The following is a 121,896-nucleotide window of genomic DNA, read 5'->3' on the forward strand; positions in this document are numbered from 1 at the left end:
TCGAACCCCAATCTTACAGCTGGCATTGTGAAGTGTTGCGCTACCACGCCAAGCAACTGCTAACTGGCTGCCCAATGATCATGGGACATGGCACATGGGACTTCTCAGGGTCAGAATAATTGGCTCTATTGCAAAGATCAGTACTGTTCAAAAGTCTGTGTGTGGGCCAGTTCCTGGAGAAGTAATGACCAAAGTCCAGTTAGATCTTCTATCATGCAGACAGCTATAAATACCATTGAGGATAAGGAGCAATGACCTCTATTCAGTGGCACTGGTTAGCTGATGAATACAGATTAGAACTTCATTCAGTTCGATGTATTGTACTGACTTGGCTCAGCAGACAGTGAGATTAAAATGTCATCCACCCTCTGCACTGAAGATATTTTAGTACAAAGTAATCTCAGTGGACTGAAACCACAAACGTGCTAATAGATTCACATCTAGCCTGGACATACAGAGTAATTAGAAGCGTGTTACTGTTTCAGAAAGCAAGCCCAACAACTGTCAGTGTGTCAGACAATGGGGAAAATGCTTGTGTAATGTGAGAAATGATTAGCAGTGAGTGTGAGGAGGAACAAGCGGCTCGGTTCCCACACATCTGGTTTTGATGTACACGGGCAACAATAAGTGACAGGTATAGCAGTTAACAATCAATTACCACATTTGACAACGGCCTCTCCTCCTCCTCAGGCTTGACAAGAGATTTACCCTCAACTCTGGATCTGTGGCAGCTGATGAGGCCAATGGGGGAAAAAGCAGACTCTTCCATGAGTCTAGTGGCAGCAAACAACCCTTGGTCCTGAGCGATTGCCAATAGTTTTCAAATATGATAGGTCATTATTGACGGCTCACTAATCAGTTTTCACTACTAGCACACATCAGAACCAGATGGGCAGGAACTTTTGAAACCAGATACACTTGTTCCTTGTCACAGTCCCTGTTATTCATTATCATTATTATGTGCCACGTCGTATGATGTGGGTAATCATGGTCTCATGACTGATTGTTCTTGGCAATTTTTTTATATAGAAGTGGTTTACAATTGTCTTCTTCTGGGCAGTGTCTTTATAAGATGGGTGACCCCAGCCATTATCAATACTCCAGAGACTGTCTGCTTGATGTCAGTGGCCGCATAACCAGGACTTGGGATACGCACCAGCTGCTCGTACGACTATCCATCACTTGCACCTATGGCTTCATGTGACCCTGATCAGTGGGGGCTAAGCACGCGCTACACTTTGCCCAGGTGACACGCAAGCTAGCGGAGGCTAGGGAGGCTTTAGTAGAGATGGATCTCCACCCCACCACCCATTCGTACTATTATAAATGATATTTTCCAAAAAAAAGTCCTGATGAAGGGTCTCGATTTCCATAGATGCTGCCTGATCTGCTGAGATCCTCCAGCATTTTGTGTGTGTTGCTCTAGATTTCCAGCATCTGCAGAATCACTTATGTACACCTTAAGTACTGATAAGCTTTTAGCCATAGTTGTAGTTATAGAGCACTACGGCACAGCAACAGTATTTTTGGCTCAACCAGTCCATGTAAAAGCCTAGTCTCATCAACCTGCAACTGCACCATAGCCCTCCCATCCCTGTACTTATCCAAACCTCTCTTAAATGTTACACCAAACCCTCATCCACCACCTCTGCCGGCACTCACACCACCCTCTTCTGATGAAGAATTCCTCCCTCCAGTTCCCCTTAAATATTTAATCTTTCACAACCCATGACCCCTGGTTCTAGTCTTAACTAACCTCAGTGGAAAAGTCTGCTTTCATAATTTTGTATGCCTCCATCAAATTTCCCCTCATTTTCCTATGCACCACTGAATAAAGTCCTAACCTATTCAACCATTCCCTATAACTTAGTCTTGGTAACATCCTTGTAAGTTTTCTCTATACTCTTTCCTCCTGTACGTAGGTGACTAGAATTACACACAATACTCCACATTTAGCCTCACATCATCTTATACAACTTCAACTGTACAACTAGGCTTCTGAAAATGCTAACACTTATATAACTGCCCTGTATATCTACGCTAAATGTAAGCAGTATGAAGCCGTTGGCATGCTTGTATTTTCAGCCCACTGAGATTATTTTCATTGCAGAAGGTGGTAAATAAGTTGATTTAATAAATAATTAAATTAAATTAATCAATTTCACATGTACCAAGGTACCATGAAAAAACTTGCCTTGTATGCCATATATAAACATCATTTCATTACAACAGTGCATTAAGGCAGTAAGGTAAAACAACAGAATGCAGAATAAAGTGTTACAGTTACCGAGAAAATGCAGTACAGGCAGACAATAAGGTGAAAGACTATGATGAGGTAGATTGTGAGCTCGAGTCCATTTTATCCTAGCTAGGGGACTATCCAATAGTCTTATGTCAGTGGGATGGTAGATGGCATTTTAAGCTCACTGTCTGCCTGTCCAAGTGGATGCAAAAGACTCACAACCCCATTTTATGTTACTGACTGACCTAAGCAGCATTCATGAGTTAAGTGATATGGTGAACAGAGATCATACAACAGTACAGCACAAACATCTGCACCAAACACGATGTCAAATTGAACTAAATCTCTCAAGCTGGTAAATGATCTACATCCCTCTATTCCTTGCATTTTTATGTGACTGTCTAACAACCTCTGCAATGCCTGCATTGCATCGCCCTCTACCACTATCCCTGGCAGCATGTTCTTGGCACTGACTTCGCTTTGTATAAGAAAACCTGCTAAACTTTTCCCCTCTCACTTTAAACCTATGTCCTCTAGAGTTTGATATTTCTACCTGGGGTAAAGATTTTAACTGTTACACTACTTGCGTCTTGTGTAATTTTATAAGCTTTTATCAGATCTCCCCTCAGCCTCTGACGCTACAGACACAACAACCCAAGTTTGCCCAACCTCCTCTGAAAGCTCATGCCCTGTAATCCAGGCAGCATCTCAGTAAACCTCTTCTGCACAGTTTTAAAAGCCTCCACATCCTTCCTGGTGACCAGAATTGCAAATCAAATGCCCCTTAATCTTACTGTGTTCAAAAAAATAAATAAACATTCTTATATTCAAATTGACTGTCACATCTAGCTATGAAACTACACCCACAACAAGTAGTTAGACCATAAAATATAGGAGCAGAAGTCAGCCATTTCGACCCATCAAGTCTGCTCCGTCATTCAATCATGGGCTGATCCAATTCTTCCAGCCATCCCCACTCCCCTGCCTTCTTCCTCATACCCTATGATGCCCATAGTTGACTGTCACACAATTGTACAGAAAATGTAAAAGGTGCTGGAGAAATGAATCCTCCCCAATTGTTTTCTATCATGTGGATATTTAACTTAAGCAAGTAGCAGAGGTCTAGAAGGATCCCAGAAGGGAGAACACTGGAAAGATATAAACACAAGAGATTCGGTAGATGGTGGAAATTTTGAGCAACATATGCAAAATGCTGGGAGGAACTCAGCAAGTCAGCTAGCATCTATGGAGGGAAATAAATGAGTCCAGATGAAGGGTCTCAGCCCAAATGTTGACTGTTTATTCCCCTTTGTAGATGCTGCCTGACTTGCTGAGTTCCTCCAGCATTTTGTGTGTGTTGCTCTTGGAAATAATCTGAACTCCACTTCAGTCAAAAAATGTAACTTGAACTTTAATCAGAGGAATAAAATTTAAAAGAAAATTTAAAAAAACATCTTCAGCACCAAGATAACTAGGTTATCAATGTTGTTAGAAAGAACTAAAACGGGTGAAGGGGCAATACACTTACATCAGTAAACTAGAGTCTCTTTGCTTACAGTTGGTGCAAATCAAGAATCTGCAGCGGAGCAATTTCTAAACTATTCACTGTGTTTCATTTTGAAGTGCATCAAATTTCCTGTTCTGATTGAGGTTGTCTAACTTTAAGTGCCCTCTCCTTCAGCTAGTCCACTGATAACACTAACTAGGAACAGCTACTTATGACCCAGGGCAGCTTCACTCATTTCCAAAAGTTCAGAATCAGCCTCTCGTGGGAGCCGCTCTGGAATCCATAGCCACTGTAAACTTTGCTGACTTCAGTTCCTAGATTGGTATGGAGTTGCAATCACATCTCGGGTGGTAGCAGTTCACGAAACACTTTAGAGTGCCAGTGACCAGAACATTGTAGTTCATTTCTTGGCACTATCTGTAAGGAGCTTGTACGCTCTCCCCATGATTGTGTAGGTTTCCTCTAGTTGTTCCAGTTTCCTACATTCCAAAGATGTGTCGATTAGGGTTAGTGAGTTGTGGGCATGTTATGTCGGCACTGGAACTGTGGTAACACTTGCAGTCTGCCCCCAGCACATCCTCCGACTGTGTTGGTCAGTGACCCAAACAACACAATTCACTTATGTTTTGAGGTATTGATGTATGTGTGACAAATAAAGCTAATAAAAAAAAGATTTTATCTTAAAATCAACAGGGCTCTGCTGGTTGTCTGAGACCATGGCAGTGGCCTACATGGGATGCAGGTTTAGAATGTATTTATATTAATTGTGGTTTTTCAAATTGTGCTCTTTATGTTTTTTTTTCCTGCTGCATCAGATCCGGAGAACAATCATTTCATTCTCCTTTACACTCATGTACTGAAGAATGACAATAAAGAATCTTGAAGGATGACCTCTTTCACTGTGGTTGCTTCCTAAGCAACAGGACGAATCTGAACCAAAATATTATCAGAGGATCTTCATTTCTCTGTCTGCTAGTTATTGTAGGGAAGTTACTGCCCCAGGGCATTTGCAAGTCAGGGGTGGCTCCTGGCTCCCAACATCAGTAATTTATGAAGTCAGATTAACTCATTTGTGAGCCCACCTAATAGCAGTATGATTGCCCACACATGGCGTAGCATTACTGCAGGCCACGACTGCAGTTACCCCCATATCACGGTAGATCAATTTCACTTTCAATTATTCTTAGCTTTAAATTGACCTGGAATAAATTTACAACTGGCAGGTTTCTCACTTGTGCAGCTCAGAAGCAGAACCTTCAGCCGTCATGAGCATGCCAAATATCTAGTATCTATCTATACTAATCCTATTTACAGAGAATTTGGTCCATGCACTTCTATGCTGTGGCATTCAAATGATTGTGTCAGTTTTTAAATGTTCTGGGAGCATTAAGAACATTAAATGCTCTTAGAAATGATGTTCTTAAACTTCTGCATTAAGAACATTAATGCAGAAATGCAGTGCGTTCCAGATTCTGACAATTCTTCGAGTAATAAGTTCTTCCTCAGATCTTATCTAGACCTTTCTCCCCACTCCATCTATTCCTCATTATTCTGTCTCCCTCTATCAGATCCCCCTTTCAACCCCTGAATGGAAGAGGATGAATACTTCTCTAAAAACATAAACAGTCCCAAACGTGTTTAAGCAAGTTCACCTAACTTCCACTGAGGTACTGTTGAAAGCATCCTGACTGGTTGCATCATGCTTTCATTTGCACAGCAGCACCAAGGAGCTGTAGAGAGTAGTAGACTCTGCACACTAATCCGTCCCCACCATCAGTAGCAACTACAAGAGGTACTGCCTCAAGAAGGCAACATCCAAAGATCCTCACCATCCGGGCCATGCTATCTTCTCGCAGTTACCATTGGGCAGAAGGAAGAGAAGCCTCCTCATATTCTGCCTGGGTAACCTCCAACTTGTTGGCATGAACAATCTAACCCAGGGGTTCCCAACCTGGGTGCATGGACCCCTTGCTTAATGGTATTGGTCCATGGAATAAAAGAATGTTGGGAACCCCCCCAACCTTTTTTATGTCATGGTGTCATGGACCAATACCATTCTAATAGATTCTAACCGCTAGTAATTGTTCCTCCTCGCTCTTCCTCCATTCCCTATTCTGCCTCCACCTCCTCTTCTCTCCTCACCGGCCTATCACCTCTTCATGGTGCCCCTCCTCTGCTAGCCCACTCTCCATAAGATATAGGAGGAAAATTAGGTCATTTGGTCCATTGAGTCTGCTCCTCAATTTCATCATTGCTGATCCAATTTTCCACTCAGCCCCAATCTCCTGTCTTCTCCCCATATTCTTTCATGCCCTGATCAATCAAGAAGGTATCAACCTCTGCCTTAAAAAAAAACAAGACTTGGCCTCCACAGCTGCCTATGGCAAAGAGTTCCACAGATTCACCACTCTCAGAACTACTTGCCCTTCCACCTACCTTCATATCGTCTGCAAACTTTGCAACAAAGTCACTAATTCCATCATCCAAACCACTGACATATAACATTAAAAAAATTGGTTCCAACACAGACCCCTGTGGAACACATTAGTCACCAGCAGCCAACCAGAAAAGGCTCCCTTTATTCCCACTCCTGCCAATCAGCCACTACTTTATCCATGCTAGAATCTTTCATGTAATACCATGGGCTTGCATCTTGTTAAGTAGTCTCATGTCTGGTATCTTGTCAAAGGCCTTCTGAAAATCCAAGTACATAACATCGACAGATGCTCCTTGGTCTATCCTGCTTGTTATTTCTTCAAAGAATTCCAACAGACTTATCAGGCAAGATTTTCCCTTGAGGAAACCATGCTGACCACTGCCTGTTTTATCATGTGCCTCTAAGTACCCTGAGACCTCCAACCGTAATAATCAACCTTATTATCCTTAATAATCAACGTTTGTTTGTATCTGCCTCTACCATCACCCCTAGTTTCCATCATTAAGGACCCCCGTCACCGAGGACACGCCCTCTTCTCATTATTATCATCAGGAAGGAGGTACAGAAGCGTGAAGGCACACACTCAAAGATTCAGGTACAGCTTCTTCACCGTTGCCATCCGATTTCTAAATGGATATTGAACCCTTGAACATTACCTCACATCTCTTTCTTTTTCTTAATTTCTGCTTTGTGCACTACTTACCTTAACTATTTAATATACACATATATACTTATTGTAATTCAGTTTTTTCTATATTTATCAAGTATTGCATTGTACTACTGCTGCAAAGTTAACAAATTTTACGACATATGCCGGTGACGTTAAACCCGATTCTGATTCTGAAATCCAGATTCTGTATTCCTTGAGTTTGGTTTGAGACCAACGGATTTCTAGAGAAAACTTGCTCAGATGTTTTCTTGAGCTGGAAGACCCTGAAGTTTTGCAACCAACGCAATCCAACTGAGGTGACAAGAGACTCTGCGAATTTGGCCCCCAGATCCAGGCAGGATGTGATAGTAACCAGGTCCAAGATTATGAATGGCAGAACTTTGATCTGAGTTCTGGGAATATAGGCTACAATTAGACAGGGGACTATACAGTCACACGTGTTGGCTTTGATGGGAAGAAACCAGGCCAGGTCACAGGGAATCACTGCAACTGCAGCAGTTTAGGGGCAAGTGGTGAGATTTGTAGCAAAAGCAAATTTCTGCTTTTCCCTTTTTGAATTTAAATTGTTAATTGCATTTTTATGGTCACACGTAGTGGCATCAGCGTCGGACTTCAGGATGAAAGGTCCCAGGTTCGAATCCAGCCAGCCGGCTCCCCTGCACTCTTTCCATCCGTGCTGGGTTATGACCTGGTGATCTCTTTGGAAACTTACCCGGCAGAAGGCAATGGCAAACCACTGCTGTAACTTGCCTCGTACGTGATTCCTCACTACGTCAGAGAGGCGTGGAGGGAAATTGTCCGCTAACCGGAGAAACTCCGGACACGACATACCTTTCCTTTTATATTCAAAAAACTGTCATAATAAGTTAGTTTGATCAATTGGCTTTCACATTTTTCTTTGCAGCAAGTTATCAGGAAAGACTGAGATGGTCAGAAAAGAACATGAAGTTAACAAATAGCAGTGCAATAAGTCCTTTGGAACTTGCTCACCACTCGATGACATTATGACTGATCCCACATCTCAATTCTACCTTGCTTCAACCCCCACAATCCACAGTTACACATCATATGAGACAGTGAGAGTAAACCTGATTCTGACTCCTTACTGTGCAAAACTCTACCATTGTAGTGCTGCGTACACTCAGTAACAGCCCCTGGAAGCGAAGTCAACTTAAAAAGCAGCAGTCTTCCAGGGAAGAGGACGTGAATTAACACAGTGGATTTGTGTCCACAATGGGCAAGCTTTCTGAACCAAAATACTCTCTTCTTTCCAAAATAAAGATGTTTGTTTTCCGTCCTCAATTCAGTACAGAATCTCAATGTACCACAGCCATAATACACGTATTGCATTTCACAAGGATCAGGTTGTTTTTTGTTAAATAAACATTAAAATTTGCACTAACTTAGTTTTCTCAGAAGTCTTTTGCCAAGTGTCTCTTCTGAACTGCTGCTAAGTGAAGTGCCTTCTTTCCTCTCGGGACTGTTGACCTCAGGATCAACGACTTTGCCGATGTTTTCACCAGCTGAAAACAAACAAAGTTAATTTGCAGGAATGCAGCTTAAGAGGGTAAAGACTTTCAGCGCATTTGCTTGAAATCTTTAACTTATTAAGAAAGGGCTTTCATTTTCTTGCCAGTTATTTTCACAAGCCTGCTCTGAAGCTTTGTCATTTTACTCAACCATTCTTTTATTTGTCTCCAGTACGCATTGTTTCTGGGTGCAATGAACACAGAAGGGTTGCTCACAGGACTCTGCTGAAAGAAAGGTGCTATGGGATACAGGAGAGTGTACATGATGATAGCAATTTTCTAAATATTCTCGTTTCCTCCCTAAGAAAGGATGTGCTGGCATTGGAGAGGCCAGAAGAGGTTCACAAAATGATTTGAAAATGAAAGAGCTAACAGGTGAGGAGTGTTTGATGGTGCTGGGCCTGTACTTGTTGGAGTGAGGTGAGGGAATCTCATTGAAACCTATCAAATATTGAAAGGCCTGGATAGAGTAGATGTGGAGAGGATGTTTCCAATAGTTGGGGAGTCTAGAATTAGAGGGCACAGCCTCAGAATACAAGGGTGTCCCATTAGAACAGAGATAAGGTGGAATTTTTTTTTAGCTAGTCATGATCAAATGGTGGAGCAGACTCATTGGGCTGAGTGGCCTTAATCTGCTCCTATGTCTTATAGTCTGCTTAAATATTGCTGTTTAGCTACACGCACAAAAAATACTTATTGAACTAAAGTTTGCCTTTATCAGGATAAACTTTTCTTGCTGTGGGTGATGATGCAGTTGTGTAGATATTTCCTCTGGTTTATACTTCCTAGGTTCAGCGCTGAGGTGACTGGGCAATCATATCATAGACAGTTAACTGCAAATCACCGTATATGTTGCTGGCCTTTTCTACAGATAGAAAACGGTTAAGAGCCAAACAAGGGCAAATGGGATGAACTTAGCAGGCGGAGCTCAGGAGGGCTAACGGCGCCTAACGGCAACTCCTTTGCTTGCATCTTCGGAAGCAGCTCTAGTTCCACCTTTAATATCTTTATTTTTCCCTTTCAGGGTTCTTTTGAAGACCCTGACCTGGAGTTACACGCTGACTTTGGTTTTTGTGGGATGGGAGCCGTTCTTGAGGTTCCACGACTGGCCATTATTCGACATGCCAAGGGTTTAGCCTGAGAGCCTCGCTCGTGTTTGGAAGCCTAAGATCTCGGGGCTCTGGAGACGGGGGGATCGAGGGTCGGTGTCACAGCAGGAGACTCATGTGTCATTGGGGAGGCTGGAAAATCTTTCACTGTGGGCCCGAAGACCCGATGTCTTTGCGATCTTTGGACACAGAGCTCGAAAAAAGCGACGAAACGGACTTTTAACATTGTAAACCAGTGGGCTGTTGTTATGTCTCCTTCTCTCTTATTAGGGAAGGAGAGAACCAGTGGTTTGTTGAATGTCGGATGAAATGCGAAGCCATTGGGGTAACTTTCGTCTATGTCTTTGCTATTGCTTAGCACATGTTTGGCCTCATGATGTTACCAACGTGTCTTTTTTTTTGCTGGTGGGGGGAGGGGGGGATCGTTGCTTGCCAACGCTTACGCGCGGGAAGGGGGAGCTGGAGGGGGACTTTGGGGTTCTCACATTTATCTGTCGTTCATTCTTTGGGGCGCTTTTCTGTTTCCGTGGATGTTTGCGAAGAAAAAACATTTCAGGATGTATATTGTTTACATTTCTCCGACATTAAATTGGACCTTTGGACCTTTGAACTTAGATGGGCATCGAGGACATCTTATAAAGATGATGCCTCCAGAAGGTAGCATCCATCACTAAGGACCCTCACCATCCCAGGCATGTCCCCTTCTCATTACTACCATCAGGGAGGTGACACAAGAAGCTGAAGAGCCACACTCAATGTTTTAGGAACAGCTTCGTCCCCTCTTCCATCAGATTTCTGAACAGTCCATGAACACTACCTCACCATTCCTCTTTTGCACTATTTCACTTTTTTTTAATTGAAACTTCTGGTAATTTTTTATGAATTGCACTGTATGCTGTCACAAAAGAACAAATTTCACAACATATAGAACACAGAATATTACAGCACAGCACAGGCCCTTTGGCCCACAACCTAGTGCTAACCTCATAACCTACTTCAAATGAATCTAACCCTTCTCTTTTACATAGCCCTCCATTTTGCTATTATCCATGTGTCTATCTATGAGTTTCCTATATGTCCGTAATGCATGTGGCTCTACCACCACCCCTGGCAGGGCTCCCCACACAACCATCAGTCTCAGTGTAAACAAAAACTACAAATGACATCTCCCCTATAATATCTCTTAATCGTGTTAAAATTATACCACCGGGAAAAAAGCCTTTGGCTGTTCACTCAATCTGCTTTCTATCATCTTGTATACCTCTAAAAGTCTCTCATTCTCTTTCGCACCAAACAGCTTGCTCAACTTATCCTCATAAGACATGCTCTCTAATCCAGGCAGCATCCTGGTAAATCTCCTCTGAACCCTCTCTGAAGCTTCCAGATCCTTACTATGATGAGGCAATTGAACTGAACATGTCGGTGATAATAAACGAGAGTCTGATCTGGGTCAGCATGGGTAAGATGAGCTAAAGGGCCTGCTTCTGTGTCGTATGACTCTATCAATCAATAATCCCATGTTTCCTCCAGGCTCCCACATCTTCTTTGTATCTCTACTATAATTTTTTACATTCACTTGCCCATTATTTATTATGACCTTGGGAGGGGTGGAGGTGAACTGTCTTCTTCAACTACTCAAGTGCACAAAGCTCCTCAAAGCTATTAGAGAGGAAAGGAGAGCTTCAGGATCTGGACCTAGCAATGAAGGGACAGCAGTATATTTCCATTTCGAGGGGTATAGATAGGGTAAATACATAAAGTTTTTTCCACTGAGGTTGGGCGAGACTAAAACTAAAGATCATGGGTTAAGGGTGAAAGGTGAAATGTTTAAAAGGAACACAAGGGGGTGGTGCGGGTGTGGAACGAGCTGCCCGAGTGATGGATACAGGTTTGATTTACTATGGCTCACTACTTTTTTAAAAACTTCTTTTTTTGTACTACTTATTTAATCTATATACTTGCTGTAATTCACAGCCTTTTCTCTATTATCATGTATTGCATTGCACTACTGCCACAAAGTTAACAACTTTCATGACATATGGCTGTGATACTAAACCTGATTCTGGTTTTAAATCAACATTCAACAGAAGGTGGATGGTTACATGGATGGGAGGGGCATGGACAGCTATGGTGTGGATGTGGTCAATGGGACCAGACAGATTAATAGTCTAGCATGGACTCGATGGGTCAAAGGGCCTGTTTCTGAGTTGTAGTGTTCTACGACTAGATCAGGATGGTATGGACTTTCAGAGTACTCTGCAGTTGACAGTGTTCCCATGCAATTGTTCTAATCATTGTTGGTGACAGAATATAAGTTTGGAAGGTACTGCTGAGATAGTTTAAGTAAATACAGTGCTGGGGACAAACGGATGTGTCCACTGGGGCGACACAGTGGTGTAGCACTTAGCATGATGCTATTACAGTACCAATGGCCCTGGTTCAATTCCATCAGTTCATACGGAGTTTATATGTCCTCTCTGTGACCGCTGGGCTTCCTCCCACATTCCAAAGACATAGGTTTTAGTAAGTTAATTGGTCAGACAGATGTAATTGGGCAGCATGGACTCACTGGGTTGGAAGGCTGTATCTCTAAGCTAAACTAATCCTGGAGAAGACGAGAGAAAATCACAAGAACATTTTTGTTACCTACCCAAGACAGTGACTTGACAAGTTATTTGTTATCACAAGCACAAGAAAATCTGCAGATGCTGAAAATCCAAAGTAACAGACACAAAATACTAGAGGAACCCCACCCTCCCGCCACCACACCAGGGATAGGGGTCCTCGTCCTCACCAACCACTCCACTAGCCTCCTCATCCAGCACATAATTCTCCATAACTACCACCATCTCCAAAAGGATCCCACCACCAATCACATCTCCCACACCCTGCACTTTCCACAGGGATCACTCTCCACACAATTCCCTTGTCCAGTTGTCCCTCCCCACCGACCTCCCTCCTGGTGCTTATACTTGCAAGCGGAACAAGAACCACACCTGCCTTTATACCTCATCCCTCACTACCATTCAGAGCCCCAAACAGTCTCTCCCAATGAGGTGACACTTCACCTGTGAGTCTGTTAGTCATCTATCGTGTCCATTGCTCCCAATGTAGCCTTCCGTACATCGGTGAGACTTGAAGTAGATTAGGAGACCTCTTTGCTGAGCACCTTCACTCCGTCTACCAGAAAAAATGGGATCTCCCTATGGCCACCCATTTTAGTTCTACTTCCCATTCCCATCTATCAGTCCATGGTCTCCTTTACTGCGCAATGAGGCCACACTCGGGTTGGAGAAGCAACACGTTGTATTCCTTCTGGGGCAGCCTCCAACCTGAAAGCACGAACGTCGATTTCTCAAATTTCCTGTAATGGCCACCCCATTCACCATTCCCCATTCTTGTTTCCCTCTCTCACCTTACCTCCTTACCAGCTCATCACCTCCCTCTGGTGTTCCTCCCCCTTCCCTTTCTTTCATGATCTTCTACCCTTTCCAATCAGATTCCCCCTTCTTCAACTCTTTATCTCTTTCACCAATCAACTTCCCAGATCTTTACTTCAGCCGCTCCTCCAGTGCCTGGCCTGCTGAGTTCTTCCAGCATTTTGTGTGAGTTGCTGTTATTTGTTGTTTTTTTATTTATTGGGATACAGCGTGGATTAGGCCCTTCTGACCCTTCAAGCCGCGCTGCCCAGCAACCCCCAATTTAACCCTAAGACTAATCATGGGACAATTTACAATGACCAATTAACCTACCAACCAGTACGTCTTTGGACTGTGGAGGAAACCAGAGCACCTGGAGGAAACCCACACGGTCATGGGGAGAACGCAGAGACTCCTTGCAGACAGCAGCAGGAACGGAAACCAGATTGTTGGTACTGTAACCACTATGTTAGCACAACAGTTAATAATAATCTTAGATATTTTATTGGCATAATGAAGCTAATTAGTGAACAAAATGAATCTAACATTTTATTTAGAGTTAAGGAACACATTTTCAAGTCCAGCACCTTGCTTGGCTTAAGAACTGATATTTCCATTTCTTGTTACAAGTTATTTGATGTGAACAATATACTTACATTGTTCGGTCTTCAATCCAGTTTTACCAGAACGATTCACTGGTTCTGCTCCCAAGAAAAATGGACCAGTTAGGCTTATCATTCCATCTGATTTGCCACCTGTAAGTGATACACAAAGCTGTGGAACTTGAAAAGATACTTTGTTTCAAACCAGGTTCTTGTACATACAAAGAAATAGCAATATCCTTAGAAGAAAGTACATCAAATTAATTCAACACACAGGACCAAACTGGAGTGACTTATAAGGTTAAAAGGGATTAGAACACACAAAACACTGCTTACCGTATAGGACACTATGAATGTAAAGAGTTAACTGTTCAAATTGCAGCCAACAGTTGTTGGGTGGTCTTCTGTTGGATTAATATAGTATTAGTATACTGCTTCTGTTAGTAAATTTCTAAACAACTAGCTGTTGCTCACCTGTACATAGCGTCTGTGAAAGGGAGGATGTCATAAAGCTGTGAAAGGAAATCACAAATCACACACAGAAAAATCAAAATTTTATAACTTTTGGCTATAAGTTCTGTTCTTAAAACCAATCTCACCTAAACATTGTCAAACACACTCAGTGGCCACTTCATTAGGTACACCTATACAGCTGCTTGTTAATGCAAGTATCTACCTAGCCGATTATGTGGCAGCAACTTAATGCATAGAAGTGTGCAAATATGGTCAAGAGGTTCAGTTGTTGTTCAAACCAAACAACGAAACAGAAAAGAAGTGTGATCTAAGTTACTTTGACTGTGGAATGATTGTTGGTGCCAGATGGGGTGCTTTGTGTATCTCAGAAACTGCTGATCTCCTGGGATTTTCACATACATAACAGTCTCTAGAGTTTACGGAAAATGGTGTGAAAAACAAAAACAAAAAAAAAAATCCAGTGAGTGGCAGATCTGCAGGCGAAAACACCTTGTTAATAAGAAAGGTCAGAGGAGAATGGCCAGATCGGTTCAGGCTGACAGGAAGGCAATAGCAACTCAAATAACCACACGTTATAACAATGGTAGCAGAGGAGCATCTCTGAAACCACAGCACATCAAAACTTGAAGTGGATTGGCTACAGCAGCAGAAAACCACACTGGTTTCCACTCCTGTACCTATTAAAGTGGCCACCGAGTGTACATTCAAGCATTCTTTGGGAAACTTGTATGTTCCATATTGCCACCACTGCTTGACATAACTTCTCAATCCTATTTTCAGGGGAGGAAGAGAGACAGCTGAAAAGGAAAATGAAAATTCATGACTGAGTCCTTATTCTATATAGATACACTGTGTAAGCTTTAATATTTGTTGAAATTCACATGTTAAACAACTAATTCTTATCATTTGTCACCAAAATATTGTGACATAGAACACCAAGATAGAACAGCAGTATGTTCAGCAGATACTTGAATAACTTAAAGCGTTTTGAGCAGTTCTCCTGTTGCTGTTGAGTGAGAAAGGTTGTTAGGTTGTACCCCTAACTCTGTCAACACCTTCTTGTTAATTAAGACATAAACATGGCCGAATGAAGAAGAGTCTGCAGGTGAAAGATAGTGTACATGTGACTTAAAATGAAATTATGAAAAGCTAAAATGATTGATTTTCTATTGAAAAAATGTAGGGGGTATAATAATCGCTCATAACATTTTTCTTTGTGTTTTTTTAGGGGCGGCAGGGCAATGTAGCAGTTTGTATATTATTACAACGCCAGCTATTCTGGTTCAATTCCACTGCTGGCAGCAAGGAGTTTGTAAATTCTCTCCCTGACCGCATGCATTTCCTCCAGGTGCTCCACATTCCAAAGATGTATGGGTTAGTAGACAACATGGGTGTAACTGGTTGGCGCGAGCTTGTTGGACCAGTATCGGTGCTGTATCTCTAAATAAATATAAATAAAATAAAATTTTACTTTGCATTTAACTAAATGGTCCAAAAATCTTGTTAATAAGAGAAGTAACTTCATTCACCTCAATTCTGAATTGATTCCAGAACCTATGGACTTACTTTCAAGGACTTTACCACTCATGTTTTCAAGAGAATAGCCACACTGGTTCAAACTCACTTGTGACTAAAAATTATTTAAAATTTGTAACTTATTAAGACCAATGGAATATTTTTCATGGATCCTTTAAAATAATCACTTTTAGCATCCATTGTACATTAGTAGAATATCTTATCATCCATTAGGAAAGCTTTCAGCTTAGTTCAATAGAACATTAATTTTTTTGAGGGCTACCAATAGCTTTCAGATAAGCCCACCTCCAAAATTTTAATAAATTTCGCATGGCAAGCTATGATTCACCTTGTCATATTGGTCATTATGTTATCAGTTAAAAAAAACTTTTTATCAGATGTCGAGTTTTGTTTCTGTGATATGCACTTTCCTATGCACGTTGCAGACAAATTGTAAGATAATAACAGCTGAAAAGGGGTGATCCAACTTGAACCAATAGGTGTTTAATTATATATTTCAGGTTATTAATGTAAATGAGAAATGCTCTAATCCTATTTTTGATAACTACAAAACAAATTTGAACAGCCCCCCAACAAAGACACCCACCATTCACGCCATACTCTCTTCTCACTACTGCCATGGGGAAGGAGGTGCAGGGGCCTCCTTCTACACCACCAAGTTGAGGAACAGTTATTACCCTACAACCATCAGGCTCGTGAACCAACACAGACAACTTCACTCACCTCAACTCTGAAATGATTCCACAACTTACGGACTCACTGTCAAAACTCTACAACCCAGGTACTCAATATATTTATGTATTTATTTATTTTGTATTTGCATAGTTCATCTTCTTTCACTTGCCCCATCACTGAAATGTTCCCATAAGCTATGGACTCACTTTCAAGGACTCTTCATCTTATGTTCTTGAAATACATTGCTTATTTATTTATTATTATAATTATTTCTTTCTTTTTGTATTTGCACAGTTTGTCTTTTGCGCACTGATTGTCTGACAAGCTGGAGCAGTCTTTCATTGATTCTGTTATGATTATTGGATTTATTGAGTATGCCCACAAGAAAATGAATCTCAGGGTAGTATATGGTGACATATCTGTACTTTGATAATAAATTTACTTTTAACTTTCAACTTCAGTCTGAACTTTCCTCTGGGGAAGAGCAAATGGGAGCAGACTGGATGGGCTGAATGGCCTAATGCTGCTCCTATGATTTATGGTAAAAAGATAATATTTAAATGTAAACAGAAGATTTTACTCCAGAAAATGCTATTAATTGTTACAATATGAATAATTCAGCAGTGTTCACTGTTCAATATGTTTTCATTTAAACAGATTCAACTGAATTCACTATTTAGAACAATTATCGGGCTTGGAAAGCACTGTATAAGAAATAGATAGGGTTTGTCCTAGCTTTGTTTCAGATGTATTGTGTGATTGCAAATAGATAACACCTGGAATATGGTGCAGATGTTTTCAAGGAGGATGCCAATATCCTACAGAAGTTTCGCTAAGGATTTCAGCTACAATGACAGAATAAAGAATCATGTATTGATTGACCTAAAACAGGAATGTCTGAAAGGACATTTAATAGGGATGAGCTGCTACAAAGTTTTTTTTCATTTAGAGATACACTGCAGAATAGGACCTTCCAGCCCTTCAAGCCACAACCATAACAACTCCCAATTAACCCTAGTGTAATAACAGGACAATTTTACTAACTGGTACATCTTTGGACCATGGGAGGAAACTGGAACATGCAGGGAAAACCCATGAATTCCATGGGGAGGACATACAGACTCCTTACAGAGAATTCCGACGTCCCCAGCTGCAACAGCTCCACACTAAGCTACCGTAGTGCCCAGTGGTTAAGGTGGACACATTAGCAATGCTTCATGGCCATAAGTACATGGAGAGGAGAGGTTTAGAGGGCTATTGGCCAATTGCAGATAGGATTAACTCACCAGGCATCACAGTCAGCATGAACAAGCTGGGCCGAAGGGCTTGCTTCCATGCTGTATGAATGTATCGCTCAGATACAAATACTATAGGTATTCTCATCAATAAAATCTGGAAGGATCCAGAGGCACAGCTTAAACATTTTGGGAGATATAAGGAGGAAGCACTGATTTAAAAAAAAATTAGGTCATTAGAATCCAGAATGCACCGCAATGTGGCAGAAAACAAATTAATGTTGAATAAACATTTTGTGCCATATTCATAATAATATTTGAAAGAAAATTCATTCCAGCATTGCTCTGTTAGAAACATGATGCAATATCAAATTAAATAAATACACGAGGAAGAGAAATGGTTTATAGTCAAATACAAAATCTAGTTTGAGATGTTAGGCCATAAGACCATAAGACAGGAGCAGAATTAGGACATTTGGCTTATCATCTGCTTTGCTATTTGATTATGGTTGAGTTATTATCCCTCTCAACCCCATTCTCCTGCCTTCTCCCTTTGACGTTCGGCACCCTTACTATTCAAGAACCTATCAGCATCTGCTTTGAATATACCCAGTGCCTTGGCCTCCAAAGCCTTCTCTAGCAATAAATCTGCAGAGGCCAAGACGATGGGCATGTTTCACAATCCTCTGGCTGAAGATGTTCTTTTTCATCTGTTCCAAAGGGGCATCCTTCTATTCTGAGGCTGTGCCCTCTGGTCTACAACTCTCCCACTATTGAAAACATCTTCTCCAAGTACACTCTGTCTAGGCGTTTCAATATTCAGTAGTTTCAAAGCAATCCCTGCTCATTCTTCTAAACACCAGTGAGAACTAGCCTAGAGTGATCAAACGCTTCTCTCTTAAATTTCTGGCATATTGCTGGTGTCTTCGACAGTGAAGAATAAAGCAGTTCACCTGCCATTTCTTTTGTCCCTTTTGCTATTTCTCCAGCAGTCCAGTGCCCACTCTTGCCTCTATTTAGCTGTTTATATAGCTGTAAAAACTTTTGTTATTCTCTTTTATATTATTGCCTTGCCCAGCTTTCCTTTTATCTTTCATCTTATATTTTATCTTTTCTTATTGCTTTTTTTAGTTGCCTTCAGTTGTTTGTTTTAAAAAGCTTCCCACAATTTTTTCTACATTACATGCACTTTGTGCTGTCTTTGACTTTCCTTGTCAATCATGGTAACCTCATAAAACAAGTTTTCTGTAGATGTAGATTTGATTCACTGTGCAAGAGAAAATCCAGGATTATCTTTTTCCTAGCATCATCATGTAGACATTCTACAAGTTCCTTTTCTTGGGATCCAGTACCAACCTGTCTTTCCCCAGTCTACCTGCATGACCATCACAACATTGCCCACCTTTACCTCCCTTTCCACTCTAACTGTTCATTAACCACCTGCACACACTGGAGTATTGACCAACAGGGCACAGTACCTCAAATTGTGCAATTTGAATAAAACAGCATCTGGAACTCTGAGTGCAATTCCACTTTGACTTGTACTGCAATCCAGCTGAAAACAATTTCAGGTTAATGTGCGTAGACTGAATTGATGGCTCTTCACCTTTTAAAGGCAAGTGCTCCTTCTGTGGGTTTCTAGCACAGAAACTAAGTAAGTATTTTGGAAAAATAACTTCTTGGCAACCTCTGCTTTCTTCTTGATGATGATGCTATAACATCAATTTAAGCCAAATGAAAACAATGTCAGTGGAGAAACTACACTCATCCAAAAAACGGGCTGGGGTTCAGCCACCAGCATCCTCTCTACAATTCCTTCAACTAAAGCAACTAAAAAACAAAACAATTCTAGAAAGCAAACTACTTTTAAGATATTCAGTCTTGTTATTAGGAAAGGGGCAGCACTTCAAATGCCTGATTAAGTGGCATCAAGTCGATATGCCCCATTTGATGTTTGTACTGAAATACTAAACCCCCCACCCCACCACTTTACAATTATTCACCTCACAAGAGCATTTGGACAATGTTGTCTTAGTTATGCAGTTAAAGATTAACTTATTTAAGGCTGACACCATTTGAATGCTATCAATTCATATTATTAGCGATATTATCAGTCCTAATGAAAGGTCCCGGCCTGAAATGTTGACTCTTTATTCCCCTCCACAGATGCTGCCTGATCTGCTGAGTACCTCCAGTATTTTGTGTCTGTTACTCTGGATTTCCAGCATCTGCAGAATCTTGTGTTTATTATTAGTTATCATTGACTTCTCGCTATCCATTCATGTGATACATGAATTTATGAATGGCTGTAATCTTGAAATGGTCCTGTTCCCAAAATTTAACATTCAGGTTGGTAGAAGCTCATCAATAATGTTTCCAAAGAATAGCTCCTGTGAAAGTCAAAATACAACCTTGCAACCTATCAACACACACAAAATGCTGGAGGAACTCAGCAGGACAGGCAGCAACCATGGAGAGGAATAAAGAGTCAACATTTCAGGCCAAGATCATCATCAGAAATGGAAAGAAGAGGGGAAAAAGCTAGAATAAGATAGTTGGGGGTGGGAGGGGGTTGGTAGGAGTAGAAGTTGGCAGCTGATGGGTGAAGAGGAAGGCGGGTGGATGGGGAAGGGTGATGAGGTGAGTAGCTGGGAGGTGATAGGTGGATAGATAAAGGGCTGCAAAAGGAGGAATCTGACCGGAGAGTGGACCATGGGAGAAAGGGAAGGAGGAGGGGAACCAGAGGGAATTGATGGGCAGGTAAGAAGAGAAGGGCAAGAAGGGAACCAGAATGGGGAATGAAAAGAGAAAGGAGATATTACAGAAATTGATGCTCACACCATCAGGCTGAAGGTTTTGTTCCTACAGCTTGATTGTGGCTTTATCGTGGCAGTAAAGGAGACCATGGACCAACATGTCAGAATGTGACAAACTAGTAGTAGTTTTAACTAGCAATACACAGAGACTTGCATGAGAAAGATTGTGCCAAACAAAGTAGAGAACAAGGACAGGAAAGAATCTGTAATTCACCAAAAATCTACTCTGATCTTCTCCTCATTTCCCAACATATTGCATCTGGGTGGCCTCCAGCCTGATGGCATGAACATCAATTTCTGTAATTTCTCCCCTCGCTCTTTCTCTTTCCATTCCTCATTCTGGTTTCCCTCTTACTCCTTCTCTTCTTACCTGCTCATCACCTCCCTCTGATTCCCCTCCTCCTTTCCTTTCTCCCATAGTCCACTCGCCTCTCCTATCAGATTCCTTCTTCAGCCCTTTACCTCTCCACGTGCCTCTCAACAAGAGCTGAAACCAGAGAATTAGTCTTCAAGTATACTCACAACACCTCTCTTGACACTCTAACATAACATTTCATATACTGCAATATTAAGTGTCCTAAATAAATGAGTTGCTTTTCTTTGTGTTCTGATTCTCTTATTTAGATTTTGGTAGGGTCACTGACTTCATGCCTTCATATACATTTACTGATTTTCTTTCCCATGAACTCCTCTTGCAAACATTCTTCCACAAATAATTCTTTTGTTTCTGCTTAATTTTCTTCCATTTCTTTCAATGCCCTAAATCTCTGGTATCCTCTTGCTTCCCGTATCTTGTCTTCATTTCAAAATTGAAGCCCTTAGGTAAAAACCTGCACTATCTCCGATGTTATTAGCTTTGGTGAAGTTCAAAATCTGACAGCACAGTAGGAGGCCTTTGATCATTCATGTCTATGATGGCTCTTTCAAACAGCGAACCAATTTGTCTACTCTCACATACTTTTTTTTAACCTTGCAACCCATTTTTTCAAGTACATTTAAACAATTCCCCCTTTGGAAATGATAACTGAATTTACTCCTCCCACTTTTCAGGTACAGCATTTCAGTTAACTGTCTACAAAGTTCTCTTCATCTTTCCCGTGGCACTGTTGCCAATGACTTTCACTAAGTACACCAGCCTACTAAACAAAAAATAGCTTTTCCTTACATACTTCCTCAGAATTTCTCAGGATCTGAATACACAATTAAGAGACCCCTAATTAAATTTAAATACAATACACGTGTAGCAATAAGACTCCAGATTCAATTGCTTACCTCCTAGGCTAGAATGTTTCAGGGACATTATTTAACTTAAATCTTAAATTAATATCTTTTTAAATATCATTCCGAAATATCTGACGTTTAGCTGGTAGTGAATACACAACTGAAGTAAACTTCCATCGTTTAAAGAGCTGACATTGAGATGCTATTTTTTGTGAGGATAATGGCACATCAGTGGAAATTATTTGCTTTCTGAGACAGCTACACAGGGTATAATTTCCAGGAAATTTGACAGGTAGTTTACACCTAATAACAGTAGGTACGTTATTGTCTATTCCATTAAACCCACTCATCTTGAAAACATTTCATTTTACTTTAGGGTTTTGTGTACTGTAGACTATTCTTGGCTGACAGGCAGATGTTTGGGAGAACACTCTCAGACATCCGATAATCATGTTCAGATTACTCATAGAGTTTCAGAACTTGATCTCCAGTAAATCCCCTTCAACAACTCCATTCTAAGTTGATAATATCATCTCTCTCCATTCCTCATTCTTCTGGTAGCATTGGTGAGATCAACAATTCTTCTATCCAATGGCACCAAATAACTGTGCTGTTATTGTCCATCCTTTCTACAATGTTCCAAATCGGGTGGAAAAATCTCAAAGTAAATTATTTCCTGCAAGTTTAATTTTATTCTGAACTACATACTCCTGAAATATCTCTTTCTGTTAGTTCTTATACAAGTTTAGAAAATTAACTCAAGGAACCAATTCTCTAAAGGCTGGAAAAACAAGAAAACATTGGACAACGCTCAGCATGTCAGACATCATCCATGGGGAGAAAGATGGTTTATGTTTGATGTCAATCCCTAATATCAGAAATGCAAATTTAAAGAAAAGGTTATTTATTTTTTTAAGCTGAAATTGATAGAGGCAAGGAGCATTTTGCTTCATATCATATGCCTGTAGCAACTAACAGTCTTACAATCCTACACTAGAGAGAAGTAATTTAGATCACTTAAAATAGTGGTTCTAAAGTAGTGGGATGGGTCAATGACCTCATTTTCTTCAATAATGTATACATTCTTAACTGTGTCAGCACTAAGTAAGCATGTAAACCTTATAGGCAGGATTACAGTATCAAGGATTCAAGGACTCTTTGATGCACCAGTGAGTGAATAATCTGTGTATTGTAATAACTAGGGAAGATGCCAGTTACATAGCCCACTCACCTAAGGAAATGGAGAAGTTGTTGTAAGAAAGGCAAATAAATGTTCAGAGAGGCCATTGACACTATTGCATCAATCAAGAGTTGGAAATGAGCAACAAGCCAAGATTTACAGACAAGCAGTGTATTTTACAGCAAACAAAACCTATATACATAATCTACTTGAAAAGCACCTTTATGCCTGCAGCAAACAGTCATTGACAGCACTTGTTTTCCAGGTGTAACTGACAGAGGTATTACCTAACCATCTCCCTTCTGGCCAGGAACAGTGAATTTACTGTGTGCAGCCAAAAAAAAAAGTATTTTTACTAAGCAGAAGCATAAAACCGTGTCAAAACATAAAACTCAAATAAGGCATGGTAAGAACTATCAATGTCAAATAGGAAATCACAAAAAAAAACAAAATTGGATTGAAATGTTTAACAACTAAAATAGCAGGAATATTATTGTTTAGGTTAAAACAGGTTAATTAAGTCAAGGAGATGCTTTTTGTTAAATCCATATAATTGTCACTGACACACATACCAAAGTTTCCTTAAGAAAATTGCCACATTGCCATTTTAAAAATATGACGTGTTTATGTTACATTTTCAGCTGAGATAATCCACTTTCTTTATAATGGCTAATTCATCCGACCGTGACACAATAGGAAAGACACACAATTTGATGTTAGGAAAATCAATACATTTAAATCTGAAAGCCAGTTGATAAGATCAAATGATTCATCAGTCCAAACTAATTGTTTGCATGTAGATAAACACAAGGACATTTGCAGATGCTGGAAATCCAGAGTAACACATACAAAATGCTGGAGGAACTCAGGTCAGGCAACATCTATGGAAAGGAATTTTGTATGTGTTTGCACTTACAAGGTGTTGAAAACCAGATATTGAGAAAACCTATAAGCTTAAAATAAAAGGTATCAGTCAAAAAATTCTGCTGTGTATACAAAAAATGAAACAAAATATTATGATGAAATTCATTTATCTAATATTGAGGATTCAATTAAAAATAAACTTTGAATATAAGATATTGACAGCATGCAAATAGAGCCATAGAAACTCTAACTCACAGCTATCTAGTAAGATTTGAATTATGCTCAGAGAAAATGGAATACCACCTTTCATATTAGCCTGGGACATCACTTCAATGTGTGATATAATCTATAATAAACTCAATGAAAGTGCACAGAGCATAACAGATTCAAACAATAGAAAAATATACAGTGGCAATTCTCAACAAATGGCACAACTGATGCAAACAGATGCTCATCGGAGAAACATAAATTATATGACATTAATCCTGTAAAACAAACAAACAGCTGAGCACCAGTAATAGTATCAACTAATAGCACAGACAATAAACTTTAATGAACAGATAAGAAACAATTTATTAAAGGTAGTACTTTCCTTTAGGTATGATCCAAAACTGAGATCATATTAAAAGGGACGTACTATCTGTCCAGTAGTGCTTGTAATGAACAATCCAAAGTGTTTTATGCTGCACTGGAGGGAGGCAATTCTTAAGCAAATTATGTCAGCTCGCATGCCTTTGCATAAAACAAAAAAAACTTTCAGAAACATTTCATTGTCATGTTAGTAATGGCTATGAGTACAATATGCAGAAACATTCAAAATACATGCATTTTTGTTAGAAACAGCAAAAAAATACCGACATAAAGGAAAAAAATACACAACCCGTGTAGTGTATTGCATTGCAATGCAGCATTCCAAGGGCATTTGCAATCAGCATTCTTCATTGTCAAGTACTGTTCACAGCAGTTCACGTGAAGCCGCAGACATTGTGCAAGAGGAGTCAGTGTAGGGTTCAAGGCAGAGTGTACAGTAAGCAAGTAAAAACACAACCAAGCTTGATGGTCATGTATATTAAGTTTAAAAGGTATCAAAAACTGCAGCCATAAAATGTGGTATAAAAATAATATGTTTTCAGTAACGTTGAGTGGTTAGCTGGTCGTAACTCTCCATTTCTCATCCATAAATAGAAGACAAAAGCCATCATGCTTCGTGCTGACATCCAAGCTAGATACACTTTCAACGGCTCAGAGGATCCAAGTAAACTATACTTAATTTTCATCAGTGTTATGATTCAGTGACTTACGAATCACAAGGTTGATCTCATGTGTTGAATTTGTTGTTGTTGCTAGGGTTTCGGGGCTAGGCTCTTTACTTAGCAAGTCCGTTGTCCCTAGTTCGCCATCAAGGCTCTGGGGTGAGCTGTCCATTTGGGTTGCTGCTACTGCATTTACATACTGCATCCTTGTGATCTAAGCAGAAAAAGAGTTACGCAACTTTAAACATACACCTCATATGTAATGATGTGGCAGAGGAAAAAGAGAAAACAGAATAATTCTCACATTAATTGGCATCATTAATTTTTGTTTGCAAACTTCACTTGGTGACGTTATAAATTATGTACATTCCAACTGAAATCATTTCCTCTCCCCAAATCTGTTCTTATACCATGGTACAGACTAAAACACTGTCATAATCTGCTCTGTTCTGCATTTGTGAACCTCAAAGTTCAAAGTAAATTTATTAGCAAAGTACATATATGCCACCAAATACTATTCTGAATTAATTTTCTGACAGGCATTCACAAAACAAAGAAATACAATAAAATCCATGAAAATCTACAAAAGACTGAAAAAAGTCAATTTGTACAAATACAAAATAAGACAATGAATAGATAAATCAATAACACTGAGAACATGAGCTGTAGAGTCCTTGAAAGTGAGTCCATACGCTGTGTTCAGTGTTCAGTTCGGAGCTGTGAGGAGTGAAGTTATCCACACTGGTTCAACTGATGGTTGAAGAGTAATAACTGTGCCAGAACCTAACAGTGTGGGACTTAAGGCTCCTGTACCTCTTTCCCAACAGCAGCAGCGAGAAGAGAGCATGACTGACAACCCGGCTGATAAGTTACTCAAGAGAGAGAAAGGTTTGTCAAAATCAAACCTGAATCTCCTCCAATTAAAATCTTCAAACATATACAGTATATTGCAACAGAAGTTCCAATTAGCCATCAGTGGATGTCTGACCTTTTGTATTCCAATTTTGAACATCAAAAATATCTTATGTCATCTTCCACAAATTAACTGCTCATCAGATATATTTGACTTAATTCGTTAGTTTATATGGAAAATTTGTACTTAACCAGTGATAATACCAAACTAACCCCATCATGTTGATTTCTGTGCTTTAACCATAACTTCACCTTAGTAACAATATTCTGGGGTGGCTTGGAAAAGCCTATGAGACAAAAGTTGTACACAATAAATCTCACACACAATGAGAGTTCTGTAAGTAATTTATATCATTTGAGTTAGAAACATGTCACAAAATATTTATAGAAGAAAATGGGTCTTAGGGAGCATCACAATGCAGTGGAAAACTTCTCATTACCTACGGACTTGCGTTAACAAATGATTTCTACTCAGTTACCTGGAACTATTACTGTATTCTATGACACATGTGCAAAGTCTTACTTGTGGGTGATGCCCATAACTTTACAGCTAAAAACTTTTTGGACTTCCTCATGTGAGGTCAGTCACACACCGCATCTGACCCGAGGCTCATGGGGTTACTATGCTGCAAAATTTGATGGGGTGATGGCTGCTGAAGGGAAAGCGGGATTGGAAGAGGCAGAACTGGCAGTAATGACTATGTGTTGAGAGAAGTCATCCTGTTTTAGTGGGAGGTGGGTTTTTAAGTTGTTAATGATAACTTCTTTCCCTCTGCCATCCGATTTCTAAATGGGCATTGAACCCATGCATACTACCTCACTACCTTTATTTTATTTCTGTTTTGCACCACTTATTTTAATATAACTATTTAATATACACACATGTACTTTATTGTAATTCATTTTTCCTATACTTATCATGTATTGTATTGTACTGCTGCCGCAAAGTTAACAAATTTGACGACACATGCTGGTGAAATTAAACTTGATTTCAATTCTGAAACCGAGTGCTTAGTTACCTCACCTGACATTGTATTGGGAAGACCACGTTGTCCCAGGAGTTTCCAACATCTGGCAGTGCCAGGAGAACATGGTCTAAAATCCCCTTCAGAGTGAAAATAATCCCATCACAAGCAGCCACGACGTGGAGATTTGCTTTGGGATTGCACGGGTGACTCACGATAAGCAGTGTGTGATTGAATTTTTCAGAGCAATGGAAGGTATCCTGCAAGGCCACTTACAATAATGTTCAATAAACCAATACCCCTAGGAGTTGGGTGAAAACATCCAGCAAGTCTGCACTACAGAATGTTACACATTTTTATTTCATTTTTTTCTTAATTAGAAAGCAATACTTTTCTGTGAAGTTGGCGAGTTTGAAGAGAGTGGGAAACATGCAAGTACTCAGGCCTTAGCCACAGCTGCAAACCTATCTACGTTCTGACTTGCACTTGTGACCTCCAGTTCTAGCAGCAGGTCCTATTTCGAATAAATGAGCAAGCCATAAACCGAACTGAATAATCTGATAATAGATTATCAGTTTTAATTTAGTGTGTTACATTTCAGCAGAAAGCAATCAATTTTCAACTGCATACTGCTGAAGAATTGCAATGAAATTTCCTAGTAAGACTCCTATAAAAGTTCTTCGTTTATAAAGATGTGCAATTATTTGTGAAGTCCTGGATGGTTCAAATATATATAAAAAATGTACATGGCTAACTCTAATAGCACACAAGTAAACTTGATCTACAGCAACACACACACAGGACTGGAGGAACTCAGCAAGTCGGATAGCATCTATGAGGGGTGGGGTGAATTACCCTGCACAGATGCTGCCTAATTTGCTGAGCTCCTCCAGTACTTTCTGTGTGTTGCTCTAGATTTCCAGCATCTGCAAAATCTTCATGATAATCTGATCTATGTCTTATGATGAGATATGGTACTGCTGAAACTGACTGTGCACTTCAGATTGGATAATTTACTCATCAACAGAATTGAAAACTGAGACAAGATTACCATAAACACTTAAAATTTGGAATTTTGCAAATTAGCTGGATAAAATTCTTTGCTTTTTAAAAACTGTATGTGAATGTGCAAAATATCTGCAATGAAAAATTTTTGACATTTTAAATGGCAAAGAAGTTCATTTGGCCTGTCCAAACCATCCTCCCACAAAAAAATTGCATTTAATCTATTACTGCACCTAACTTTCCTTAATTGATTCCAAGGTATAGTGGATTCCGATTAATTGGGGCAGCCAACTCATAAAGAACATCGACTAATCAAAAAAAAAAAATGGGATTCCCATCATTTATTTGGGACACTATGCCGCTTAATTGGGACAGTGGACTGTTGCCGAACAGTTTCTAACTAGCATCAGTTGCATGTGCTTGCGTTTCTGTTTAACACAAGCAAACATTTTAAAATAGTGTCAGTTGCAAAAAAAGTGATTTTTATTATGATAGTTGGCGAAATATAAGCAATAAGATAATTCAGAACTGTTTTGCTCACTGCAAATTCAAACATTCAGGCTTGGAGATGCCAGGAACGACCAGGAGTGAAAATGAAACGAATTCTCTATTTCAACAAGTTAGAATCTACAAAGAACTTGAAGGCATCCACAATCATCTTGAATATTACGCTGAAAATGAAGATCTGGAGGATGCAGTCATCAACAGCATTGTATAGGAGTCCATTATCTACACAGTTTGTTCATCTGCAGTCAAGTGAACATAATGTGGCTGAACTTCTCCGTTGATAAATATTAGGAACTAATACAAAGTTTTATAATACTGCAGTAATATTGGTAGTGTTTGAATTTGTTCTGTATTTCATTTAAATATATAATTTGCTACTCACTTTGTCTTTTTATATCTTTTTAACTATTGCTGTAAAACTTTAGCTAACTGGGGCAGCCGCTTAATTGAGCTAAAGTGTACAGGCAGTGATATGTCCCAATTAATCAGAATCCACTGTATTATCTACATTTCTAACTGAATATTATTCCTGACATGAATAACAATGTCAAGAAATGCTTCCTAACCAGTTCCAAACTTGCTGATTATGTGGCTTTTTCTTTGCAAGATGTGACTTAACCTGAAATAGATTTATTTTATACATCCCTGAGATTCACTCATTCGTCACCTTTCAAGACTGAGAATTTCGCCTTTCTGCTAAATTTCCCTCAAAATTCTAACATGAAACACCATGAAACTGGGCTAGTGTTGCATCCTGACAACAAGATGAGAGCACCAAAACTGCACCAACTTTAAGAAACCAGCTACATATTTTAAATGAAAAATGGGCAGCAATATATTTAAAAAGAATACAGATTCAAAAGCAAAAATCCAATCTGCTTACAGTGGCAACATGGTGCAATGGGATTAATTATGTGAAAATAATCAAAAGATTGTATTTTAAATACTTCCTTAGCCTGTTACATGCAAGTAATCAGATTCTAAATAACTGAAATAATCACAGATAATTGCAAAACTATTTGGTAGTTATATTGCAAAGTACTACCTTAGTAAATTAAAATATATATCATAAAGCATTTAAAACATGCCAATAAAATGCCCTTGCCTCCAAAGGGACCAGCTTAATTTTACGAGCCGCCTTGAAGGTCTGCATATGGGTGCAATTAACGGAAACTCACGATGGTGATTTTGAGATTGTGTCCAAACTTCTGAGCAACACCGGCATCCGGCACAATGCTTTTCAAATAGTATGACAACTCATGGGAACTCCACTTGTTCTTGATGGAACTTGCTTTTGAAATTCCACCTATCCTTGGCTGTCTTGGGCAAATTGGGCTGAAAGAAGATAGGCCCAGCAGAAACTCCAGATCAAGCTCACCAAAGAGTATTTAGGATCCAAGGAGGTATACAGTAAGGAATTTTAATGACCAGTTCATGGGTGAATTAAAAAAAAAGAATAACCTTATCATCATCTTATTTTGTAAATAATTTGCATTGTATTCCAGTGCAGATTGGAAATTATGCATAAACACGAGAAAGTCTGCAGATGCTGGAAATCCAAAGTAACTCACACAAAATGGTGGAGGAACTCAGCGGGTCAGGCAACATCCATGGAAGTGATAGACAGTTGACATTTCAGGCCGAGACCCTTCTTTAGAATTGAGAAGGAAAGAGAAAGAGGCCAGAATAAAAAGGTGAGCGGACAGAAAGGATGCCAGCTAGGAGGTGATAGGTGAAGCCATGTGTGTGGGAAAGGTCAAGGGCTGGAGAAGGAATCTAATAGGAGAGGAGAGTGGATCACAGGAGAAAGAGAAGGAGGAGGGGGCCCAGGGGGAACTAACAGGTAGGTGAGAGAAGGTAAAAAGTCAGAGTGAGGAATGGGTGTGGGGGGTATGCAATATTTATGATAAACAAATAATGTCATCTTCACTTCAAAGTTGATTTCTTTAATTCAGTAGTACTGATGTAGTTGATTGCAATGTATATTAGGCTACCACTAATGGATAACAGGTTTTGAAAAACAGTCACACCTGATTTAATAATTAAACAAAGGAAAGTGTGTAGTTTTTGCATTTAATGACCTGCAAAGTGACCTTATAAAACTCAGCTTCTCTTTCCCTTATGTTCCAATACAGTGTAATGTTCGTTCATGAAAATATTGTACAGGCACCCAGCAATCCTCTGGTCTGATTCTTTGATAATTTTAGACTGGGGACATAGTCCTCTTTTCAAATGTGTTTTAGTTTCAGACAAGCTCTCATTTCTTAGCCTTTTCTCTCTTCTAACCTTTCTTTCAATCCTCTGAAATTAATCCATCACATTGCTTCAGAGGTTATATTATTTCTCCCTTTGTTTAACTATTATTAACTTTTTGGGTGAAAATGGTCAGAAGCTAAAACACATGTAGCCCATATCTTCTGTCCTCAGAAGCTTTTTCTTTTTGTGTTACGGAGGAAATATGAACAGACATTAAATTAAACTTTATGTAAACAGACTCTGTGCCAAAAATTTGTTGGCCACACTAAGATTAGGAATTGCACACGTCTCCTTCTCCATCTTAAGTTCAGGGATAAACTGACCAGAGGATTCCAGTGCTCAACACAAGTTTACAAATCTTAGCGAAATAAAACACGCAATAAGGTGTCCCTGCATTCAAATACAGAAGCAAGTTATTACCTTCACAAACTGGAGGTCTGTTAATTGTCGTACTGAGTAGTCTGGAAGATAATTATGGATAGTCTGATTTAGGTGGTAGGTGCTGCCCCCGAACTCAATCCGTTCTGCTGGATTTAGTGATTCTGACCTTTGTAATCTGTAGTCATTGTGATCTGGTGATTTGACGACTGAGCCGTGCATAAAATAAGGACAAATAAAATAAAAGCTGTTAGTTGCATTCCTTAAATGGATTTAAGTGCTATATAAATGTTAAAATGGATAGGTAAGCTATTAGTTTATTATACTAAAGTTATACTGACAAAAAATAGTTATTACATTGAATCATCATCAGCTAGACAAATTGCTATGATGATCACATTTTGAAATTGATTGCAAGGCAGATCAGTATCTTTATTTTAACAAAAAAATAAGTCTGTTAACATGCTTCAACCGTCACCTAGTCAGCATCTAAACAGACCTTTAATAGCTTAAATCTCATTAAAAGATTTTGTTCTCACTGCAGCAGAGCAATGGGTAACAGCGCCATCTATTGGCCAGTAACAAACAAATGATTCTGGTCTCGGGAAATTAATAAACCAATTTTCTTTTGATTGTCATCCAAGGACAGTTTCTTTGGATTTGAAACATAGGTGCACAGAAATCTAATCATTTAAGGCTGATTTTCCCAGAGTTATACAACTGTATGCAATATATTTTCTTCCCCAGTTTTAAAGACAAAGAAGACCAATTCTACATGGTTTATATCCCTCTGGAAATTTAACAAAGCCTTTGGTGGAGTCAGTCAGCTTTGCCATCTTGCACAACATTACAATGAATTGGCGGCATAATTGACATTGGTGTGTCTGTCATTAGACATTCTGAGGAAAAGGTAGAATTACTAGCACAACTCTAAACTAGGATGTCTGCCAAGTAAATAAATTACTTAGTGTCACCTTTGGGCATCCCATCCCTCCTACCATAATTGCCAAAATGATGAACTGCCAATCCTAATCTCCATAGCCCGCCACCACGCCTCCCCCACTGACTATCATCACCAGATTATGAGTTGGCAGTCCCAATTCCTCTCCAACACATAACCTAGACCAGTTATCCCAACCAAAGTGCTACCAAGATCAAACACTGACTTCTACTATCACCCCTTTCCCTTCCCCCACCAAGGGCCAGTCTTCCACTCTTGATTCACCTCACAACACTGCAGTATAGGCTCAATCAAAAGCTGACCATTATGAACACTAAGTGGAGGCATGTCATCTTGGGATACATTTGAACTCAAAAGAGCCTCATTACAAGAGAAAGATGAATCTATTGACTACACATGGTATAAATATTGTGTAATATATTGCTAAAAGCACACACATGGTACAGGAGTAATTTGTTTAAAGTCAAATTCTTTAATAGAGGGCTCATGGAAATCTCCAGAACCTTATTACAGAGACACACTCTCATCCTGCACTGGGTACTTTTCATCTTTTATTGCTGCTGTTTCACCTATTTATATGACTGCTTGGTTATTATAATAGTGTCAGTAACATTATCCTGTCTTACAAAAACATACACCTCACACTTTACATCAACCTGTCAATCTTAGGCCAGGCCACTCAGGGACTTGTTAATATTATTTTGTGTCTGTATGCACTGGATCGTAACTACATATGCAGTGTTTTGCACCTTGGCCTCCAAAGAATGATGGTTTGCTTAGATGCATACAAGTGTATGGCTGAATGACAATAAATTTGAACTTTTAAACTTGAAATGACTTTTGTTTTCTGAATGACTTGTACTTCACTGTGGCACTTCCCATGTTAAGTAACATTTTCAAACAGGAACAGCACCGTATAAATGCAAACCCCTTTCCATTTCTTCAAGCATGTTTAATATTTTTTTTACCCTCATTAGACTTTACAAAAAACTTTAACCTTTCATTATGGTTTTACTCAAAAAGCCTTCTGGATCCTTGAAGTAACAAATTAAGACTGACACATCACAAAAACAAGGAATAGGTCAAAGCGTTATGAACCAATGTAGAGAGAAATTAACTCTGCCTCTAAGTGGATTGCATCTGACTTGACGAACACGGAAAGGGCCACTTAAAGCTTCTGTCATTACTGCACCTTCAACAGCATCATTGCTTAATATGAGGAACAACGCCAACTTGAGTTTGCCTTTCTAGAACACTGAACCTACTGCCCTTTTGTCATGGAATTTACCATCTTTTTCTCAACTGTGACTTCCCACTAAATTTATGACAAGATACATGAAAAATATATTTGAATAAGCACTACCAATCCTTGATTAATAGATTATCAGGTTCAAACATAACAATATTTGGCTAACAGAAGCTTATATAAAGAAACTAACATACATATTCACATGCTGCTGGCTGCATTATTTAAACAAAAAAAAAAAAGCAGAGACGGACCACACATGCACAAAGACACAGACCTAGCCTTCAGCTGCAAAGTGCAAATGCTGAAACAGTTTGCATGAATTTCTTGGCAATTTCAGCTCAGTAGTTAGTAAAAATATTGCATGAAATGTCTTTATACATTTATGTTAAGTGTATAAACTGGTAGTCCAAATCCTGAAAAGAGCAGCAGCAGCAGCAATGAAACAATCTGGAAGAATCTGTCTTGAAATTCATAGATTCAGACAGTCATTGTACAGAAGAGGCTTTTCACATCATTGTACCCACATGGATAGAAAAGGAGTATATTTATATTCATTTACTTCCCAGTGTGTTAATACTGTAGCATCAGGTCATCCTTCATCCCTTTAGAGAAACAATTGACATTTTATTTGTACTTCTAACCTTGCTCACTAATCTCAATGGCTTTGACTCTCATTGTCCTCTGTGTCCTCATTATAATGTCTATTTCCCCTCTCCACCCTCAGTCCTGATGCAGGGTTTTGAACGGAAACTCAGACAGTTCCTTTCCTACCACAGATGCTGCGCAACCCTTGAGTTCTTCCAGCAAATTGTTGCCTGCTTATCTCAGCCTCTTACACCTGCCAACACCACCCCCAAAGATGACACCAAGAAAATGAGCTACACCTGGGGACAACTTGAAAGACTGGCCTAGGACAGAAGACTTGAGTAAGCTGCTGTTGGCAGCCTATGTCCCAGTAGAGATGGTGGGCTTACAGACTGACTGACTTTGCTTTCATTATACTTTCATACACACATAAATAGAGCAAAAGAAATTGATTTCCATGTAGACAAAATCCAGTATGGTTGCCCTTGAGAAAATGCGGGCGGGGGAAGGAAAACAGCAAGACAGGGAAGAAGGTAAAAGGAAAAAGAAAAATCAATGTAGTCACAAGTCCACTACTTTCTGCTTTGGCAACAACATCTGTAAATCACAAGGCAATGTATCAAAAGATTCAACAGATCTGATAACCCTGAATTTGCTCAACAAGATTTTAAAAAAACTAATAACAATGGTCCAATGTTACAGTGGTGCTAGAAAGTTTGTGAACACTAGAGTTATCTCTATTTCTGCATAAATATGACCTAAAATGTGCTCAGATCTTCATGCAAGTTCTAAAACTAGATAAAGAGTACCCTATTAAATAAATAACATTTTATTTATTGAGAAGAATGATCCAATATTACATGTATTTGTTGGAAACAGTATGTGAACCTCTGGGATAATGCCTTCTACAAAAGTTTTTTGGAGTCAGGTTTTTCCAATCAATGAGGTGAGATTGGAGGTGTGGGTTATGGAGGCCCTATAAAAAAGACACACAAAGTAAGGCGACTGACAGAGCCTGCTCTTCCCAAGAAAGGTCTGTTTATGTACACCATGCCTTGATCAAAATAACTTTCAGAGGACCTTAGAAGAATTGTAGAGGTGCTTGAAGCTGGAAATAGCATTTCTAAAGACCTGAGTGCTCATCAGTTCACAGTAAGAGAAATTGTCTACAAATAGAGGAAACTCAGTACTGTTGCTACTCTCCCTAGGAGTGGGCATCCTGTAAAGATCACACAAAGAGTACAAACGTACAATGCTGAAGGAGGTGAAAAATAATCTAAGGGTAACAACAAAAGACCTGAAAAGTCTCTAGAACTTGCTAAAGTCTGTTCATGTGCCCACTATAAGAAAAACACTGAACAACAATGGTATTCATGGAAGGTCAGCACAGAGGAAACCATTGCTCTCAAAAAAAAACTGCTGCAGGTCTCAAGTTTGCAAAAGGCCACCTGATGTTCTACAATGCTTCTGGGACAATGTTCTGTGGACAGATGAGACAGAAGTTGAACTTTTTGGCAGTAATGCATATTACTATGTTGGAGGAAAAAGGGCACTGCACACCAACACCAAAACCTCATCCCAACGGTGAAGCGTGGTGGAAGGAGCATTGAGGTTTGGGGCTGCTTTGCTCCCTCAGGGCCTGGACAGCTCGCAATCATTGAGGGAACAATGAATTCAAAATTGTATCAAGACATTTTACAGGAAAATATCAGGGTAGCAGTCTGTCACCTGAAGCTTAATATAGGTTGGATAATGCAACAAGGTAATGATCCGAAAGACAAGAGTAAATCAACAACAGAATGGTTTAAAAAGAAGAAAATACGTATTTTGGAAAGGTCAAGTCAAAGTCCTGACCTTAATGCTACAGAAATGTTGTGGAAGGACCTGAAGCAAGCAGTTTACGCAAGAAAGCCCACCAAAGTCCCAGAGCTGAAGCAGTTTTCTTAAAGAGAAATGGTCTAAAATTCTCCAAGCCGATGTGTAAGACTGATCAACAGTTATGGGAAACGTTTAGTTGAAGTTATTGTTGTACGGGGGGGGGGGGGTCACATCAGTTACTGAAAGCAAAGGTTCACATACTTCTCCCATCAAATACATGTAATATTGGATCATTTTCTCAATAAATAAATGAACAAATATAATATTTTTTGTGTTATTTATTTAATTGGGTTCTCTTTATCTAGTTTTAGGACTTGCGTGAAGACCTGGTCACATTTTAGGTCATATTTATGCAGAAATAGAGAAAATTCTACCAGGTTCACAAATTTTCCAGCAACACTGTAAACTCTTCAGAGAAACCACACATATATCAGCTCACCCGCTGTGTAATCACCTTATCCAGTGAGAATCTACAAGTCTTTTCTATAATATATACAGAAATCCAATGAGGAGAACCCACGGTGATGGTAAGGATAATAAAAAATTATGCAGTATCAAAATGGGAAAGCAAAAGTGCAAATATTTTTGCACTACCACACATGCATTGAATCCTAAAATGCTTCAGGAGATTCTGTTCATTGTTGTGTCCTTTCTTAAGTAGCATATAATAAAATTACATGCAACTGTCAAAATACTGAAACTACAAAATGGTTTAAATTATAAATCACTTACCATTCTTGGATATTCTGCTACACATAAATCTGATATGGTTACGTGTGATAATAACTTGTGAAGCTAAGCTTAATGGAAGTTTGAAAGCTTTAATTTTCTGTGTGCCCTTTTTACAGCAATTTGCTAATGTGTGCACTGTCACCAGTAAAAACATAGGAAAAAAACTTCACATTTATAAAAAGAACAATCCTTTTTTTAATCTGTTAGCTACAAACATCATAGTTTGGAAGAACTGTGCAATGGTAAACCTTTCAGACCATTTTCTGCAGCCAAGGTCTCTTGGAGGTGTGCTTCCACTACAGTTCTGAGGTGGCTAATCAGGTCAATATCCAAGAGTTGAGTTGGAAATCCAAATGTTGAGGCCCAATGTCCGCGAGCCTGAGTCTGAGTCCGCTGAAGACCGAAGAAGACAGCCTGTCCCTGGGGTTAGAGGACTGTTCATCTTTGTGGGTGGGAGGGAGGAACAAGGCTTGTTTTGCTGTTGTTGATTTTTTTTACTTGATGTATTCTATGTTGTTCAGCCAAGCGTGGTGAACAGGCTTTGTTAGCTTCAGAATGTGAGGCAACACCTGTGGGTTGCCCCTATCACGCCCTTGGGTGTATTGCTGATACAAACAACACATTTCACTGTATGTTTTGAAGTACACATGATAAATAAAGTTACAATTTGAAACTTGAATCTCGCATACTCCACAGACTGCCATACTTGGTCCAGGTGCTGCTTGACAAAATGGGCGGGTGAGTTGTTTGGATGGTCCCGCTCAGAGCGTTCCCAAACGCCCCTTCTCCACGCTCAATGGTGCCAAGCCAAGAGTCAACGAGAATATTACAACTTCTCAAGGAGCCTTTGAGCTCATCCTTGAAGTTTTTTCCTCAGTCCTCCTGAAAATATCCTTTGGTGATGGAACTCAAAGTGTACTGCTGGTTCATGCAAACTGCTCAGGTATGTGGAAAACTGAAGCTGGCTGAGTATAATTAGAGCCACAATCCTGATTTGGCTTGTTCATCCTGCCAACAAGTTTGTGAAGATAGTAACAGGTGCCATCTCTCCAGTGCTCAAGCTCCCCACTGTAGGTTGGTCATTCTCTGAAGGAAATGCCACCCAGCTGACAATGAGCTTGTTGCCGGATTTGTCATCTTGATCTATGACCCAACATTTAGTTCACCTCTCAGATGGCCATAGGTTAACATGATATTCTGGAAACAGAGGTGAATTTTGTCAATGTCTGTCTTCACGCATACATAGTTCAATGATCTTGCAATGAACCTTTACTGCTAGGGGTTGGTGTTCTGCACTGACAGTAGGTTGGCAGAATACCTTTATCTTATGATATTTAACGTAAGGCCCTTTCTCTTGCACACTTCAGTGAAGGAGTTAATATGTTGGACGTTAGCTTTGAGCAAATCTAGAATGGCATCCTTGACTTCAGTCTCTGTGCATACTGCAACTTAATAACTGAGACTGGAGAGACCTTTGTACTGGAGTGGGGCAATAAAGCCTACACAGTTTCCTGCAGAATACTGTTGATTAGCTCCATTTCTGTAGGAGTCTTGATGAAGATGAGGTTACAGGAGATATTGAAGGGAGTTGGAGCAATGACACAGATGTGCTTGACAAAGCTTGCACAGGCCTTGGCTCTGCAGTGAACTCACTGATAAGAACCAAAGTTCACTTCAAAGTAAATATATTATCAAGTACACTATATACTACTCTGAGATTAATTTTTTTGCAGGCATTCACAATAAGTATAAAGAAAGACAATAGAATCACTAAAAACTGCACACAACAAGATGGACAAACAGCATGGCTCACAGGTAATACTTTAGCGAATATAAAATGGAGGTGACTTTCTGAGGGTAGCCAAATTTCAGTCGGATTTTTATAATCTCTCTTGGATGACAGACTCAGACTTTTAAAAACCCTGGATTGTAAACACATGAACAAGGGTTTACCGAATGTTTCTTGTAAAAATCGAGTGCCCTAAAATAAAATGGATTGCACATTATACATACCATGCACCATCAGCTCCTCTGATCAATGCAGAGTCAAATAACATTTAGAGAGTATGGAATATAGTTCTGTCGCGATGAGAGGTTATGTTTCTAATTTTCTCCTGAAGATGCTATCTGCTTCCCACATTCTGGTATGCTGCCCAGGTTGTCATTATTCATGTGTAAGGCTTGAAAATGAGCTTCAGCAGGCCACTAGGCTTTGGTAGACATCACAGTTGAGATCATTCCAGTCCTCATATGATACACAGCAGAAAACCTAACTGATTTAGCTTTCCTATCCGAGAGAACTGATCAAATCAAGTCAGGCCCTGGATATGATCAACCAACACTCCATAATCTGGGTATCAGATCTAGAGCTTTCTTCACACTCACTGGCTCAGTAATTTTCTGGAAAAATTCAGAAGTATCAAGGAAGCTTTCAATTCATTTTAATTGTATGCTGTTTAATTATAAAGTGCAGCAGTTGATTTATGACATGAAAAATAAAATGTCGTACATTCTCAATAAATAGCATATACAGTACAGAGAAATAGAGATTCAATTACTTTTCATCAGAAATGGGAAAAGTAAGGAGGTTAAAATAAAATGCTTTACATTGTGGAGAATGTGAAGGTAGAACAAAAGGAAAAATCAAGGACAGGTGGGAGACGAGGAGAGGATATGATGCAGACAGCTAAATGAGCTGACATACAGTAGAGAAAAACAAAACTAATGCAAATAGGAGGATGAAATCTGAAGTTAATCAGAAAGAATGGACAGTAGGAAATCTGAGTGCTGGAACAGTGAGACACGGGGCCAAAATAGCTGATTATGTGGAAGTTCTGAATTCAATCCCATCTAGAAGACTTGAGTATGTCAAGACAGACAAAGGGGTGTTCCTTAAGCAGATTTAAGATCAGGTTTAACATTACTGGCACATTGTGAAATTTGGTGCTTTGTGGCAGCCCCAGACTGCAAGACAACAATAAATTTATAAATTACAATAAATACACACACACACACACACACAGTAGCATGCAAAAGTTTGGGCACCCCTGGTCAAAATTTCTGTTACTGTGAATAGCTAAGGGAGTAAAAGATGAACTGATTTCCAAAAGGCATAAAGTTAAAGATGACGCACTTCTTTAATATTTTAAGCAAGAAAGCTTTTTTATTTCCATCTTTTAGTTTCAAAATAACAAAAAAGGAACAGGGCCCGAAGCAAAAGTCTGGGCACCATGCATGGCAGTACTTAGTAACACCCCCTTTGGCAAGTATCACAGCCTGTAAACGCTTTTTGTAGCCAGCTAAGGGTCTTTCAATTCCTGTTTGGAGGATTTTCGCCCATTCTTCCTTGCAAAAGGCTTCTAGTTCTGTGAGATTCTTGGGCTGTCTTGCATGCACTGCTCTTTTGAGGTCTATCCACAGATTCTCGATAATGTTTAGGTCAGGGGACTGTGACAGCCATGGCAAAACTTTCAGCTTGTGCCTCTAGAGGTAGTCCATTGTGGATTTTGAGGTGTGTTTAGGATCATTATCCTGTTGTAGAAGCCATCCTCTTTCATCTTCAGCTTTTTTACAGATGGTGTGATGTTTGCTTCCAGAATTTGCTGGTATTTAACTGAATTCATTTTTCCGTCTACCAGTAAATGTTCCCTGTGCCACTGGCTGCAGCACAAGCCCAAAGCATGATTGATCCACCCCCATGCTTAACAGTTGGAGAGGGGTTCTTTTCATGAAATTCTACACCCTTTTTTCTCCAAACATACCTTTGCTCATTGCAGCCAAAAAGTTCTATTTTAACTTCATCAGTCCACAGGACTTGTTTCCAAAACGCATCAGGCTTGTTTAGATGTTCCTTTGAACCTTTTGAATAGAACTTCTTGGCCGCAATGAGCAAAGGTATGTTTGTTGAAGAAAGGGTGCAAAATTTCATAAAAAGAACCGTTCTCTAACTGTTAAGCACGGGGGCAGATTGATCATGCTTCGGGCTTGTGTTGCAGCCAGCGGCACAAGGAACATCTACTGGTGGAGAAAAGAATGAATTTAATTAAATACCAGCAAATCCTGGAAGCAAACATCACACCATCTGTAAAAAAGCCAAAGATGAAAAGAAGATGGCTTCTACAACAGGATAATGATCCTAAACACACCTCAAAATCCACAATGGACTACCTCAAGAGGCGCAAGTTGAAGGTTTTGCCATGGCCCTCACAGTCCCCTGACCTACACATCATTCAGAATCTGTCGATAGATCTCAAAAGAGCAGTGCATGCAAGATGGCCCAAGAATCTCACAGAACTAGAAGCTTTTTGCAAGGAAGAATAGGCGAAAATCCCCCAAACAAGAATTGAAAGACTCTTAGCTAGCTACAAAAAGCATTTACAAGCTGTGATACTTGCCAAATAGGGTGTTACTATGTACTGCCATGCAAGGTGCCCAAACTTTTGCTTTGGGCCCTTTTCTTTTTGTGTTACTTTGAAACTGTAAAAGATGTAAATAAAAAAGTTTTCTTGCTTAAAGTATTAAAGCAATGTGTCATCTTTAACTTTAGGGCTTTTGGAAATCAGTTCATCTTTTACTCACTTAACTATTCACAGCAACAGAAATTTTGACCAGGGGTGCCCAAACTTTTGCATGCCACTGCGTGCGTGCGTGCCTGTGTGCGTGTGTGCGTGTGTGTGTGTATATATATATATAAATAAAATAAATTACATAAGTAGTGTAAAGAGAGGGTAAAAAGTACTGAGGTAGTGTTCATGGGTTCCATGTCTATTCAGAAATCCGATGATGGAGGGAAGAAGCTGTACCTGAAACGTTCAGTGCGTCTCTTCAGGCTCCTGTATCTCCTCCTTGATGGTAGCAATGAGAAGAGTGCATGTCTTGGGTGATGGGGGTCTGTAACGATGGATGCTGCTTTTTTGAGGCATAACCTTTTTGAAAGTGTCCTGGGTGCTGGGGAGGCTAGTGCTCATGATGGATCTGGCAGAGTTTACAACTTCCTGTGGCTTTTACTGATCCTGCGCAGAGGCCCCTCCAGACCAGATGATGATGCAATCAGTTAGAATGCTCTCCACAGTGGATCTGTAGAAATTTGTGAGTGTCCACCAATTCTCCTCAAACTCCTAATGAAATACAGCTTCTGTCATGCCTTCCTTGTAATTGCGTCAATATGTTGGGCCCAGGATAGATTCTCAGAGATGTTGACACCTAGGAACTTGAAACTGCTCACCCTTTCCACTTCTGATCCCTCAATGAGGAATGATGTGTATTCGTTCGACTTCCCCTTCTTGAAGTCCATCTTAAATTCATTGGTCTTACTGACACACAGTACAAGGTTGTTGCTGCAACACTACTCAACCAGCTGATCTATCTTGCTCCCGTACAACTCCTTGTCGCCATATGAAATTCTGCCAACAATAGTTGTGTTGTTGGCAAATTTATAGATGGCATTTGAGCTGCACCTAGCCACACAGTCATAGGTGCAGAGTAGAACAGAGCAGTGGGCTAAGATGCATCCTTGAGGTGTGCCAGTATTGAGTGTCAGTGAGCAGGAGATGTTATTTCCAATCTGCATTGAATATGGTCCCCCAATGAGGAAGTCAAGGATCCAACTGCAGAGGGAGATATAGAAGTCCAGGTTTTGGAGCTTCACATAGTACTGGGCCATGTGAACTAGCATCCACTTCCCAAATTGAAGATAACAGGTGCAAACATATATGCACATCTACAAAATACCGTTTTATTTACTGGGGGTACAGCATGGAATAGGCCCTTCTGCCCTTCAAGCCGTGCTGAACAGCAACCTCTAATTTAATCCTAGCCTAATCACAGGACAATTTACAACGACCAATTAACTACGGTACATCTTTGGACTGTGGGAGGAAACCAAAGCACCCGGAGGAAATCCACGCCATCACGAGAACATACAAACTCCTTACAGGCAGTGGCAGGGATGATGGAAATTTTTCAATGCTGCCTTCTGTTCCCAGTTAGTCAATGCAGGAACTTGCTGCAATATGTAGCACCTACCAGTTGGACAGGTTTTAAGAGGGGGGTGGGAAAGACATCTCAGCAAGATTTGAGAATTAAAATCTCTCCCCTCTCAATCTCCACAGATCCAAAAACAATAAAAATTATCATTTAGGTGGTACCTCATACAAATCCACAGAATAAAGATATCCTACTCATTTAGTGATCCACAAAATAATTCTGGCGAATGGTGGGTTTTTTTCCCTAATACAATTCATCTCTACAGAACTGTTAAACATCTTCAGCATCTGAAGCACACCATACATAATCTGAAAGCATCTCAGAACAAGGAAATCATTGTTGGCTTTACATTCTGCACTTCATATACCAACATATCCGTGAAAGGTGACATCTCTAGTCATTGTGCAAAACTGACAGTAAGAACTGACCTCCAGACATGGAATATCTTAAAATTGCTTAGCAATGCCTTGCTTGTCTACAGAGTGCACTGTTGAAGCACCTAGGAATGCAATTGGAGAATCTAGGCAGTGTGGCTTGCTGGGCTAGAAGGGCCTGTTCCGCACTATATCTCTAAATAAAAATAATCAGTAATTTGACATGAACTTCATCAGTTTTGCTTCAATTCGTTGAGGAAGTTGTCTTGCAGAATAAGATGGCTTTTTCAATTGTTTTCAGTGCTGACTAACCTAATTCGATAGAGCTGATGTTATAATCATCAACCATACATTTCATGTTAAAGTTTTTAAAAAATCTTGAATTATGAATTTTGCCCTTTAGTTCACTTCAATACGTATGCCCCAATATTTATTTCATTTACAATGAGATTAAAAAGTTAATCAGAACTTGTGCATTTTAAAATCTGGTTTACTTCATACTGGAAATTCTTTAATATAATTGGAGACATAGGCTACTTGTTAACACCAGGTTGCCAGAAGTCACAAATTGACTCTAAATCATATTAGATTATTAGTCATGCCACTGGAAAAGTTAACACTGGCACCTGGTAAGGTTACTTGTGAGGAGATTATTATACAACAGGGGAAAGCTAGTATTCCTTTGTCAATCATGTTCAAATTGGGGTCCCATGTGTTCAATAATAATTCACCTATAGCCTTGAGAAAGGAACTCATGAAAAAAACTGTGGAATTAAGTTAAACTTAATACCATAATTCACATTTTTAATCTGTTCTTTCTTCTCCCTCTCTCAATGAATTCAGTCCTTACCAGGAAGAAGACAATGCATCATTGTTGATCTTTGCTTATAAGAAACAACATTGGACATAAGTTAGTAATTGTAGCAATCACTACCCATAGAATAGTACAGCGCAGGAACAAATTCTTCAGTCTGTAATGTGTGTGCTCCCTATAATGACAAATTAAACAAAATTTGTCTACTTGCATGTCATCCATATCCCTCTATTCCCTGTGCGTTCATGCACCAGTCTAAATACCCCTCAGATGCTACTATCATGCCGGCTTCCACCAAACCTGGCATGCCTTCCAGACACCTACCACTTTGGTAATAAAAAATATCTTGAATACCTCCTTTAAATACTCCCCACCTTAAACCTATGCCTTTTAGCATATGGCATTCTTACCATGGGAAAAAGGCTCTCAACTATTTACTCTAGCTATGGCTTCATACATTTATATACTTTGTCAGTAACTCACCTCCAGAGCTCTAAAGAAAAACCAAGTTTGTCCAAGCTCTCCTTAAAGCTAGTACTCTCTAATCTAGGTAGCATCCTGGTGAAATTAGATTACCAAAATTATCAAATACTTACATAACAAGTGGTTCCAGGCTAAAATTAATTATGTTGATTTAAAGGAGACAAAGAAATCATAAAGTAAGAGCAGCATTATCATCTCTCACACAGGTTGTATCAATAAAGGGTGAAAATATTGAGAGCTCAATGGGAATATGAAGCTGAATAGTCATGTTTGTAACAGAAAGGAGACAAAAGCCACTGCAGATGCTGGAATCTGGAGCAAAATAATAGACTGCTAGGCAAACTCTGCCCTTTCAGAGGAAGTGCCACCATTGCCGAATTATTTTGAGTCACTTGGTGTGTAGGATTACTTTATTTCATGGATTTGTATGAGATACCATCTAAATGAAAATTTCATTTTGTTTGGATCTGTGGAGACTGAGAGAAGAAAGAATATGATTTTTAAAAATCTTGTTGAGGATCTGTTTTCCGTAAGGTGACCGTGTGAGAGAATGGCTGAGCGTGTGGACAGGAGGAAGGGGGCTTGTTTTGTTGCTGTTGAACATTGTGGGCCTGCTATGTAGGCGCTGGAATGTGTGATAACACTGGCAGGCTACCCCAACAGATTCTTGGGTATATTGGTTATTAACGCAAACGATACATTTCACTGTGTGTTTCGATGCATGTGATAAATAAATCTGAATCTGAAGGCAGTTTCCCGACTCTACTGTATAACACCTCACTTCTAACAAATTCATTTTCATAAGCGGTACAGTCTAGAAATTCCAACTGATCTTGAATGTAGAATAATTATAACGTGGATGACATCAGCTAACAATTCTTAACTGCTGACAATTTCTATCTGAGGGACACAGGGACTACCACTCCCTCCCCTGTTGGGATGTACAGGTGTACAGCACAGAAACCAGCCCTTCGGCCCACCACATCTATGCCAACCCTTTTTGCTCACCCTCAATAATGCCACCTGCTGACATTAGGATCGTATCCTTCTATGCCTTGCTGCATTGCTTATTTAAGTGCCTGTCTAAACGTCTCTTAAATCTAGTGAATGTATGTACTCACGTCCTGCTCTGGCAGTGAGTTCCAGATATCAACCTCTCAGTGTAAAATAAAGATTCCCCTCACATCCTCTAGAAAACTCCTTCCTTACCTTAATCATACTGCCTCTTGTTTTTGATACCCACATCATGAGGAAAAGTTCAAGAACAATTATTACCCTTCAAGAAATGATCAGTTCACCCACTATGAACTGATTCTATGACCTACTGAATCACTTTCAAGTACTCTTTACACCTCATATTCTCAGTATTATTTTTACTTGCAGCTTGTCTTCTTTTGCACCATGGTTGCTAGTCAATCTCTGTGTATTTATGTATAGTTTTTCATAAATTCTACTGTATTTCTTCCCCCCAATAAATGCTTGCAAGAAAATGAATCTAAAGGTAGTATATAGGAATATATACACACTATGATAACAAACTTACTTTGAATTTTTCACAATCCACCTCACATAATCTTATATACAGTATTTCAATCAGGTCACCTCTCAGCCTCCTTCATTCCAGGAAGAAACAAATCCACCTAAACAATGTCTTCCTATAACTAAAGTCCTCCAACTCAGACCACTTTCTGTCTGGTCTCTTCAACACAATCACATCATTCTTCTAGTAGGGTGATCAGAACTACATACCCTAAAACCCTAATGCTGTTTAACTCGTGTTTTGTTAAATTGCAAAATAGCATCCTAACTTTATGCCCCTAATTCTGTATCGCACAAAGGCAAGCATACACTAACCCTGGTTCCCAAAGCTTTGACTCCATTTCTAACACCATAGAACAGAGAACAATACAGCACAGGAGTAGGTCCTTCAGCCCATAATGCTGTGCCAAACCAACTAAATTAGTAATCAAGTGGCCAACTAAGCTGATTTCTTCTGCCTACACAATGTCCATATCCTTTCATTTGCCTCACATTCATGTGCCTCTCCAAAAGTCTCTTAAAAATCCAAATGTATCTGCCTCTGCCACCACCCCAGTCAGCACATTCTAAGCACTCACCACTGTAAACAATGTTCTCCCTCTCACCTTAAATGATTTCTCTCTGGTATTAGATACTTCATCCCTGGGAAAAAGATACCATCTGAATACTCTGTCTATGCCCATCATAATTTTACAAACCTCTATCAGATCTCCTCCTCAGCCTCTGCAGCTCCAGAGAAAACAACCCAAATATTGTATTCTAAATATGACATAAAGCACTAAAATTCAATCTTTCCTGCCTTTTAATAATATGAAATTGATTTTCTATTTGACTAAAACTTTCTTTAAACATTTAATCAAAGGATTTCTGTAATTTCAAATGAAAATTGCCAAATTATTACATAGATTATTTGTTTAAAATGGTTTTTCTTTTCTAATTAATTTGACAATGGGTAGAGTATGGTACATTTTAGATACTACAAATGGCCAAATAATACATGTGCCTACACCGCTTATCACAGATAAAATTTATGATATGCAAATGGTACCAACAGTATGTATATTTTACGAAGGCATGTAAAGGTGCCATTTGCTTCCAATACCTACAGTTCTGAGTTTCAGGAAAAGCAATATTAATCAATATCTCATTTTTCACCACAGAACAAAAGGCATAGCAAAAGATGATTTAGTATCATGCCAAAAGCAATTTAAAGTAATCCAAGGTCTCCTTCAACTCAAGTGATTGCTAAATGTTAACAGTGTAAACAGCTGATGGAGGCTTCAGGCACCTTCAAACACTGTTCACGTTAGTAATAGCCCCATTATCATCACCACTACCAGAGACAAGTAATATTATTCCAAAGGTAGAAACAAAACTCAGTTTCAAAATATAGGGCTTAAAATAACAAATGTGCCCTTTCTCAATCAGGAGACCAGGAAAGCAACACTAAATAAAGTATGTTAATTGTGGAGGCTTATTTAAAACTGGTTACACTGTCAATTCAATCTTTAACGTAAGTGCTTTAAAATATTATATGTCTATTAAGGAGAATGTTTTACCTGGGGGAAATGCTGTTGTAAGTGTAGGGACTCCATAATATGTGAAAGCTCCATTTTCAAATTTTAAGGCTTCTTTGCTTATTTCAACTTCCACCTTTCCCTACATTGAACAATCATTGCAAAAAGTCACGCATATATGTAAAACACTAAATACAGTAAGCAGTAGACAATTTGTCAATTCTGACTAGTTCCAACCAATTTATGCAGCGTTTATATTCTATCCACTCTTCCAATCTTAAACCTTCAAAGACGGATTTCACTCTGCTGCTTTTACAGAGAAGTACTTAGCCTCCAGTGACCAGGAGATTTGTGAATCTGTACCTGCTTATCAACTTTAGCTAATCATTTTAAAATCTCCCACATTCCTTTTGTTGATAATACAGACATTTGGAGCCTGGGTCCTTAGTGACTAAATATGTTATTCTACATGCAGTAAGGCTTCCTAATTAAGAACTTTGTGACGTGCCTGATGCATCCATTCAAGTGGCTGGTAAATGAGGCAGAGTTCAATTGAAGGGCAAGTTTGCTTGACAAAATGTCACCACTTTTATTCTCTTATGTTCTTACCTGAAAGTAAATAGAAAGTTCCTCAATGTAAAGAATTTTATTTGAAGTATGAAAGTTGGGAGTTCATGATGTGCTTGCTGGTGAAGCTGTACTTAGGAGTACTGGGCTTGGTTGTGGAAAGTTTGAGGAAAGATGCTATTAAACTGACAAAGTGCAGAAAAGGTTTACAAGGCTGTTGCCATGACCTGAGGGACTGTACTACAGGAAGAGGTTGGACAGGCTAATACTTTATTCCTTGGAGCAGAGAAGGCTGAAGGGCGATGTTATAGAGGTGTTTAAAATCACGATGGTCATGGCTTGAATAGTTTGCCTTTTCTCCAAGGATGGCAAAAAAAGAACTTAAGGGCATAGGTATAAGATGAGGGGAAGAGACTTAATAAGAATTTCGGACAATTTTTTTAAAACACAAAGGGTGGTATCTATGTGGAATGAGTTGCCAGAGTAAGTGCATTTACATTAACAACTTTAAAAAGACAGTTGGACAGGTACAGAGCCTGGAAAAGTTTTGAAGGTTATGGGCTAAATGCTGTCAAATCTTAGATGGGGCATTTTGGAAGGGCCATTTCCATATTATATAACTGTGAACAATTTTTGATTTATAAACAGCACTACGAGCTCTGCATTTGCCCTGTTCTATCAGATTTGTTTCTGTGAATATGTGTAAATGCACTCTATAAATAATGAAGTGGATAACATTGACACTTAACCATGAATGATCTGGGCATTATCATTCCACTCCGCAAATAAAGTAAGCCAAGAGCTTTCCCAATGATTGGTTTACTAAAAGTATCATTCATTGTGGTAACAATTCACATATGTCCCGGTTTGTGCTGAATGAACTGTTCAAATTCAAGCAATAAATCATTGCTAGTTCAGTAACCAGCTTGAAGAGCTAAGCAGACTGCATACAGTTGATGGCTCTGCAACATTCACAGCTCGGCATGGACACAACAGAAGATTATCTGACATGTTATAAAAATCAAACAAACTTGTATCAGATCAGTTCTGATACCCTATGGCTACCAACAACCATGAACCCATACACCAATGCGAAAAGTGGGGAAGAATGTATTTAAACATCTCTATTTATTACTAGGAAGCTGGAATGGCACTGCATCTCAAATTGCAGTTAGGGCTAAACTCTAGTGTGTTTAAAAATCAAAAGATGATCACAGCATAGAAACAGGTCCTTTTGCCCAACTGGTCCATGTAGTGCTGGAATGGCACTATATACTATAATGCAATTAGGGCTACAATTGCCAAATCAGACTGATATCCTGGCAATTTTGGCCAGTTTTCTTCAAAACCCAATGACAATCTTGACTGACAATAGACAGTTAACTTCTCTAGAAAATGATCTTTGTCAGTTGAAAGACAAAATCTCTAATAGTTCACACCCTGCTCAACAGAACATGCTAGGCAGATTTTTTTTTTGACAGAAGTTTCCATTTCTATCTAGCTTTCAAGGATTCATTCAGCATATGAAACACACTGCTATGCATTCGTGTTCCACAGAACTCAGAACTATGTTGAGGTGAGGGATTCAGGTAAGAACGTACCTGCAGGATAAGTATAAAGTAGTCAACAGGTTTATTCCGCTGATAGAGATACTGGTCAGATGATTTGTTTTTCTTGTCATACTTTAATTCGCGGATGACATTAGGATGTTTGAGGAGTTTTAGCAGAACCTTTTCTGATACATGTGAACTTTTGAAAGGTTCCACCTCTATCCAAATGAGAAGAAAACAGTTAGAAATTTAACGCGTGCCTTTGATATTATGATAAGATCATGCCACCTGCTTCTAAGAAAAAAAATCTGGTTAATTTCATATAACTCTTCCAAGTTCATAGCACTTCTTTTTCAGCATACTGTATAATTCTAATATGAATCATCACGTTATCTGTCACGTCATACTTATAGTGCATAGGACTAGGCCATTGACCCCAAGTCTACACCGACTAGTGAACACCCATACACATTTATCTCATCTCCCAGCACTTGGCCTGAGGCCTTCTATGCCTAGATGATTCAAATGCTTACTTAGACACTGCTTAAATGCTAACAGTGATTCTGCTTTCATTCTTTCCGGCAGTATTTTCCAGGTACTCTTCGGGTGAAAAAGGTCCCCTTCAGATCCTTTCTGAAAATTATCCCTTATCCTAAATCCTTTATTTAGTAAACCTCTGATGAGAAGAAAAGTTTCCTGCAATTGACATGTCTATATTCCTCAAGTTCATGTGTGTCAAAATCATGACCCCTCTTAACCCCCTCTGCTTCAGGGAAAACAAGAAGTACTCTCTCCAGTCTCTCTTCAAACAGAAACACTCCATCCCAGGCAACATTCTGGTCAGTCTCCTCTGCACCATATCTAACACTACTACATCCTTCCTATGGAACGGTGGCCACAAACAGAATGTAAAACTCTAGCAAAGGTCTGACCTATGTTTTGTACGGCTGCAGCATAATCTCCCTGCTCTTGTATTTAATGCCCTGGCCAACAGAGGCCAGCAGCCCATATGCTTTCTTAATGACATGATCTACCCTCCACAGCCATTTTTAAGCAGCTTTGAAATTTTGAATTTCTTTAGAATGAAAAACATCTCATCCCATTTTATTTCTGTTTACTAATTTGCATATTCAAGTTCTGTGAACAAATTATCAGGGGGAGCCTGCATTTTCTTTCTTGAAAATAAATAGAACAATTAATGAGTTAAATCACAATAAATAAAATCAAAAACCTGCAGATGCTGGAAATCTGAAATTTAAAAAAAATGAAAATGCTGCAAATACTCGGTAGGTTGGACAACCTCTATGAAGAGAAAACAGTGTTTTTTTTCAGAGCTAGGTTTAAATAGAAAACAAGCATATTTTCTGGTGCAGACTAGGGAGAAGTGTGCTTCATTTGGGACCTATTTACATTTGTTCCAGAAAACAAATATAATTAGCAAGGCATAACCATTCTCTCTGAGCTGGCACCAACTCTACTTGTGTACTCAGCCTCAACTTGGTCTCATTCCCTTTGTTCTCTTTAAATCTCCATCTTTTCTGCAACTTCATAGCAATTGCTTGCTAACTTCTCCTCCCAACAAAAGCTCACTGATCTGACAGAAGGGATTCATTTAATGAGGTGTTATTAGTTGGATGAGTTCGGTACATTTTCGGCTGAGGGGCCCTGTCCTCTACTGTTCAAATTCTACGAAGCATTTGTCTTTCCAAGGGCACTGCCATTTGTGCTATTTCCAGGTTTCTGACTTGCAACACTGATTCAAGAGGCAGATTTTTAAACTACAGCATTGTTTCAAAACTATAATGATTTGATTCAAGTAGACCAAACAACTGAAAAGCAACCAGAAAAGAAAAGCAGCGACAATACACAATGGAAGAAACAGAACGAGAATAATTGGTAATAGGTCTATTGTCAAATGTACTGAGCTACAAGTGATGATAAGGACTGTACAACTCTTGTTCTAATTATTCACTTTCAAGGACTCTACAATTAATGTTCCCAGTATTATTTGTTTGTTTATTTAATTTTATTTGAACAATTTGATTTCTTTTGCACATTGGACGTGTGTCAATCTTATGGATCATTTTTCATAAATTCTTTTGTATTTTGTTATTTTCCTGTAAATGCTTGCAAGAAAATGAGATAGCATATGGTGACATTTATGTATTTTGATAAAAATTTACTTTGACTTTGAAAATATACTGTTGAAAAGTTGTTTTGCATGCTGTCCAGATAGACTCCATCCATACTCAAATACACTGAGGTGGTACAGATGGAAAAGCAATTAACAGAGAGTAGAATTTACTGTTGTTACAGAGAAGGTGCAATGTGGGTAGATGATAAGGTACAAGGGTCACGATGAAGGAGACTGAAAGATCAAGAGCTCATCTTCAGCCTACAAGAGGTCCATTCAAGAGCCTTATAACAGTGGGGTAGCAGCTCTCGAGCCTGGTGGTTCATGGCTTCAAGTTTTGTATCTTCTCCCCAAAGGAAGGCAGAGAATAAGTAATGGCTGGGGTGGGCAGGGTCTTTGATAATGTGTGCTTTCAAGTTCATTTAACTGTCATTCAATCATACATGAATAACCATGATACAGGCCAATAAAACAGTGTTACTCCGGAGCCAAGGTGCAAATCACCGAACTAACAGTACACACTGCACAAGGCACATACAGCACATAATCAGACGGCAAGCACATATAAGATAGCAGTAAAATATAGTCGCACAGAAACAAAAACATAATTCAAGACCCTGAGTCCATGAATGTTGCAGAAATCTGCAGTTGACCACAATATACAGATTATCTTCTCCCAAGCAAACACTTGGGTGGGGGAGGGGGAGCACTGACTCCAAATTGGATGCTGCGACAAAATCACCTCCGGTGGAGCACACCAACTCTTGACGCCTCTCTCTTGGGCAGCTGTAAACAGGTGACACCGTGGCTTGAGGCCTAGTCTGCACTATGACCGAGGCCATGTAGCTTTCCCGCTGTCCACCATTCCACATTAACAATGTCCAGCAGGGTGTTATGATCACAAGAAAAGTGACTAAGCTGGTCACTCGCTGTTAGACTGCACACCTACTTCACGCGCCGACTTCTTTGACACCTCTCTGACGCAGGCTGCAGCATGATCTGCACCAAGTCCATCTGCTTTAGCTTCTCCGCCAACAAGTAACTCACTGATAGGGTAAACCTGAAGTACTTTCAGTTCTTAAATGTCCAGCAGTGTCTTGCGATTGTAAAAAAAAATGTTTAAAAAGGACAATAACACCATTGATTGACTCTGTAGAAGGCCGCTGTTATCGACTGCACCGCCATCTTACTGGAAGGCACCAGAAGATATAACTGCCATCTTTCCCTGAGGCAATAGAAAATGTGGAGGGGAGGCTCTGTGTGTGAGATGGACTGGGTTATAATCACAACCTTCTATGATTTCTTGTGGTATTGGGCAGAGCAGTTGCCATACCCAACTGTGATGCACCCAGTCTATCTTTAAAAACCAGTGAGGGTCATGCTGAATTTCTTTAGCCTTCTGAGGATGTAGAGGTGCTGGTGTGCTTTATTGCCTGTTCTGGTTGGACAAAGGTATGCTATTGCTGAACTTGATGCTCTCAATCATCTCCATGTTAACACCACTGAACAGTTCAGATAAGGTCTGACGACCATGGATCTGGATTTAGTTGGCATTGTTACATGTTTTTAAGAAATGTTTCTAAGTATTTCGTATCCATTGAGTAATATAAAACACATGAAACGAGATACGTAGCCCATATGGCCCCATAATCCTGCTCTGCTTTTTATGAGAATATGGATTATCTGTTCTTTGGCTTGGTCCTGTCCAATATCATACAGTCTAAAATATCTATCTTGGCCTGGAACATATTTAAAAATCTCCCAAAAAGATTATTTCAAAAGATTCACAACAATCCAAGAAGGAATTCTTCATCATCCCAACGTTATTTAAAAACTGAGCCCTAACTCTACTCCATTCAAAAATTCTCAGTCACAATTCCGCCAAGTCCTCAAATTCTAATGCTTCAAAATGCTTCTCTCTTTCTTCTACTCAGAGAAGCAGACTGATGTTGATCAACTTTTTCTTAAAAGATACTTCTCTCAACTCAAGAATCTACCAAGTGAATGTTCAATGTGCTGTACCTAATGACATATTTCCTTAAACAAGGCAACCAAATATGTATTGTGCATTTCACTGTGCGCCACATTTCATTGCAGTATGGAGACACAACAAAATTTTGCACCCCAAACCTTTTAATATTGGAGAACATTCATTTTGTCTTCTGTGCACAAACTTAGTATTCCTTGCAAAATGACACCCAGTTCTCTGTGTACACCAGCATTTCTAATAATTTAAATAGCACTAATTTTTTCTAATCCTCCTGCAATTTCTCATTACATGCTTACTTATTTTATTCATTCATTTCAAGCATCAATGTTCCTTAGAAGACACCCAATGGAACTTGCCAGCTTGCTAACTTGAAAGTAACCAATTAACACCAACACAGCCTGGCAAGCAATTTTCTATCATTGTCAAGACTTATTCCTAATCAATGAGCCCTCATATTGCATAATAACCTCAAGTCAGCAAATGTTTGAAAATTATAGAAAACTGAAGGTGACAAGATTAACACAAGTGGCATGAAAATCTTAAAGGTAATGTTTCTACATAACTACATCTCACTTCTAATGTGAATAACTTTTCTGTTCATCTAAGAACTTGAATGAACTAAGAAAGCAGATGACTGAAAACAAGTAACACTTTGAATTGAATACTAAAGCAGAATCCTCTCTAATCCAACCAGCTGTTCAGAAATTCTTCTTCAGAAGATGCTAATTAACTGTGTTTGAATTTCACATAATTTCAAAGTGCAGAATTTATTTGGCTCTAATTTTAACTTTAACCTAAGCATGGACAGCATACAATCTCGAAGCTAGGAAAACCTTCCTAACATAAATACTTAAATCAGGTGCCAGAGAAAGAATTGATGTTTCTGATGGACAACTTTGTAAATCCTACTTCTATGACTATTGATATTACCTGACTTGCTGAATACTATTAGCAGTTTCTTTTCTATTTCAGACATCCAGCATTTGATATTTATTTCTGGATACATCTATAATAATTCATTCTGCATACTGTTCAAATCTAATTTAACATAGATGAAGAAACCGCTAAGGAAATTCTGAACATTTGTAGTAGCAGAAATCTTTATTGTCAGAAAATCATCTATACCTGTTGCTAAAAATCGGTGAGTTGCAAATAAAAGCTGAGGGGAAATCTTAGTCCTTGGATCCACCTCGGAGTCTTTGAACAGGGAAAAGTCATGCCGCTTTTGCTCTCTGTACGCTATTTTCTTTGTCCTGTTGTCAGCTGCAATTGGAAAGTAAAGAAATTTCATTTACGTGCAGAAGGAGTTTATCATTTCAATCAAATTTAAGCTCCTGCATTCTTTACTCACTTCTTGCTTTTGAAAAGGCTTGATACTATAATTCTTCAATTAACATGTATTCCTAACGTTTCATTAAAAAGAGAATGTTCTTGAGTATGGAATTAGGCTGCCTTGTGCTGAATTATCCAGATTTAACACCGTCATAAATTCCCCAGTCATAACAGTGACATTCAAGTTAAGTTTCAGTCACATTTAGAGTAATTACTATGAACACTACTAGTGACACTTAAAACTACAGTCATAGAATTGACTTTGGTGTTAGAAATCTACTGGTGTGCTTGAGGTGAGCTAGTTTTCAGTTCTAATGAACTGAAAGACTCCTTAGCTATCATTAGTCATCAGCATGCTTACATTATAATTTCCAATTCAATTTTCCTCTGCACTATTTCCAAATTATTATAACACTTTTCTAACTCATTGACCTTTTTTCAAGTTGTTAAACCATAACACTGTTCCATTCAGTATTAAACTTTCACTCTTTTTAAGACATCAAACAATTTGGATTTTATTTCAGATGGGATGATATTTACCCCATTTACCCACAGTTGTTAAAATGAAACGTCACATGAAACTACTTAATTTGCAGAGTTGCATTGTTCTTTATTTGATAAGAGGAAAATTTGTGTGGAATTAGAAATAGTTTCCCACTGCTGTATGCTATGTAGCTTAAGGAGGTTGCATATTGTAAATATCACATATAGAAAGGAAAACATCAAGCAAAGGAGCAACAGACAACATGATATCCTCTGATGACAGACCATGAAACTAGGCAACATTTCCAAACCAAAACAGTGTCCAACCAAAATAGCACGCGAGTAATGAGAAGAAGTCAAAAGCACCATCTGGAAACAAGAATGCATGGATGCTGCATATTCAAGTGCTTGTCAAGGTCACGGGATGAAGTTTAAATAACTTAATACCACCAGCAGACGGTAGAGGAGAATGTTGGCCAATTGATCATTCCAGAAATTTTGACAGGGAAAGTTTAGTGGCAAGCAGAGTTTCAAATGCACTTGAAAGGAAGTTGACAGTAGGCACTCTTTTAGTTCAATATTTCCTTTGAAATATTTTGCATTGTAATAAATTTTAGTAATGAAGCATATTAGCTTAAAGGAAGATCATATTTATTGATAGCAAATACCTAAATAAAATTTTTATTGCTTAAATATATACCACAATTGTGATGCTGAAAGTTAAATAATGGATTTATCTGTACATTCCATCACAAAATACAATTTCATATGCATTCTGTAAAAATATTTATGTGGCCTACAGAGTGATCTATGCTGGCTACACTAAATCCATGGTCACAGTTGGCCAATGGATATTTTAAGGAAATGTTGCTCATGGCACCACTGCAAACAGTAATCGGCTTCCTTTTCACAGCTGCGTTGGATCTAATAAGAATTCAGAAGCTCCTATATGATCCACATACCTCCAATGTGAGAAGACATTGTCTCCTCCAAATCTTTTCCTTCTACAGTCAGCAGACTTGATAAAAGGTAGCTCTGAAGATGATGAGCTGGACCGCAGCGTAGCAGTGGAACCTGAAGAAAATATGGTTGTGGAAGAGGATGATGATGAAGATTCTGAATCAATATACTCAAAAACATCCATTAGAGAAGTGTCACGTGTTCAGCACTACATGGCCCAAATACATCCAAGTAGGGCCAGGATATAAGCAGCAGCTAAGAAGGCAAGGCAGTAGAGAGCTAAGAGTTTCTGGAATCCTGAAAAATGATAGCCAGAGTCACTTGCATATTCAGAAGAACACATGGGAATTCTGAAGTTGAAATTCAAAGATAAGCCTGGATCAATTAAGCAGCGGAGTACATGGATTCTCATCAGACTTGCTGCTGTCATTTAGGGCGTGGAATCTGCATTGCTGTTTAACATGCTGTTTGCAACTTCAAACATCTCTATATGCTGCTCCAGAAAAGTTTGGCCTCCTTTATTCCTGCTACACATTGGGAAGTCTTCAAATTGAAAAAATGAAGGTTAAAAAAAAAAAATCAAAATTCCAACAAGACCATCAGATCTGAAGAATGATTCAAATGCTGATTGCCATCAGTAAAATACATCGCTTGGAAGTCTGAGCAGGAACTAACTTAATTGTACTCAGACGTTTAAAGATGTTCTGGAGCATTCTTAAACTTCCTACTCTGTTCTCTTTCTCCATCTAAGTGAATGGGAAAAGATTTACACTGTAGGTTTACACCTAACTCTTAAATATTTTTATGCATTGCACAGAAGGCTCAATGCGGTTTTATGAGAGCATATATACTTAGCAAACTAGTGTTGAAATAACCCAAGGTTGATAAACAAATGTACTAATGATTGAGTGCTAAAGGTGTCAGTTCAACTAAGCATGATGACTGTACCACCTAATGTACTATAATCTGGCTGTTAAAAATACTTGTGCTGTATATATAGTTGATAGGTCAAAAATATTCCACTTCCTGTACTTCATTAATTCCTGTAACTCTGCTTAACTCTCAATATTTGGTGAAATAAAAGAGGTGCACTACAAAAACTCATGCCAAGGAAGCATCTATGCTCTGTCAACAATGGTGCAACTGTGGGCAGGTTCAATTTACTGTAAACACAAGAGATTCTGCAGATGCTGGAAATTCAGAGTAACACACACAAAATACTGGAGGAACTCAGTAGGTCAGGCAGCATCTATGGAGGAACTCGGCAGGTCAAGCAGCATCTACAGAGGAACCCGGCAGGTCAGGCAGCATCTACGGAAGAACTTGGCAGGTCAGGCAGCATCTACGGAAGAACTTGGCAGGCCAGGCAGCATCTGCAGAGAAACTCGGCAGGTCAGGCAGCATCTACGGAGGAACTCGGCAGGTCAGGCAGCATCTATAAAGGAACTCAGTCAGTCATGCAGCATCTACGGAGGAACTCAGCAGGTCAGGCAGCATCTACAGAGGAACTTGGCAGGTTAGGCAGCATCTATAAAGGAACTCAGTCAGTCATGCAGCATCTATGGAGCAACTCAGTAGGTCAGGGAGCATCTATGGAGCAACTTGGCAGGTCAGGCAGCACCTATAAAGGAACTCAGTCAGTCATGCAGCATCTATGGAGGAACTCAGTAGGTCAGACAGCATCTGTGGAGGAACTCAGTAGATCAGGCAGCATTCACTGAGGAACTCAGCAGGTCCAGTCCTATTGAAAGGTCTTGGCCCGAAAAGTTGACTCTTTATTCCTCCCCATAGATGCTACCCAACCTACTGAGTTCCTCCAGCATTTTGTGTGTGTTTATTTCACTTAAATGTATAGTTCAATTCACAGTACAACTGCCTAATGAGGTATACTTTATAAATGTCATTCACACTTGTATAAAAATGTAAGAGGTCATGTTGCTGCAATGTTGGGAGCATTATCTTAAAGATGGGTTATTGAGTAGAATGATGAAAAGCATTAGTAAACATCTCTAACTGTTAAATTCATAAAAGGATAGCTGAGAGGAAAGTTGCATGCTGGCAGTGCCTTAGAAGAAAAATGCTGCTGTTTCATTAATCATATTAGTACTATTAAGTTGCTCGCTTTTTCCAGAAGATATTGACAAGAAGCAGTACATACTGTACAAGTCTGTTTCATCCAGGATCTCCGATTTTATTAGTTCTTCAATTACATCTTCCAGCGTGATGATACCCAGCACTTCATAGAAAGGATCACCATCTCCCTCATTGTTGACTTTCTGTACAATTGCCAGATGAGATTTACCTGAGGATAAACAGACACAAAAATGGCTACATCATAACATGGCGTGATAATCGATAATCAATAAATAGGAAGAAGATAGCAGTCGCACAGTTGTAAAAAAAATCCATCTGTGGGATTTATGGTATCTGCTACTAATTCATCAGTCATCATCATTATTTCTGCTCCATCTGAATACTGTAGCACGTCCACAATATCCTAAAAAGAGAATGTGAACGGCCAGAAATAGTGGTACATATTGGTACCAACGACATTGGTAGAAAAAACTAGGAGGTCCTGAAAACAAAATACAGGGAGTTAGGAAGGAAGCTGAGAAGCAGGACCTCAAGGGTTGTAATCTCGGGATTGCTGCTTGTGCCACGCAACAGAGAGGATAGGAATAGAATGATGTGGTGGATAAATCAGTGGCTGAAGAATTGGAGCGGGGGCAGGGATTCAGATTTCTGGATCACTGGGACCTCTTCTGGGGCAGGTATGACCTGTACAAAAGAGACAGGTTGCACTTGAATCCAAGGAGGACTGATATCCAGGTTTGCTAGAGCTGTTGAGAGTGGTTTAAACTGATATGGGAGGGTGCTGGGAACCAGTATGATAGAGCTGAGGATGAGCCAGCAGGTTTACATGTAGATGATGTATTATGTAGTATGAATGTAAGGAAGAACAAGGCAGTGATTGGGTACAACTGCAGACAGAGCACAGAGTTGAGATGTACCACATAAGCAAAATTCATAAGGGTGAAGAACGCAGGACTGAAGGTGCTGTATTTAAACGCACGTAGCATTTGGGATAAAGTGGACGAACTCATGGCACAATTAGAGATTGTTGGTATGACGTTGTGGGCATCACTGAGTTGTGGCTGAAAGAAGGTCATAGTTGGGAGTTTAACATCGAAGGATATACTTAGTATCGAAAGGACAGACAGGAAAGCATAAGCGGTGGCAAGGCTCTATTGGTAAGAGATAGAATTACATCCTTAGAAAGGGGTGACATAGGGTCAGAGAATGTCAAATCTTTGTGGGTAGAGTTAAGAAACCGCAAGGATGAAAAAACCACTATGGGAATCATATATAGGCCTCCAAATAGTAGCCAAGATGTGGGGTTGAAATTGCAAAGGGAGCTGGAAAGGGCGTGTAATAAGGGTAATGTCACAATTCTGATAGGGGACTTCAATATGCAAGGGCATTGGTATCAGATCGCGAGAGGGAATTTGTTGAATCCCAATGAGATGGCTTTTTAGAGCAGCTTGTGGTCAAGCCTACTAGGGGAAAGCCCACCTTAGGTTGGGTGTTGTGTGATAACCCAGATTTTGTTAAGTCAGCTTAATGTAAAGGAACCCTTAGGAGGCAGTGATCATAATATGATTGAATTCCAACTGCAATTTGAGAGGGAGAAGCACAACTCACATGTATCAGTATTGCAATGGAATAAAGGGAATTACAGAGGCATGAGAGAGGAGCTTGCTCAGGTGGATTGGAGGGGGATACTCGTGGGGATGATGGCTGAACAGAGGTGGCTGAACTTTCTGGGAATAGTTCACAAGGTGCAGGATAGATATGCCCCACAGAAGAAGTTGTTCTCAAATGGCAGGGTTAGGCAACCGCGGCTGACTAGGGAACTTAAGGACTGCATTAAAGCCAAGGAAAGGGCATATAAGGTAACAAAAGTGAGTGGGAAGTTGGATGATTGGAAAGCTTTTAAAATCCAACAATAGGCAACTGAAAAGCCATAAGGGAAAAGATGAAATATGAGGGCAAGCCACTAAATTTTTTTTCAGTTATATAAAGAATAAAAGGGAGGTGAGAGTTGATATTGGATCACTGGAAAATGACGCTGGTGAGGTAGTAATGGGGGACAAAGAAATAGTAGGTGAACTTAGAAAGTACTTTGCTTCTGTCTTTACTGTTGAAGACACTAGTTGTACGTCAGAGACTCGTGACTGTCAGGGAGCAGGAATGAGTGCCATTGCTATTACAAAGGAAAAAGTGCTAGGCAAACTGAAAGATCTTAAGGTGGATAAGTCACCTGGACCAGATGGGCTATATCCCAGAGTCCTGAAAGAGGTTGCTGAAGAGATAACGGATGCATTGGTCATGATCTTTTAAGAATCACTTGATTCTGGTATGGTCCTGGAGGACTGGAAAATTGTAAATGTCACCTCACTCTTTAAGAAGGGAGGAAATTATAGGCCAGTTAGCCTAACTTCAGTGGTTGGGAAAGTGTTGGAGTCTATTATTAAGGCGGATAAGGTTTTGGAGTACTTGGAGACTAAGTCAAAATCAGCATGGTTTCTATCCAGGGAAATCTTGTCTGACAAATCTATTTGAATTCTTCGAGGAAGTAACAAGCAGGGTGGACAAACAAGAGGCAATGGATGTCATTTACTTAAGATTTTCAGAAGGCATTTGATAAGGTAACTTACATGAGGCTGCTTAACAAGATAAAATCAGGAACTGTTACAGGAACTATACTGGCATGGATAGGGGAATAGCTGACAGGCAGGAGGCAGCGAGTGGAAATAAAGGGGGCCTTTTACGGTTGGCTGCCAGTGACCAGTGGTGTTCTTCAGGGGTCAGTATTCGGACCACTACTTTTCACATTGTTTGTCAATGATTTAGATCGTGGAATTGATGGTTTTCTAGCAAAGTGTGTGGATGATACAAAGATAGGTGGCAGGGTAGGTAGTGCTGAGGATGCATTGTGATTGTAGCAGAATGCAGACACATTGGAAGAATGGATAAAAATGTAGCAGATGGAATACAGTGTTGGGAAATGTATGATCATGCATTTTGGTAAAAGGAACAATAGTGCAGACTATTATCTAAATGGGGAGAAAATTCAAACATCAGAGATGCAAAGGGACTTAAGAATCCTTATGCAAGACTCCCAGAAGGTTAATTCACAGGGTTGAGTCTATGGTAAAGAAGGCAAATGCAATGTTGGCATTTATTTCAAGGGGAATAGAATATAAAAACAAGGAGATAATGCTAAAGCTTTATAAGACACTCATCAGGCTGTACCTGGAGTACTGTCAACAATTTTGGGCCCCTTATCTCAGAAAAGATGTACTGTCATTGGAGAGTCCAGAGGAGGTTCACGAGGATGATTCCAGGAATGAAGGGGTTAACACGAGGAGCGTTTGGCAGCTTTGGGCCTGTACTCACTGGAATTTAGAAGAATGCGTGGAGATCTCATTGAAACTTACTGAATGTTAAAAGGACGAGATAAAGAGGATGTGGAAAGGATGTTTCCTCAGGTAGGGATATCCAGAACTAGAGGCACAGCCTCAGAATTGAGGGGCAACCTTTTAGAACAGAAAAAAGGAGGAATATTTTTATCCAAAGAGCGGTGGATCTGTGGAATGCTCTGCGGTGGAGGCCAAGTCTGTGGGTATATTTAAAGCGGAAGCTGATAGATTCCCAGTTGGTTGGGGCATCAACAGATTTGATGAGAGGCCGGGTATACAGTGGCATACAAAAGTTTGGGCACCCCTGGTCAAAATTTCTGTTACTGTGAACAGCTAAGCGAGTAAAAGATGAACTGATTTCCAAAAGGCATGAAGTTAAAGATGACATATTTCTTCAATATTTTAAGCAAGAAAACTTTTTTATTTCCATCTTTTACAGTTTCAAAATAAAGGAAAAGGGCCGAAGCAAAAGTTTGGGCACCCTTCATGGCAGTACTTAGTAACACCCCCCTTGGCAAGTATCACAGCTTGTAAACGCTTTTTGTAGCCAGCTAAGAGTCTTTCAATTCTTGTTTGGGGGATTTTCACCCATTTTTTCTTGCAAAAGGCTTCTAGTTCTGTGAGATTCTTGGGCTGTCTTGCATGCACTGCTCTTTTGAGGTCTATCCACAGATTCTCGATGATGTTTAGGTCAGGGTACTGTGAGGGCCATGGCAAGACCTTCAGCTGGCGCCCCTTGAGGTAGTCCATTGTGGATTTTGAGTTGTGTTTAGGATCATTATCCTGTTGTAGAAGCCATCCATTTTTAATCTTCTGCTTTTTTTACAGATGATGTGATGTTTGCTTCCAGAATTTGCTGGTATTTAATTAAATTCATTCTTCCCTCCACCAGTAAATATTCCCCATGCTGCTGGCTGCAACACAAGCCCAAAGCATGATCGATCCACCCCCGTGCTTAACAGTTGGAGAGGGGTTCTTTTCATGAAATTCTGCACCTTTTTTCCTCCAAGCATACCTTTGCTCATTGCGACCAAAAAGTTCTATTTTAACTTCATCAATCCACAGGACTTGTTTCCAAAATGCATCAGGCTTGTTTAGATGTTCCTTCGAATCTTTTGAATAGAACTTTTTGACCGCAATGAGGAAAGGTATGTTTGGAGAAAAAAGGGTGCAGAATTTCATGAAAAGAACCCCTCTCCAACTGCTAAGCACGGGGGCGGATCGATCATGCTTTGGGCTTGTGTTGCAGCCAGTGGCACGGGCAACATTTACTGGTAGATGGAAGAATGAATTCAATTAAATACCAGCAAGTTCTGGAAGCAAACATCATATCATCTGTAAAAAAGCCAAAGATGAAAAGAGGATGGCTTCTACAACAGGATAATGATCCTAAACACATCTCAAAATCCACAATGGACTACCTCAAGAGGTGCAAGCTGAAGGTTTTGCCATGGCCCTCACAGTCCCCTAACCTAAACGTCATCGAGAATCTGTGGATAAACCTCAAAAGAGCAGTGCATGCAAGACAGCCCAAGAATCTCACAGAACTAGAAGCCTTTTGCAAGGAAGAATGGGTGAAAATCCCCCAAACAAGAATTGAAAGACTCTTAGCTGGCTACAAAAAGCATTTACAAGCTGTGATACTTGCCAAAGGGGGTGTTACTAAGTACTGCCATGCATGGTGCGCAAACTTTTGCTTTGGGCCCTTTTCCTTTTTTGTTATTTTGAAACTGTAAAAGATGGAAATAAAAAAAGTTTCTTGCTTAAAATATTGAAGAAATGTGTCATCTTTAACTTTATGGCTTTTGGAAATCAGTTCATCTTTTACTCACTTAGCTATTCACAGTAACAGAAATTTTGACCAGGGGTACCCAAACTTTTGCATGCCACTGTATGGGATTGAATGGGATCCAGGATTAGACATGATTAAATGGCGGAGTGGACTCGCTGGGCTGAATGGCCTAATTCTGCTCCTATGTCTTATGGTCTTATATTCATTATCTTTATTCTATCGCTCCATCCTAACTTGTGTGTTGTTTTTTAGCAGATTGTTCCCAATTGTTTTTAATGTCATGGATCACTACCATTAACCAAGGGGTCTGTGGATCCAGGTTGGGTGTCCCTGCTTTATAGGAAGGATGTAAAAGCATTAGAGGGTGCAGATAAGATTTACAAGGATGATGCCTGAACTAGAAAGCATGTCTGGTGAGGATAGGCTGAGTGAACTATGGCTTTTTCTCTTTGGAGCGAAGTAGTTCCTTCCTTAGGAGCCTACAGAGATTCGGCATGACATCAAAAACTCTGACAAACTTCTATAAATGTGTAGTGGACAGCCATAGACTTACATTTTTCCAGAGCGGAAAAGACTAACACCAGAGGACGTAATTTTAAGGAGGACGTAAGTATAAGGTTCAGAGGTAGTATTTTAAAAATTATACACAGAGTGGTGGGTGCATGGCATACCATGCTAGGTGTGGTGGTAGAGGCAAATACATTAGGGGCATTTAAGAAACTGTTAGATAGGCACATGGATGATAGAAAAATGGGAGGGGTGATATAGGAGGGAAGGGTTAGATAGCTTTTTGAGTAAATTAAATGGTTGGCACAAAATCACGGGCTGAAGGGTCGTGCTATGCTGCAATGTTCAGTGTTTTACTACTTCATTGGAAGAAGAGCTTTCAATAAACAAAAGCACTTCAACTGTGTATTAGAAGATTTACAACCCCCTTCCTTTCCACATTTCTCCTGAAGGTACTGAACTTTAATCTGTGCTGTATTAAAGCTGGAACTGTCAGTATTGTCATCGGGCATTGTAAAAATTTCAGCACCTTCACATGCAGTTAAACATGGAAATCTATAAGTTGCTCTCAATGTTACTTTGCTCTTCTACCGTTTGCACTGTTGGGATCTTCATAAACAGTGTAGTGGAGAGTATAGTGACTGGCTGCATCACAGCCTGGTATGGAAACACCAAAGCCCTTGAATGGAAAATCCGACAAAAGTAACAGATACAGCCCAATCCATCACGGGAAAGCCCTCCCCATCAGTGAGCATATCTACACGGAACATTGCTGCAGGAAAGCATCATCCATCATCAGAGATTCCCACCACCCAAGACATGCTCTCTTCTTGCTGCTGCTATCAGGAAAGTGGTACAGGAGCCTCAGGACTCACACCACCAGGTTCAGGAAACGTTACATCCTTCAACCACCAAGCTCTTGAACCAAAGGAGATACAGGTGTCCCCCGCTTTTCAAACGTTCGCTTTACGACAGCTCGCTGTTACGAAATACCTACATTAGTTACCTGTTTTCGCTAACAGGTGTTTTCACTGTTGCGAAAAAAGGCAGTGCGCGCCCCAAGCAGCCAAGCTCCTCCCCCAGAACTGCATTCTAGCCGGCATTGCTTAAACACATGCCTGTGAGCATCTGTGCTTTATGTCGATTTATTTTGAGCATCCGTTAGCAAGATGAGTTCTAAGGTATCAGAAAAGCCTAAAAGAGCTCGTAGGGGTGTTATACTTAGCATAAAACTAGACATAATTAAGCGTTTTGATCGTGGTGAATGAAGTAAGGACAAAGCGAGTTTGGCTTGTGGAAGTTGACGAAGATGATGTTGAAGAGGTTTTGGTATTCCATGACCAAGAACTGATAGATGAAGAGCTGATGCAATTGTAAGAGGAAAGGATAACAACCGAAACCGAATGCAGTAGCAAACGGACCGAAAGTGAAATCGTCCAGGAACTGAACGTGAAGCAACTGCATGAGATTTTCGCTGCAATTGACAGCAATGATTGCAGAAAAGTACGACTTTAATTTTGAAAGGGTACGTAGGTTTAGGGCATATTTGTAGAATGGTTTGAGTGCTTACAAAGAACTGTATGATAGAAAAATGCGTGAGGCTAAGCAGTCAAGCATACTGTCGTTTTTCAAGCCTTCCACATCAGCCACAGCAGACGACGAACCTTGACCTTCAACATCGAGGCAGGCAGACATAGAAGAAGATGATCTGCCTGCCCTGATGGAAACAGACGACAATGAGATGACACCCCAGTGTCCCACCACCCCAACCTCTGACGACTCAGCCTAACACACCATTATCAGTGTGCTCGCTGTCTTCCCAATTCCGGTAAGTGATACTACACTGTACATACATTATTTCTACTTTATACAGGCTGTGTATGTTTATGTGTTATTTGGTATGATTTGGCAGCTCCATAGCTTAAAGGTTACTGGAAAAAGTGCTTCTGCCGAAAGCGCTTGCGCCGAGTGTTTCTGCCGAGAGCACTTGCGTGAGATTTTCGCTACGGTGGACAGTGCAGCAATGATTGCAGAAAAGAATTTCTACTTTATATAGGCTGTGTATTTATCTTATCATTCCTGCTTTTGCTTTATGTTACTGTTATTTTAGGTTTTATGTGTTATTCGGCAGGTTATTTTTTGGGTCTGCGAACGCTCACAAAATTTTCCCATATAAATAAATGGTAATTGCTTCTTCGCTTTACGACATTCCGGCTTACGAACCATTTCATAGGAATGCTCTACCTTCAGATGGCGGAGGAAACCTGTAACTTCACCCAATTTCATCTGCCCCATCACTGAATTGTTTCCAGAGTCGATGGACTCACTTTCAGTGACACTTCATCTCATGTTTTTGAAATTCATTGCTTATTCATTTATTATTATTTATTTTTGCATTTGCCCACCTTGTTGCCTTTTGCACAATGGTTGAACACAATGATCCCCTTAAGGTGTGTGTCCAAATATATCTTTTGCTACTAGCGCGTAAAGGAATTTAAACTGTGCACAAAAGGTTGTTACCCTCTACATAGTTGGTGTGTTAAGTATATTTCACGATCGTACATAATCACATTTCCTTTTCCGGTTTCTGATACAGACAATGTTGACAACATGTAGTTTGCGATGATTTGTCTGCAGATTTTAGAACTGGCTTATTTATACTGTTACATGCTTAAGGAGATTTTTTTTTGTGAGAATGATGTAATGGTCTTTTGGAGGTCACCTGATGTGATTTTCCTGCCGATGTGAGGTCACGTGATGACATTTGCCCTGTGACTATATAAGGGTCGACCCAGGTGACGCAGTTAGTTTTTTAAGTTTGTAGATTTCCAGGTAGAACGCGCTATATCTCCGTTTCTGTTGCGCGTTTGTTTTTGTGACGCAGTTTCATTTTTAAAACGATTGTGCTTTCTGTTGAAAGATTCTATATTATTGGACTGGAAACTTGTGGCTGGATGTGCCAATTTACTCAATTCCAGCTGTTGAAGGGAGAGTGAAGAATTCATCGAAGTGAAGGATTGAAAGAAGTCGGCATCGTTTAGCAGTTTAATAAAGAATCGACCTTATTGAGTCTTCGTTGGAGGAGAACCTGCATCAAGATAACTCTTGCAAAAGGGCAATGAGTTCATGCAAAAAGGTGCTCTCTCTCTCTCTCTCTCTCTAAAGGAGTTTAAGGTCAGTCGATTTAAACTGTTTACTTTCGGCATCGGGAATCCTGTGGACAGAACCGGCAGTAAAGGTGCGTCTGTGAAGAAATCCTTCTCCAGAGAAGTCTCTCCCATTTGAATGTGTAAAACTGTTGGACTTTCGAAGTTATCGCTTTGAGAACTATATCTGACTGTATCGCTTTAAGAACTGTTTTCGCATTTAACGCTTTAAGAACCAGAGCCGAGTGGAGTTGGTGAATGGCTGCGTACCTGTTAACCTCCGGTTAAAGTTTTCTGTTGTTTTTTTTTCCTCATCGTTTATATGTATTTAATAAACGTTTGGTTGGTTTTATATAACCTGTCTCGAGTAATATTCATCGTTGCCGGTTACGTAACATAATTTGTGGGGGCTCGGCCAGGATATGTTCCAATTTTGAGTTTAAGTGCTGGTAATTGCCATTTTGATTTGGAAAAGGGGAATACCCGATTTTTTTTTGGTTTGATTGGTGTGTGTGTTGTATTCGGCAACAATGGATATTGACGATTTTTTGAAGGCGCCTGACTCAGGATTTTTAGAGACTGCGAGAAAACCTGTGGTATTGGAGATTGCTAAGAAGTTGGATATCAAAGGAATTATGAGGAATTCTACCAAGGCTTTCATACAAAGAAAAATTGCTGAACATTATATTAATTTGTAATTGTTTGATCAGGAGGTGTTAGATAAGTTTCCACTGAGTAATCTGGAAATGCAGTTGCATCTTGAACAGTTAAAGTTTGAAACATTTAAAGTGGAAAGGGCCGAAAGAGAGGCTAATAAAAAAAGGGAATTTGAAGAAAGAGAAGCCCTTAAAAAAAGGGAATTTGCAGAAAGAGAAGCCAAAAACCCGAGGAAATTCGAGCTAGAGATGCAGAAATTAAAGTTCGGGAGTCAGGCTTCTGGTTCTACGAAACAGTTTATTGCTAGTCGTGAGGTTGTTTTGGCTCCTCCATTTAATGAAGCTGATGTGGACGCATATTTCCAACATTTCGAAACAGTTGCTCTGAGTTTAAAGTAGCCGAAGGACCAATGGCCAGTGACGTTACAAAGTGTAATTAAAGGCAAGGCACAACAAGGTTATACAGCTTTAAATGCTAAGCAAGCACTGGATTATGATATTGTTAAAGAGAATATATTAAAGGCATACGAGATGGTTCCGGAAGCGTATAGAGAAAGATTTAGAGGTCTAAAGAAATCGGTGGAAAAAACCTATGTGGAATTTGCCTATGAGAAATCTGTGTGTTTTGAGAGATGGGTTTCCTCTAAAAATGTGAATGGGGAGTATAATAAATTGAAAGAGCTGATTTTGCAGGAGGAATTTAAAAGAAGCATTCCTGTTGAAGTGAGAACATACTTAAATGAACGGGACACTGCTACATTGCAGGAGATTGCTAAATTGGCTGATGAGTGTGTTTTAATTCACAAGAATAAATTTTTAAAAGGAAAACCAGCACACAGAGTCAAGGTAAATCAGACATTAAATCTGAAGTTAGTGAGAAAAGTAAGGATGAAGGGAGACATGTGAAGGAAAGACATTTTGGTATTCTTTGTAATTATTGTAAGAAACCTGGACATATAGTGGCTAATTGCTTCCGATTGAAACGGAAAGAGAAAGAAGTGGCCCCAGATGCTTGTGTGCAGCATATTGGAAAACCACAGGGTTTAGAAAATATTAATGAAGATATGTCAGAGTCTGACCAAGTTAAGAAGGGATATGAAGCTTTCATAACAGAAGGATTTGTATCCTTGAAAGAAGGATCCAATTCAGTACCGATAAGGATACTTAGAGATACCGGAACTTCACTATCACTAATATTAGATAGTGTGCTAAGGTTTAGTGATGAGTCTGACAGTGATGAGGTAAATTATATAAGAGGAGTAGGGAGTGCCCTTATGCCAGTACACTTACATAGAGTAAATTTAAGATCAGGATTAGTTACAGGGGTTTTTAAAAGTAGGATTACAATCCAGTTTACCTGTGAATGATGTTTCTCTTTTGTTAGGGAATGATTTAGCAGGTGGACAAGTTTTTCCTGAAGTGCATTTGACAATAAATTCAAATTCTGAGGAACCACAGAGGATTCTAACACAGATTCTTCCTGTGTTGTAACAAGAGCTATGGCTAAAAAGACTGATGTAAAGGATGTGGTTGTTACCCATGACAGTTCAAATCAAGATTCGAATTTTGAGGATGTATCAGAAACTTTCTTACCTACCTTATTTGATCAGGATTTTGATGGTAAGTCTGATCAGGAAGATTTGTCTTTATCTCGGAAGGAGATGATAGCAGAGCAGGGTAGGGATCCTGAGATAGTTAAATTAAAAGAACAAGCTCTTCTAGATAGTGAAATTGGAAAAGAACGAGCTGGATATTATTTTGAAAAGGGGGTATTAATGAGAAAGTGGAGATCGCCTACAATTCCTGCTAGCGAGGAATGGGAAGTTAATCATCAGGTTGTTGTTCCTAAAATTTACCGAAATGAGATTTTGACTATGGCTCACAGTATTCCTTTGGGTGGTCATTTAGGGGTAAAGAAAACTATGAACAAAGTTTCTAAACATTTTTATTGGCCTAGTTTAAGACAAGATGTGGCGACATTTTGTAGAACGTGTCATACATGTCAAATTGTTGGTAAACCTAATTAGGTTACTCCAGTGGCTCCACTGCAACCAATTCCTGTATTTGGTGAGCCGTTTTCAAAAATCATTGTAGACTGTGTAGGTCATTTGCCAAAAACTAAAACTGGACATCAATATTTATTAACTATTATGTGCACAGCATCTAGGTTTCCAGAGGCAGTACCTCTTAGGAATATAACAGCTAAAACTGTGACAAAAGCTCTTAATAAAATTCTTCACTTATTTTGGGCTGCCTAAGGAAATACAATCAGATCAAGGTAGTAATTTTATGTCTGGGTTGTTTCAGCAGATAGTTTATAAACTGGGAGCAAAGCAGATTATTTCCTCAGCCTATCATCCAGAATCACAAGGAGCCTTGGAGAGATTTCATTCTACACTAAAAACTACGATTAGGACATATTGTGTGGAAAATGAAAAGGACTGGGATGAAGGTATACATTTACTACTTTTTGCAGTAAGGGAGGCAGTACAGGAATCATTAGGTTTTAGCCCTTTTGAACCTGTTTGGACATAGAGTTTGAGGACCTTCAGCTTTGTTGAAGGAACAGTAGATTAATAAAGAAGTACACATTAGTTTGTTAGATCACGTTTTGAAATTTAAAGACAGATTGTACAAAGCTTGTAGTTTGGCCAAGGAAAATTTAAAGTTAGCTCAAGAGAAGATGAAGATGTGGTATGATAAGGAAGCTAGGATGAGGTCATTTCAGCCTGGAAATAAAAGTATTGGTTCTTTTCCCAGTGCAAACAAACCCATTACAAGCCAAATTCCATGGTCCTTATGAGATTAAATCTAAGGTAAATGATGTGGATTATGTGGTAAAAACCCCAGATCAGAGAAAGACAACACAGCTGTGTCATATAAATATGATAAAACCGTATTATGAGAGAGAGGTTGCTACTGTGACTGTTAAAGAAAAGGGTTAAGGAAATTAAACTCCAATTTAATAATCCAGTTTAATGTTACAGGAGTACAATATTTTGATCACTCATATTAAGGGTAAAGACAATGTGATCGTTGATTGTCTAGATGTTAAACGTACAAGGAAAATTTGGTTTTTTTGGAGTGATAGTTTAACATTTGTAACACTCCTACTGTACAGTAGTATGTAAAGGGCTGAAAGGTAAGATTGTATGTATTGTGTATTTTGTAAATTTTATACCTTTGTATTTTTTTTGGTATAAATTGTTAAAATTTTGTTCTTCAAGAGACCAATTTTTTTTTTGGAGAGAGGTGTTACATGCTCAAGGAGATCTGTTTTTTTTTGTGAGAATGATGTAATGGTCTTTTGGAGGTCACCTGATGTGATTTTCCTGCCGATGTGAGGTCACGTGATGACATTTGCCCTGTGACTATATAAGGGTCGACCCAGGTGACGCAGTTAGTTTTTTAAAGTTTGTAGATTTCCAGGTAGAACGTGCTGTATCTCCGTTTCTGTTGCATGTTTGTTTTTGTGACGCAGTTTCATTTTTAAAATGATTGTGCTTTCTGTTGAAGGATTCCATATTATTGGACTGGAAATTTGTGGCTGGATGTGCCAATTTACTCATTTCCAGCAGTTGAAGGGAGAGTGAAGAATTCATTGAAGTGAAGGATCGAAAGAAGTCGGCATCGTTTGGCAGTTTAATAAAAAATCGACCTTATTGAGTCTTCGTTGAAGAGAACCTGCATTGAGATGACTCTTGCAAAAGGGCAATGAGTTCATGCAAAAAGGTGCTCTCTCTCTCTAAAGGAATTTAAGGACAGTCGATTTAAACTGTTTATTTTCAGCATCGGGAATCCTGTGGACAGAACCAGCAGTAAAGGTGCGTCTGTGAAGAAATCCTTCTCCAGAGAAGTCTCTCCCAATTGAATGTGTAACACTGTTGGTCTTTCGAAGTTATCGCTTTGAGAACTATATCTGACTGTATCGCTTTAAGAACTGTTTTAGCATTTAACGCTTTAAGAACCAGAGCCGAGTGGAGTTGGTGAACGGCTGCGTACCTGTTAACCTCCGGTTAAAGTTTTCCGTTGTTTTTTTTTCTTATCGTTCATATGTATTTAATAAATGATTGGTTAGTTTTATATTACCTGTCTCGATTAATACTCATTGTTGCCAGTTACGTAACAATACAGTTTTTATTGAAGGAATTATTCATTGCGCACATGCTGTTGTCACTAGGGAAAAAAATTGCACAGCCAGGGGCGCAGTGCTAGCCGGAGCGTACCGGAGGGCGTCTGGCACCTCTTGAAGAAAAAAGGCGAAATAAACAAGCTAATTAATTAGGTGCCGCCCAGGGTGATTTGAGTATCTCAGAAACTGCTGATCTCCTGCGATTTTTACGCACAACAGACTCTGGAGTTTACAAAGAATGGTGCCAAAAACAAAAAAAAATCCAGCGAGTGGATTTAACAAGATGTTTTCACTCACAGAACAGCCACTCGCTGGGCGTTTTTTTGTTTTTGGCACCATTCTTTGTAAACTCCAGAGTTTGTTGGGCGTAAAAATCCCAGGAGATCAGCAGTTTCTGAGAAACTCAAATCACCCTGGGCGGCACCTAATTAATTAGCTTGTTTATTTCGGCTTTTTTCTTCAAGGGGTGCCGGACGCGCTATGGTGTGCTCCAGCTTGCACTGCACCCCTGTGCACAGCACAAGATTCTTGCGCACAGTGGTCATTACAAATTAGAGGGAACATTGGCTGAATGCCCAAGTTAGTGTGGGCTTTCATTGGTTCTGTTATGGTGATTATTTTATTATGGATTTATTGATTATACCCGCAAAAAATGAGTCTCAGGGTTATACATGTACTTTGATAATAAACTTGCTTTGAATTTTTGAAGTCTGAACTTTGAATCAACATAGAACCATTCGATTTGATGTGCATTTGAATTTTCATTCATCTTGTTTCACTTCCCATTGATAACTTTTGCAAGTAGAGAAAACATTTTGCCCTAATGAATGAGATATAATTGAGATGTTAATTACACACCATTATAAATACCACTCATTGACCTGTGTCTCCATTTAATCTATCATACTTTCAGGAAAACTGCTGTAAATTCTTTGATAAAAAGTGACAAGTACATTTTTAAAATAACTGGTATTTTAACTTTTACGTAGTTACATGATCTTTTTCATCAGGTTAATTCTGATTTCTGTGGAATACTTTGAATTGTTAAATATCAGTCCAACTTTTACTAACTGGTTTGTTGTATAGTAAATCTTTCAAAATGATTGTTACTCAGTCTGCTTGAGGATAATACTGCTGCTGAATTCTACACCTGCCCAACAGAAGGGAACAAATTGCAAGTCATCTCTGGAAACTAAAATCTACTGCACATGCTTCACTTTAAATTCAGATTTCTTGCAAACAACAAGATATAAGCAACAGTGAAGGAGATTCATTTGTCCTGTAACAGAAGCTCTGTGGTTGCATACTTTACCCCTCCGGAAGTGAGCAAAGTTTTTTGTGTTAATATTTTTAATGTAAAACATTTATTTCTTAAAAGCTATTATTAAAATGCAAAGACCCTATCTTTATATAATGCCATGCTTCCATGGCTCCCAATACTAAGCAGGGCATTGTGGTGCTGCAAGTACTGAAGCTGTCTTCCAATTTTAGTGACTCATGTTCATCTCTGATATCCCCTGTTTCTATGTGGAATTTGTACTGTTTCCCTGTGACAACATGTATTCATCAACATCCCATTCCCTCTCCTAAATATTACATCCCAAAAAAACACGTAGTCATTAAGGTAACTGGCTACTGTAAATGATCCCAGGTCTAGGTGGGCGCTAGGGCAATCAGAGACTGTGCAAGCAAACAAGGAACTAAGTGGGAGAATGTAATTAATGAGATAGCTCTAAGAGGCCAGGCTGAATGGCCTCTTCTGTATTATAAGAATGTATGATAACATAGTGGCTTAATCCTGTGACACACCCCCCATTTTAAAATATCATTTAAGCAACATCCTTAATCTGAGGGCAATTATTTCCTTTTTAACATTCTATTGCAATTAAAGGTTTACTTTTTACAGTTTCTATCCATTAAGTTTTCCATCTGAATCTGCAATTTCAACACTTTCATTATAAAAAAATCACAATTTCTTAAATAATCCTGCTATTTTACACAAGTGGATTAATTCTCTTACATGTGGGTTTCCAAGACGAATCTGAATTGTGCATTTATTTATTGTTTATAGCATTGTAACAGGACATCAGATTTGGTTATTTTGAAGGAAAAGTTTTACTCCTATAACTGGGCTCTTGAACTCATTGCATTTGCTCCTTATCGCTCTCGCCTAACTCTGGTCTCTCTCGTTTTGGCAGCTCTAGTGCATCAGTGAGCTGCTCGTTGATTGGAGCAGCTGGCTGGGGTGTCGAAGGAGCCAGCTGGCAGGTTGGAGGAGCTGGATTGATTTGGAGGAACTGAACACATTGCTGCCTCCTACTCAAAGGCATCGGAGTTGGTAAGTGAAGGTGCAACTGTGAGTGACTGTCTTGGACGTTTCTCTGGTGATTGCAAGCCTATTTCCTTTGTTTGGTGGCAAGAAAGGCAGCATGAGAGCCTCAGTTGTAGTGAGGACTAGGCCTCAAGCCACAGGCTTGCCTGCTGCTGCAGTCCAGATGAGTAAATGTTGGAGGTAGTAAAGCATGGAGTCCATGCTCAGTTGGGGGCTGCCCTCCCCAGTGTTCGATTGGCGGAGTGATAAGTTGGATTGTTGGTAACTATGCCATCAATTTGCAGGACATGTCACTCGGGGTCACACGTGTTTTTGTGAGACTGGTTTTTTTGTTTGCTATTTAGAATGTGCTGTGTATGTTTTGCACCTTGGCCCTGGAGGAACACTGTGTCGTTCAGCTGTATCCATGTACGGTTGAATGATAATTAAACTTGATTTGATTTGAAACTGCTTAGTCTTTGACTGCCCATGAGAAAGAAACATAATTTATCTATTTTCTTCCATTTCTTCTCAGTTTCAATTTCAGCTCTGAATTTATATGTTTTTCTTCTTTTCAATTTTCCTCCATTTGTCTCAAATTTACTTGATCAGACCTCCCACCAGCTTAACCGTTTGACATTGCTTATTTAACCAATATCAATTGTCTCTCTTAAAGAACTCCATGAGTCATTTGGCAACATATTTTTGTTCCGAGTAAATTCAGATGTCTCTGCTGGATGCTTCTCTCCCTTTTCTTCTGAATGTATTAAAACAGCAGTTCATCTTTCCTTTTTCAAACATTAATAAGTCATCTCTCAACAATGTTGACCTGTCTGCTGTTTGTTTCATAAATGTTCTGTTTCTAAACTTGCCTATTCTCATTTGAATGCATTTTCTTTCCCTAACAGTACCCTACTGCCTTATACACCTTAAGATTTCCTCTTTAAAACACACCTTTCTTGCTTGTAAAAACCCACATTTCTTCAGTCATTCCATATTACTCAACCCATTGATTTGGGCGAACTGACGAGCCTAATCCAGAGAAATTCTACACCGGCATGGGCTAGTAATCAAAAGATATAGATCTATTATGATTGGTAAAAATGCAACATACGGAAACTATTTTCAAACCCAGCAAGTTGTTGTGATCTGAAATGCATCATCAGGAGGGTGGGGGAATGGACGAGCGAACAGTTAGAACAAGAGTAGGTCATTTGAATGAACTCAGCTATGGCAATGCTGATGTTCCGCATGACAAAAAAACAGTATTCATCCCTTTTTACCTGTCCTATTATCATAAGCTTCCAGATTTTAAACAAAAATCTTCTATTATATAAAAATGAATGTTTGAAATAACACAAGGATGTAGGTAAAACATGGAAATAGATCAAGCAAACAATTGAAAATTAAAACGTCATGGGGGAAAAGTTTGGTGGATGAAGCAGACAATTTCTGAAGTGGAAAAAATGCAGTATTTGAGGTTAAAGCAAAGAATTGTTTGCAGAGTCATGCACCTGCTGGAGTAAACATTCATAGCAACAGTTTGACAAAGCAGTTATATAGGCTGATGGATGTATTAGCAAAAAACGAAGACCAAATGGATGCCTTTCATTTTGCTGCTGTCATTGGGTTACTTAATAGTTTAACCATTCCAGTGCTTGGTATCAGACAAAGCTTGTGAACATACCAGGAGAGAGATGGAAATAAAGTTCTTGGCCTCTATGTGAAAATTGTAAATCAAAGAAGCTCCAGGATGCTGGAAATCCGAAATATAGAAAGAAAATACTGAAAATACTCATCAGTAAAACAAGAAATAGAGTTCAGCAGAATTTTAAGTGGTAGCGAGTATGATACTGGGGTGGATAGGACAAAGGGGCCATCTCCCTTAGGAGGAGGCCAGGAGAGGACTGAGGAACAGAGGTCAATCTAACTCCCCTCCACCAACACCCAGATAAATAAATATGGCTGAATTTGTTCTCACATTGAACAAATTCTCAACTCCACTCAGTTCCTCCAGATCGAAACTGAAGTTTTGGGAACTTGCACCTGTCTCTTTGTGGGATACATGAGGCAGTCAATATTTCAGTCACATTTAAGATACCTATCTAAACTTCTTTTTTTTAGTGCACTGGTTTGGTAGGCACATATATGAAAAGTATGCAAAATAAAATAAGCATCTCCGAATATCTGAAATGAAAACAAGAAGATGCCATAATGGTGTTGGGAAGGGGGAGGGAGAGGTAGTCTGCAAGCAATTGGAAAAAAGTGAACCAAACGAGGGCCATAGGATATTGGCATATTTCTTTCTGATTCTGACAGCTTTCCTGTATATTTCTGGTTTGATGAGACAGCGCTCTTTGGACCAAGCATAATATTCACTTAAAGGAAATAACGGAGGGCAGACAGAGATGATCAAGGCCCATTTTGAAAGCAAAAATTGCAGTCTTATTTTTCTAATTCCATGATAAATGTTCACATCTACACACTTAAAATATCTTATACAAACATCTCAAGGTAATTATACTCCTTTGAATGCTCAGAAACCATTAGGAATGGAAATAGTCTACAGATGCATATATATGCACTATTTCAGTATATGACTACCTGCAGACATCTACACCTTCATTTTAAAATGTGAACCCTCACATTCAAGTTCAAGTTTAATTATTATTCAACTAAAATATAGCAATACCCTTAAGTACAGCTAAACAGAAGTGTTACTCCTCAGCCAAGGTGCAAAACACAGAACCATCAGTCACACACAGCACAAGGCATATATACCACATATAAGATGGCCACACAAAAAATAAATACAGCCCAAGTCCCTCAGTGACATGTCTTGAAAATTGATGGTGTATAAGTGTTATCAGCAAGAATAAGCCTTCAGCAGTCCACAAACAAACGCACGCACGCACGCAATCCATCTTGTCTTCCACCGAGCAAACACTGGGGAGCAGCACTGACGGGAAGGGTCAGCCCCCAAATGAGCATGGACACCACACATCTCTCCTCCCAGACACCTGTAACAGACGAGCCTGCAGCATGTGGCCTAGTCCTTGCTACAACCAAGACCAACCGGCTCCCCTGCTGTCGGTCTCATCTATAAACCAGTGACCTGGACTTGCAGTATTTTACATTATCAATGTCAAAGAGGCTCACAAGGAAACATAATCAAATGCCTACAAAACTCCTCCCCATCTTTGTAACCTTGTTCAGAGCTGCAGAACACCTCCAGTTTGAACAATTAAATCTTGTATTGCCATGCTGCCGGAGCCCAGACCTTTTGTTATCTAGGCCTAAGATTCTTTTCCTAAACTTCCCCAACTCTCTATCCATTAAGAAATTTGCTAAAAGTTCTGTGATCAAAATTTTAAATATTTGTGCTGAAATCTCCTTTAGGTCATTGTCAATGTTTGCCTAATGCCACTGTTGAAGTGCCTGAGACGATAAGACCTGGTGATGTTTTAATACATTAACAAGGTGCTTTAACTACAGAGTTTCAAATTACATATTAAGGATATCTCACAACAATATTGACTCTTCAGGATATGTGAACTTGACTTAAAAGATTACTTTTGCTCGAATGAATAACATTCTCTTGGAAAAAAGAAAATTAAGGTGATGGCTGAAGTCATTAATATTGTATTAAGCAGCAGAAGAGTGGAGAGAATCCTTGACCACATCTCATCTATTTCTCTCACTCCTCTGCTTTCACCTCTTCTCTCAGACAGGACAGACAGGAAGTGTTTCCCTGCTCCTCTCCTTCTACCCCTCCAGCCTCTGCATTCAGAATATTATCTTTCCCGATTTCTACCAGCTCTGACAAGTTAGCAGATTCCCTTACAGAAAGTACTGAATTAAACAACTAACACTATGTTGTAATTCTCAACACAAATTCATGCTGCAGGGATTTCTTTAAAAAAAAGTGCTCTCATCAATGGGGGGGGGGTGGAGCTTCATTACAACATTGAACTTTTGTGTAAGGGACTGCTAAGGGAATTTCACTAAACTCAATTAATTATAAACCAGGAAATCCATATTTGTTTCTCAAGATCATTCTGTTTATAAGTTCCCAAACATTGGAAAGTTAGGAAAATCACATCACAGGAAATCTTTGCTAGTTACTATTAACCCATGAGTAATTGAAACTAATGATTAAAGCCAACTTAGATTCAAAAGGGAACAGAATAATATCTTAACTAAAAAACAAAGCCACACAAAATTCAAAATGAATTACATCGTTCTTGAATAGCTCTTTCCGCTTTAATAACTAGGTTGATAAATACAGGCTGGGTTTCTTTTATCAATATCATCAAGGTCCGTGCAAAATTCTATAAACCGGCAGCATTGTAGTTAGCACAACACTTTACTGTACAGGCGACCTGGGTTCAATTCACGCCGCTGCCTATAAGGAGTTTGTACGCTCTCTCTGTGACCATGTGGGTTTCCTCCAGGTGCTCTGGTTTCCTCCCACGGTCCAAAGAAGTACTAGTTGGTAGGTTAATTAGTCATTGTAAAATTGTCCTGTGATTAGGCTAGGATTAAATCGGGGGATTGCGGGATGGTGTAGTTCAAAGGGCCGGAAAGGCCTACTCCTTGCTGTATCTCAATAAATAAATAACATCAGCACCAAAAAAAAGGGTATAAAGGTTTATCAAAACATGTAACATTCAAGTTTCCTGTGATTTTTGATGCTGAATCAGTCAATCAAAAATTGGCAGCACCCTTGAGCAGAATTCAAAATTACAGTGAAGTATACAGTACCGCAGCATCATGGGGTGTGCAGATTGAAACAATACATAGAACATAATTTTACAAGACAGTGAAGAAAAAGACTAAAACAAATGTTCATTGTAGTGTAAAAGGTCCATAGTGTTCTGCTAATGAGGTAGGATTAGGGTTTTGCAGGTCTGTCCAAGAACATGTTAGTTGTGTGAAACTAGCTGTTCCTGAACCTGGTGATGTGGGAATTCAGACTTCTGTGCCTCCTGCTTGACAGTAGCAAGATAGTGAGGATCCTTGATGACAGGTGCCACTTTCTTGACTTAGGACCTCATGAAGGTGCTTTTGGTGGTGGGGAGGCCCGGTATCCATTACACTCAGGAAAAGCTCTTCTCATCAGTTCTCATTTTCAAATGTGACAGTGTGAAGGAATCCAGGAGTGCCCCTATTAACTGTTTGGAGAGAGACATTTATCACTGTTGGGTTTGTTTGGAAAGGAGAGAGAGACAGAGTCATTTACCACCGATATGTTGCTTTTGAAAAGAGAAAGAGGGAGACGAAGATTAACTGTTGGACTGTAACTTTGGCATTGGAAGTAACTTTGGATTTTTACTGAGTTTGGAGTTGGAGACAGCACTGAGCAGCTCGTAAGTTGCTATGGTGACCGAAAGCAGATTGTTGATGTTACTTTCAAGGACTTGTTGCCTGCTTGTGCATTTCCTTCACAGACAAAGGAAGGAGAGACTCTTTGAATGACAGGTGATGCTCAGCCTGGTGAAATAAATGGGAGGTCAGATGATACAGACCTCAGACACATGATCTGGACACTGAATGAACCTTGCTGTGACCACAGAGAAAGTGGGTTTTGGAGGATCGATCAGGCGGATCGATCCAAATTGCTATTCCAATGGTAAAGAAGGGGTTGACTGGTGGGGAGTTGTCTATGTGTCCACCCTTGCCAGGGTGATAGCTCCACCACAGGAAAACTGGTCCCCCTGGTTAAAGTCACAGTCGGTGACTTGTAAAGGATTTCGGAGGACAAGGAGAAGATCGAAGGCATCAGCTCACCTGAAGACTCAACTCACTCTCTCTCTCTCCCCATCACTACTCAACTAAATACCACAAACTGAACTGAACTTTACTCAACGTCGTAAAACTGTATCTTTTTACCCCTAGACTTAAAGAAGCTTGGTTTTTCATACATATATATTCCACACTTACTTTTATATATAATCATTGCTAACCTGTTTGATTTATCTTCATTTATATTACTGTATTGTGTAGTTACTAATAAATATTAGTAGTTTATAGCAATACTGGACTCCAAAGTGGTTTCTATTTCTGCTGGTTCTTTATCCCCGTCACGGGGTACGTGACAGATAGGTAGTTTAAAATGTAGTCTGATAGACATATCTATCTATATATACTACTAAAACTCTCATGCTTTGTCTGTCTGTTTGTGACCTCCAATTAGTGCAAATGGTGCATTATAGCAGCACTTTTATTGGCTAAATCAAATTAAAATGCGCTAACTTACAGAATGCAAGCAAAGTTCAGGGTTATATATTCGTATAAAATTGCTCATTCGCCAAAGATCAACAGGCTGCCTTTCACCTGAGACCCAATCAGATATCATGGAAATCGGGATGCGACAGCCCGATGCATGTGCACGGCCAGCCTCAGCAGCGACACCAACTGGAGCAAAAGGGCAGGGTAGCTCCATTTCGAGGGGTCACATTTTGCTAATCACCATCAGCATGTGCAGGATTGGGACAGATCTAACTGCCACCCATCAATAAAAGATAATTAAATCTTATTGTAATGACATACTTTGAGACACCCATAAAACCTTTTGCTGCAGTCAAAGGACAGCAGTGACTGTATCATGTCCATTTAAGAGAGCGCCAACCACATCATCAAGAATAATCAGCATCCTTTGGTGTTAGTGCTTTGTACCTTCTATCCAGCATTAGGGTAAAAAAAAATGGTCAGCCTAATTATGCCACGTGGAAAGGGAAGGGGGACATTATGGTCAAGAAATGATGCTAAACGTCGTCAGGAAGTGGCAAGGAAAGGGCGAAAACAAGAATTGGATGAGGCCAGGGCTGCACGACTCCAGGATCAAAGAGTCAGGACAAAAAAAAGATGAGAGAAGAACAGAGGAGGAGAGGCATGCACGTCTCCAGGATCAGAGACAAACAACAAACAGCAGAAGAGCTGAAGAGATGGGGGATGAAAGGGCTGCACGTCTCCAGAATGACAAAAACAGGCACAGAAGGAGGAGAGAGGAAGAGACAAAGGAGCTGAGAAATGCACGTCTCCAGGATCAGACACAAAGAACAAACAGCAGAAGAGATGAAGAGATGGGGGATGAAAGGACTGCACGTCTCCAGAATGACAACGAGAGGCACAAGGGTGGCAGATAAACCAGAAATGATGCCATCAAAAGTGTCCTTCGTTACACGAGGAGGAGCTATATTTGCTTTGCTATGCATTGTTCTTCCTTAATAAACTGAGGTTTTCTACTTCAGTTTCCAAAGCAAAGCGATACCAATAGCACTCAGGAACATTTAATGTTCACTCTGGTCACATCAGACTGCACTACCCTTTTCTCAAAGGGTGCCTCAACAGGTCACCTCATTGTCTAGTAATTTTTAAAATCAAACTAGGCTATACCTGTGAAACAATTAAATGCTTCAGTACAGCTTTTAAGGTTATTGCCAGTTAACTCTTTGGAGGACAACTGGAAAATGCTTATTCTTATTTGTGCATAATATAATTATAACCAGAAGAGCTATAGCGCGATCTTATTAATCTGCACAACCTAGGACTTTGTGCACTCTCTGTAAATAATTGGTCCCATCACCACATTTCTCTCTCAGCCAAGCAAGCAGGCCCTCATAAGTTCGTGTTGCCAAAGCTCTTTCTGTACATTAACATTGAACGCCAAGACTATATTCCACTGCATTCTCAAGACTTGAGCCACATTCATAGTTTTGTTATCTGTGGAATGGTGTGGAAGCATTGGGCCAATGCTCAACCTCTCCATCTACTGTTTTGTGTCCAGTTGCCTCACAGTTACTTTTAAGCAACAGGAAACGTGGATTCACTTGGGTTGGTTGGGGGGGGGGGCGGTGGCCGGAAATCATCAGTAAGCCACAGGGATGAGCGATGGTCCATCCCTCACTCTTCCATCATCTATATTAACAGTAAGCCCCCCACAAGATAAAAAGATAAATTTTACGTTGTAGGTTTTAATTCACAAGAGATGATGAATGGAATAAACCTACTAAAAATACTATTAAAGATGCAACAGAAAGGCTCCTGGGATCTTAGCAGCCTCAAAGAACATTGGATTGGGAGGGGGGAGGGGAATTCTAAACAGCATCCAGCCAAGATACAAGGCAATGCAACAACATACAGTAAATAGCAACGATCTACAGAAAATACAGCAAGTTCCTCAGTCACTGGCTGTGAAAATTGAGCACAAACATAGGATCACCTCATCATATTCAGATCTTGATACAAATTCAACAACGATATCATTGGGATAAATTCACGTTTTGTAAAAGAACACATAGTAGCTTGCCAATCAATTCAATTATTTTTCCTAGCAAGAAGCAGAATCATTTTTAATGTTGTCCAATTAATTTCAATTAAAGTCATTTGGAGGCCAATGCACAATTTGCAACTTAGCGCGAACTCAAAGATTACATGTGAATCACACAGCTGCACAGTTATCACCAAACAGAAGGAAGAGTCACTTACTAAAAAAATGCTTCATGCAATGGATAATGCTTGCACAGCTGCTGAGAAACTGTTCATAAAAGCAGTTATAACTCAGGCCATCTCTGATGAATTAAAATTTGCAATCGGCATTTGACCCTATGTACAAGACAGCAGACATTTGCATAGGCTAACCAACCACACCTTTTTGTTCATTGTGAGGTTAGATTGTTAATACACTTGCATGAATGTCCCTTAAATAAACTTGCACTTTCTTCAAGGAAGCAAACAAGAAATTATTAATATCCCCATTCAGTTATTAAATCATTTCATAACTGAAATGTCCAGCTACTAAGAGTACTTTCCAAATTTTTTTTGCATTCTCTCAATGATGATCTGTTGTGTGATGAATCTCAAAGAAGCTTCTTTTCTTTCCTCCACTTTATAATAGAAACTAAATTCCTAAGAGGAATGTTGAGCTTTTATACAACATCTGCAACTTGGTTCAATACCCCAGAGCAAACTAGTTCTTTAAAATAAGGCAGAGACTATTAATCATTACCACTCAAGGTGCAACAGCAGTCCCTTTGCTATCAATTGAATCATTCTTAACCTAACACACACTCATAATGGCAACTATTCTTTCTAGCTAATACAATAGGTACTGTTCATCCGTGTTTCATACAAGTTAAAGAATTAGCCTGAATATTTTTTGATTAAACATAAATACCAAACCAATAGCTGACCAAGTTCATTAGATAATAGTGACCATCTCTAGGTAGTTTAGTGTGTCGTTTTCCCTGATAACCAAGCAAAATATTTATAGTTTATATTACGTGGTTGGAAGCAGTTAAATAGCAGCTGGCCATGGAAATTTTATGAGCCTTTTAGCAGCAAAATTTCTGTCATCAGGTGGAAGCTGAAAACTGGCATCTAACGCTTAGAACAGAATAGACAGAACTGAAGGATGCCCCTTTAGCACAAAGGAGGAATTTCTTTAACCAGAGGGTGGTGAATCAATGGAATTCATTGTCACAGTTGGCTGCAGAGGCCGAAGAATTGGGTATATTTAAAGTGGAGGTTGATAGGTTTGTGATTAGTAAGGGCATCAAAGGTTACAGGGGAGAATTGGGTTGAGAGGGGAAATAAATCAGCCATGGTGATCACAGACTTGATGGGCTTGAATGGCCTAATTCTGCTCCTATATCTGTTGATGATATGATGTTGTACAGTTCTAAAGAAGATGCTTAGCAATAATTAAGGAATATCACATTGTTAGAAAATCGCACAGAAACTTTAGGGTTTTATTGTGAATTTCAGTGACAGGTCTCTCAGCTAAATATCACTGAACCAGTTTGTGATGTAAATTTGAGGGTATATTTCCACATTTAACTGCATAAATCAAACACCGGAGGTTGTTTTCCTATTTAGCCCAGAATAACAATGAAAACCTCACCCTTATTCTTCATGCAAAGTACATGTCTCAATTACTGCTAAAGTAAATCATAAAGTGCATAATTTAATTTTAATAATGAAACTTTGCTTCACGTGGCAGAGCACACAAATTTGATCACATAATGCAAGTTGTACTATTTTTATCATGATAGCAGAGCAGTTGGTTAAAATGCCGAGTAATCAAGTTATACAAACCAGAAAAATTCCAACCTCAAATTCTCCCTTCTCTGTAGAGTTAGTTGACCTCAAGCCACATTAAGAAAATTGGCAATAGCTAACTAGCAATGCCTGCAAGAAAGATATATGGCTCAATATTGGACAACAAGCTTATTCTGGTTACAGCCTTCCAAATAGAAGATGATCCATTTATCCCTGGTGCTTTTTCAGCCGTTGACTAATGTAATGGGGTTAATTGGAACACATTGGAACCAGTACATTTTGGCCCAAGTAAGAGGCTGTCCTAATTAGCCAAGGTTTCATTGAAATAGAGTTAGAAAGAGGGAAAAAAGCCAAACTGCTGTTTAACTGAGTATCAAATTACATATTTAAATGGAATACAGAATAAATTAGAACACTAGTAATACTACTACTATAGTATTATAAAACTGTGTATTACTTCCTAATAGTTATCGATGGAGGAATTCATCCAGTGTACACTGTGTTCTTTTTATTTACAGTAAATGAACAAAATTAGCGCAGACACCTAATGCAGATAATGAACTGCCTTCATACACTGCTTTCCATAATTGCATCCTCCAAGTCTTCATTTTCATTATAGAATTCAAGATTATTGTTGTTACCTTCAAATTCTTCATTGTTCCTAACTTGTTGAAGTAGTAAAATTACTTCAATTTCACTCCCTGCCAACTCAGGCATCTCCAAGCCTCAATGCTTGAAGCAACAGTGAGTAAGAAAGTCCTGAATTGTCTTAATACCCATTTCTCACCAACTATCAGTAACAAAAATCAGTGTTTTTTGAACAGAAACACACACAACTGATACTATTTAAAAACTGTTCGCTCAAAGCACACTACAGTGTCTATACGTGTGCGCAACTGATGCTGGTTAGAAACGATTTGCCAACAATCTCCTGTTCCAATTAAGTGGCATAGTGTCCCAAATAAATGAAGGGAATCCTGGGAAGAGGTACAGTTGACGTTCGGGCTGAGACCCTTCGTCCTGATGAAGGGTCTCGGCCCAAAACGTTGACTGTACCCCTTCCTAGAGATGCTGCCTGGCCTGCTGCGTTCACCAGCAACTTTGATGTGTGTCGCTTGAATTTCCAGCATCTGCAGAATTCCTTGTGTTTACGAAGGGAATCCTGGCTATTTTCTCAATTAGTTTTTGTCCTTTAAAAGTTGTTCCAAATAAACGGCTCCCCTGATTAGCTAATGGTCCAGGTAACTGTACTCAGTTCAAGCTATTACCACTAATAACCATGGAATCTTACAGTGTTTAATAATCTCTTATCTGGTATCTTATCAAAGATATTTGGAATATCAGCTCAACAAACTCTTATTATTACAACTCAAAAGATTCCAACAGACTTGTGAAAATAAGATATTCCTTTCACAACTGACACTGTCCATTCTGATTATTTCTAAGATATCCCATTGCCGCCACCTTAATAACAGATTTTGCTATTTTTCCTACAACTATGACAAAAATTCCTCTCCAAATCTGTATTAGATCCATAAACCATCAAACAGAATGAGGACTGCAGAGCTGAGGGGAAAAATCGGGGGAATAAAAAGCAAATTAGATTTCACTTGATTGTAGAGTTCTATGAAATGTTCTTAAATATTTCAGTCTTTAGTTGATTTTACTGAGATAAACTTTACTTTTTAAAATGTTTATTAAAATTATCTCTGCATAGAAATGGTGAATATTCTAGAATACTAAATGAGTATGAAGAGGATGCTGCCAAAACCTCAGCAGAAATGGAGGGAGCTGGGCTGAAAACTAAACAGGAGACACTGTTTACCGTAACAGTCACTTGATCCAGATTTAATGCCTTCTGGATGCTGAAGAGAATGAGGATGCAGTCTTGCCATATATTTCAATTTTCCTTTGATACAGAAGATGTGGCTTAATATGGAAAAGTAGCAGATACAACACATTTCTACAAAAAGATTGAAAGAGGATGCCAGCCAACTGTGAGCCAGTTGAACCTTGCGAGGAATCTTTTGGAAGCACTAATCAAGGAAAACATCAAAGGAGAAGTATGAGTTAATAGATGAACGCAGGATCAATTTATTAATGCCAAATTTTAATGCCAAATTTTGCTTGAATAATCAGACTGAATAAGGTAACAGAGAAGTTTGATAAAGGGAATGCAAGTTTTTTTAAGATACTGATGAACCCAACCCAAGATGGTTAGCAAAGTGAATCCCATTAAAGGTTAACAGAATGGGCAGGCGGGTGTTATTTAATAGTAAAACAGGGGAAGACAACACAAATTAAATGGCAAATTTCTAAAAGGAATGAAAGAACAGAATATTATGGTTGCATTGAATTAACTTTATTTCTTACATCCTTCACATACATAAGTAAAAATCTTTACATTACGTCTCCATCTGAATGTGCAAATTATAGTAATTTGTAATAAATAGTATGCAGTAAGATATACCAGAGAACAGTCAATAGAGCTTAGAAATACAATTGTGTCAGCGGTCTGATAGCCTGGTGAAAGAAGCTGTCGCGGAGCCTGTACGTCCTGGCTTTAATGCTGCAGTACCATTTCCCGGATGGTAACAGCTGGAACAGTTTGTGGTTGGGATGATTTGGGTCCCCAATGATCCTTCTGGCCCTTTTACACACCAGATGTGCTGGGCTGTCTGCACCACTCTCTGCAGAGACCTGCAATTGAGGGAGGTACAGTTCCCATACCAGCCAATGATACAGCCAGTCAGGATGCTCTCAATAGTGCCCCTGTAGAAAGTCCTTAGGATTTGAAGACTCATGCCAAACTTCTTCAACCATCTGAGGTGAAAGAGGTGCTGTTGTGCTCTTTTCACCACACAGCTGGTATGTACAGATCAAGTGAGTCCTCGGTAATGTGTATACTGAGGAACTTAAAACTGTTGACCATCTCAACCCCAGATCCATTGATGTGAATAGCGGTGAGCCTGTCTCTGATCCTCCTGTAGTCCACAACCAGCTCCTTTGTTTTTGTGACATTGAGGGAGAAGTTGATTTCTTGACACCATTGTGTCAGGGTAATGACTTCTTCTCTGTAGGCTGCCTCGTTATTATTTGAGATAAGGCCAATCAATGTAGTATCATCTGCAAATTTAATAAGTGGATGGGAGCTGTGGGTGGCAACACAGTCATGGGTGTACAGTGAGTAAAGGAGGGGGCTTAGGACACAGCCCTGTGGGGCTCCTGTGTTGAAGGCCAGAGGTGAGGGAGCCCACTCTTAAACACCTGCCAGCAATCTGACAGGAAATCCAGGATCTAGCTGCACAAGGCAGGGTGAAGACCAAGATCTCTGAGCTTCTTGTAAAGCTTGGAGAGAATTATGGTGTTGAATGCTGAACTGTAGTCCAAGAACAGCATTTTCACAAAAAGTATCCCTCTTTTCCAGGTGTATAAGGATGGTGTGTGGAGCTGTGACTACTGAGTCATCTGTCAATCGGTTGTGTCGGTAGGCGAATTGTAGGGGTCCAGTGTGGGCGGTAGCATGCTGCAGATGTAGTCCTTAACCAGCCTCTCAAAGCTTTTACTTATTATTGAGGTAAGTGCAACAGGATGCCACCTGAATAATACGGTTAGCAAAATCCATCCAATCCTGGACTACATAAATAGAAGCATAGAGGTAAAAAGCAGGGAGGTCATTTTGAATGTTGTTAAAGGGCTATTTCTATATTCCCAGATGTAATATGTGCTCAGTAACCCCAGTTAATATAATTCAGAAACAGAGTGGAAGAAATAAAATTCAATATTCAGTAGCAGTCTTCTTTCAGTTTGCAGATTTCTATTGGCAAGCAAGATTTGTAATTCTACAATTCATCAAATTACAAAATACTCAAACTACAGACATGGCAAATAATACTTCTGATTCTATTTCCATATATCATTCACACTGAATCTTCTTTTAATAACATTTGAATTGCAAGTGGCTGGAGAATAATGGTGATCAGACAAACTCTGAGCAGATTATAATCATTTCTGAATAAAAATATCTGCAAAATTCAGATGATCCTACATGGAACAATGTCACTTAGTTCACGTTTAATAAAGCAGTACAAAAGAAATAAATGCATAACATCTGTTCTTGGCTTCAGATTTACACAAAAATATACCATTGCCATCACATTGCTTCTGACAAATGCAGTACTTAGTGGAACGGAGCCATGCAAACCAGTAAAGTCAAAGCAACAACAATGTTCCCTGGTTATCATTAACCTTCTCTTTCCTAGCCACTATCATGGTCTGAAGCAGACAGTTCTCAGCTTTAAATTAAATTCAACCCAATCTCATATCTGCACCTCTGCATCTGCACAACACATCACCACCTTGCCTCATCAATCGCTGCCAAAACTCCCCCTCAGTTTTGCTACCCGTCTTGCAATTGCTGTGACCTTCTAGATGCCCTCCCAACTTCCACAAACTTCAGCTCATTCCAAACACTGCTGCCCTAACATAAACCAATAAACACCAATCACTCCAATTCACTCATCACCCCTTTCCCGCTGTCTTAATGATCAGTGAGCTTGACTATAATTCTTCCCCCCCCCCCCAAGTGCTCAATTTTCCCCACCCCTGGCTTTGCTACTTACTACCTTACTTCCTCCAGCAAGTACTACAGCTCTTTTACAACAATACGCTCCTCCATATTTTTTGTATTCCCACCACTAGAAACTGCTTCAGCTGGTACCCAAGTGCTAACTTTCAGATTTTCCTTCCCTTGTCATCTCACTCTCCTTTAAGGGGCATGTTAAAATGTTGTTCCAGATTTCCTGCATCTGCTCTCTCATTCTACATCTTATAATTTCCCTCTTTTACCAAGATTTTGAATATCTCTCCATATTTCTCTTTCATTGGCCCAGTGTTATTCTTGATTATATCCCTGTGAAGTGTCTTCAGACACTTTGCCCTGATAAAAGGAGCTATATAGAAGAACATTGTTATTACTGAATCTCTACCCTAATAGTATGAGGTGAAAGATTAATCAGCAGAGCTCCCACTCTGCATCATCAGTATGGACACAGAGTCAGAATGATTACCCCCATAGTCAAATAACTTGCCTATTAGCAAATACACAAGATCAGGCAGTACAGGGAGACAATAAGATGCAAGGCCATCACATGCTAGGTTATGAAATCAAGGGTCCATTTCATCACACTAAGGGGACATCCAGTAGTATTATAAGAGCAGGGTAAAGCTGTCCCTTAGCCTGGTGGTATGTAATTTTAGGCTTAAGTATTTTCTACCCTTCTGAGACAAGAGTCTGAGCCCTTCCTTGTACACACAGGGGTGAGGCAGGGGTGTGTGCTAGCCCCAGTGCTCTTTAACATCTTCCTCTTGTGTGTTACCAAACTTCTCCACAACAAGATCGAAGACAGCAGCGATGTGGCAGTGGATGTCAGATTAGATGGCAACCTCTTTGACATCAGGAGGCTCCACACAACCACCAAACTCTGTAGAGAGCAGGTCCTGGAGCTGCAGTATGCAGACGACTGTGCTCTTGTGGCCCATACTCCGGAGGATCTTCAGACTGTCCTTGCTGTGGTGGTGAGAGCGTACAGCAGGATGCAGCTGACTGTCAATATCACCAAGACAAAAGTGGTTTGCCAATGGAGTACCAGTGCCCCACCCACTCTACCTGCCTTTACTGTTGGTGATGAAAAGCTGTCAGTAGTGCCATCTTTCAAATATCTGGGGAGCATTCTCTCTGTGAGGATAGCGACATTGACGATGACATCCAGAGCCGCATTAAACAGGCATCAGCTGCCTTCGGGAGACTTCAGCGTAGAGTCTTTCAGAACAGGAGCCTTCGTCCCTCCACAAAGGTCACCGTATACCAAGCAGTCTGTGTCACCACCCTCCTTTATAGCTGTGAAGCTTGGGTAACCTACAGCCATCACATCAAGTCCTTGAAGCACTTCCACATAAGCTGCCTCCAGCGCATCCCGGGAACTACCTGGCGTGAATGGGTGCCTCACACTGAAATACTTGTAGAGACCAGCTGCAGGAGTATTAAGGCCATGATCACCCAGTGTCAGCTGCAGTGGCTGGTGCACGTGATAAGGATGCCCCCATGTTGGCTACTCCGCAGAGTGTTATACGGCCAGCAACATCATGGTCGACGGTCAGCTGTAAGGCTGAAGAAACACTATAAGGATCAGATGAAGAATGCTTTAAGGAAGTACAAGATCAGACCCGAGGACCTGGAGGATGTTGCTGCTGACTGTACCACGTGGCGACAGCTGTGTAGGGACGGGGTTCGTATTCTGGAGATGAGAAGAGCAACCAGAAGACAGCAGAAGAGAGCCATGAGAAGTGCAGCCATGGTTGCCGCCACTACCACATATACAAACCCCATTTCCAGAAAAGTTGGGATATTTTCCAAAACGCAGTAAAAACAAAAATCTGTGATATGTTAATTCACGTGAACCTTTATTTAACTGACAAAAATACAAAGAAAAGATTTTCAATAGTTTTACTGACCAACTTAATTGTATTTTGTAAACATACACAAATTTAGAATTTGATGGCTGCAACACACTCAACAAAAGTTGGGACAGAAGCATGTTTACCATTGTGTTACATCACCTTTCCTTTTAATAACACTCTTTAATCATTTTGGAACTGAGGATACTAATTGTAGTAGATTTGCAATTGGAAATTTTGTCCATTCTTGCTTGATATAAGACTTCAGAGGCTCAACAGTCCATGGTCTCCATTGTCTGATTCTCCTCTTCATGATGTGCCATATATTTTCAATAGGAGATAGATCTGGACTGGCAGCAGGCCAGTCAAGCACACGCACTCTGTGTCTACAAAGCCACGCTGTTGCAGCCCGTGCAGAATGTGGTCTGGCATTGTCCTGCTGAAATAAGCATGGACGTCCCGGGAAGAGACATCGCCTTGATGGCAACATATGTCTCTCTAAGATCCTAATATACGCCTCAGAGTCAATGGTACCTTCACATACATGCAACTCACCCGTGCCGTGGGCACTGATGCACCCCCATACCATCACAGATGCTGGCTTTTGCACCTTTCGCTGATAACAATCTGGTTGGTCGTTTTCATCTTTGGCACGGAGAACTTGATGCCCATTTTTTCCGAAAACTAGCTGAAATGTGGACTCATCTGACCACAGCACACGGTTCCACAGTCTTTCGGTCCATCTGAGATGAGCGCGGGCCCAGAGAACTCGCTGGTGTTTCTGCATAGAGTTGATGTATGGCTTCCTCCTTGCGTAATACAGTTTCAAGCTGCATTTCTGGATGCAGCAACGGACTGTATTGAGTGACAATGGTTTTCCGAAGTACTCCCGAGCCCAGGTGGCTATAATTGTCACAGTAGCATGACGGTTTCTTAGGCAGTGCTGCCTGAGGGCTCGAAGATCACGCGCATTCAACAGTGGTTTCCCACCTTGCCCTTTACACACTGAGATGTCTCTGAATTCTCTGAATCTTTTCACAATATTATGTACTGTAGATGTTGAAATTCCTAAATTCTCTGCAATCTTGCATTGAGAAATGTTCCTTTTGAACAGACTAACAATTCTCTCACGAATTTTGGCACAAAGGGGTGAGCCACAATCCATCCTTGCTTGCAAAGACTGAGCCTTTGATGGACGCTACTTTTATACCCAGTCATGATACCTCACCTGCTACCAATTACCCTGCTTAATGTGCAGTCTGCCAAACCGGTGTTACTTGAATATTCTGTGCACTTTTCAATCTTATTTTAACTCTGTCCCAACTTTTGTTGAGTGTGTTCAGCCATCAAATTCTAAATTTGTGTATATTTACAAAATACAATTAAGTTGGTCAGTAAAACTATTGAAAATCTTTTCTTTGTACTTTTGTCAGTTAAATAAAGGTTCACGTGAATTAACATATCACAGATTTTTGTTTTTATTGCATTTTGGAAAATATCCCAACTTTTCTGGAAATGGGGTTTGTATATTTCCCACCTGCAATGGATCTTGTGGGTCCAGTATAGGACTGTATAGTCATCAAAGATCTCACCGTTAAAGGAATGGACGTCGTCATCAGATTTCGATGGACAACCGAAGACAGAGAGATTTTCTGTCCAATGGAGAGAGAATGTTGTGGATCCAGAATGGGAGCTCTGGCTGATTCATCTTTTCCCTCCCTTCTATTACCTCATGCTAACAGCACAGGGTAGAGAGCAATAATAACCCCTTTCATATAACACCTTTTAACATGGCAACAGTGAAATAATGATTTAAAAACAAAAGTGTTCCCATTAGGACAAAAAGTAAGTACAACAAGCTAAAGAAATCATGTGGACAAAGGTTGAATATAAAGGGAAACGTATGGCTTGCCTAGAGAACTGAAAACGAGGTGCCTATCCGGAGCACTTACTTTGTGAGTAAGAAGTAACTTAAAATTTAGGAGGGAAAGGAGGATACATTACTGAAAGACATTAAAGCATTTTAAGGCAAAGACGGTAACAAGGGAAAAAGGGCCCATATGGGACCAAAAAGGCAATCTGCAGGTTGAACAAGTGAGTATTAAATTAGTGTAAAGAAAACTCTCATAGTTTTTCAAAAAAATCTTTGCTGGTTCCTTGAGATATGAGATGACCGGATGGCACAAGTTAATTGAAAGCCGAAAGTCTAACATCAATGGTAGGAAATTTATTTGGAAAAAAAGTTATGGTTGATCAACACCTGGAAAAATGCAGATTAATTCAAGACATGACAGTACTTCCGTTCACTAGCACTTTAACAGTGTATCTGTTCACGACTATATTGGCATTCATCAAGGAGATGGTGAGATTAGGAAGGAGTATATTGATATTAAGAAACAGGTGGTGTTGAGTGTCTTGAAAAACATTAATATGACTAAGTCTCCAGGACCTGATGGGATCCATCCTAACATACTAAGGGAGCAGATTGCTGAAGTCTTGATAGAAAATTTTGCATCCTCCTTAGCCACAAGTGAGGTGCAGGAAGACTGCAATGTTCTTGTGTTTAAGGACAAAAGGGATGATGCAAAAGGACAAAAGGAAAGTTTTCCTCAGCAAGGTAAATGTTTGCAATGAGCTGTCAAGAGAAGGTGATAGAAGCATATGGGGCAGCAACATACAAGAAGCACTCAGCCAAATACATGAACATCAAGGAATAGAGGGATAGGGACCACATGCAAGCAGATGGGATTAACTGAGATAGGCAGGCTTGGTGCAGACATGGTTCCTGTGCTGTAGAGTTAAGTTCTAACAGGGAGACCCTACTTGACCACTATGGCTGTGTTTTTCTCCCCCTAGAGATGATAATATATTGATGAAGAAATGTAGTCTACCAAGAGTTCTGCAAGGGCTAGTAGGAGATCAGTCCAAAAGGTTAGAATCTTGCATTTCAGAGCAAGTTAGTTTTAAAGTAACTGGCACCTTAAAATTATTTGTGTTTGAATGCCTTAAATAATGTTTCACATAAGCAGCAGGTAGGTTAGCTGAAATTAGCCTTCCGATTGAGTGGTCACCTTCCTAGTAGCAATCATTCTGCACAAAATGGCCCTGGCAATTCAAATTTTTTTAAACTTTTGTTACATACATTAAGCTAATTATCTGTTATAAATATCAAGAAAGCCTTGAATTACAGATTTTTCTCATTGCACAATAGTTAAATACTTATCTTACTAAGGCAAATCCAGAGTCACATTCTAACTTAGTTATCAATAACAGGTTAAAAAATAATTTAAAGATTCAATATTGTTTAATGTAATTTTCAGTACACAAGTGTAAAAGTGAACAAAATAATTACTTACTTCGGACTGATGTAGCACAAAAAACACCCCACAAGAAATACAAATATGCAAAATAGCCAATATATATATATATATAGATTGATTGTAGGTACAAGAGTATTTGTACATGACGTGACTGACAGGAAATGATAAACTAGTAGTGGTGAGTGATGTTGTGAGGTGGGTTAGTAGATAGAAGTATTGATCAGCTTTACTGCTTGGGGAAAGTAACAGTTTTTTAGTCTGGTCGTCCTGGCGGGGATGCTATGTAGTCTCCTCCCTGATGGGAGTCGGACAAACAGTCCATGAGTAGGATGGGTGGGATACTTAATGATATTGTTGGTCTCTTTGCTGCACCTTTCTGTATATAGAAAGTATTGGTATGCATAGTCCAGCTCTTTTCTGCTTCCTTAGAAACTAGAGGCATTGGGAGGCTTTCTTGATTGTGTAGGGTACATTCTGGGTCCATGACAGGTTGTTCAAGATGTGCACTCCTAGGAGTTTGAAACTGCTTGTAGTTTCCACTGCTGTGTTGCTAATGTAAAGAGGGGCACGAGGCACCTAACAATAGCCAGGATGTGGGATACAAATTACACCAGGAGACAGAAAATGCATGTAATAAGGGCAATGTTACAATAGTCACAGCGGATTTCAAAATGCAGGTAGATGGAGAAAAATCAGATTGGTGCTGGATCCCAAGACAGGGAATTTGTAGAATGCCTATAAGATGGTTTTTTAGAGCAACTTGTGGTATAGCCCACTAGGGGAAAGGCAATTCTGGACTCTGTGTTGTGTAGTGGACAAATTTGATTAGGAAGCTCAAGGTAAAGGAAACCTTAGGAGGCAGTGATCATAAGATGATAGAATTCACCCTTCAGTTTGAGAGGGAGAAGATAAAGACTAATGCATCAGGATTGTAGTGGAGTACAGTAAATTACAGAGGCATAAGAGAGCAGCTAGCCAAAGCTGACTGGAAGGAGACATTATCAGGAATGACAGAAGGGAGACGGTGGATACATCTCAAAAAATGAAGCAGTATTCTAACGGAAGGGTGAGGCAACAGCAACTGATGACAGAAATCAAAGCATAAAAGCAAAAGAGAGGGTATATGATAGAACAAAAATTAGTGGATGTTGAGGATTGCAAAGCTTTTAAAAACCAACAGAAGGAACTAAAAATAATAGAGAGAGAAAAGATGAAGTATGAATGTAAGCTAGCTGACACCATGTTTTTTCAAATAAAGAGTAAAAGAGAGACAAGAGTGGATATTGGACCTCTAAAAAATGACATTGGAGAGGTAGTAATGGGGGACAAAGAAATGAAGGATGAAAATAGGTATTTTGAATCCATTTTCCCTTTGGAAGACACTAGCCAGAAATTTGAGCCTATCAGGGGCAGGAGTGAGTGTCATTGCTATTATTAAAGAGAAGGTGCTTGGGAAGCTGAAAGATTTGAAGGTAGATTAGTCTAACAGTGAATGATTGGCTTAGTCACTTTTCTTGTGATCACAAGACCCCATTGGACACTGGAGGCGCAGAATACTGCAAGCCAGCGAGGAAGCTGCATGGCTGCATGTCACCTGTTTGCAGCCGCCCAGGTGAAGGAGTCAAGAGTCGGGTGTTCCAGTGGAATGCCAGTGGTAGTGTGGCATGGCATCCATGTCCTTTCCCACCCACCAGTGTTTGCTTGGCAAAAGACAAACTGTATTGTGTTCAACTACAGACTGCTGCAAAATTCATGGACTCAGAGACTTGGACATTTTTGTATGACCATATTTTACTGCTATTTTACATGTGCTACATATGCCTCGTGCTTTGTATGACTGTTGGCACTGTGTTTTGCACCTCGATCACCAGAGTTTCATTTGGCTGTATTCTGGGAGTTCATGTATGGTTGAATGACAATTACACTTGAACTTGACTTGATGTCACCTAGAACAGATGGACTACACCCCCAGGGTTCTGAAAGAGGTAGTTAAAGAGATTGTGGAGACAGTAGTAACCTTTCAAGAATCAGTAGATTCTGAAATGGGTCTTGAGGACTGGAAAATTGCAAGTATCACTCCACTCTTTAAGAAGGGAAGGAGGCAGAAGAAAAGAAATTATAGGCCAGTTGGCCTGACTTCACTGGTTGGGAGGATGTTGGAGTCCATTATTAAGGATAAGTTTCAGGGTACTTGGAGACACATGATAAAGTAGACCAAAGTCATCCTGGTTTCCAAGAGGAAATATTGCCTCACAAATCTATTTGAATTCTTTGAGAAAATTAACAGGCAAGATAGATAAAGGAGAGTCAGTGGATGTTGTGGCTCACCTGAGGACTGGGAGAAATTTAGAGTTCAGCAGAGGAGGACAAAGGGCTTAATTAGGAAGGGGAAAAAAGATTATGAGAGAAAATTGGCAGGGAACATAAAAACGGACTGTAAAAGCTTTTATAGATATGTAAAAAGGAAAAGACTGGTAAAGACAAATGTAAGTCCCCTACAGACAGAAACAGGTGAATTGATTATGGGGAGCAAGGACGTGGCAGACCAATTGAATAATTACTTTGGTTCTGTCTTCACTAAGGAGGACATAAATAATGTTCCAGAAATAGTAGGGGACAGAGGGTCCAGTGAGATGGAGGAACTGAGCGAAATACATGTTAGTAGGGAAGTGGTGTTAGGTAAATTGAAGGGATTAAAGGCAGATAAATCCCCAGGGCCAGATGGTCTGCATCCCAGAGTGCTTAAGGAAGTAGCCCAAGAAATAGTGGATGCATTAGTGATAATTTTTCAAAACTCATTAGATTCTGGACTAGTTCCTGAGGATTGGAGGGTGGCTAATGTAACCCCACTTTTTAAAAAAGGAGGGAGAGAGAAACCGGGGAATTATAGACCGGTTAGCCTAACGTCGGTGGTGGGGAAACTGCTGGAGTTAGTTATCAAAGATGTGATAACAGCACACTTGGAAAGCGGTGAAATCATCGGACAAAGTCAGCATGGATTTGTGAAAGGAAAATCATGTCTGACGAATCTCATAGAATTTTTTGAGGATGTAACTAGTAGAGTGGATAGGGGAGAACCAGTGGATGTGGTATATTTGGATTTTCAAAAGGTTTTTGACAAGGTCCCACACAGGAGATTAGTGTGCAAACTTAAAGCACACGGTATTGGGGGTAAGGTATTGATGTGGATAGAGAATTGGTTAGCAGACAGGAAGCAAAGAGTGGGAATAAACGGGACCTTTTCAGAATGGCGGGCAGTGACTAGTGGGGTACCGCAAGGCTCAGTGCTGGGACCCCAGTTGTTTACAATATATATTAATGACTTGGATGAGGGAATTAAATGCAGCATCTCCAAGTTTGCGGATGACACGAAGCTGGGCGGCAGTGTTAGCTGTGAGGAGGATGCTAAGAGGATGCAGGGTGACTTGGATAGGTTGGGTGAGTGGGCAAATTCATGGCAGATGCAATTTAATGTGGATAACTGTGAAGTTATCCACTTTGGTGGCAAAAATAGGAAAACAGATTATTATCTGAATGGTGGCCGATTAGGAAAAGGGGAGGTGCAATGAGACCTGGGTGTCATTATACACCACTCATTGAAAGAGAGCATGCAGGTACAGCAGGCGGTGAAAAAGGTGAATGGTATGCTGGCATTTATAGCGAGAGGATTCGAGTACAGGAGCAGGGAGGTACCACTGCAGTTGTACAAGGCCTTGGTGAGACCACAACTGGAGTATTGTGTGCAGTTTTGGTCCCCTAATCCGAGGAAAGACATCCTTGCCATAGAGGGAGTACAAAGAAGGTTCACCAGATTGATTCCTGGGATGGCAGGAGTTTCATATGATGAAAGACTGGATCGACTAGGCTTATACTCGTTGGAATTTAGAAGATTGAGGGGGGATCTGATTGAAACGTATAAAATCCTAAAGGGATTGGACAGGCTAGACGCAGGAAGATTGTTCCCGATGTTGGGGAAGTCCAGAACGAGGGGTCACAGTTTGTGGATAAAGGGGAAGCCTTTTAGGACCGAGCTTAGGAAAAACTTCTTCACACAGAGAGTGGTGAATCTCTGGAATTCTCTGCCACAGGAAACAGTTGAGGCCAGTTCATTGGCTATGTTTAAGAGGGAGTTAGATATAGCCCTTGTGGCTACAGGGATCAGGGGGTATGGAGGGAAGGCTGGTGCAGGATTCTGAGTTGGATGATCAGCCATGATCATAATAAATGGTGGTGCAGGCTCCAAGGGCCGAATGGCCTATTCCTGCACCTATTTTCTATGTTTCTATGTTTACTTGGATTTTCAGGCGGCCTTTGACTAGGTGCCATACAAGAGGCTAGTTAACAAGATAAGAATCCATGGTATTACAGGAAGGATTCTAGAGAGTGGGGATAAAGGAGGCTTTTTCTGGTTGGCTACCAGTGACTAGTGATGTTCTGCGGAGGTTGGTATTGGGACTATTTTTCAAATAATATGTCAACCATATGGATAACGGAATGGATGGCTTTGCGGCTAAGTTTACAGAGGAATCAAAGATAGGTGGAGGACAGGCAGTACTGAGTAAGTAGAGTTTGCAGAAGGACTTAAAAGATTGGGTGAATGGGCAAAGAAGTGGCAGATGAAGTACAAGTGTGTGAAAGTGTATAGAAAGAATAAAGACATAGACTATTTTCAAAATGGGGAGAAAATTCAAAAATCAAAGATGGAAAGGGACTTGGGTGTCCTTGTGCAGGATTCTGTAAGGGTTAACTTGCAGGTCAAGTCAGCAGTAAAGGCCGATGGAATGCTAGCATTCATTGAGGACTAGAATATAAGAGAAAGGGTGTGATTTTGAGACTTTGTAAGGCATTGGTCAGACCATATTTGGAGTATTGTGAGCAGTTTTGGGGACTTTATCTAAGAAAAGAAGTGCTGGCATTGGAGAGGGTCCAGAGGAGGTTCATAAGAATGATTCCAGGAATGAAAGAGTTAACATATGATGAGCATTTGATGGCTTTGGGTACGTACTTATTGGTGTTTAGGAGATCTCCTTGAAACCTATCGAATATTGGAAGGCCTAGATAGAGTGGATGTGGAGAGGATGGTGGGCGAGTGGGCGCCACACAGAACACAAGAACATCCCGTTAGAATAGAGATGATGAGAGTTCATCTTAGCCAGAATGTAATGAATCTGTGGAATTCATTGCTACAGACGTCTGTGGAGACCAAGTTATTGAGTATACTTAAAGCAGAAGTTGCCAGGTTCTTGATTAGTCAGGGTGTCAAAGGTTACAGAAAGAAGGCAGGAGAAAGGGATTGAGAAAAATAATAAATCAGCCATTATAGAATGACAGAGAAGACTTGATGGGCCGTAGTCTTATTCTGCCCCTATGTCTTATGGCTGTATGTGAGTGGTGCGAGTTCTGAAGCCAATGACCATCTCCTTTGTCATGTTCACATTGAGGAAGAGGTTACTTGCCTGGCGCCAGGCCTCAAGCTGTTCCACCTCCTCTCAGCAGGCCATCTCATCATAGCTGGTGATGAGCCCCACTACTGCTGTGTCAACAGCAAACTTGACACTGTGATTACCTGGTTGTTTGGCTGTGCATCACGAGTAAGCAAAGTATACAGCATTGGGTTCAACACAAAGCCTGGGGACACCTGGATTGAGGGTGATGGGGAGGGAGCAGCGATTGTGCATTCTGATTATCTGAGGTCTAGGAAGTCTAACACGCAGTTGCACCGTGATGGACTAGACCAAGGAGTAGTTCACCAATGTCTGTGGGACAATCGTGTTGAATGCCAAAATGAAACCCAGAAACATCATTCTGACAGAAGTGTCCTTATTTTTTTGGTATGTCAAAGCATCCCAGTTATATTCAAGAATTAGCAAAACTGATGTCCTTAGGTATAGCTTTTAAAAAACTTATTCAAAGGATAGGAATTCTACTGTACACTGTATTTGCCCCCATGCTGTATGTCTCTTTATTTAGATGGCAGTTAAAATTCAATCATGTTGTTGTGGATCTGGCATTATATAAAGGTCAGGCTGATGACAATCCTCTTCCAGAATAATATCAAAGAACCAGAGGGTTTTTTTGTAAAAACAATCCAGTAGTTTTGTGGTCACCACTATTGATGCTAGCTTTTCTTCCACAGCTTTATTTAATTGCATGAATTTAAATTACTCACCCACATAAAGAATTTAAACTCATGTCTTCAGCTCAATAACCCACAGGATGTTAGTCCAGTAACTAAAACACAACTTTACAATACCCTATTTTACCTATTACAGAGTGCACAAGGCTATAATACACAACTCCCAGAGCAAATACAGAGCAAAACAGAATGTTGCTTCAACACAAAATATTCTTTAAATACTCCAGGATTATTTCATTCCATACTTTTGGACTGTCACAGAAGAGTACGTGAAGATGATAAAAATACCCATGTGAAAAAGCTCTATGTAAGACAATCACTGTAACTGCCACATTAATTGTTAACCCATCAGGTCCGAGGGCAGAAGCCCTAGCTGAGAAGAGATCAGAGCCTATGGGTAGGGTAGTTCACAAACCTAATCCATTTCCGTTGCAGTTGTTGGTATTAAACCAGGGTTCAATCTCCTGCTTTACTAAAAATTTCCAATTGTCCCACACAATCTCTGTGTCTAAACTGCCACCAGCAATAAACACAGGAGACTTCAGAAACAAGAGACTTTGCACCCTCCTCACAGGAAGAAGCAATAGTGAAAGAGAAACTTGGCAAGGAAGTGACAGGGTGCTGGAAAACATGCTCAATAAAGTAAAAGAGAGAAACACAAAGGACAACAGACTCCTGGTCCATTTTGAAATTAAAATGAGTTTACAATAAGCAAAAAAAAAGGCTGCGCCCAGTAAGATCAACTTTGCTAATTCTTGAAGGGAATATTACTGAGATGTGATTCTTAATAATTTAATTTTGTTTATATGCTATTAATGGATAACAAAGTTAGAATGTAACCAAAAATATAATCTGCCTTAGTCAGGTAAATATTTAGCCAGATTAAAATTTCAGGTAAATAAGATCTAGTTAAGGTTTCATCATCTGAAGAAAGATGAAATTCAGCTGGTATAATCTTCCTTGACTAGTGATCCTGAATAAGTTGACAGAAAACCACAGTAGGTGTGGACAAGAAACTCATGTCGCCCAGAAAAAGGGCAAAATGTTCTCTGTGAAGAAAAGCAATTCAACAGTGCAAATGAATCCATGAACATTTTTTTCCTGGCACTCACCCATGTGACTTATGCATTTCAAATTTACAGCTTTCTACAGCGAGATTTGAACTCTAATTCCAGGTTGTTAGTCACTGTTAACTGGACTAGCAATCTAGTTCAGGTCCAGCATGGGAAAGCCCCACTGTAGAAAGCTCAATTGAGGCATCAGCCAAATTACATTACATACAGCCACTCTATCCACCAGTTACAATACTATTCATGGAGACTTGTTATGCCTCCAGATAAAGGTCCACAATTTCAGCCTATGGTCGCATTGTTTGAATGAACTGGGCAGGAAAAGAAATCAGTTTCTGGCTTCTCACTGCTATCCTGTGACTCCATTAAAATAGCTGTTTGAAGAGTTCAACAAAGACAAAATATTATTCACCATACATGACACTCATTGACTGGATTCCATGTGAAGAATGGCCTGAAGGTTAAGTTATCAGGAGCGGCTTTATCTCAGAACCAGATCAATGCAAGAATGGAAAACTGGAGCATTGCTATTATATACAAAAGAACATACAATAACAAATGTATTAAAACACTGCAAAGATTGTGTAAACATTTTGAGAAATGTGGTTTTCAGAGCATTTATCCCTCCAACAGAACCACAAACTTCACATGGTAATGATGATGTCAATTCCACCACCTGATGCTTTGGACTGAGGAGTAACATCTGTTTTTGTTTTGTGAATCACTGAAGATTCATTACACATTAAATTTTTGCCAAATTAAATATATGCAATATCAAAGTAGCAAACAATGTAATTTAACCACTCTGCCTTCTATAATCATAGCAGCGATAGAAAATTTCTAATAACATTTCTAATAAAATTTCTAATAAAATATTTTGAATTTCTGCCTGTTTTAAACTTAATTTAAGAATCTGAAAGATCAATCCACATTTTTTGTTTCTTTATTCTTGCTATTCATGTAGTAGACAATCATGAATCCTCTACAGCAGGAGAACATTGAATGGACATACACTTAAATGACTGTTGTAGAAAGAAGCCTAGAATCATTACTGCAACACGATAAGAGACCCTAATGAATCTATGCCAGTTCCCAGTGGTACAATTTGGCCCTTTATTTTTCTTTAATTTCTCCACAGCTCACACAGTTGAACATTTCATAGCTCTGGCCTGTACTCGCTGTAGCTTAGAAGAATAATCGGGGATTTCATTGAAACTTATTGTATATTGAAAAGCCTAGATAGAGTGGATAAATCAGGCATATCAGAATGGGGGAGGAACTTAGTGAACTGAATTGCTTAACTTATGGTCTTCTGGACAAACTTAACTGCCCTCAGGTGCTTCTCCAGTTCCCTGCTTATAAACTTTATAAAAATTTTTCTTCTAAGTATGAAGTGTGAAATTTTCTTAATGTTTACTAGCATGCCTTCATGACATGCTAAAGGAGGTACATATTTGAGTTAAGATTACTAATACCATCTCCACCTACAGGGACATATTATCAACAATGACATTCCAACCAGTGTCAATCAAAATGACTGGTAATTCAGGTTCTATGTTATCTCTCTAATCCATTTATATCGACAAAGTGATAAACACACACAGCAGTTTTGATGTTTACAGCTGGTCCATGAACCAGTCCTCATCAGGGGATCAGAAGTAGAAAGGGTCATCAACTTCAGATTCGTCAGCATTATTATTTCAGAGGATCTGTCCTAGGCCAAGCATATGCCATTACAAAGAAAGCACAGCAGCATCTCTACTTCCTTAGGGATTTGCAAAGATTCAGCATGACAGCTAAAACTTTGACAAACTTCTATGGATGTGTGGTGGAGAATATACTGAGTGGATGCAACATGGCATGATACGGAAACACCAGTGCCCTTGAATGAAAAATTCTACAAAAAGTAATGGAAGCGGCTCAGTCCATCACAGGTAAAGCCCTCCTCACCACATCTATAGGGAGCGCTATTGCAGGAAAGTAACGTCCATCATCAGGGACCACCACCACCACCCTGCCACGCTCTCTTTTCTCTACTGCCATCAGGAAGAAGATAAAGGAGCCTCAGAACACACACCACCACCCAGGAACAGTTATTATCTCACCAGGTTCTTGAACCAGAGGAGGTAACTTCACTCGCCCCATAAATGAACTATTCCCCAAACTACGGACTCATTTTCAAGGACTCTTCGCCTCATGTTCTTGATATTTATTATTTCTTTATTATTATTATTTTCTCTCTTTGTAGTTGCACAGTTTATTGCCTTTGGCTGTTTATTGCACTGGCTGTTTGTCCACCTCATAAGGTGTGGTCTTTCATTGCTTCTCTTGTGTTTCTTGAATTTACAGTGCCTGCCCACAAGAAAACAAATCCCAGGGTTGTATATGATGACGTCTATGTACTTTGATAATAAACCTAGCTTGAATTTTGGTGTTCAAAACTATCTCGTAATGCAAGATATGTTGTTCATTTATACTGTGGAACCACTCCCACAGGGAATGATTCTTAATCCTTCTCCTAACCAACTTCCTTGATTTTGTTACTGAAATGATTAAGGTTTATTCCACATGAAATTGTGAAACATGGCTTCCAGTCACAACTTTGCAACTTCGAATCACAGATACAAGGCAAGCAAGAGGCACCTTAGCAATCAAACTATCCTTTCAACCGAAAACTGCCACAAGAGTCAACGTAATCTTGAACCTCTGTACATGTCATATTACAGCATATACTTCCACTGTGAGAAGTAACTGAACAACTAAGTACAACCCTTCACAAGATTCTCTATGACTGCCCATAACACATTTGGCCATGGTAGCGTAGCGGTTAACACAATGCTATTATAGTTAGAATATGGATTTCAATTCCAACATCATCTGTAAGAAGTTTGTATGTCCCTGCAAATTCATGGATTTCCTCTGGGTGTTCTGGTTTTCTCCCACAGTCCAAAGATGTACCAGTTAATAGGTTAATTGGTCATTGTAAATTGTCCTGTGATTAGGCTAGGGTTATATAGGTGGGTTACTGCGTGATGCAGCTTATTGAGTCAGAAGGGCCTGTTCCGCACTGTATTTCTAAACAAAATAAAATAAAACAGTGAAGAACTGGAAGCTACAAATATGTTAGCAGCCATGATAAGGTACAAGTAGAATGGCATATCCAATGAAATGGAATAACTAATCTGTTACTCACCTCTGATCCACTCTCCCACTGGGATAATCTAGGATGGGAGGGCTCAAACTCAGAATACAAGAAAATTCCTTTACAACAGATGAGGAGGGTATTTTTAAGCCAGGTTGCAGTGAATCTATGGAATTCATTGCCCAGTCACTGGGTATATTTAAAGCAGAGGTTCACTGGTTCTTGATTAGTAAACATGTCAAAGATTACAGGGAGAAGGCAGGAGAATGGGATCGAGAGGGAAAATAAATCAGCCATGATAGAAAGATGGAGTATACTTGATGGGCCGAATAGTCTGCTCCACCATTTCATCATGGCTGATCCAATTTTCCTCTCAGCTCCAATCTCCTGCCTTCTCTCCATGTCCATTCATGCCTTGACCAATCAAGAATCTATCAACCTCCGCCTTAAATATTCATAAAGGCTTGGCCTCCACACCTGCCAGTAGCAACGAATTCCACAGATTCACAACTCTCTGGCTAAAGAAATTCCTCTACACCTCCATTTTAAAAGGACACCCCTCGATTCTGAGGCTGTGTTCTTTGGTCCTCGACCCCCCCCCCCCCCAAATCATAGGAAATATCCTCTCCACGTTCACTCTATCAAGGTCTTTCACTATTCAATTGGTCACCCCTCATTCTTCTGAATTCCAGTTAATATAGGCCCAGAGCCAAACACTTCATATGATAAGCCATTCAACCCTGAAATTATTTTTGTGAACCTCCTTTGAACCCTCTCCAGTTTCAACACTTCCTTTTTAAGATAAGGGGCACAAAATTGCTCACAATACTCCAAGTGAGACCTCACCGGTGCTTTATAAAGCCTCAACAATGCATCCTTGCTTTTACTGTATATTCTAGTCCTCTTGAAATGATTGCTGACATTGCATTTGCCTTCCTCACCACAGACTTAACCTGCAAATTAACCTTTAGGGAATCCTGCACAAGGACTCCCAAGTCCCTTTGTGCCTCAGGTTTTTAATTTTTTTTTCCATTCAGACAATAATCTACCCTTTTATTTCTTCTATCAAGGTGTATGACCATACACTTCTCGACACTGTATTCCACCTGCCACTTCTTTTCCCATTCTCCTATTCCAAGTCCTTCTGCAGCCTCTACTTCCTCAAAACTACCTGCCCCTCCACCTATCTTCATATCATCTGCAAACTTTGCATCAAAGCCATCAATTTCATCATCTAAGTCATTCATATATAATGTACAAAGCAGTCCCAACAATGACCCTTGCGGAACACTTGTCAGCAGCAGCCAATCAGAAAAGGCTCCCTTTATTCCCACTCTTTGCCTCCAGTCAATCAGCCACTACTTTATCCATGCTAGAATCTCTCCTGTAATACCATCAGCTCATAGCTTGTTAAGCAGCCTCATGCGTGGCAACTTGTCAGAGGCCTTCTGCAAATCCAAGTACACATCAACCAATTCTCCTTTGTCAATCCTGCTTCTTATTTATTCAAAGAATTCCAACAGATTTGTCAGGCAAGATTTTCTCTTGAGGAAACCATGCTGACTATGGCCTATTTTATCATGTGCCTCCAAGTACCCTGAAATCACATCCTTAACGATTGATTCCAACATCTTCACAACCACAGAGGTCAGACTAACTGGCCTATAATTTCCTTTCTTCTGCCTTTCTCCCTCCTTGAAGACCAGAGAGATATTTGGAATTTTCCAGTCTTCCAGAACTATTCCAGAATCTAGTGATTCTTGAAAGATCATTACTAATGCCTTCACAATTTCTTCAGCCACCTCTTTCAAAAATCTGGGATGTACACTGTTTGGTCCTGGTGATGTATTTATGTTCAGACCTATTAGTTTCCCACAAACTTTCTCTCTCGTAATGGTAACTCCACAGACTTCTGACCCCCAACACTTGGAACTTCCACCATAGTGCTAGTATCTTCCACAGCAAAAACTAATGTAAAATACTTATTCAGTTCATCTGCCATTTTATTGTCCCCCATTACTACCTCTCCAGCATAATTTTCCAGTGATCCGATATCCACTCTCACCTCTCTTTTACACTTTCTGCATCTGAAAATACTTTTGGTATCCTCTTTATTATTGGCTAGCTTACTTTCGTACTCCATCCTTTCCTTCTGAATAACTTATTTAGTTGCCTTCTGTTAGTTTTTAAATGCTTCCCAATTTTCTAGCTCCCTCCAACAGTTACCATGAAACTATTGATATGGTTCACTAATGTTCTTCAGGAAAGGAAATCTGCCATCCTTACATAGTTTACTTACTATTAATTATTCATTTGAGAATCCTCGTTCAACCAGCTCATGAAAGAAGTTATTAGAGGTAGAATACATGAGGGATTTTCTTTTAATTCAGAAACACTTGCTTTATTATGCTTATGTTACAAATAGCAAATGACAGTGATCTTCTAGACAAGTAAACTTTTTCCAAGGTTGAAGTGGACAATACGAGAGGGCATCATTTTAAGGTGATTGGAGGAAAGTATAAGGGGGATGTCAGAGGTAAGTCTATTTTTACAAAGAGGGTGACAGGTGTATGGAACATGGAACTCATTGCCAGGGACAGTGGTAGAGGCAGACACATTAGAGATATTTAAGAGACTCTTTGATGGGTAGACGGATGAAAGAAATATGTAGGTTTATGTGGAAGGGAAAGGTTAGATTGATCTTAGAGTAGGTTAAAAGTTTGGCACAACAACATGGGCTGAAATGTCTGTATTATGTTCCACTGTTTTATGTCCTAAACTGTACTAGACCTCACTTGGAATATTATGGTTCAGTTCTGGTCACCATGCTTTACGCCATTAAGCTAGAAAGGGGGCAGAGGAGATTTATGAGGATGTGGCTGTAACTTGGAGGATTGAGTTAGAACATAGAACATAGAATAGTACAGCACAGTACAGGACCTTCGGCCCACAATGTTGTGCTGACCCTCAAACCCTGCCTCCCATAGAAACCCCACCTTAGATTCCTCCATATACCTGCCCAGTAGTCTCTTAAACTTCACTAGTGTATCTGCCTCCACCACTGACTCAGGCAGTGCATTCCACGCACCAACCACTCTCTGAGTGAAAAACCATCCTCTAATATCCCCCTTGAACTTCCCACCCCTTACCTTAAAGCTATGTCCTCTTGTATTGAGCAGTGGTGCCCTGGGGAAGAAGCGCTGGCTATCCACTCTATCTATTCCTCTTATTATCTTGTACACCTCTATCATGTCTCCTCTCATCCTCCTTCTCTCCAAAGAGTAAAGCCCTAGCTCCCTTAATCTCTGATCATAATGCATACTTTCTAAACCAGGCAGCATCATGGTAAATCTCCTCTGTACCCTTTCCAATGCTTCCACATCCTTCCTAAAGTGAGGTGACCAGAACTGGACACAGTTCTGATGAGAGGTTGAGCAGGTTGGGATCATTTCCATTGGAGCACAGAATGAGGAGCATAGACAGGGTCAATGTCCAGTCTTTTCCTTCAGAGGTAGGGAATCAAGAATCAGAGGGCATAGGTTTAAGGTGGGAAGGGGAGATATGCAATCAGAACCTGAGGGGTAACATTTTCATCCAGAGGGTGGTGAGTATATGAAACAAGCTACCAAAGGAAGTGGTTGAGGCATGTACATTAACATTATTTGAAAGGCACTTCGACAGGTACGTGGACAGGGTAAGCTGAGAGGCATACGGGCCAAACGCAGGCAAATGGGACAAATTTAAATGGAAATCTTGGTTATTGCCATGGGCCTGTTTCCATGCCGAGTGACTATATGACTCCAAATAAACAATTATTTTTGAGATTTAATTAATATCTGTTTTTATTCCATGTATCTAAACAAATTAATTTTTTCATTGATTATAAGGCATTGATTGTGTGGATAGTCAGAGGCTTCTTCCCAGGGCTGGAATGGCTAGTACAACAGGGCACAGTTTTAAGGTGCTTGGAAGCAGGTACAGAGGAGATGTCAGGGATAATTTTTTTTTAAAAAACGCAGAGTGGTGAGTGCATGGAATAGGCTGCTGGCAATCGTGGTGGAGGCGGATACAATAGAGTCTTTTAAGAGATTCCTGGACAGGTACACGGAGCTCAGAAAAATAGATGGCTATGGGTAACCTTAGGTAACTTCTAAGATAAGGACATGTTCGGCACAGCTTTGTGGGCCGAAGGGCCTGTATTGTGCTGTAGGTTTTCTATGTTTCTATTTCTTTTTCACCACACTTATAAACCTAAACCCAGGTAAGCCTGCAGATGCTGGAAACTCAAAGCAAAACACACAAGATGCTGGAGGAACTCAGCAGGTCAGGCAGCATTGATGAAAATTAATTAACAGTCGATGTTTTAGGCCCTTCTTCAGCACTAAAAAAGAAGGGGGAAGACACCAGAATAAAAAGGTAGAGTGCAGGAGAATGAGGCTAGCTAGAAGATGTCAGGTGAAGCCAGGTGGGTGGGAAAGGTCAAGGGCTGGAGAGGACGGAATCTGTTAGGAGAGGAGAGCGAACCATAGGAGAAAGGGAAGCAGAGAACCCGGGGGGGAGGGGGGGAGTAGAATTAAAAGGTCAGAGAGGGGAATAGAGGAAGCGGGAAGGATTTTTTTTTAATATCTGAAGGAGAAATTAATACTCATGCCGTTAGGTTAGAGGCTACTCAGATGGAATAGGAGTTGCTTCTCTACCCCGGGGGTGGCCTCATCTTGGCACAAAAGGAGGCAATGGGTCGACATGTTGGAATGGGAATGGAAATCAAAATTAGAACGTTTGGCCACCAGGAAGTTCTGCTTTTGGCAGGTGCAGAAGAGGTGCTTGACGAAGTGGTCCCCCAGTTTACAATGGGTCTCACCAATGTAGAGCAGGCTGCATCAGGAGCATGGAACACAACAGATGAACCCAGCAGACACACAGGTAAGGTGTTGCCTCACCTGGAAGGAATATTTGGAGTCCTGAATGGAGGTAAGGAAGGAAGTGAATAGGCAGATGTAGAACTTAAGCTGATTGCAGAGATAAGTGCCTGGAGGGAGATTAGTGGGGAGGGATGAATGGACAAGGGAATCGTGGAGGGAGCCATACCTGCGGAAAGCAGAGGGGGAGATAGATATATTTAGTGGTAGGATCTTTTTGGAGATGGTGGAAGTTGCAGAGGATAATATGGTGGATGAGGAGGCTGATGGAGTGGTAGGCAAGGACAAGAGGAACTCTACCACTGTTAAAAGTGGTGGGAAAATGGGGTGTGCGTGGATTTTTGGGAAATGGAGGAAACATCAATAGTGGAGGCAGGGAAACCCCTTTCTTTGAAGAAAGAGGATGTCTCTGATGTCCTGAAATGGAAAGCTGCATCCTGGGAACAGATGCAGCAGAAACGAAGGAACTGAAAAAAGGGAATAGCATTTTTACAGGAGATAGGGTGGTTACTTCCGGGGCATCTAGGTGCAACTCAAGTAGCAGCAGTACTCTCAATAGATATGATTAAATATTCCTGTTTCAGCCTGATACAGCTAAAAAGCACACTTGCTTCCAAGGTCAGTAGAGTCAAAGATGTCTTATTGCATTTATATGAACTATCGCTGCTTAAAACTGACGGAAACAACACCGACTGTGGTCAGACGTGCCCACGGAGAACATCTTGGAGGAAGTGCAGGCGTAGATCAGGATTACAAGTGTGTTTAAGGAAACGGGGTTTTAAGCTCCCAGTACCGACTATCTTGCTGGCAAACGTGCAGTCTCTGGTGAATAAAATCGATGATCTCAGAGCCAGGGTGCTGAATCAGAGGGACATTAGGACTGCAGGTGTCCTTTGTTTCAGGGAAACCTGGTTAATCCCTTCTGTACTGGATACAGAGATTCAGATCGACCGGTTTGCTATACACTGTTAGGATAGATCTATAGAGTCTCTCAAAAGCAGAGGTGAAGGAGCCTAATGACCAACTCTTCTTGGTGCATAAATATATCAGTGTAGTCCCAATTCTGCTCACCAGACCTGGAATATTTAGCAGTAAAGTGCCGTCCTTTTTACCTCCCACAGGAGTTCTCTGGGGTCATTTTGGTAGCAGTTTACATTTCACCTCAGGCCAATGTCAAGCAGGCCTCAGATGATCTGAGTAATGGGATCAACATGCATGAAACAGCGCACCCTAACGCCTTCACCATCCTTTTGGGAGATTTTAACCAGGCCAGTCTGGGGAAAAAAAAAATCACTAAGCGACTACCGACAACAGGTCACTTGCAATACCAGAGGAAACAACACACTGGACCATTGCTACACCACCATCAAGAATGCCTACCGTGCTATTCCACGCTCTCACGTCAGGAAGTCTGATCACCTGGCTGTACTTCTAATCCCTGAGTATAGGCATAGACTGAAGACTGCAGCACCAGCAGTGAGAACCAAGAAGGTATGGACAGGGGAAGCACAGGAGCACCTACAGGACCGCTTTGAATCGGTGGACTGGACTGTATTCAGGGATTCATCTTCGAATCTGGATGAGTATGTTGCAGTTGTTACCGACTTCATTAAAACCTGTGTGCATGAGTGTGTGCCTACAAAGACTTGCTGTACATTCCCAAACCAAAAGACATGGATGAACCAGGAGGTACATCGCCTGCTGAAGGCTAGATCTGTGGCATTCAAGTCTAGTGACCCAGGCCTGTACCAGAGAACCAGGTATGATTTGCAGAGGGCTATTTCAAGAGCGAAGAGACAATTTCAAACGAGTTTGGAGGTGACATTATGCAGGGCAACTCTGGCAGAGTCTGCAAGACATTACTTCCTACAAAGCGAAACCCAATCTATGAATGGCAACGATGCTTCACTACCAGATGAACTCAATGCCTTCTATGCACTCTTTGAAAGGGAGAACATAACTACAGCTGTAAAGATCCCTGCTGCACCTGATGACCCTGTGATCTCCATCTCAGAGGCCGATGTTAGACTGTCTTTAAAGAGAGTAAACCCTCGCAAGGCAGAAGGTCCTGATGGAGTACCTGGTAAGGCTCTCAGAACCTGTGCCAACCAATTAGCGGGAGTATTCAAGGACATTTTCAACCTCTCACTGCTACGGGCAGAAGTTTCCACTTGCTTCAAAAAGGCAACAATTATACCAGTGCCTAAGAAGAATAAAGTGGACTGCCTTAATGACAATCGCCCGCTAGCACTCACATCGACAGTGATAAAATGCTTTGAGAGGTTGGTCATGACTAGACTGAACTCCTGCCTCAGCAAGGACCTGGACCCATTGCAATTTGCCTATTGCCACAACAGGTCAATGGCAGATGTAATCTCAATGGCTCTCCACACAGCTTTAGACCACCTAGACAACACAGACACCTATGTCAGGATGTTGTTCATCGACTATAGCTCAGCATTTAGTACCATCATTCCCACAATCCTGATTGAGAAGTTGCAGAACCTGGGCCTCTGCACCTCCCTCTGCAATTGGATCCTTGACTTCCTAACTGGAAGACCACAGTCTGTGCAGATCAGTGATTACATATCCTCATTGCTGACAATCAACACTGATGCACCTCAGGGGGGTGTGTTTAGCCCACTGCTCTACTCTCTATATACACATGACTGTGTGGCTAGGCATAGTTCAAATACCATCCATAAATTTGCTGACGATACAACCATTGTTGGTAGAAGCTCAGGTGGTGACAAAAGGGCGTACAGAAGTGAGAATGATGCCACAGCAACCACATGGCACTCAACATCAGTAAGACGAAAGAGCTGATTGTGGATTTCAGGAAGGGTAAGACGAAGGAACACATACCAATCCTCATAGAGGGATCAGAAATGGAGACAGTGAGCAGTTTCAAGTTCCAGGGTGTCAAGATCTCTGAGGATCTAACCTGGCTCCAACATATCAATGTAGATAAAGAAGGCAAGACAGCGACTATACTTTATTAGGAATTTGAAGAGATTTGGTACGTCAACAAAAACACTCAAAAACTTCTATAGTTGTACCATGGAGAGCATTCTGACAGGCTGCATCACTGTCTGGTATGGAGGGGCTACTGCACGGGACCAAAAGAAGCTGCAGGGTTGTAAATCTAGTCAGCTCCATCTTGGGCACTAGCCTACAAAGTACCCAGGATATCTTTAGGGAGCGTTGTCTCAGAAAGGCAGTGTCTATTATTAAGGACCTCTAGCACCCAGGGCATGCCCTTTTCTCACTGTTACCATCAGGTAGGAAGTACAGAAGCCTGAGGGCACACACTCAGCGATTCAGGAACAGCTTCTTCCCCTCTGCCACCCGATTCCTAAATGGACATTGAAGCTTTGGACACTACCTCACTTTTTCAATATACAGCATTTCTGTTTTTGTACATTTTTTTAATCTATTCAATATATGTAATTGATTTATTTGTTTATTTACGATGTTTTATTTTATCTATTTTTGTCTCTGCTAGATTATGTATTGCATTGAAATGCTGCTAAGTTAACAAATTTCACATCACATGCCAGTGATAATAAACCTGATTCTGATTCTTAACAGGTATAGTCAAGATAACCATGGGAATTGGTAGGTTTATAAGGCTGTAGGATATAGGAGCAGAATTAGGTTATTTGACCCATTGAGTATGCTCCACCATTTCATCATGACTGATCCAATTTCCCTCTTAGCTCCAATCTCCTGCTTTCTCCTCGCTATGCTTCATGCCCTGACCAATCAAGACTCTATTGACCTCTGCCTTAAATATACCTAATGACCTGGCCTCCACAGCCACATGTAGCAATGAATTCCACAGATTCACCAGTCTATGGCAAAAGAAATTCATCCTCATCTCCATTCGAAAAGTATGCCCCTCTATTCTGAGGCTGTGTCCTCTTGGCCTTAGTCTCTCCCACCATAGAAAACATACTCTCCACATCCACTAATCAGCCGCTTGACATTCTCGAACTTCTGGCATACTGCTAATGTCTTCCACAGTGAATACTGGTGCAAAATACTTATTCAGTATGTCCACCATTTCTTTGTCCCTTATTACTACCTCTCCAGCATAATTTTTCATTAATCTGATATCCACTCTTGCCTCTTTGACATTTGATGTATCTGAAGAAACTGTTGGTATCCTTTTTAATATTATTGGCTAGGTTACCTTCATATTCCATCTTTTCCTTCTTATTGACTTTCTTAGTCGTCGTCTTTCGGGTTTTAAGAGCTTCCCACTAATTTTGCTCTATTATATGCCCGCTCTTTGGCTTTGATAAAAGATGTCAGTTGACAGTTTGTCTCCAGAGATGGAGACATGGACTGTTCTATGTAGCCAACAAAGAGGAAGGAATAGCTGGGACTCACGGCTATCCCTCGAGTTTGGAGAGAGTGGGAGAAGCCAAAGGAAAAACTGTTCAGAGTGAGGACCAGTTCTGCCAGATGGAGGGCAGTGGTAGGCTTTATTTAACTGGAGTATAATTTCTACACTAAGTTTTCAGATCCATCAGTGTTATTTTTAGATTAATTCACTTGGCGGAAGTTCTGGAGAATAATGTGCAGGACATGGAGGCTGGTGGGGTGGTAAGCAAGGACGAGAGGAAGCCTATCCCTGGTAGGGTGGTGGGAGGATGAGGTAAGAGCAGATGTGCATGAAATGCAGTTGAAACTGCGTTGATGGTGGAGGAAGGGAAGCCCCTTTCTTAGAAAAAGGAGGACACCTCCTTCGACACTCAAGTACACACAAGTACTTTTTAAAAGGCAATGAACATTTCTGCCTCAATCATCTTTCCAGGCAATGAGATCCAGACCACTGCCAATTTCTGGTGAGTTTTATTCTCATGAACCTCCTCTGAACTCTCTCCAATGTCAGCATATCCTTTCTTAGATAAGGGGCCCACAACTGCTCACGATACTCCAAGTGAGGCCTTACCAGTGCCTTATAAAGCCTTAGCATTATATCATTGTTTTTATATTCTAGTGCTCTCGAAATGAATGCTGACATTGCATTAGCTTTCCTCACCACCGACTCAACCTGCAAACTAACCTTTAGGGAATTCTGCACGAGGACTCTCAAGTTCCTATGCACCTCAGATTTTTGAATTTTATCTCCACTTAGAAAATAGTCTATGCTTTTATTTCTTCTACCAAAATGCATGACCGTACACTTCCTGACACTATTTCATCAGCCACTTCTTTGCCCATTCTGCTAATCTGTCTACCTCCTTCTGCAGGCCTTCTGTTTCCTCAACACTATCTGCCCCTCAGCATACCTTCGTATCATCCACAATCTTGAATAAAAAGCCATGAATTCTGTCATCCAAATCATTGACATATAATGGAAAAAGTAGTCCCAACATGGATCCCTGTGAAACACCTTTAGTCACAAACAGCCAACCAGTAAAGGCTCCTTTTATTCCCAATACTTGCCTCCTGCCAATTAGCTAATGCTCTATCTATGCTGGTATCTTTCCAGTAATACCAGGGGCTCTTAAACAGCCTCATGTGTTGTACCTTATTAAAGGGCTTCACCACAGCCACCCATTCTCCTTACTTGTTATTTCTTCAAAGAATTCCAACAGATTTGTCAGGCAAAATTTTCACTTGAGGAAATCATGTACCTCCAAGTACCCAGAAACCATATCCTTAACAATTGACTCCCAACATACTCCCAACCATTGAGGTCATATTAGCTGGTCTATAATTTCCTTTTTTCTGCTTCTCCCCCTTCTTGGAGTGATATCTGCAATTTTCTAGTCCTCCGGAACCATTCCAGAATCTAGCAATTCTTGAAAGATCATTACTAATACCTCCATAATCTCTTCAGCCTCTTCTTTCAGAATCGTGGAGTGTAAACCAACTGGTCCTGTTGACTTAGCTCCTTCAGCACTTTCAGTTCTCTAAGCACCTTCTCCTTAGTAATAGCAACTACATCATTTCTACCCCCATCACACTCCAACTTTCAGCATACTGTTAGTGTCTTACACAGTGAAGATTGATGTAAAACACTTATTCAGTTTGTCTTCCATTTCTTTGTCCCCCATTACAATCTCTCCAGTATCATTTTCCAGCCGTCTGATATATACTCTTGCCTCTCTTTTACACGAGGCCTCTGAAAAAACTTCTGGTTTCCTCTTTAAAATTATTGGTTAGCTTACCTTTGTATTCCATCTTTTCCTTCTTAATGACTTCTTTAGTTGCCTTCCATTGGTTTTTAAAAACTTCCCAATCCTCTAACTTCCCACTAATGTTTGCTCTATTATATGCCCTCCCTTTGGCTGTTATGCTTTGACTTCCCTTATTAGTCATTGTCCCATCATCTTGCCTTTGGAATATCTATCCTGTGCCTTCCGAATTACCCCTAGAAATTCCAGCCATTGCAGCTCTGCAGTCACCCCTGCTTGTGTCTCCCTCAAATCAACTTTAGCCAGTTCTTCTATCATGCCTTTGTAATTCACTTTACTCCACTGTAATACTAAAATATCTGACTTGAGCTTCTCTCTGCCAAATTTCAGAATTAATGGTATCATATTACGGTCATTGAATCCCTAAGGGTTCCTTTACCTTAAGTTCTCCCCAGTTTATTGCACAACATCCAATCCAGAATAGCTGATCCCCTAATGGGTTCAACTGTTCCAAAAAGCTATCTGATAGGCAAACTCCCCCCTTGGGATCCAGCACCATTCTGATTTTCCCAATCTACCCAAGTATTGAAATCCCCCATGATGGTCATAACATTATCTTTATGACATGCTTTTTATATCTCCTGTTGTCAATTGTAGCCCACATCTTTGCTACAATTTGGAGGCCTGTATACAACTCTTAATGTCTTTTTACCCTTGCAGTTTCTTAGCTCTACCCACAAGGACTCTAATTTTTCGATCCTATGTCACCTTTTAAGGATTTGATTTCATTTTTACCAACAGAGGTACCTGTCTCTGCCTACCTGCTTGGTCTTTCAATACAATATGTATCCTTGGATGATAAGCTACCAACCATAATCTTCTTTCAGCCACGTCTCAGTGATGCCCACAACATCATACCTGCCAATCTTTAACTGTCCTACAAGTTCATCTACTTTTCTAGAAGTTCATACTTCTGTCTGTAACTAACTGCATCAAGTGCGGCCTCACCAATTTCCTACATAATGCACATAACTTCCAAATGTATACTGAATTCCCTGATGGAAAGCCAATATGCTAAATGCTTTCTTCATCAGCCTATCTCCCTGCGATGCTGCTTTCAGTGAACTGTACACTGACACTCTGAAGTCCCCCTGTTCCATGACATCCTCCCCAGGGCCCAACCATTCATTGTACAAGTCCCAATCTTGTTTAATCTCCAAAAATGCAGTATCATTCGTTTATCTGGAGGAAAGTCATTTGCCAGTCCTCAACCCACATAACTAGCATATCCCCTCTGACCCACATCTATTTTTATCAATGAACCATAGAAAGCATTCTTTCTGAATGCGTAATGGCTTAGTATGGCAATTGCTCTGCAAGTGACTCCAAGAAACTGCAGAATGATGGACACAGATCAGCACACAGGAACCAAACTCCCTTTGATGGATTCTGTCTGTACTTCTTGCTGTCTAGTAAAGCAACCAGCATCAAAGACCTAGTCCAACCTAGAGAATGTCTTGGTTGGACTAGGTCTTTGATGCTAGTTGCTACATTCTCTCTTCTCCCCCTTCCCAACAGGCATAAGAAACAAAGGCCTGAAAGAGCATACCATCAGGCTCAAGGAATAGTTTCTAACCCACTGTTACCATTCTTGAACAGACCTCTTGCATGATTAAGATGAATTCTTAAGCCCTACAATGCACCTTGTTATGATCTTGCACTTCATTGTTTACCTGAACTGAGTATCTTTGATAGCTTATACACTTTTATTCTGCATTGTTATTTTTACCTTGTACTAGCACAATGCACTGAGTAATGATTTGATCTGCAGGAACAATACGCAAGACAAACTTTTCATGCAAGTTGGTACATGTGACAATAATAAACCAGTACCACCTCTCCAAATGTTGATAGGTCCTGTTACTCATAATTCCCACCAGCAATTTACCCACTACTGATGTCAAACTCATCAACTTAAAGTTTTTGCTACCTTTTTTAAACAATGGTACCACATAGCCTCTTTCCAGTCTACTGGAATCTCACCCATAGCCGAAATGAAGCAAAAACCTCTGCAAGGGCCTCCCAAACTTCTTCACAGCTTCCCATAGAGCTGAGAGTGCACTACGTCAAGCGCTGGGGAATTATCTGTTTGTCCACCTTAATGTAATTTAAGGTCCAGTGCCTTCTCTGCTGATTTGTATGTAGTCCAAGAGAGCACCACTTATTTCCAACATATCCTGAGCTTCCATTGTTTTCTTCACAGTAAAAACTAAAGGGAAATGCCTTAAAAATCTTCCCAATTTCCTTTGGTTTCACACAGACAACCATGCTGATGTTCAAGACTTATTCCCTACGTAGCCACCATTTTACTCAATATAGCTAAGATTTTGCTTCACCTTGTCTGCCAGATCCTTCTAATGTTCTCTTTTTGCTATCCTAACTTTGGTCCTACACTTCCTCCAGTCAAAGAGATTCACTATTGTCAATTGCTAATGCACAGTGAACGCCTCTCTCTTTTTCTTAACCAAAGCCTCAACATCTCTCATTAAGCAGGATTCCCGATACCCGCCAGCCTTGCCCTTCACTCTAACAGAAACATGCAGGCCCTGAAGCGCGTTTTTTTAAAAAAAATGTTCATATATTCTTTATAATTGTTGAATGTTGTTTCTGTTTTGTTGTGTCACATCCTGACCAAAACACCACAGCAAATTCCTAATGTATAAATGTACCTGGCAAATAAAGTTGATCTTTGATCTCTGACATCACACTCTTAAAGGTTTTACACTTGACAGATGCTCCATTCCTGCAAACAATCTTGCTCATTCAACCATTACAAGATTCCACCTATTGGCTCTGCCCCCAGTTCATATATCAATCGAGCCTCACCTTAATCTCCTCTGTTTCACAGAGAACAACCCTGATTTATCCAACTAATAATTTTCCTCGCATCTATAATTTTACAGTCCTGATATTGCAGGACCGCAAGAACACCCTCTTTGCGACTCAAAGAGTTGTTCTCTTTTCCAGTATTGACAGATAACCTGAAACATCTGTTTCTCCTTCCACAGATTCTCCCTGATATCAGAGAATTTCCAGGATTGTCTGTTTCTTTTACTTTCAAGACACCCAGTATACTGCATAGAGCGCTTATCTTAATTTAGTTACAGTTCTGGCAAAACCTCATGCCTCTTGTATTTGATGTATCAGTTAACTAAGCTTGCCCTTTCAACTACATCAATGGCCTGTACTACTGCCTTTTGAAGATAGAGTCAGAACGTAACAGCACAAATCCTTCGGTCCATCTAGTCCATGCTGAACTGTTACTCTTCTAGTCCCATTGACTCACAACAGAAGCATAGACCTCAATACCCCTTCAATCCATGTACCAATCCACACTTAAATCTTGCAATTAAATCTGCACCTAGTACTTAGGAATTGCAATGCATCAGATCACAAGACCCACAACAGATAGTGAGGACTGCTGAAAACATCATCGGAGTCATTCTCCCCCCACCTCCCCATTAAGGACATATATCAGAAGTGCTACATACACAGCGCCTTCAGCATTGGCAAAGGCCCCTCCCATCCTTCCCAAAATCTTTTTGACCTCCTGCCATCAAGTAGAATGTGTCACAGCACAAGAACTAGAACTACCAAGCTGGGTAACAGCTTACTCCCCCAGGCTGCTAGATTCAACACCCTGTTACCAACTAGTACACACATACACCCCATCTGAATGCCCTGTCACCTCAAACCCCACCCCCCAACTCTCAGGCATACTCTCATCCTGCACTAGGCACTTTTCATCTTTTATTGCTGCTGTTTCGCATATTTATACAACTGCTTGGTTACTATAATAGTACCCATATTATACTGTCTTAAATAAACGTGCTCCTTACAATTTATATCAATCTTCAGGCCATGTCACTCAGGAACTGTATGTGTTGGATCATGACTATATGTATGTATTGTGTGTGACTATATGTACTGTGTTTTGTATCTTGGCCCCAAAGGATCGATGTTTCATTTAGCTGTATACATCTCTACAATTGAATGACAATAAAACTTGAACTTATTTCACTAAGTGCAAAATTAACTTGGACAGAAAACGCTGTTACCTTCAGCTCCAATGAGATTCTGGGATTGCAAAAAAGTCTGTTTTCTCAGGAATCCCACAAGACAAAGGCCGAACTCACCAAGAGGATGCTGTCTAAATTGCATGTCATCTTGGTCAATGTCTCCCATCCACTACATAATGTACTGGGTGGGCACAGGAGTACATTCAGCCAGAGACTCATTCCTCCCAGATGCAACACAGAGCATCATAGGAAGTCATTCATGCCTGTGGCCATCAAACTTTACAACTCCTCCCTTGAAGGGTCAGACACCCTGAGCCAATAGGCTGGTCCTGGACTTATTTCATAATTTACTGGCATAATTTACATATTACTATTTAACTATTTATGGTTCTATTACTATTTATTATTTATGGTGCAACTGTAACGAAAACCAATTTCCCCCAGGATCAATAAAGTATGACTATGACTATGAGATTGCACTAGCTACTTGAAAGATACCCAAAATATTTCTGCACTTTCCACTACTTCTACTGGTCAGCTCTTCTCGTTTGTACCAATCCCAGTTTCTAATCGAACAGACTAAATAACTATCTATTTTAAAGCACCTAGAAGTACAGTGATGCTGGTCACGTGTACGGACTGACCTTTCTTAAAATCTTCCAGGATCTCGTCCAGCTTTGCGTCATTGAACACGCAATGAAGGGGATGGTTATAAAACTTGGTCATTATCTCTAAAGGCATCGCGTCATCCGGATCCACGAACGCCAGATCCTTCACGAAAAGTATATGAACGATGTTCGAGCGCTCGTTCTCATAGACGGGAATCCTGGTGTAGCCACTCTGCATTATTTCGGACATTGTGGCGAAATCTAAGACAGCATCGGAGCTCAGCATGAAGCAGTCGCTCAGCGGCGTCATCACGTCCTCAACCGTTTTCTTCCTGAGCTCAAGGGCTCCCTCGATCATGTTGAGCTCCTCTTTTAGCAGGTCGTTGAAAGCATCGGTCACCCTGAGCATTTCTATCAGCTTTTCCCGGGTGTAGAAGTTACTGATCTGCTGGTGCAGGATTAGATCCAGCAGTTTGCTGATGGGGTACGAGGCCGGGAAAGTGATGATCATGAAGAATTTAGTCACCCAGATGGTGTTGGAGGCCAAGGCAAGGCCATGTCTGGAGCAGACGGCGTGAGGGATAATCTCGCCGAAGAAAAATATGACGCCGGTGCAAACCAAAATAGTCAGCCATGTAGTGTGGATGATCTCACACAGCCACACTGTCAGGGAGCAGTTTATCAGCACGTCCCCCAGCATCAGCGTGCACAGCAGGTAATTTCCGTGCTTGCGCACTGACTCGATGTGCTCCGAGTATTTCTTCTCCTCCTCGGTGCCGCTGTTCTTGATGATCTGCAGCTCCACCGGGTCCAGAGCCATCAGGCTGAGGTTCAGGATGCTGAAGAGGGTGGAGAGGCAGACGAACAGCAAGGTGATCAGGATCTTGAACTTGAAGCTGATCGTCTTCTCCTTCTCCACCACCACCAGGTGGAAGTCCGGGCGCCGGTAGTGCACCCAGTCGCGGGCGTCGGGGCCTCCGAGCCGGGCGCACAGCGTGTAATACTTGACGGTGTCGCCCTTCCGAAGGAAGCGGGCTTCCAGCTCCACCGAGGCCGTGCGCTCGCCCACCGTCAGGTCCACCACGTCGATATCCGAGCTGTCTCGCCGACACGGCCCCTGGTGGTCGCCAAAGTGCCCGCTGCCGCCCAGCTCGACGAAGGCCAGGCCGCGGCCCCGGCCTCGGTCGCCCAACAACCCGCTGCGCCTCAGGCCGCTGCCGTACAGCCGCAGCTTGAAGCGGGTGCCCTCGGCCACCTTCAGCAGCCCGCCCTCCAGGTAAACCCTGCGGGCTGACGTGCGCTCCGGCCGCATGCTGAGCAGCTGGGGCGGCGCGGCCGGTTGCTGCGCTGCCGCTGCTCCGCACAGCCACAGGCAGACGGCCAACGGCGGCCAGCTGGACGGCACCGCCATCGTCCCGAGAGCCGAGCCCCGCGGCTGGAGAGGGGGAGCACGTGATCACTGAGCACCACGTGACCCGCCGGCCGCCCCGCCCACCGCGGCGCTGTCAACACTGCTCCAGCGCGGGAGTCCCGAACCCGAGAGAGCAGCGCAGGCCCTTCGGCCCCTCCTGTGGGTGCTCGCCCAGCTAGTCCCACGTTCCTTACTTCTACCCACATCTCTCAAAGCTCCGACCCTCCGTGTGTTACTCTTAAGTTATGTACTTCCCTAACGCGGCACCCCGAGGTACGTGCTCCATCTATCGTATGTACCACCCCTAATGTGCTGTCTTGATGAATGTATTTGCCTCCCTAATGTAGGTACTACCCTAAATTATACTTTTCTACCTACCCCAACCACTTGCCCTGGCAACTCATTCTATATACTGACCATCCTCTCTGTGACACACATAAAAAGTGCTGGTGAACGCAGCAGGTCAGGTAGCATCCACAGGAAGAGGTACAGTCGACGTTTCGGGCCGAGACCCTTCGTCAGGATCCTCTCTGTGAATAATTTTTCCCTCATCTCGGTGTAGTCTTACCATTCTTAATCCCTACTCCCT

General features: G+C 40.3%; 1 protein-coding gene across 2 annotated transcripts; it reads right to left on the reverse strand.

Moving 5' to 3' along the window:
* Positions 1 to 14,291: 14,291 nt before the first annotated feature.
* On the reverse strand, positions 14,292 to 121,323 carry LOC140185584 (metal transporter CNNM2-like). 2 transcript variants are annotated; one of them, XM_072238940.1, is made up of 6 exons: positions 119,933 to 121,323; positions 58,084 to 58,227; positions 54,276 to 54,413; positions 30,835 to 31,001; positions 24,818 to 24,983; positions 14,292 to 14,786 (listed from the first exon to the last, which is right to left on the reverse strand). In XM_072238940.1, the coding sequence occupies exons 1-6, from the start codon at positions 121,305 to 121,307 to the stop codon at positions 14,302 to 14,304; spliced, it is 2,475 nt and encodes an 824-aa protein (XP_072095041.1). In that variant the 5' UTR covers positions 121,308 to 121,323; the 3' UTR covers positions 14,292 to 14,301. The 2 variants fall into 2 exon arrangements, with proteins under 2 accessions (XP_072095041.1, XP_072095042.1); XM_072238941.1 differs by lacking the exons at positions 14,292 to 14,786; positions 24,818 to 24,983; positions 30,835 to 31,001 and adding an exon at positions 55,928 to 56,039 and having other exon boundaries at positions 54,326 to 54,413.
* Positions 121,324 to 121,896: the final 573 nt, after the last annotated feature.

This window comes from Mobula birostris, chromosome 21, assembly GCF_030028105.1.
Source record: "Mobula birostris isolate sMobBir1 chromosome 21, sMobBir1.hap1, whole genome shotgun sequence".
Taxonomy (NCBI): domain Eukaryota; kingdom Metazoa; phylum Chordata; class Chondrichthyes; order Myliobatiformes; family Myliobatidae; genus Mobula; species Mobula birostris.

Bases quoted from the DNA above. Each gene is read 5' to 3' on its own strand.
- LOC140185584 (XM_072238940.1), bottom strand. From the start codon at position 121,307: ATGGCGGTGCCGTCCAGCTGGCCGCCGTTGGCCGTCTGCCTGTGGCTG. The intron at 31,002-54,275 runs GTATAGATGATT...TGCACGGCTCAG, and splicing joins TCACCGATTTTTAGCAACAG to TCGTCAAATCACCAGATCAC. The intron at 24,984-30,834 runs GTAATAACTTGC...TTTTCTGCTTAG, and splicing joins CAGACCTCCAGTTTGTGAAG to ATCACAAGGATGCAGTATGT.